The sequence below is a fragment of the Lynx canadensis genome, chromosome E1 (assembly GCF_007474595.2).
Source record: "Lynx canadensis isolate LIC74 chromosome E1, mLynCan4.pri.v2, whole genome shotgun sequence".
Lineage (NCBI taxonomy): Eukaryota > Metazoa > Chordata > Mammalia > Carnivora > Felidae > Lynx > Lynx canadensis.
In genome coordinates this window covers 35,626,956-35,767,289 of record NC_044316.2, presented here as the reverse complement: position 1 = coordinate 35,767,289, position 140,334 = coordinate 35,626,956, and the positions used below count along the sequence as shown (strand labels likewise).

General features: G+C 50.0%; 4 protein-coding genes, 4 long non-coding RNA genes and 1 other non-coding gene across 24 annotated transcripts; 4 read left to right on the top strand and 5 right to left on the bottom strand.

Moving 5' to 3' along the window:
• The first annotated feature begins 5,011 nt into the window (after nt 1–5,011).
• Nucleotides 5,012–5,083, top strand: TRNAQ-UUG. Its single transcript has one exon. It is a non-coding gene; the product is annotated as a tRNA-Gln (tRNA).
• Nucleotides 5,084–14,229: 9,146 nt separating this feature from the next.
• Nucleotides 14,230–17,485, bottom strand: GNGT2 (G protein subunit gamma transducin 2). 5 transcript variants are annotated; one of them, XM_030296596.1, is made up of 5 exons: nt 17,410–17,463; nt 16,880–17,031; nt 15,746–15,846; nt 15,276–15,376; nt 14,230–14,899 (listed from the first exon to the last, which is right to left on the bottom strand). In XM_030296596.1, exons 4-5 carry the CDS (start codon nt 15,357–15,359, stop codon nt 14,774–14,776), a joined length of 210 nt encoding a protein of 69 aa, XP_030152456.1. In that variant the 5' UTR covers nt 15,360–15,376; nt 15,746–15,846; nt 16,880–17,031; nt 17,410–17,463; the 3' UTR covers nt 14,230–14,773. The 5 variants fall into 5 exon arrangements, with proteins under 5 accessions (XP_030152456.1, XP_030152455.1, XP_030152458.1 ...); XM_030296595.1 differs by lacking the exon at nt 15,746–15,846 and having other exon boundaries at nt 16,740–17,031; nt 17,410–17,485; XM_030296598.1 differs by lacking the exons at nt 15,746–15,846; nt 17,410–17,463 and adding an exon at nt 17,295–17,398.
• A 4-nt stretch (nt 17,486–17,489) lies between these two features.
• Nucleotides 17,490–27,841, top strand: ABI3 (ABI family member 3). Of its 2 annotated transcripts, none has more exons than XM_030296583.1 (8): nt 17,490–17,698; nt 22,255–22,422; nt 23,479–23,655; nt 25,015–25,100; nt 25,228–25,323; nt 25,516–25,670; nt 26,178–26,309; nt 26,672–27,841. In XM_030296583.1, exons 1-8 carry the CDS (start codon nt 17,582–17,584, stop codon nt 26,833–26,835), a joined length of 1,095 nt encoding a protein of 364 aa, XP_030152443.1. In that variant the 5' UTR covers nt 17,490–17,581; the 3' UTR covers nt 26,836–27,841. The 2 variants fall into 2 exon arrangements, with proteins under 2 accessions (XP_030152443.1, XP_030152442.1); XM_030296582.1 differs by having other exon boundaries at nt 25,513–25,670.
• PHOSPHO1 (phosphoethanolamine/phosphocholine phosphatase 1) lies at nt 27,479–34,359 on the bottom strand. 10 transcript variants are annotated; one of them, XM_030296585.1, is made up of 6 exons: nt 34,081–34,358; nt 33,597–33,730; nt 32,845–32,943; nt 30,945–31,057; nt 29,990–30,111; nt 27,479–29,298 (listed from the first exon to the last, which is right to left on the bottom strand). In XM_030296585.1, the coding sequence occupies exons 4-6, from the start codon at nt 30,987–30,989 to the stop codon at nt 28,413–28,415; spliced, it is 1,053 nt and encodes a 350-aa protein (XP_030152445.1). In that variant the 5' UTR covers nt 30,990–31,057; nt 32,845–32,943; nt 33,597–33,730; nt 34,081–34,358; the 3' UTR covers nt 27,479–28,412. The 10 variants fall into 10 exon arrangements, with proteins under 10 accessions (XP_030152445.1, XP_030152446.1, XP_030152447.1 ...); XM_030296586.1 differs by having other exon boundaries at nt 34,102–34,358; XM_030296587.1 differs by having other exon boundaries at nt 34,213–34,358.
• LOC115501501 lies at nt 27,479–45,007 on the bottom strand. Its single transcript, XR_003964807.1, has 4 exons — nt 44,997–45,007; nt 40,018–40,020; nt 38,034–38,037; nt 27,479–28,345 (listed from the first exon to the last, which is right to left on the bottom strand). It is a non-coding gene; the product is annotated as an uncharacterized LOC115501501 (long non-coding RNA).
• Nucleotides 38,988–46,812, top strand: LOC115501500. Of its 2 annotated transcripts, none has more exons than XR_003964805.1 (2): nt 38,988–39,905; nt 46,281–46,812. It is a non-coding gene; the product is annotated as an uncharacterized LOC115501500 (long non-coding RNA). The 2 variants fall into 2 exon arrangements; XR_003964806.1 differs by having other exon boundaries at nt 38,988–40,817.
• Nucleotides 46,813–47,712: 900 nt separating this feature from the next.
• LOC115501502 lies at nt 47,713–48,663 on the bottom strand. Its single transcript, XR_003964808.1, has 2 exons — nt 48,212–48,663; nt 47,713–48,080 (listed from the first exon to the last, which is right to left on the bottom strand). It is a non-coding gene; the product is annotated as an uncharacterized LOC115501502 (long non-coding RNA).
• Nucleotides 48,664–69,544: 20,881 nt separating this feature from the next.
• ZNF652 (zinc finger protein 652) lies at nt 69,545–125,528 on the bottom strand. The gene is made up of 6 exons (XM_030295276.1): nt 125,259–125,528; nt 85,758–86,920; nt 83,153–83,300; nt 82,667–82,782; nt 82,174–82,318; nt 69,545–72,909 (listed from the first exon to the last, which is right to left on the bottom strand). The coding sequence occupies exons 2-6, from the start codon at nt 86,658–86,660 to the stop codon at nt 72,398–72,400; spliced, it is 1,824 nt and encodes a 607-aa protein (XP_030151136.1). The 5' UTR covers nt 86,661–86,920; nt 125,259–125,528; the 3' UTR covers nt 69,545–72,397.
• Nucleotides 125,529–127,360: 1,832 nt separating this feature from the next.
• On the top strand, nt 127,361–131,246 carry LOC115500683. Its single transcript, XR_004342915.1, has 2 exons — nt 127,361–128,359; nt 130,987–131,246. It is a non-coding gene; the product is annotated as an uncharacterized LOC115500683 (long non-coding RNA).
• The last annotated feature ends 9,088 nt before the right edge of the window (nt 131,247–140,334 follow it).

Sequence of the window (140,334 nt, the reverse complement as noted above, 5' to 3'; positions counted from 1 at the left end):
ACAGTATGGTACCGACACAAAAGCAGATACTCAGATCAATGGAACAAGAATAGAGAACCCAGAAATGGACTCACAAATGTATGGTCAACTAATCTTTGACAAAGCAGGAAAGAATATCCAATGGAATAAAGACAGTCTCTTCGGCAAATGGTGTTGGGGAAACTGGACAGCGACATGCAGAAGAACGAAGCCGGACCACTTTCTTGTAACACACACAAAAATAAACTCAAAATGGTTGAAAGGCCTACATGGGAGGCAGGAAGCCATCAAAATCCTTGAGGAGAAAACAGGCAACAACCTCTTTGACCGTGGCCGCAGCAACTTCTTACTTGGCATGTCTCCAGAGGCAAGGAAAATAAAAGCAAAAATGTACTATTGGGACCTCATCAAGATGAAAAGCTTCTGCATGGCGAAGGAAACAATCAGCAAAACTAAAAGGCAACCGGCAGAAAGGGAGAAGATATTTGCAAACATCAGATCAAGGGTTAGTATCCAAGATCTATAAAGAATTTATCAAACTCAACACTCAAAAAGCAAATAATCCAGTGGAGAGATGGGCAAAAGACATGAATAGACACTTTCCCAAAGAAGACATCCGGATGACTAACAGACACACGAAAAGATGTTCAACATCACTCATCATCAGGGAAAATACCAATCGAAACCACAATGAGATATCACCTCACACCCGTCAGAATGGCTCACATTAACAACTCAGGCAACGACAGATGTTGGCGAGGATGCGGAGAAAGAGGATCTCTTTTGCATCGTTGGTGGGAATGCAAGCTGGGGCAGCCGCTCTGGAAAAACAGTATGGAGGCTCCTCAAAAAGTTAACAGCAGAACTACCCTATGACTCAGCAATCGCACTGCAAGGTATTTATCCAAAGGATACAGGAGTGCTGATTCGAAGGGACACATGCACCCCCATGTTTATAGCAGCGCTATCGACAATGGCCAAAGTATGGAAAGAGCCCAGATGTCCATTGATGGATGAATGGATAAAGAAGATGTAAAAAAAAAAAAAAAAAGAATATGTGGTGTATATACACAATGGAATATTATTCGGCCATAAAAAGAATGAAATCTTGCCATTTGCAACAATGTGGATGGAACTAGAGTATATTGAAATCGTTATTACTCTGTATGTTAACTAACTTGGATTTGAATGTAAATACATACATACATACATACATACATACATAAATATCTTTCTACTTGGGGCGCCTGGGTGGCTCGGGTGGTTAGCATCGAACTTTCGATTCCGCCTCAGGTCAGGATTCACAGTTCTGAGATCCAGCCCCGCGCTGGGTTCTGCACTGACAGCACGGATCTTGCTTGGGATTCTCTCTCTCCCTCTCTGCCCCTACCCCGTGTGCCTTCTCTCTCTCAAAATAAATACATAACGCACCCGTGTGCCTGCTCTCTCTCAAAATAAATACATAAACATTTAAAAATCTTTCCACTTTAACTGCCTTTTCTACAGTTTCCATTAGAAATGCTTTACCTTTTTTAAAATTAAAAGAATTGTTTTTAAATGTTTATTTTTGAGAGAGAGAGAGAGAGAGAGAACGTTGAGAGAAGGAGACACAGATCCGAAGCAGGCTCCAGGCTCCAAGATGTCAGCACAGAGCCCGACACGGGACTCGAACCCACAAGCCATGCGACGATGACCTGAGCCAAAGTCGGACACTTAACTGACTGAGCCACCCGGGTGCCCCTACCTTTTCTTTTTTTAAGTTTCTTTCTTTATTTTGACAGAGACAGAGACTGCGTGAGTGGGGGAGGGGCAGAGAGAGAAGGAGAGAGGGAAAATCCCAAGCAGGCTCTGCACTTGTCAGCCCAGGGTCCAACATGGGGGTCGAACTCACAAAAGCATGAGATCATGACCTGAGCCAAAACCAAGAGTCAGACGATTAAGCGACGGAGCCACCCAGGCGCCCCATAGAAATGCTTTACCTTTAACATCTGAAATGATAAGGTAATTATTTTAAACAGAGAAAGTGAAAACATTCGAGAAAAGGATAAAATGTGGAGGCTGCTTTGTTCACAGAAAGTAAGCAGCCAGATTTCCCCATCAGAGCCTCAGGAACTCGAGGCCCAGAGCAGGGCGCTGGGCAGGAGGCTCAGAGACTCAGGGCATCACAGGTCACCTTGCACGAGGTGGCACTTAAACGGCTTGTCTGACACAGCTGGGGCTCCCGAGGCAAAGTAGGGGATTCGTGGCAGATGTCACCTATCCTGGGCGCAAGGACACAGAGCAAGGCTGGCTCTAGCCCAACTAACCTGGAGCAGCGTCAGCATGGATAAAGGAAACTGACCAGACGTAGACTTGACAATGAGCATGAATGCTTCCCACTTACTCAAAACGCTACTGTACCTTCGCTAGCCATTGATAGGCTCGCGAGAAACTTGGAAGAATATCTGAAAAGTCTCTAATCCCGGACTTTAGCTGCCTTTTCTTAACCTCTGACCTCATTAAACTTTCCGGGGGTCCCTTCTGCCTCAGTCCAGCCGAAGCCTTGCTATCCCTACCTCTCACAGAGCCCCAGACTTCCCCAAGCTCCAGGAGCCACCTTGTGGAAGCCGAGAGTCTATTCTCCAAGCCTTCCTGAGATGCCCTGTTTGGGGGGGGTCACGCATGATGCATTTACGTTAAAAGAAACTAGTTATGCTGGGGCAGGGAGATTACATATCGTCTCTGTTTTCTCTGGTGTCTCAAAAGAACAAATGTGATGTTAAGGAAATGTAGCTTCTTCCTCCCCAGTTCTCCTGGGCCCTCCCGAGGGGGTTCTGTGAACGTGTTTGGTATGGCACTAGCCACATTTAAAAACCAGCAAGTCCTGGACCCCGCCCCCCAAAGAGTTCACAGTCCAACCCAGGGGAAGGTGGGGGGAGGGAACATGGGAGAGACTGAGCCACAGAACACAAGTACCTATCATTCCAGCAAGTAATGACACAAGCTGTAAGGGAGATGATGCTTTTCTGCCACTTGACGAATTCACGAGTGGGGATTTCAGCGAGGGTGTCTGGCTGGTAAAATTTTTCAAGCTGAGGAGGTGGAGGGAAGCGGAAAAGAAGTAGGGGACAGGAGGAGGGTGAAGTCCTCCCGCCGGACAGAAGGAACCATCTCCTGTCCACTTCCAAAGGGTATAATCGCAACTCTTTAGGGTTTCTATAGTAGCTTTTGAAAAATTAATTTCAATACACGTTCACCGGTACAGAAGGAAATAGATGGGAAACCAGAGATGCCAAAGTCCTTTGATATTTAGTCAGTTCGATATTGTCACTCCAGCCTAATAAAGAGACACCCTTATCTCACCATAGAAACTCAACGGGAGTTTGGTTCGTTCCTCAAAATGGAAGATCTTTAATGTTTCGTCTGACAATATACAAGAGTTATATTTGTTCAAGGAATACAGAAAATCGTGAACTAGGAGAAAAGAGCCTCATCAATTTATTCCCCAGGGCTCTCCGTCAACAGCAGACCTTTTTGGATCTGGGCTCAGCAGATTTTTGACCCAATGCAACAGAAAAGGATTCTGGGTAACTTACACAGGAAAGGTACTTTGCTGGAAGGAAGTCAGATAGCTCCTGGCATCAGAGAAGCAAACTCAGGAAAATGGACAAGAACCAAGGGGAACTAGGCAACCAGGAACGGCCCCAAGGTCAGGACCCTGGGCTGTCTGTCTCCGGCGCCACTTCGGGGGCCAGTGGGCATGGCTGCTACCACTGACCCCGAGGCACTGGGTGTCACAGCCAGCTGCAGGCCAAGTTCTAAAACGTCCCCGTTTCTGGGCATCCGTCCCTTTGGATTCTAAGTCCAGCAGAGCAAGCTAAGTACACACTCACTGTCACTCTGGAGAGCGACTGTATCTGTCTTGGAGCAAAGCCGTGCTATCACCCAGACCCACACAAGGCTGGATCCCTCAAGACAGGCAGTCAGATGACACAGGGCAAATCAATCAACGGCAAATGTCTGTCACACACACACGGACACAGCTTTTCTGTTTCTATGTAAGTGGGCATTCTACACACGAATTAGTAAATAGATCTTTGTTTTGGTTGGGTTTGTTGAGGCCTGTCGCTCTTTTCATGTCAATACAACAAATCAAAAGAATGCAACAAACCAAAACGATGTCAATGCAATAAAAACGCATCCCCCCCAATACCTGCACAGCATTCGTCGTACAGAAACTGTCAATATCTACTAAACCGATTTTCAACTGACGGACATTTCTGCTCTTTCCCATGATGAACATCACAGCCGAGAACACCCCCGAACACTCCGCCGCACCGGTCTTAAAGTAGTCCTTTAAGGATAAAGTTAACAGAAGTGAAACCGCTGAGCCGAAGGTTCTAAAAGGCTATTAAAAAGTTGACGCGAAAAAGCCCAGGAGCGAGTCTGCCTCCCGCGGACCCCAGATCGAAAGTTAACACCACCGCCGCCCCCACGGGGGTCCCGCCAAGCAGGACGCGGAAGCGCCTGATCCCGGGTTCCGCCGTCGCCCCCGAGTTCCGGTAGGAACCCCGGGCTCGCGTGCGCGCCCGGGCTTTGAACCGCCGTCCCGCCCCGTGCTGGGCCGCTTCCCTCCCCGCTTGGCCACCGTGGCCCGGGCAGAGGGCGCCCCGTGGAAATAAATAAATAAACAAGCCCGGAGCCCAGGCAGCGTGCGCCAGGCTTTCCGCTCGGGGCAGGGGCCGAGGCCGCCCCGCTCCGCCTTCTCCGCCCCCCAGCCCGCCGTTCTTCCGGCTTCCCCGGGGGCGCACGTCAGGACCCCCGGAGGAGAGCAGAAGAGCAGGAAGAGCGGCGGCAAGAGATGACACCGCGGGACTCGCAACGTCGGGGGCCGCGGAAGCCCTTGCTGGTCCGCTTCCGCCCTCCCGAGCGGTCTCGGGCCCGGAGCCCAGGGCCCAGGCCGGGAGAAGCGGGCGTCCGCCGTCCCTCTCGGCAGGCAGCTCCGCGCGCCATGTGGCTTGAGAAGCCTCCCGGCCGCCTAAAGCAGCCAGCAGGTCCCATGGTGTAATGGTTAGCACTCTGGACTTTGAATCCAGCGATCCGAGTTCAAATCTCGGTGGGACCTCACCAAGCCTTTTGGTTTTGCAATTTCTGTTTTGAGGACTGCTGGCGGCGGCGGCCACCTCGGGCGGGGTCGCTACCCCCGTGACCTAGGGGATCGCGGTTTAGGGTCCCTCCCCCTCTCGTTTCACTGCCGGCCTGAGGGTCGCAGTGCGCATGCGTGAGAGTCCGGGCGGAAAAGTGGTGGTGGTGGTGGTGGTGACCGAATGTGCCTTTACCCTGGAGGGGACGGCGGGGAAACCCGAGGGACCCTGGGAGCCTGCTTCGGGCGGCAGCCTGTGGGTCTAGGGGGACACCCCACCCCCACCCCCCCAGCCAAAGCTGCTGGGAATCCTTCTTCCTATCGGCTAATGTGCAGTGTGCGCTCAATCACTGCTTTGTAAACCTGGAATGAAATGCCGGGCGGTGGCAAGGGACGCGGGAAGCAGTAACGGGCTGGGAAGTAGGGTGTGTGTTTGGGGCCAGTCCGCCTGGGAGTCGGTCACAGAGTGAAGCGGGTCTGATTGGTTGTCTGTTACTCAGGCCGTGAAGTTGTCCGTGTTTGTTCATCAGGCCGTGCCAGCGGGTCAGAGGATCTGCGCCGGCGGTTTCTCCCCATATGGATGGGGTGTTTCTTCCTCAGACGGTTAGAACCTCAACCAACAGGACTGAGCACGTCTATTGGCGAATCTGTCCAGGATCGGTGTTTTGGGCGCCGGCCAGACGCGCGGGATTTGCAGGAAGGGGTGTGCCTCCGGGATGGAAGGGAAGAGACGCGCCTGGAGTGTTGTCTGCTTCGAATTGTATCTGGGTTTTGAGAGCTGCGGGGCCCTCTGGGATGAGAGGCGAAGGGGCCCAATGACGCATTTGTGATCCCCCTACAGGGTGATTGGCACTGTGGCTGTACGTGGCCGCCCCTTGGGAGGGTGCCATGGAAACAGAGGATCCTTGCCCTGCTCGCTGCCCTGAGCACCTCTCCTCCCCACCCCTCCCACACGCTCCATAAACGTTTGAATGGATTTGTGTGTATGAGCCATCCCGGCCTCAAAAATATCTAGGTATGAGAGGTGGGAGGGCTTACTCTACCAGATATTAAAACTTATTATCATCAACTATAAACTGTAGGAATTAAGATAGCGTGGTACAGGTGCAGGAGAGACCAGCATCCCAGTGGAACAGAATAAAGGGCCCAGATACAGCCCCACACGTACTTGGACAAGTGATTCAAGACAGAGGTAGGACAACAGAGCAGCAGGGAAAAGAATCTACGTTTCGATAAATGATTCCGGGAGAATTGGGAGTCCACATGGAAAAATAATGAAATCAAATTCCTCCCAACTTACACTAAACACATCAATACATTCCAGGTGACTCATAGACCTTAACGGGAGAGGAAAAGCAGTAAAGCTTTTGGAAGAGAACATAGACTATCTTCATAACCGTAGGGTAGGGAAAGTCCTCTTAAACAAGACACAAATATTTCTAAAAGCTTAATATATGTCACCATATTAATATGATGCTCTATGTTCTCCCTATCAAAAGACCCCAATAAGAAATTGAAAAGGTAAAGCACAGGATAAGAAAAGATCTTGTAAGACCCCCTCATGTATGACTCTTTGTGATGCATAACTGGCAAGGAAATTGTATCTAAATTATTTAAAGAACTTGTCATAATAAGGACATAAAATTAAAATTAAAAAAAAAAATCGGTAAGAAGAAACACAAACAACCTAATAGAAAAATAGCAAAATACTTGAACTGGCACATCACAAAAAAAGGAAAGCCAGGGGCACCTGGGTGGCTCAGTCGGTAAAGCGTCCACCTTCGGCTCAGATCGTGGTCTTGCGGTTCGTGGGTTCGAGCCCCGCGTCGGGCTCTGTGCTGACAGCTCAGAGCCTGGAGCCTGCTTCGGATTCTGTGTCTCTCTCTCTGCTCCTCCCCCGCTCATGCTCTGTGTCTCTGTCTCTCTCTCTCCCTGTCCTTCAAAAATAAATAAAAACTTAAAAAAAAAAAAAAAAAAAAAGGAAAGCCAAAATAACTGTGATAGGGGCTCCTGGCTGGCTCAGTAGGTAAAGCATGTAACTCTTGACCTTGGGGTTGTGAGCTGGAGCCCCAAGTTGGGTGTAGAGATTACTTAAAAATAAAATCTTAAAAAAAGTAACAAAATACTAATATATATATATATATGAAAAATATATGAAAAAAATTTCACTAATATATATGAAAAAATTTTCACATAAAATTTCCAAAAAAAATTTCACTAATATATATGAAAAATATATGAAAAAAACCCAAAATACTAATATATATATATATATATATATATATGAAAAGCTGCAAAGCATCATTAATCATCAGGAAAATGCAGATTAAAAGCTCCACGAGATACCATTACACACTCACCCGAATGACAATGCTGAATATTAGTAAGGATAGGGAATGTGAACCCTCAGAGAAATGTAAACCGGTAGAAACTAACTTGGCATTAGCTACTGACACTGAAGATACTCCAATATCCTGTGATCGAGCAATTTCAGTCTTGGACATACCTCCACCGAAATGGGCGCATTTGTGTACTTGGAAACGTGTATAAGAGCGTTTGGGCAACGTGATAGCCAAAAATTGGAAAGAACGCAAATGTCCGGCAGTAGAATGGGTAAGTAATTGACAGGCCGTACAATGGAATATTATCCAGCAACAAAATGGATGAGTCTTTAAAAAAAAAAAAAAAGTATAGAGCGAAAGATGGCCGATCTAAAAGAATAAGTCATGTAGGACTCCATTTAAAAAAGGTGCTAAACAGGTAAAACATAACTACCATATATTGTTTAGAGTTGCAAACTTAGATGGGAAAACGATTAAGCAAAGCAAAAATTCCCCCGTAAGTGAGGATACCCCTGGGGAAGAGAGAGGGCCATGATTGGAAAGGGGCCAGCAACAGTCTTCTGGGGCTACTGGTATTATTATTATTATTATTATTATTATTATTATTATTTTATTATTTTAAGTAATCTCTATGCCCGGTGTGGGGCTTGAACTTATGATCCCAAGATTAAGAGTCACACGCTCTACCAGCTGAGTCAGCCAGGTGCCCTGGTACTGGTATTATTCTATTTCTTGTCCTGGGCAGAGGTTACACAGCCTGTTCGCTACAAAAATCTGTTAAAATGCACAATAAGTTATTCATTATTCTGAATGTGTATTTTGACATTTAAAAAGTCAAAAAAAAAAAGGGGGTACCTGGGTGGCTCAGTAGGTTAGTGTCTGACTCTTGATTTCGGCTCAGGTTATGAGTTCATGGTTCGTGAGCTCAAATCCCGCGTGGGGATCTGGGCTCACAGCATGGCACCTGCTTGGGATTCTCTCCCTCTCTCTCTGCCCCTCCCCTGCTCACTTTCACTCTCACACACACTAAATAAACAAACTTAAAAAAAAAAAAAGGTCAAAAAAGTACTTATCTAGAGACGTGTTTCTGCCCTGGTCACAGATGAGGAATCTGAGATCAAGAGTTTGCCCACAGGGGCGCCTGGGTGGCTCAGTCGGTTAAGCGTCGGACTTCGGCTTGGGTCATGATCTCTCGGTTTGTGGATTCGAGCCCCGCATCGGGCTCTGGGCCGGCTGACAGCTCAGAGCCTGGAGCCTGCTTCCGATTCCGTCTCCTCCTCTCTCTGCCCCCACCCCCCACCCCATGCTCATGCTCTGTCTCTCTGTCTCTCAATAATAAATAAACGTTAAAAAAAAAATAAAAAATAAAAATACCAAAGTCTGTCCACAGACTGGGAGCTTGGGGAGTCACGAGAGCGATCCTCCCCACTGAGCCAGCCCGAGGGCATTCAGAGGATCAGGTTCAATTCTAGGCATTGCATGAAGACATTGATGAATTTCCCCCTGCCACTAATTGGCTGAGTGCATTTGCGTAAGCATTTCAAATCCTCTGAAGTTGTAACTCTGTGAGGTGATGGATGTGTTAATGAAGCTTACTGAGGTAGCCATCTCACAATCCATAATGATAACAAATCATGATGTTGTACACCTTAAACGTATACAATCATAGATGTCGATTACATGTCAATTATCTGGGAAAAAAGATTCGGAGCCTCACTTGTAAAGGAAAAGGGACAACGGTGCCTTTTGCATAGCAGTGTGGCAAGAACTAGTAAAATAGTAAGCAAAAGCCCTTTCCTCTGCTTCTGAGCCAAGACAGGCTCTATAATAGTAACTGCTAGAAAGACTATCAGAATAGTGAGGATTCCGGCAGCTCAGATCCTTGAGCAAAGAACACAGGCTTATATGGGGAGGAAAACAAAACTTGGAGGGTAGCAATAGAGGCGGAGAACGAGAACATGTGGGTGGAAGTTAGAGGGACAAGAGGAAGAAGTTTCTAACAATTTGAGCTGTTCATCCATGGAACAGGCTTGAGAAATTCTGAGCTTCTCATGCGTGGTAGTCTCCCGGGCGCGTTCGAAGGTCTTTGTCACCTGGAGGTGTGGGAAGGTTTCTAAAAGTGGGTCTCCACCTGCCAAGTTGATTTCACAACTCACTAATGGCTCTTAACCTACGCTTAGTAAAACACTAGCTCCCCAACCCCGCCCCAGCCCCCTCTGTCCTTCCAGATTTTCTGAGAGCCTCTCCCCATTTCCTTCTCGGAGCCTCTCTCTCCTCCGACAGTCTGAGGAGCCCTTTGCAAGGATTTTATTCCCACGAAGGGCCCCCAGAGGCAGCGTTTTTCAGAAGGTAGTGACTGTAGTATGTTGTCCTTGACCAGAGGGACCAGGAGCGGGCAGAGACCAGGGCCACCAGGGAAGCCAGGCCTGTGCCTAGCCTGGCCTCCCCCTTGTGCTAGATTCCCAGGGCGATCGGTTTATTACCGTCTTTGGCTACTGGTTTGCACGTGGCATGATGTGTCCCCAACACTTCTCACAATGCCTAGCCCCTAGAAAGTGTATAAATGCCGGGACACACGCGGTCATTTAACACCCATTGTCGTGTGCCTACGATGTGATGTTCAGGGTGCCGGGAATACAAAAGGCAAAGACTTGACTTCTGCCCTCAGGGTGCTTGAAAGCTGAGCGGAGACACTGAGGACGAGAGTGTGACATGAAAAGGAACAGGCCGGGGAGTAAATGTGGACACAAAGGTCAGTGAAATCCAACCAGGGAATAGGAAAGCCAGAGGGGCCCAGGGGATGTTGAGAAACGACTTCAGAGTCGCCTCCCCTCCCCCAGCTTCTAACCTCAGAGATGGTGGAGGAGGAGGAGGACAGGGAGGAGGACGGTGAGGGTGCTATTTTGAACCCTATGTTAAACTCTGTTCCTCACCCCCCACCCCCCCTCCTTCTAAGGCCTGGGGATCCCACCCTGGGAGTCTCTGGTGAACGTGGACTATGGAAGGAAGAAGACAGAGAATTTAAGAATTCTTCAGCTTGACATTCGTTGGCCAGGAAATCAGGAGTCCGAGTCCCTCTCTGCCTCCCTTTTCCTGACTTGGTGTCATTTTACTGCTCAGGGTCATCAGAACTTCAGTGGCCCGCTCTGTGCTTGGCCTCCTCGCACCTTGGTCCTTTTCATGGCCCTTCCTCCTCCTGAGTCGCTGATGTTCTCCAAGCTCCATCGTTGGCCTCTTCCCATCCTGCCCCATGCAGCCATCCCGCACGGACTCACCTCCTCTTTCCATAGAATCAGCCGCCACCTCCCAGTGGTTCTCAACAGGGTACGAGGGGAGGGAGGAGAAGCCGAGGGGAGTCACCTAGAATCATTTGGTGAGAAGGGCGTTCCCACTGGTGACACCACCATTCGCTCGCTCAGTCATCCCAGAAAGAAACTGGAGGTCATCCGTGAAAGTTACCTTGCCGTCCTGCTGGGAGTCGAGCGACCTCCAAGCCCTGAAAACGTTACCTCCCGAGTATCATTCCAATTCATCACCTCCTCTCCGTTCTTACTCCGATCCCCCGGTTCAGGTCCTGAGCAGGTCTGCGTACCTGGATCCCCGTGGTTCCCCTTTCTCTGGGAACCGCCCTTCTCAGGGTGGCCCAAAAATCATCAGGGAAAGGAAACTCCTTCCTCTCTGATTCCTGGGGAGCAATCAAGGTTCTGGTCCGATGATCAAGGTCTTAGAGCCCAATGGAGGGACTGAAGACAACGGTATCTGGGGAGGGCCGTGTGGTTGGTCCACTTAGGCTGAGTTCAAGTGGCATGAGTAGATTTACCAGAAGTCCGCCCCTGCAGAAGAGGCTCTTTGTAACCCCACAGACGGGGGGACCCCTGGGCCGACGGGGGCTCATGAAACAAAGCAGCCAGAGAGGCAGGAATAGAGGCTGTGTTGCACGTGCCGTGGCTCTGGAAGATGCTAACATCAGGCGAAGCTGGGGGAGGGGGACACGGGAACCTTCTGTACCATCTGTGCAAGTGTCCTGTAAATCTCAGGCAAGGGGCGAATGCTCTCAGGATTTGCTGATCTCACCGTGTGTCCGTCTGTCCGTCCTCTGGACCCTGCCGGCTTTATAAAGCGAAGGAGGGGTCCGGCGAAGCCCGGGCTTGGTGCCAGCTGGGAGACACTTGGCAAAGACGAGGTGCTGTCACAAGACGGCTGCTTGCGCTCTGAAGTGAACCAGTCACGACACACGGGGCTTTTCTCTCATGGGTGTGAAACCCCCGGATCTACGGGACTGAGGCGGGGACGGGGGGGCTTAGATGACGCCCAGGCACCCCCCCCCCCCAGCTCATCATCATGCTCATCGCTGACCTCGTGAAGGTTTGGGCATGCGGGGAAGGAATGCGGCCACCAGGGCACCAACTAATAATTCCTTTGATGCTGATAACTCCTCGGCCCTTTGAGGCCCCTCCTGGCATCCGGAAAACAGACGGAAGGGGGGCTCGGAGCGGATGGCTTAGGGATCTTCTGGTCGCTCCCACACCTCGGGGTGGACGGGACGGGTGTGAGAGGAGCCAAGAGCACACCCGGGGCACCTGGGCAGTGTGACCTGAGAGCAGGTGCGCAGAAGAAGCTGCTGCTTTGTGCAGAGCCCCGTCCAGGGTTCAAACGCCCCAGGAATAACGGTTAGAGTCACCCCTCGACCGAAGACGCCAATCAGTGAGATTCCGCCTGGAGGTAGCAGAGCAAGGACCGGGCGGGTGGAAGAAGGAAGCCACAGCCACGGGGCCTGTGGCCCTATCGCCGTAGCCCCCACCTGCTTTTCCTTTCCTACCGCTAGAACCTTCTGGAGTGTTCACCCTCCCCCCCGCCTTAAAAAAAGAAGAGTTCTTGGGGCTCCTGGGTGGCTCAGCCGGTTAAGCGTCTGACTCTTGTTTCGGCTCAAGTCGTGCTCTCACGGTTGGTTGGGTTCAAGGTGCGTGGGTTCAGGCCCCACATCGGGCTCCGCGCTGATGGTGCAGAGTCTGTTTGGGATTCTCTACCCACACCCCTCCCCGGCCCCTCCCCCCCCTCGTGCTCGAGCTTTCTCTCTCCCTCTCAAAACAAGTAAACATTTTTAAAAAATTAAAAAAAAACAAGAATTCTCGTATTTACGTCTTTGCCCTTTCTCGTCCCTCTTTTCCTTCTCCCAGGCCGGGTATGTTGCGAGTGGCTGAATTAATTCGAGGCTGAATCGCAGAATGGCGAGGTGGGGTCAAGAGGGAATTTTCAGGATGGCCTGGGGAAAGCAGTGGACCCTTCCCAGGAGGTCCTGGATTCTGACCAGCGGCCATGACCTCACCAGCAGGCCCTGGGTGCTAAGAGAGCGGGCAGCCCCAGCGGGATCACTGTGTTACGCTGGGTTTGTTTTCCCGTGGGTGACCGTTCGGTCATGTCTGGTCATCTCCCAAGCCAGGAACTCGTCCTCCTCGACAGCTCCCTCTCCCTCGGCCACCACTCAGCGAGGTGTCAGGACCTGAAAACCTTATTTTACCCAAAGAACTCCTCACCCCCATCTCCCCGCTCTAGACCTACGACGGCCAACGCCCCGGATCCAGTGATCATCTCCTTCATTGTCTCTCTGTCTCCGTGCTTTCCCGCCTTCAGTCTTGCCAAACACCAGTTTTCTTCTAACTGCAAACACCCGCCAACCCACTCCCGGCAACTTGGTGGGTTACACCAAGACCCCTCTGCTCACCTCCAAGCCCACATCTCTAGCCGTGAACTCCAAAGCTCTAGGCCCCTCTCTTGTTCCCCCCTGGACCCTGCTTTGGATTCTATGTCTCTGTCTCTGTGTTTCTCTCTCTCTCTCTCTCTCTCTCTCTGCCCCTCCCTTGCTTGTTCTCTCTCTCCAAAATAAATAAATAGACATAAAAAAAAGAATATGAAATAAACCATGACATCATGAGGCTATCACCTCCTTCTAGAGGCCTTCCCCTGTTTTCCCTCCCAGGATGCAACTCACTCATTCAGCTGGATTAGGCTGTCCTCCTCTGGGTCCCCTCATCCATCCCCCCCGCTGCCCCCACACGTTGCACTGAGCGCCCTGTATCACGTGAGTCCGCCTGTGGCTCCCTAAGACTGTAATCTCCTTGCTAACAAGGCCCAGGAATCAGCATCCTCCTTCCTGGGGTCCAGCCTCCCTTCTGCGAGTCAGTTCCTGTCCCTTGGCTGCTTAATGCCTTCGTAGGCCTTCTGCTGCAATGAGAGTGAAGAACAAAGTTCTTGGCTGCGCGCGCAGAAGGTTCTTGAAGGCTTGACCCCCTTGTCCCTCTTGGGCCTCCGTCTGCCCAGTTCCGCCCCGCTGCCCACCGGCCCGCCACAGCTCACGCTGACCTTGCCCACAGGCCTGAGTGTCTGCGCTGTGCTCCTCCCTACACCGCCCTTGACGTCCCCTCCCGCTCAGTTGCGCCTAATTGCACACCTTCTCCGCTAAACTCCGTGAAAACAGGAGCCACGTGAGCGTCGTCATTCTTCCCCCCTCGTGCCCAGCACGGAAGAGACGCTCAAGAATCTCAACTACAGGGGCGCCTGGGTGGCTCAGTCGGTTAAGTGTTCGACTTTGCGCTCCGGGCCGTGATCTCACAGGTTCGTGAGTTCGAGCCCCGCATCGGGCTCTGGGCTGACAGCTCGGGGCCTGGAGCCTGCTTCAGGCTTCTGGGTCCCTGTCTCTGTCTCTCTGCCCCTCCCTTGCTTGTTCTCTCTCTCTCTCCAAAATAAATAAATAAATAAACATAAAAAAAAGGAATATGAAAGAAATCATGACATCATGAGTTGCCAAGCTCTTTTTGTCCTCAGGCCCCTCTGGGGCGATCTAAAGTGACTAGGGGGAGGACCAAGGGATCGGACACACGACGGAGAAGAAGGACCCCCCCCCCCCACCCATTACTCCAGCCCTGAACCCAAACTACTCTGAATAGGAATGCCGGTTTGCGGACGACAGTGGGGGGGGAAGACAGGACGGCCCTGTGGTGGCCCAGATGTCTCTAAGGATTCCCGTCTCGGGTCTCAGGGTGTCGCACGCTCTTCAGACCCCCACCGCACAAGGTGCCAGCTGCTGAGCCAAGGAGGCTCTCCTCAGAGGGTCTCCAGGCGGGACCAGCAGTGACCCAGCAGGTGGAGGAGGGGAGCGTCGAAGGGGTTGGGGAACGGACCCCCAAGTGCACGGCCAGGTGTCTTTACTCATGCTGTGGCCCAGAGACGGTGAAAACTGCCTGGCTCCCTGGGCGTCCGGGGACACTCGCGTCCTGGTGGAGAGTGGGGCTGAGGAGGGACGGACGTTCAGGGCAAGGGGGCCCCAGGGCCGTCAGCTTATCACACAACCGCCTTTCTCCTTGAAGGGATTCTTGTCCTCGGGGACGCCTTTGAGAAGGGGGTCATTTCCTGCTTCAGCCTCCACAAAATCCTTGATTTCCTTTCCCGTCTTGGAAATCTGTGAGGAAACAAAGTGTGGCCCTAGAGCCCTTGTTTGTCTGTCCGGATCCATGATTCGCTCGGTCCAAGAAAACAGGTCCTGGGCAGGGTGGGGACAGAGGCTGCAGAGGGAAAAGACCAAAGGGACAGGCAGGGGCTGGGGGGGGTGAGTTCTTGCCTCCGAGGGGCGCTGGCCGGAGCTGGGGAGGCCCGCCAGGCCGCGGGCCTCGCTCCTGGCCACCTCCATGGGGCTGACCCCCAGCCTCCCTCTGCGTGCTATCTCTCCTGCACCATCCACCCCACCGTCTGTCCCTTCTTCCTGGGGTCCCGGCTCCGAAAGGACCGGGCTGTGGTGGAGAAGAGAAGAGGGGCAGGGGAGGGAAGACGAGGCTTACCGGAACTCTTGTGTTCTTCACTTCCTTCTTGAGCTGTTCAACGTTCATCTTCAACAGGTCCTTCTCGCTGAGCTCCTGGGCCATCCTGCCCCCCGGGACACCTGGGTCCCGGAAAGGATTTCGCAGCTGGGATCGCAGTCCCCGTGAGCCCTCTTCTCTGCCCTGCCCTGCCCCTCACCTCAGGCCCTGCGTATTCACACCCTAGACTCCCTCCCCATCTGCAAAATGGGTATAATGATGGCACCCCCCCTCCTTGTATGATTTTTGCGAGTCCTAGGAAAATAAACGCATCTCAAATATTTTTAACGCTCTGGCTGGCGCATAATGAATCATAAACGCATTTATTATGATGACGAGAGTTGCTGCAATCAGCACCATCACGACAGGGTCATCGGGAAGTCCTGCCAGGTGCCTCACTTGAATAATTCTAAGACTAAAGCCCAGCCCAGCGCAACCTCAGCCCCTCTCACCTGCCGGGAAAGAATGTGCACTTCAAGTCCCCGACTCAGACAAGATGGTGTTTGAGCTTCCCCCGCTTATCGGCTGGAAGTCTTCAGATAAAGCAGATGGTCTGGAAGCCAAAACCTCTGATGCCTAAGCTGATCAGGGGCTCAGGGTTCTAAGCCCATCCACTGGCCTGAGCCTCCAAGCCCTCACTGCCCCTGGAGCAGATACCCTGCCCCGTGCACCCGCCCTGCTCCCTTAGTGACCCTCCTGGCTTACAACCAGTCCTCACCCTCCGGCCCGACACACTCCCCTCCCCGTGCCTTCTCTCCCAAGCCCTCCCCTCCCCTCCCTCTGAGCCTCCTCTGAGCTTTTTCCTCTCGGTGAAGCAAGTCCTAGACCAGCTCCTAACGTCCCTCACCCAAGAAACGGTGGTGTCTCCCCCTGGAGCCCTGCGATGACACCTCACAATTTCCTCCCAGCTCGTCCAGTCCTTCCTTTGCTTACTGAAAACAACAGACTCCTCACTTAGGAGGCTGTGCCTGCCAGCACTTGGGGCCACGGCCACCTCTAACGCCCGGGTCCGTGCTTCTTGGCCTTCACGTGTCCCTCTGAGCCCTGAGTGCGGGTCTCCCTCTCCAATCGCTGAGCACGGGGCCCACATCCTGATATTTCTCTCGGCCTCCTTCCAGAACCCCCTAAGGGCTATGCTGTTTCGTAGATCCTGAGCTCCGGCTCAGGCCGACACCTGTCCCACGACAAAGGGACCCTGTCGAGAAGCAGATGCCAGAGACACCAATATGGCCAGTAAGGGATCCTCTTCTTCTCCTCCCTCTGGGTTGACACAAGGGGCGCTGGAAGGGGCTGGGAGGAGGCTGGGGTCCACCCTGACTCCCCCCACCCCGGCTCCAGACGCCGAGCCCCACCCCCAGCTGCGAGCGCTAAGAATTTAAGGGCAGGCCAGGGCCCTGCAGGCCTCCAGTCCAACCGCCCTGTTCACGCAGGATGGAAAGCACGCACCTCTTGAGACCAGCTCGCTGCTCTGTCCGCCGATGCTTCCTGAAATCCACCGGCTAATCTGGACCTTACACCTGGTGCTTCTCAAAGCCAACTCCTTCCTGTTGTCTAATCGGAGTCCCTCCCGCGTCATCTCGTCTTACCTCCATCAGGCACAGGGCATGGGCCCCAGGTCTCCCTCACACATAAGCCTTCAGAGGCTTGGGAACGCTTCTCAGGGGGCCTCTGGCTGTGTCTTCCCGGTGTCTGAGCCGACTCCTCTCGTGCTGGCTGTGTTCCACTGTTGCTCAACACCCTACGGCCCCCAGCACGACTGGTCTCCATAGCCTCACCACCCTCCACTCCCCAGGCCCTTGGTGACTCATCCCTGAGCTTCCCAAGGAAACCCCCACCCTCTGCCCTTTCCTCCCCCTTCCATGAGTGGAAAATCCACCTCCACTCCCCAATCCCCCCAGAGCAGGCCAGCCCCCTTCCTCCTTCGTCTCCCACCCCACCCCCACCCCCCACCCGCCTAGCAGTTTCCTCTCCAGGCCCAGGGAGCAATCACAGCGCCCCGACCTTGGCTTCCTCTGCTGGGAGGGATTGGGGGGCTGGGCTCCCAGAGGGGCCCCTGGCTTCCCCCTTCCTCTGGGCAGGGGGCAGAGAGTCTCAGGCCCAGGGAACAGGGACTCACTTCCTCTTGTCCCGGAATGAGCCCGCCTGCCCTTTGCAAGCAGGTTTGGGTCTCTCACGCAGAGGAAACCAAAAGCGGTGGGGGGGGGGGGGAGGGAGAGCGACCAATCAAGGACAGGGTGAGGCGCAAAACCGGCCGGCTCCCAGGGGAGCCAGCCAGAGGCTGGGGGGCCATGGCCGAGCTACAGCAACTGCAGGAACTTGAGATCCCCACGGGCCGGGAGGCCCTGCGGGGCAACCACAGCGCCCTGCTGCGTGTCGCCGATTACTGCGTGGACAACTACGTGCAGGTAGGCAGACGGGGCACAGGCCCCGAGGGGCCCGGAGCCCACCTCCAAGGCAGGACCACGGGAGCCATTCTGACAGGTGCTGGCGCGTCCTGGGGCCCGGCTGGGAAATACTCCACCCCAGGCCCTGGCTTCTTTCCAGACCCCCGAAACTTCAGCCCTGGTGCTGTGCTACCCAGCCCGTGCCCACCCCCCGCCCCAGGTCCCTCCTCTCCCCGGGAGCCTCAGAGACGCCCCGGGACAGGCCACTCGTCTCCTTCCTGGGTCCCGCTCGCACCCACAGGCCCAAAGCCTCGTCCACATGCAAATGCTGTCATCGTCCTTCCGTTCGCAGGCTGTCTCCAGGTGAGACCTCAGAACTCTCCAAACAGTGAACTTGAGAGAGACCGGGGAGAGAAGCCTCTCCCTGATATCTGAGTGAGAGGAGACAGACCTCCAAGAAGACCAGGCTGGGTTAAAGAGACGGGGTCTGACGCAGAGGCAGGGGAAGGACAACGTGATGGCTGGGAGCCGTCTCCCGGCCAAAGACGACCATCGTGGCGTTTTAGAACAGTTCCCTACGTTGTATAGTTGTTCCGAGACCCTCAACGTAGATTCGTGGATTGAGGGAAGAAGGGCGAGGGAAACTTAGCAATGACTGAGCACCTCTGTGTTTTCATTAATGCTCGTAAGCGCCTTATGAGACAAGTAGCGTTATTCCTCTTTCGTAGGTGAAGAGCCAGCAGCTCAGGGAGGCAAGGTGATTTGTCCAGGGTCACCCAGCTTGGATGTGACAGAGCTCGGCCTCGGCCTCCCGACTTCTGAAACCGGGCTCTCTCCTTTCCCCCTTTCCCCTTCCCTGACATGCCCTATGAGGCAAAGCCAGCTCATTCGCACTGGAAGGCCCGGGGACCTCCCGGCGCGGTCGAAGTGTTGGAAAAAAAAAAAAAATAATAATGAAAGTAGCAAGTGCTTATGGGAAAATGGCAGATTAAAGAGGGTCGATGATAATAGCAGTTAAAGCGCTCTGCACCCTTCCTTTGCGCAGGCATGTGGCCCGCATGGCCTCTGTGGGTCCTCACCCCCCCCCCCCCGTCCTGAGAGGGGAGAGGGGCTGTCACTTTACAGCCAGGAGGCTGAGCCTCAGAAAGCCGAGCTCGCTTTCCCGAGGTCTCCAAGCCGGTGGCCGAATCCGGATGCGAACCCAGAACTCTGACTCCAGAGCCCATCCCCAAACCTCTAGGTGAATGGGCGGCCCTGAGAAATAATCGGTTTGCGGAGATGTTGAGTGACCCGTTTGTGGAGGACACGGACCGTGTAGCTCGGAAGGCAGCCGGGTTCTCGTGGTGCTGGAGGGCATTCTCTTCTGGATGAGGGCAGAAGAAGTTCTGTCCGTTCCTTCAGTAGCCTCTGTGCACCCCCAGGCCCTTTCAGATGGGTTCTCGCTTCTATTCACCATGCGCACAGGGGATTTAGGGGTCACCGAGACCTGAGTCCGATTTTTTTTCTTTTCTTTTTTTTTTTTTTTTTAGTGTTTATTCATTTTTGAGAGACAGAGACACAGAGCATGAGTGGGGGGAGGGGCAGAGAGCGAGGGAGACACAGACTCTGAAGCAGGCTCCAGGTTCTGAGCCGTCAGCACAGAGCCCGACGTGGGGCTCGAACTCACCAACCGCGAGATCATGCCCTGAGCTGAAGTTGGGCGCTTAACCGCCTGAGCCACCCAGACGCCCCGACCTGAGTCTGGTTTCTAACTCCACCGCCTACCAGCGGCAGGACCCGTGGCAAGATACCCTCTGATTCTCACACCTTTCTTCGGGAAGGTCACACGGGTTCAGTTGTGATCATGGTCAAAGCAGGTAGCCCGGCACCTGGCCCTTAGTGGGGACGGAGGGGGGGGATAAATGGAAATGATTACCATTGCTGTCATCACCACCGCCATCATCATCATTCATCGGAACGATGAAAGGCACAGGCAGATAATGAAAGTCAATTCGAGCGAGGTGAAGCGGCCCTTGTAAAAATACCGAGGGCATCGAGAGCCCTGACCCAGGTCAGAGTCCCCGGACCCCTGCTTCCTTCACGCAGAACACTAACTAATGGACCTCGGTTACCTTACCTGGCCTCTTTGAGCATCTCGGTCTGGGGAGCAAATGCCTATGAGGGGCTTGGGCAACTTCTCAGAGCTGCTCTTTTTTTTTTTAATTTTTTTTCAACATTTATTTATTTTTGAGACAGAGAGAGACAGAGCATGAACGGGGGAGGGGCAGAGAGAGAGGGAGACACAGAATCGGAAGCAGGCTCCAGGCTCTGAGCCATCAGCCCAGAGCCCGATGCGGGGCTCGAACTCACGGACCGTGAGATCGTGACCTGAGCTGAAGTCGGACGCTCAACCGACTGAGCCACCCAGGCGCCCCTCAGAACTGCTCTTAAACCAGGCCTGGTTCCCATGCCCTCGGGCCTCCCCACCGCCCCCTCCCTCAGCCCCAAGGCCCCAACCAGGTGTCAGGAAACCCGTGGGGGATGGGGGAGGGCAGGCTGGGGTCCACTGCAGAGTTCTCGGTCAGAGTCCACTGAGTTTACAGACAAGGTAATTTGCATCATGAATGAGCAGTGGGCCATGAAGGGGGATCTCACACCCTCGTACCTTCGGGCCCGACTGTGGGCCAAGCCCAAACCAGGGGTCAGCAGGTATCCAGGCCCCAGCCTCCCAGAGCTGGGCCCAAGCAGGCACTGTGCTATCTGGGCTAACCGTTCCACACATCGGTCCTAGCAGGGGACCTGGGGGGAGGAATCTGGGTGGGGACCAAGGAGGAGTCGTCATTGCCCCATTCTGGGCCTTTGTGTCCTCACCTGTTAAAGAAATGTCTTGAACTAGAAACTAGACCTGCTATCCGTTCTGGTTTAAACACCCCAGGTTGATTTCAGGTTGATTTCTTCGCCTTTTCAAGGCTCTTGGTGACATACGCTGATGAGGTGTAAACTCCGGGCAAATGAGTAGCTGCTGGAACAGAAAGGCAGGGAAGGGCCGCCCACAAGGATCTGGGCCTGCCCTTTGACTCCAGCCTGGCTCAGGCCACCCTGGAGGCGTCCTGCTCTAATGGGTTCTACGCCTTCTCTCCGCCGACGGGCCCTGAGGAGCACGCAAGGGCCTTTAGCAAGGGGGCGGCATGGTGCGGCCTTGTCCGTCAGTGCTCGGGCCTGGCCCAGACTTGCCCTGGACTCACCCCTACCCCCTAGAGAGGGGGACAGGCTAAATCACAGCAGTGTCATGATCTGACCTGAGATGAGGAAGCTGCGTGGGGAACCAAATAACAGAGAAGTTTTGCTCCAGCGCCCGTGGTCTGACGGGGCACTGAAAACAAAACCAAACAAGCAAGACAAAACAAACAAACAAGCAAAACCCTCTTCTGTCTTCGGCCATTCCCTGCCCACCATTCCACGGCTGACTGGCAGTGTGACTCCGGCCAGCACCTGGCACAGCGCCTGCCATGCACTAAGGAGATGCCCAGAAAGTGTTTGGGGTCACAGTCAATTCATGACTTAACTCACAAACGCGTATTTATTAAATCTCGTCTGTGTGTTGGGCACTGTTCCGGGGCAGGGTACGGAATAAAACAGACAGGCTCTCTGCCTTCACCGTGCTTACGTGTTAGTATACGGGAGGGCGGATGGGAGGGGGAGCTAGGTAATAAAGTAAATAGATCAATCATTTCTGACAGTGCTGGGTGCTATGAGGACAAGGCTACAGGGGAAACACGGAAGAGAGCCAATACAGAAATAGGTTAGGAGAATCTTAAGGTGGTAACAAAATATGTCTCTAAGGAGCTGAGACTTAACAATAAGGGTCCTGGCAACAAGTACAGTAAGTGCAAAGGCCCTGAGGTAGAAACAATCTTAGCTTGATCAGGAACAGGAACCTAATCATGCATGGAGGGGGGGGGTGCGTGAGAGGGGGTGGCAAGGGATGAGGGGGGACAGAAAAGCAGAGCCCACCCTGTGGGGCCCTATATAGGCCATGGTTGGAAGTCAGGATTTACCGGATTATCCATGTATTGTTCCCAATACGCTGAGGGAATGAATGAATGAAGTCACTCGCCTCTGGGCCTCAGTTTCCTTGTCTATAAAATGGACTAGGTCATTGGCTCCCAAACACCACCCCGTGGACTGGAGAAAAACAAGAAACCCGAGAGTCACCTGGGGAGCTTTTAAAGGCACAGACTCATTGACCGCATTTCCAGACCTTCTGGTTAGAAGGGCTGGGATTGGGGCACCCGGGTGGCTCAGCCGGTTAAGCTTCCCACTTCGGCTCAGGTCATGATCCTACGGTTTGTGGGTTCGAGCCCCGCGTCGGGCTCTGGGCTGACAGCTCGGAGCCTGGAGCCTGCTTCGGATTCTGTGTCTCCCTCTCTCTCTGCCCCTCCCCGTCTCTCACATTCTGTCTCTCTCTCTCTCTCTCTTTCAAAAAGAAAGAAAGTTCAGCCCCCCCATTCCCTCCACCCTCTCCCACCCTACCCGCCCAGCCAAGGATCCAGCGGAATCCTTGGGCTGGCTTCAGACCAGGGCCGTGTGTGTTTCAGGCCACAGACAAGCGGAGGGCGCTGGAGGAGACCATGGCCTTCACCACCCAGGCTCTGGCCAGTGTGGCCTATCAAGTAGGCAACCTGGCCGGACACACTCTACGGATGCTGGACCTACAGGCGGCCTCCCTGCGGCAGGTCGAAGCCCGTGTGAACACGCTGGGCCAGGTAAGGGGCGTGTGGGAGGGCCTCTTGCACCGGCCCCCCATTCTTCAGCGCCCCCTCCGGCAAATGCTCTTTCTCGCCTTCCTCCAAATGCCTTCCTCCACCACAGAAGCCTGGCGCTTCCCAAGCATTTTGAGCCTCCTCCTCTCTGGTTATGTCTCCGTGCTGGGCCTTGCTGCCCTCCCAGACTAGGAACTCCTTGAAGGCAGAGCTTTTTCCTGCTCTGAACTCTCGCCGGCGCCGTAGGCAGCAGGCCTGACCAACCCCGGTTGGCCGTACAGGACAAGAAAGAGGAAGAGGGGCCTTGTTTGCGTCTCAACCCCGGGGTGGTAACGGGCTAAGTTGTCCTAGACCCGAAGTGTTTGCTGGGCAAGGCCGTCTTCGGCCCTGAAGACAATGCCACCACAAGACAGTGGCTCCCCCCCCCCCCCGCCCATCTAGCACACTCACCCTCCTCCTTCCTTCCTGGATCCCTGGCGGAGGAATTGCCCCATCAACAACACGCTCAGATCCTGGCTGGCCCATCACCCACGTGTTCACGGCGGGGTGTGTCTTTTCCTCCCCCCCCCCCGCCCCCGCGGACCGGAGTTCCCACCCTCTGGATGCTGTGAGTTGCCCCACAGAACATTCCAAGAGGAAGCGAATTCACTTATCCGTCCCCCCAAGAGAGTCAGCTGATACAGCCTCGATTCTCCGCCCCCTCCACGTGGTCCACACCGTCCACCTCGGCTACCGAGCCAACCCGGGGCCCCGGTCTCTTCCCAGCATCTGCAGGGATGCCGGGTTTTCCCTTTTCCCCTGGATCCTGCTCCAGCTAATAATAACCCTCATGCTCTTCCAGCAGGAAGTCTCTCCAAAGTGGCTCCTTCCTCCCCTGGCAACCCTTTTCCCAAATGCCGCGTGGCCTGGGGGGAGAAAACGTACTCTTTCTCTGGATCTCTCGGCCTCGCGTGGTCCCCACCCCCACCCCAAGTCTCTATCCTCCTCCTCCCTTAAGAGGAAGGGCACTGGGGCAGAGGCCACCTCCCCCCTCTGTCACCTCAACCCCTGTCGTGGCAGATGGTGAGTATGCATATGGAGAAGGTGGCCCGAAGGGAGATCGGCACGTTAGCCACTGTCCAGCGGCTGCCCCCTGGCCAGAAAGTCATCGCCCCCGACAGCCTCCCTCCCCTCACGCCCTACTACCGGAGACCTCTCAACTTTGGCTGCCTGGATGACATTGGCCATGGGATCAAGGTAGAGAGAGGGCCCCTCCTCTTCCCCACAACCCACCCTCTCCTGTTCCGTGTCTCCCTTCTCCCCGGGCCCCCAGTTCTCTTCCACGACCATGTTCTTGTCCCAACCCGCAGCCCTTTTTTCCCCTCACTCTCTGAAGCCATCACCTTAGCTGGACCCCTACTCTCCGAGCTCCCCCCCCTCCTTCCCGGCCCCTCCCTCCATGGCGGGCCTTTAACCCTGTCCCCAGATGGTCTGCTGAGGGTGGGGTCTGAGCAACCCCCTTCCGTGGGGGCTGGGTGGGTGTGAAGGGGAAGAGGGGAAGGGAGGATGTCAGGGGCGTGCATGAGAATCGTTCCCCAGCCACACACAGAGAACAGCAACTTCCTCTGTCTGGAGGTTTGAGGTCACCGCCGAGCACTCACCCAGGGGGCTGCCGTGGGGGTGGGAAGGGGCGGGGATGCATGCGGCCACTCAGAGGGGACCTGTGAAGCCAGGGGAGCCCGGCCACTGACATTTTCTGCTCGGCTCATCTCCTGAGAGGGGGGAGAACACACACGGTCCATTTCGTCAACATGCCAGGCTAGCTTAAGGCTCCCCTGGATCTAAAGGACCTCTTAACACCCTTAACGGCCCGTCTCCCCCAAAAGGGGAGACGGCACTCCCTCCTCCAGCCACCAGGCCTCCCCACCAGTGAGTTCTCCTCATTGTCCAGCTTCGATTCTTCCTTTGCGCCTCAGCTCGGGTCCTTTTTGTCTCGTGCCTCTCGGAGTACAGCAGAGGGCAGCGTTCCCCTCTCAGCGTTCCCGCGGACTTGGCGACACCCCACCAGTAACGTGTGGGCTCGCCCTTGGCCTGTGTGCACTTTAAACGCCCTGCCCCTCTCTGTCCTGAGCCGCCCAAAGCCAGCTCTGCAGGCCCATCCAAATGACGGGTGGGATATTGCTAAGTGTGATGGTCCCCTCCGCCCCCACCCCACCTCCTGAGCCCCGCGCGCGCCTGCCGGGTTAGGATCTATCAGAATTAGAGACCACCAAGCTGGCCACGGAGATGCTTTGGGGAGCGAGGTGCGAGGTGCGGATGCTAAGCTGGTTGGAGGAAGTGGCCGTCAGACCGCGTCTGCTCAGGCTTCCGTCGGGCCTGCGGCCCGGACTAGAGGCCTGGGGCCCAGGCAACAGCGAGCGGGGCGTGGGGGGCGGGGGTGGGGGGGGGTGGGAGAGGGGGCTGGGAAGTGGAAGTGGGAACTTGCTGTGAAGGCGCTCTCCCTCCCAGTTCTCGGTGCCTCTCCCTCATTTCCTTTCCGGGACCAGGGAGGGTACTGGGGAGGGGTTCCCATAGACGTCAGCCCTGTCCCCTGCTTCCCCCCCCCCCCCCCCGCAGGATCTGAGCACGCAGCTGTCGCGGACGGGGACCCTCTCTCGAAAGAGCATCAAGGCGCCTGCGACGCCCGCCTCCGCCACCCTGGGGTGAGGCCTCGCCATCCTCAAACTTCCTCCTCCGCCAGCTGCCCCCTCCTCCTCCCCGCACCCGACCCCCGCTCGCCCCGGAAGCCTTCCCGGCTCCCCTGACGGCACCCCTCCCCTCCGCCGCCAGGAGGCCACCGCGGATCCCGGAGCCGGTGCAGCTCCCGGTGGTGCCCGACGGCAAGCTCTCCACCGCCTCGTCTGCCTCTTCCCTGGCCTCTGCAGGGTGAGCCCCACAAGTCCAAGTGAGGGGGTTGAGGGGGCCCCCTACCGGTTGTCAGGGGGACTACTAGGGTCCAGAGGACTCTCATCACAGGCCCCGGGGCTAACGACTGGAGGGGCGGGGCCAGCTGGGGGATGCTGTTAGGGGAGGTGTCCCCCAACCTAGCCGAGCTCCGCTTTCTCTGGACTTCAGCAGCGCCGAAGGTGTGGGTGGGGTGTCCGCGACCAAGGGGCAGGCAGCACCCCCACCCCCACCTCTCCCGAACCCCGTGGCTCCACCTCCTCCACCGGCCACCACCGAAGTCTTCCTGCCGCCCCCTCCGCTGGAGGAAGTGTCCCTGCCCCTGCTGGGTAAGGAGCCCCGCCCTCTCCTGGCTCCACTGTCGCGGGCGGGGTGGGGGGGGGGTCTCTTCTCACCTCCTAACACCCCACCCCACCCCACCCCTATCCCCTTGCATGGAATTGGCTCGCCTCAACTCAGCGCCTGCTTTCTACCGGGCTCTATGTTCAAGCTTCCCCTCCATTTTCTCGCTTGACCTTAACAGCCCTACGAGGGTGTTCACACTCTGACTTAGCAGATGCAGTCGGGGCTGACAGGTTAAGTTAAGTCGCTTGCCCCAGGGTCACCCAGCTCAGTGGCAGAGCCTGACGGCCGCACACTGCTCAGTATTTTTGTGTTTGCTGAGCGCCTACTGCATTCTAGAGACCCGGCGGGGGGACCGTGGTGGTGGAAGGCTGGAGAAAGATGACCTCAAATGGGTAGATCCTGGAGCCTTGCTTGCCAACAGTGAAGTTTTCTGGGGCCAGTGGAGGGGGTTCCCGGTGCATATTTGCAGGCTCTCTGCTTTCCCCTCCCAGCACCAGAGCTGCCCCTGGACCTGCCCCCTCCTCCACCCCTGGACGTCCATGAGCTGGGATTGCCACATCTGCCCCCACCAGGCTTCGGGCCAGAGGAGCCTAGCTGGGTCCCTGCTGCATACCTGGAGAAAGGTACCTGACTCCCGAGACTGGGGATCCCCCCACCCCTAATACTCTAGAATCTTCAAGGGTGTGAGCCTGCTACACACACACACACACACACACACACACACACAGACCCTATTTTCTGAGCTGACCGAACGTTCACCCAGGAGTGGTGAACCAAGCTGGACAGATAGGCAGCTGGCCCGGCACTGAATATTAATCGGGCTGGGGAGGGGTCCCAAGAGTTTTGGAGAAGACACTCCCCCCCCATCCCACTCCCTGCAGCCGCCTCCCCTAGACGTTGCCTGGAATCCCGTCCAGGGGCCCCTGCACCCCCCACGGTAAGGCAAGAGGCGCGTCTCACGGCACCCTCTCCTCCCGCCCTGCAGTGGTGACGCTGTACCCATACACCCGCCAGAAGGACAACGAACTCTCCTTCTCTAAGGGCACCGTCATCTGCATCACACGCCGCTACTCCGATGGCTGGTGTGAGGGCGTCAGCTCGGAGGGGACTGGATTCTTCCCAGGGAACTACGTGGAGCCCAGCTGCTGACACTCTGGGGCTTTCTGAGCTCCTGCCCGGAGCACTGCGCTGCGAGCCTCTTGAGCTCCAGTGCAAAGTCAGCTCCAGAGTCAAGGCGGGACCCGGCCTGCCCACCTGTGAGCTGTGCCCGCCCCTTCCCCCTCCTTTCGGTGGTGGGAAGGGGTCCTGGGGAGAGAAGGGATGTATCCGAAGGCCTGCCGCAGACAGGAAAGAACCGGAAGCCAAGGACTTTGGTGATCTTGTCCACAGAAGACCCACCCCTCCATGCAGCATCGAGTGCCAACTTTGAATAAAACTCTGATGACCTCCTGGTGATTGCCCCGCAGGGCTGGGGGGCCAGAGAGGAGGGAGTTAAAGGCTCCTGCTCATTATTGAGCCCCCCCCCCCCTGCTGCCGCTGGCAGCAGTCTGTCCCCGTCTCTTCCGTCCTCGTGAGGTGGCCCCTACGCCAGCCCCCTGGTGCCCCCTCTGCATTGACTGAATCTCCTTTTTTGGACCGTTGCTCGCTGTGTTACTGTTCGGGTTGGGCTGCCCGAGCCGGGCGCTCTTCCCAGAGTGGGGACCAATTCCCCCGCTGACGTGGGGCTCTCTGGGAGCAGGGGTCGCCTCACCCTCACCCTCCGGACACCGGCGCGAGAGACCTCAGTCAGCTCTTTGCCCGTCACCTCCTTTATAGCGGTAGAACACCAAAGAGGGAGGAAGGGCTTGGCTTTCGCTGGCTCTGCTTGAAAACATCATGGCTTTCTGTTCCATACGGGAGGAGGGGGGCGCAGAGGGCTCAGCCCGCGGGGCGACTTTGGTAAAGTCCCTGGTCTTTTGCTGCATAGACGAGGCTGGGGTGAGAGGAGGAGACACCGTCGCGCGCGGCGAGGTCCCTGGCTGGAAGGACCCGAGCCGGACGGTGCGCTACCTCGTTCCACCACCAGGAGGCGACTGTTCCCTCTGGCTTTTTTTTTTTTTTTTTTCTTCCCCCTTTGGGGAGGCTGGCAGGGCGGGCGCGGGAAGGGGGGCAAAAAGGAAAAAGGGTGTAGTGTGGGGACGCAATAGGTGAAGCGAGATCTAGGCCTGAGGCCCTCGGCAGAGGGCTTCCTCTCTCCCCGCCGGGACTGCGGCGCGGCCGGGAGGATTTCGGGACCGGGGTCCCCTTGACAGAAGACTGGGGGAGAGGGAAGGTTTCGCGGCCCAAGGCAGCAGTGAAAGCTGTGGGAGATGTTCCTTTCCCCCACCCCGCCAGGGAACCCCTGCCTCTCCGTTCGGAGGGCGAGGTCTTTTTGGAAAACACTGCTGCCTTCCAGGCATGCGCACCACCCCGGTGGGGGCCAGACTCCAGAATTTAACATTGCAGTGGAACTGGAACTGGGTCGGGGCGGGGGCGGCCGAGCGGGGTTAACTGCATAGATAGGGACGGCTCCGAACTCTCTCCCCCAGCCCCCCAGGTGGACGAGCCCGGAGTTCCCGAAATTCCCGGAGGGACGTACCAAAGCGAAAGGGAAAAGGGAGTAGGCAAACTAGGTTTTGTACTTCCCGATCTCCCCGCCCCCACCCCGCCCCCTTCTCCGCCCGGGCGCCCCCTGCAGGCCGCGGTCCTCAGCACGTCTTCAGCACCTGTTGGAGGTGGAGGCGCACGTCGGTGGCCGTCTCCCAGGGCACCACGCCGGCGCGGAAGGCGCTGGGCTCGGCCTTCTGCGCCTCTTGGATCAGGCGGTGCATGGGGTAGCCGCGGCGCGGGAAGGCCACGTCGCCGCCCGCCAGCAGCCCCATGGGGCAGAAGTCGTTGGCGCCGTCGCCCACGTAGAAGAGGCGCTCGAAGTGCACGCCGTCGTGGGCCCGCTCGCGCAGGTAGTCGCTGAGCACCTTGTGCTTGCACATGTTGGCGGGGCAGCGCGCGCAGCTGTGCGTGTGGAAGGGCCGCAGCGCCAGCAGCCCCCGCGCGTCGGGCCCCGATGGGTTGCTGAGGATGCGGCGGAACAGGCCGTGGTGGCCGGCGGCGCGCAGCGCGCTCTCCACGCCGAAGGTGTTGGCATCCGAGATGAGAATGACCTCGAAGCAGGAGCCCTGCTTGGCCACAAACTGCAGCAGGTCGCTCATGCCGGGCGACAGGGGCAGGGCCTCGTAGATGGCGCGCAGGTCCCGCGGCCGCACGCCCTGCTCGCCCAGGTACTGGAAGACGCGCTGCATGTACTCGTTGTAGAAGCCCTCGCGGTAGGTGGCTCGCAGGCTCTCGGGCAGCCGCTGGCCCGGCGCGGCGCGCACGATCGAGTCGTCGCTGTTTTCGTCCACGATCGTCTCGTCGAAGTCGAAAGTCAGGAGGAAGCGCGGCGCGCCCTGCGCCGCCATCCTGCCGTCCTGGGAGCAGGGGGGAGAGGAGCAGGAGGAGGAGGAGGAGGGAGCAAGCGAGAGGGGGCGCGGCGCGAGCCGGCCGGGGAGAGGCTGGTTAGCGGGCCACGGCCAGAGGCGCTGGCACATCCAAGACCTGAGAAGGACCCAAGGCTGGTTAAGCTGGGCGGAGTCCCCAACGCCGCCGCCCTCTCCCCAGCCTTCCCTGCCCACCCCGTCGGCACCTCTCTGCGAACTGTGCGGGGCGTCTGGCCTCAGAAGACCATCCTCCTCCGGACCCCAGGAGGGCGTCCTTGGCACCTGTCTCTGCTACTCTCATCTGGGGCCACTGAGACTTAACGGGGTCAGCTTAAAAGAGGGGAAGAGCAGCTTCCAACGGGTCATTCCTTTGGGGAGGTTTCTGGACGAGGCCGTTCTGGAGGCTCCCAGGGACCCCGGTTGTTGGTGTGGAGTCCTCTCCTCACCCTTCTTCCCTGACAAACACAAGCAAGGGAGGCTGGGCACTCATCCCACTGAAGCAGCCTCCTCCTTCCCTTTTTGGGCCGTGCCCCCTCGATGGGACTGTGGACAATAAGGAGTCAGGCGCCAGGGAACGCTGTTGGTATCATCCAAGGCATGTGGATTGCGAATGCCAGGTCCTTGAGCCTCGATGGGAGCTAAGGGCTGCCAGAGAACTGGAGTTTAGCTCTTGGAATAACCAGGCCGGCGAGGTGACCCAGGACGGCTCTCTGGGCGCTGTGGCTAGCGGGGGTCCAAGGATGGGACACTGCTTCTCCAGGGAGTTTCTAGGGCCCTGTGCTGACAGCTCATCGTCACTAATCACTTGCCAATTCCCTGGGAGGAACACATCAGCGGGTGGGGTTTCTGCCAGAGTCCGAAGGAAGTGGGCACCAAGAGAAGCAGTGGGGCCTGGGGAGGTAGGAGCTTCCCGAGCCAGGCTGCGACATACCTGGGAGACAGGTGAGGGAGAGGAAAGAGAGCAGCGTGGCTGAAAAGGCAGAGGGGAGGGGGAAGGGGGCGGGCGCCTGGCAGGGAAGGAGAAGGCTAGGGGGAGGTCGTGCCAGGGGAGCCTAGAGGCGGACCGGACAGAGAGACAGAGTGGGGATGGGGGCTCCGGGAAGTGGGGGGCCTCGGGCCAGCGTCCCCCACCTCCAGAGGACATGGGAGAGGATAGGGGACAACAGGGCATGTGTGAGGCACAAAGAAAGGCAAGCAGATGGAGACTGCAGAAGCCCTCAGAGGCCTGTCCCTGCCACCTTGCCGGCCCGCCGCGGTACATGACCGGGTGGCAGAGAGCAAATCGCGTGCAGCTTCAGAATATCCGCCACGCTGCCTTTCTCCCGCCTGGCCTCCCACCCCAGTTAGTCCAGACGGGCCCACTCTTCCTTCTGGTTTCTTCCTAACTCGCTCTCTGATATTCCTGTGATGCTTCTGGCCCGGCCCGCCTTGTGGAACAGAAGTCCAAGCTCTCAGTTTCGGAGCTGGGATGTGAACCTAGCTCTCTGCCTCCCTAATAGAACTGTCCCTTTGAACTCGTCCCTAGGGTCACCCTCTGGTCTCACTGACATCCATCTGGGAGTCTCAGGGGCCCAGGATCCCTGGAGTTGAACATGTAAATAAAGCCTCAGGCCCCCACACCTGGGATGGAAATTTCCAGGGATTAGTGGAGGCCCAGGAGAGACGAGGATAGGCCAAAAAGGGGCTGGATAGGGCTCCTTCCACCGCAGCAGGGGAAGGGGGCTGAGGCCTCATCCTGAGAAATCCCCAGAGGGACCCACTTACCCTAGACAGGCATCGGAGGCCAGCAACTGGAAAACACCCACTCATCGTTGGTACATCACCCTGGGCACCGCCTGCAGGGACTCTGTGGGGCCTCCAGCCGTCGTCCAGAGCTCCTGACAACCACACAAGGTCTGTTGGAGGGTGCCCGCAGCTAGCTTTGTTTCCACCACGAATGCCGGCCTGCTTCCGTCTCCTCTGCTGAGGATGAACCACCCCCAGGGGCTCCGTAAAAACCCCTCAAATAGACACAGTTCTCCCAGGCGGCCAAGCCCTTGCGAGGCATCGTCTTCACAACCCCCCCCCCCCCCCCCGGCAACATTCGAGAGGTTAAAGGTGACATTATCGGAGACCCAGAGAGAGGTGAACCGACTTAAAGGTCACTCCCTATAAGTGGCAAAGACAGACCGCGAAACCAGAACTTGGCGTCTGAGGTGAACGTGCCCCAGGCTGTGCTGTTTCCATGGGGAGCCTGGTTCACGAACTGCTGGCCACAGCCTTGCGTGCTCTCTGCCCTTAAAGGGGGAGGGGCAGGTGACCAGGCTCATTGTACCACAGGTGGCCGGGTGTGGGGGCAACAGGACCCCTGGGCATCACAGGTGATCAGAGACTGGCCTCCCTGGTGCTTTCAGAGCTTGGCAATCGGCCAGGAGTCAGTTTGGAATTTCTGCGGGGCTTTGCTGTGTGGCTCTGGGGACAGGGTTTAGCTTTGTGGGGGTTTCACCAACTCGGCTACAGAGGATGTCACCTACAACTCCCACTGCCTCCCCATGCCCCATCCCTCCGCTCTGCCCCTGGGGTTGAATGAGCGACTAGAAGAAGCTGGGCCGGATCTGGAAAATTATTGAGAACCCACGACTAGCCGCGCAAAGGAACAAGTGTCTGGCTGGTTGCTGCCCTCTGGTGGTGACAGCGGATGACACTGGAAACCCCTGACTTTGTCAAGGTGACACTCACCCCAGATCATCCCAGAACATCAGGGAGAACCTCTTGCCCCCAAGACAGAGACTGGGACATCCCAGCAACAGCACACAGGTCAGAGGGACAGGCCGTGTCACCTCGAGCCACCCCAATCCCACCCCCCCCAACTCCCGAACCGTAGGTGCACTGAGCCCTTTTGACAGGGATGGATGTGGGTCTCAGCCTTTCCCTTAAGAACTTTTAATCTAGGAATTGGGAAAGGCAGCCGAAGCCGAATGGGGCAGGGGGCAAAAAAGGGAGGCGGTTGGGGGGGAGGGATCAAGAAGATGGGGGGGGAAGGGGAGGGAGGCATGGGGACGTTGGAATGGCATGTTTTGGAGGATGGGAGGGCTGTCCCCAGGCCCTATCTGGAGGGAGTTCCAACCTTCCAGAAGCCTGCCTGATATCCTGTGTCTGTCCCCAGGCCTAGTTCATTGGAGGAGAAAGGTCAAGGGATACCCCTCCCGTGGTAGAAACAAGCAGGGTCAGACACAGACACATGCCGCGCCGGGCACGGGGAGACAAGTGAGCGGGAAATACAAAGATACAAAGAGAACACAGGCTGCTCAAGCAGAGAGCGACTTTCATCCCATAGAAAAGGGTCTCCTTGTGTCGGTTGCCCCTTGTTTCACTTTCTTCAAAAAAAAAAATTTGGTAGAATATTCTACCGATTTTCAGTTGTATACAAAACTTATGCATCAGAGCAAACGATACAGTTACATGTTTTTCATCTATTCAGGGAAAATGAGTTGAATATTTACTCTTTGGTGAACTGCCTTCGTTTCTTTTCGTCCCCAGAGCAGAAAGCCAGGCATCCTGGGTTTCTTCCCCCAGAAGCTGAGCAGGGCCAGGCAGCCACCCCCTGCCCTTACCCCCACAGCAAGCAGAGGGTCCCAGGCCCTCCTGGGATCTCATTCTCATGACGTTCAAAAAGCGTACTCACCTCTGGCGGCTTTGTCCTAAGTGACCAAATTCTTCTGTGGTCACCAAAAAGAGTCCCTCAGAGAAAAGGGAGACGGGGTCTCTGAGCTTCTCCAGATGGCTAGAGCAGAGAGAGGAGAGAGGGGGTTTCGTTAAGGGTGGCAGGGGGTCCATATTCTAGTCCCCTCGAAAAGCGGCGCCTGCCTACCCGATTCCGTATCAGATCACCGGATTCCTCCTTGCTCCCTCCTGCCTTTTACCACAAATGCTTATAGATGACATTTGTGGGAATGGGGTGGCAGATGGGGCAGGGAAACAGGCCCCTCTTTGGCATGGGCCCTAAGTTTGAAAGTCCCCTCTTAATGAACGGGTGGAGCTCACAGGACAGGCTTTCGGGACAGTTTCCCCCAGGAAACGTGCCGAAGAGAGATGGGGGTGGGGAGGGAGGACCCTGGAGATATCATAGTGACAAGCCCCCTGCCCAAGACCGAACCTTCTGGTATCGATCACTAGGAATTGGATGTCACAACTAAGCTGAGGTTTTCTCCCTTTCCCAGGCAGTATTCCCAACGTCACCATGGTCTCTTCCTTCTCGCTACCACCAGCAGCAAATAGGAAAAAACCCGAGGCCCAGAGAGGTCAAGCTAACATCCTGGAGGTCGCACAGCGTCAGGTTCAGGATTAGAACTTAGGAGTCCCTGGTGGCTCTTGGGACAGCGGCAGCCAGAGAGCGTCCCCTATCGCCCCGGAGACCCCCTTGAGCTGTGAGCTTACTGTTCTGACTAGCTGGCGTGATGACCTGTAGCCCCGGTGTCGGTGCAGAAGCTGAGACCAGGAGCCTCCTCTGGGCTCACCCTGCCTGGGTGGACAAGCTGGAAGGGGATCCTCAGTGGACAGGGAGGTGGCAGCTGCCGGTGGAGTGGGGGGAGAGATATTTTTAGAGGTGGCTGGAAAGCAGGCACTCTGGCACACCCCCAGCTGGCGGGTGCTTCGCTCCAATGCGGGGCGGGGGGGGGTGCGCAGCTCGGGGAGCCCAGGGGGGCTCGTGGGTGGCGGGGAGCAAGGGGGGGCACAGATTCCTTCGCTTTGCCCGAGTAGGGGACAGAGGGCTACCCGGACACGAGGTTCCCGGGGTAGCAGAAAGAAGGAGGACTCATTTCTCCGCTCCAGGGGCTCCCCCCACTGACACGCGTGAAGGAGCGCCCTCAAACTCCACACAGCCCCCACCCCGCACTGGGACCCCAGCCCTCCTCTGTACCTCCGGGAGCGCAGGACTCACGCGGGGAGCGGCGGCGGCAGAGGTCTGTCCCGGCTTAGTTTGGAGTGCAAAGAGTGGGGGAGAGGGGCTAGCTGAGGTATCTGGGCGCAGGATGGGCTAAGGGGTGCTTACGGGAATTGGAGGGGACGCGGTGTCTTGTCCACCCCCGGATTTCTGGGCTCCGGCTCACGAGTCCCTCCAGTCCCGAGGGGCCGTGGATGATGTGCGTCTGGGCCGTCCCCCCCACCTGCCCCCCCCCCCCCCCCCCCCCACCACGGGCTGCCGCCGCGTCCCCTTTAAATGCCCGGGAGCCGGAGCCCGAGCCGCGGCTGGCGCTGCGGCTGCCGCAGCACCCGGGCCCACCGCAGTCCCCTCACGTCACAAGCGACTGTCCAATCACAGCCGTGCCGGCGCACATCAAAGGGGCGGGCCGCTCGCGGGCCACGCCTCCCGGCTGCCCTGGAGGCTCCAGGAGCCGGAGCGAAGGTGGGATTGCGCGCAGGGCGGGGAGAGGGCAGGGGAGGCGGGACGGGGCGCGTCCCTCCCGAGGAGCGTGGGTGGGGGACACCCTCGCTGGAGCGGCTGCGGGGCTCTACGTGAAGCCCCGCCCGTACACCCAGAAGTGTCAGGGCTGTGCCTCCAGGGCGCTGAGCCCTGAGCTTTGCAGAAATGCACCCCCACGCCCAGCCCTCGTTCCCTTCTTCTCTCCGAAGCCTGGCGGTAGGTACGGCTTGACCCAGCCCAGGGAAAGCAGTTCCTCTCCCACGTGCGCGTCGCTCTGTCCTCCGCGCGCGGAGTCCCAGCACCTCGCCTCTTGGGACCCTTCCCCCGTTACAGGTTACAGGGGATGGCCGGGAGAGAGACTCTCCCACTCCCCCTACCCCATAAACCCTGATTTAAGGACCCAACTGTTTGCCCTTTGCAAGTGATGTTGTAAATAAAAAAAACCCGCTTTCGAGAGTCCGTGCCTAGCCACGCTCCCCTGCTCCCCTACCCCCGACTGCCCTGCAGCCGGATGGTTGAAGAGAAGATTCTGTTTTGAGAGCAGAGAGCTGAAACTTGTATATACTGAGAACGTGCTCTGAACCAGACGCTGTACTAGGTCGCTGCACTTACGGTTGAATATTCACAACAGGGGAAATTATTTGCCCCGGTTCAGACCCAGGCACACCTGGCTCATGGGGTCACAAAGGAAATGTGTGGATGCAGAGATTAGGCGCTGCCTGGGTCTAACCGCCCCCCCCCCCAACCCCCACCCTGCCCCTGCTCCACTCCTCCAAGAGAGCCAGCAGATGCAAAGGCCCTGTGTGATGTGGCATCCGATGGATGGCGCTGGAAACCAGAGAGGGAATGCGGGTCAGCAAGGAATTACCCTGTGTTGGGGTGTGGGGGAGGGCTGGGGGTACATGAAAGAAACGGACAGATGTGTGCCATGTTTCCACATACACAAAGGAGAACGAATGCTTTACAGCTGCTTAAAACCCTCGACAGTGACTTCTAGTGTCCCAACTCTGTCCCTGGCTTGCTGCTCATGCCTCTGTCCTCACTGCCCACCCTTTATTCCAGCACTCCGGCACACCTGATCTTTCCTGGGGACCTCCGTCCTCAAGTACACTCCTGCCCCATTTGCTGGGCAAGTCCAGCCTCTCCTGGACCTCCTTCTGGAGCTCCTTCTTTTTTGTTTTTTGTTTTTTTGTTTTTGTTTTTTTTTTAACGTTTGTTTATTTTTGAGAGAGTGAGAGAAAGCGTGGTGGGGGGGGGGCAGAGAGAGAGAGAGGGAGACAGAGAATGACGGGAAGCAGGCTCTGTGCGGACAGCAGACAGCCTGATGCGGGGCTCGAACTCACGAACCATGAGATCATGACCTGCGCTGATGTCAGGCGCTCAAATGACTGAGCCACCCAGGCGCCCCCTGAAGCTCCTCCTGAAACTGACTTGTGTGCTTCCAGAACTTGTGGTTAATGCCGTCAGTATGTTTCCATGTGTCAGTTCCTGTGATCCTCACCACTCTGTGAAACCGCTCTTTTCGCTGTAGGGAGATCAAGGCAGGAAGAGTGGAGCTGACCCAGCCGGGGATCGCTGGAGGTGGTCTTCCAGCCTGGTTGTCTCAACCATTACCCCACACCTTCTGGCCTGTAAGCAACAGGAAGGCGGAGACCACATTTGTATTATTGTCTCTACCTAGTGCCTCGTTTGTGTCTGCTCCATTGTTGAATCTCCTGGCTACCAAGTCACTCCAGTAGCATCCCCATTTCACAACGGGGAAATTGACACTCAGAGAGGTCAAATGGCTTGCCCAGGGTCACATGCCCCAAGGAGGTACCGGATTCAAACCCTGATTCTGATGTAATTAACAGCCCTCTCAGCTATTTCCAGATTCACTGCTGGGGCTGGGGCTGGGGCTGGGGGTGGGGTGGGCGGGTAACTTTTCTGGTGCTGCCTAAGCGAGTTCTTGCTGCCCACCTCTGCCTGCCAGCCACGGGAGCACCAAAACTCACAGGAGCCACGTGCAAGGCGCCTTTGTGGAATACATCTAGAAACTCCCAGGTCCCCCTACACGGAACTTTTCCGGACACAATCCTGCCTCTCTTAAACTTTCCCCCCTCGTTGTGCCAATGAACACAGTTGGGCGATTGGACAAGCCTCCTCCCGTGGGATTCACCTTAGAACTCTCCGGTCGGTCCATCTGGCAGAGAGAGCTTGTGGGGACAGGGGACTCTGGTGAACCCTGATTCAGGTGGCCAGGTACTGGGCTTTCCAGGTGGCCTTCACAAAGAGGGTGTGGCTCTTTTTTTTTTCCCCCTTAATTCAAACTCTTGTGTCTTTCAAACTCTTGTGTCTGACTTGCGATAGATCTCTTCCAGGGAGCTGAAGAGGGCGTGACTCTTGCCTCAGGTTTTGGTGTCACAGCCAGAGAGGCCAGGAATCCAGGACCAGGGACTCCAGCTCCGCAATAGACCTGGTGGGGGGAGGGGCCAGGGCTAGAGGGAGGGGCCGATCCTACACTCCACCTGCGGGAAGGAGGATTTTGTGCTGGGCACATAATCAATCCCCACAACAACCCTGGCAAGATGGGTTTTTAATATTCTCCGTAATACAAGTGAAAAAGCAGAAGCTTGGGGACATTAAGAAAGCGCCTTGCCCAAGGACGCTGTGTGGCAAGTGGTGGTCAGCCCAGATGTTCAGGTCTGCACTTCTCCGTAGAAGGCGGAGGGCCTTCAGTGACCTGGCGCCGGACGCAGGTGGGCTTAGCGCAAGAGGCCCCCGGGAGCGCCCCCTTCAGGCAGTTCTGCGAGTTCTGTTGTGGGTCCCTTGGGTCTAAGGCGTTGTGCTGGGGTGGGGGTGGGGGGGCTTAGGGACCAGAGCCGAATACATCCTCTTTCAGGTCTCTTGTCTTCTTCCTAGCCAGCAATCACTAGCATTGATGGAGCGCTCGCTGTGCGCCAAGCGGTGTTCTAGAAGCCTCAGCTCTCTTCCTGCTCGCATCAACCTAGGACCTGTTAGCCCGGCCATTTTACAGACGGAGACAAATGAGGCACAGAGTGGTATGTAATTTGTCGAAGGTCACAGAGCTAGGCAGTGGCGAAAGCAGGATTTGAGCTCAGGCAGTCAGCTGCAGGGTTCCTTTTTTTTTTTTTTTTTTAAGTTAGTTAATTAATTAATTTGTTTGTTTGTTTAGAGAGCGGAGGGCAGGGCAGAGAGAGAGTGAGAACGGGGCTCCGTCTCATGAACAGTGAGATCACGACCTAAACTGAAATCGAGTCCAATGCTCAACCGACTGAGCCACCCAGGCGCTCCCCGTGGGTGTTTGCATTCATCCCGCGAGTATTAACTGTACCAGGCACTGGGAGATCAGACACTGAGGAGACATGGACCCTGCCCTCAAGGAGCTTACAGTCGAGAGAGGAGACGGAGACCAGCCAACAGGCCTTCCTGAAAGAGTGGCGGAGGACAGATCTGTTCTACCTGTGACCACCAGGGCGCTTCTGTCGCGGACTTCAGCAGGTGAAGCAGCTGGGACCTGAGGTGCCTCCGGGAGAAGGAGGAGACTCATAATCCAGGGCTCAGTTCCCCCAGGGGTGCCCCCTTCTGACCACTGTCCTTCCCTGTCCCACCCCAACTCCTGCCCTTGCTGTGGCTGCTGGCTTCCCCTCCTGTCTTTCCCCACGTCCCCCTCCCCAAGCAGCCTGGAGACACTCCAGAGCAACCTTCTCCCCACGCCAGGCAGTCCCTCTCCCACAACAGACTCACCCCTACAGGGCTGTTCGCTGTCCCCCGCTCAGTAAGCAGCGAGGATAGGGCATCAGGAGACAGTGAAAGTGCAAACACCCATTCTGCTACCTGGGACACACACACAGCAGGTGGAGTGAGAGAGTAACCCCCCAGGGTCCCCTCTGGGCCAGGAAGTCCTTGCAGTCTGACTCAAATCCCACCTGCTAGGGCACTTCCTCTCATTTGGCCTCTAAGACACCTTCCCTTGGGGTAACGGCTATCGGAGACTTGAAATACGCCACTCCAATTCCTTCATTTTTGCAAATGTCACATTAAAGTGAACAAGGTGATTTCGCCTCTGCCTGCTTCACGTCCTTGGTTACTTCTTGCATCCTTGTCCCCCTCCCTCTGTGTAATAACCTTCTTTTGGACTTACAAATGCGCTTCCGCAGGCCCTTTGCACTTGCTGTAGCCTCTTTCCAGAGGACTTCCTAGCCCATCGATGGCCTCCCACTGAGTTCCAGGGCTCAGCTCATCTGTCACTTTTTTTTTTAATTTTTTTTAACGTTTATTTATTTTTGAGACAGAGACAGAGCATGAACGGGGGAGAGGCAGAGGGAGAGGGAGACACAGAATCGGAAGCAGGCTCCAGGCTCTGAGCCATCAGCCCAGAGCCCGACGTGGGGCTCAAACTCACGGATGGCGAGATCGTGACCTGAGCTGAAGTCGGACGCTTAACCGACTGAGCCACCCAGGCGCCCCTCATCTGTCGCTTCTAAAAGGAAACTGGTCCTCCCCAGACACCCTCCCTCTCCCCCGGAGATAAGGACCTCTGATCACACACCTCCACAGCACCCTGGGCCTCTCCTGGCTGGTTAATTAATATCTGCTTCCATCAGACTGTCAGCTCCACGGGGACAGGCACCATAATGGGTTTGCTCCCATGGTGGTTAGGTGCTGGGGAGCACCCCGTGCACGCCTTGATCTGGAGTAGCTGCTCAAAAAAATATATTTGTGGCCTGAATGACTGCAGGATTCCCAATCCAGGCCTGGAATGACCCAAGGCTGGGTCGTCTGACTGGGAGGGGCGGGAGATGTGCTCACAAAAGGAAGGACCAACAGCTAAGGGCTCCAGGAAGGAATCTGTCCACCCTCAAGGCAGATCTGTGCTGGAGAAGAGGCACCGTCCAGAATCAGGTCCAGCCAAAACGAGAGCCCCTTGTTTTACCAGCAAGCTTTGTAACTTACAACACACTCTCCGCTATTCACATTATTCTCCTGATGTGGAAAATGTGGATCCGGGAGAGGTTAGGTGAGTCCAAGGTGGCGAAGGCAACACCCGAATGCAGGTCTTTTGAACCCAGCCAGCTTTGCCGAGGCCAAGTGTACAAGGGGAGAGGATGCGTTGCCAGCCAGCAAAGATTCCAAGATTCTGGCCTTCGGGCCATTATTTGACTCTTTCTGGGGTTTTTTATTCGTTCACGTAGGTGTGCATTCATTCATCGGTTCGGGAGACACGTACTCCAGTCGACCGCTGTCTTCGAGAAGGCCATAGTCCAGTGCTGGCCTTGGGAATCTGGGGTCCATCTGTGATTGGCCTGAGCTTATTATAGGTAATTTTTGTGTGTTTACGTATAACTGTCCATTTTTCACGTAAACTTTCAAAAAGCTTCCACGACTCCAGCCATCCTTCCCTCCCCGCTCTGCAAAACGTTTAAGAATCACCGGCTAACTCGGTATAAAAGGACAGCAGCCCCTGTGCTCGTCAGTCCGTCCCGCCTGTTTGGGTGACGAAGGCCCCAACACATGACCACGTCTGGTCCAAGTGATAAACCCGCTCGCTGTCTGGCCCGCATGACTCACCCAAGGCGCTGCCGACCTGGGACAGCTGCTCTCAGCCAGTGCTCTGGGAAGAGAACCGTATAGAAACACACACACACACACACACACACACACACGCGCGCGCGCGCGCGCCACCCCCAGCTCTAAAACGGCTCCTGCCTCCAGGAAGATACTTTGGTTTTTCCCTCCTGTATTAGCAACAGCTGCCCACGATGGTGACATATACTGAGGGCGTCTGTGTGTCAGACACTGTGATGCCTAGCGCCTCATCTTTTTACATCCCCGTGGCAGGCCTCCGCGTCTAGGAACTTGCCCAAGGTCACACGTCAGGGGAGAGGTAGGGGTGGGGGTGGGGGCGCCGAGGAGAGCGGCAGGTGTTTATGATCCTTCGGGGCTGAGCCCACACCCTGGTGTCCACACCGTCATGCCCGCGCCTCCCACGCTGTACCAGAGTCGGTCTGAGTGACCAGTGGCGCCGGGCAGGAGCCAAGGCCCGGCTCAGCCGGTGCGGGTCAGGACCGACGATGCTTCATCTTAGGCGCTCTCTCTCACTCTCTTGCTCTCCCCTCTTTCTGGATCGCTCGCTCGGCCGCCAGGCTTCCCCACCGGGGACGCTCCCAAGGCGAGGAACTGAATTCAGCCTCGGGCCAGCAGCCAGGGCAGACCCGGCGACAACCACATGAGTGAGTTTGGGCGCAGCCCTTCCAGCCCCAGTCAGGCTTCGAGGTGACTCTGCCATCTCGTCAGGGCTCTTGGCTCGCGGGCACTTGGAGAGCTAAACGCTGGTTTTCAGCTGCTGACTTTTTGGGGTGATCCGTGACTCAGCAATAGAGAACCAGAAATACACCTGTAAACACAATTGCTATGGTTCTCACGTTCTATTAAAGGAGGCAGGCCGTGGAAGGAAGGAAGGAAGGGCAGGGGGAGAGAGGGAAAGAACCCAGTATGTCAGATAGCAGGAAGTGCTATGGAAAAAAATAAAACAGGGAAATGGTGGCGGGGGGGGGGGGGGCTTGGATTTAAATAGGGTGCCTAAGGAAAGTCTGACGGAGAAGGGGTCAGTTCAGCAAAGACCTGAGAGAGTGAGCGCTATAGAAATCTGAGGGGAAAAGAGAACCAGGCAGCACGAACAGCACGTGCAAAGGCCCTGGGGTGGGAGCATGTCTGGATCACGTGACCCGCCCAGGGCACAAACTTTGTATATTTTGCCACTGGATTGATTGTCCTCACCAGGCCTGTCTTGGGCCATCTCATCCTGCGGCCTCCAGGAGTGGGGAGGTGGCCTGCTGAGCCCCCACTGCTCTCTTCTTCTCTCCCTTGACCTTGGCTCCATGGCTGTGGTCCTGGGAGTGGGTCTCAGGTTCTCAGGACATGGAAGTGGCCGCACAGGCAGATCTTCCCGGCCTCCAGGCAGGGCGGGTGACCTGGGGCAAATCCAAGCGAGACCGACCGCAGGACAAGAGAAATGACAGAGGAAATGCGATTTGGACACACAGATACTCAAATTTCAGAGGCCCTCCACTAATTTATGGGGCTGACTGGTAGAAAAATCTAACTCCAATCCTACCGCCATAGTTGTAGGTTATTCTTGGCCATTTTCCTTTTTTGAAACAAGCAAAATACAAAGCGTCTCCGTGTCATAGCAGAAAGTGCCCCAAACCGCCCATTTGATATGCACACTCGCCCTCCTTCTCAGTGACAGATGTTGCTTGTAAGTGACCCATGGCCTGAGGACTCCCTCTTTCTGTGCCCTCCTCCTCCTCACCCCAGGGATGCCTGCCATGTCCTTTCTGCGTCCTCAGAATCCCTCAGGGCTCCCCACAAGCAGGCCCATGGCCATAGCCACCGTATTTTCCAGATCAGGATGGACAGATCAGTGCAGGAAGCCTGAAGTTACACACAGAGGGCGAAGGGACAGAGCCTGAAGACGGGGTTTCCTGGGACAATCAAGGGCACAAAGTAGCAAGTCTTTCTCCAAGAGACCCACTCATCCCAGGGGACAGAGGAATTGTTCATTTACTTACTCATGCATTCTTTCAACAAATTTTTCATGAACCAGGACTGGCCTTGGTTCTGGAGGAACAATATAAGCAAGACAGAGTTCCTGCCCTGGGAGTGCTTACAGTCTGCTAGGGAGACAGACAAGGCGCATCAGCAGGGGCCTAGTGATTCTGGTGAACATGGGAGGGACATCCAACCCAGTTCAAGGGGGAGGACCAGAGGCGTGTATATGTGTGGTGATGTCAGGGGAAGATTCCATGAGAAGTGCTTTCTAAGCCAAGACCTGCAGGATGCATAGGAGTTGGATAAAGAGGAAAACTGTGTCTGGCCAGGGGGAGAGCTCGTGCAAAGGTCCTGAGGTCCGAGAGGTGGTAGAAAGGGCAGAAGACGGAGGGTCTTGTGAGCTTCTTCCCTAAGGGCCATGGGGAACCGCTGCAGGTTTGGAGCGAGGGGCTGACACAATCACATCTGTGTTTTAGAAAGATCACTTGTGTTGCTGTTACTGGCTGCCCCTCCTTCTTTTCATGGCCCTGTGGCTGAGCAGGGCGGCCTTTGGGGAGACCACAGCCCAGGCCAGCCCAGTTCTCAGAGTGTCGGGAGGATGATGGCAGGCTCTTCTGTTTCCTGTTCCCCCTACCCCGCCTCGGCCGACTTCAGGGTCAGGTTCTGAGATCTGCTATATTGGGCTCCCGTGGGTGAGGCTTCCATCCCACCTCTGGCCACATCAGGCCAGCTTCCCCCAGGATTGAGGGGTTATTTGTATCTTCAGGGTGGCAGGGCCTCCTCCCCAGAGGCAAGGAACCCAAGATAACAGGGCAGCCTGGGAGCTGTTTATGAAAAGGCAGCGTCGTAGGGGGTGGGCAGGGCCCGCGGGCACAGTGACTGCTGCCATAGATATAGCAAATGGGGCGGGGAAGGCCGTCTAAATTACAGCTCCCAGAATAGAGGGGCCCAGAGGGAGTGGTGGGGCATCCTCCCAAGGGAGCTGGCGTCCTGCCAGCCGTGTCCAGGCTCCGGGCCCTGCCGCAGGCAGAGGTGGGGTGGCCACGGGCCCGGTGGCCGCGAGGTGGAGCCAGGCGGTGGCGCGGAGGCTCCTGGGGGTTGGGAGAGAACCAGCCTGGGGTGACCTTCTGGAATAGTGAGGGTGGTGAGGGGAGGGGGGAGGCGGGGAGGCGGGGAGGCGCCCGCTTGCCTGCCCCTGGAAGAGACTCACCGTCACATCCCTCCGTGGATATTTCACCCAAGTGTGAGATACGGCGAAATTAACGAGAACGGCGGGCATCCTCAGAGCCGCTATGGGCCAGGAACCGCTCTAAGCAATAATGTGTGTCAGTTCCCCCTCCCGGCTCCCTGTGACGTAGGTATCATTGGCCCCATTTTATAGATGAGGACACTGAGGCCCACTGAGGCCCAGTATGTGCCAAGTGGAGCTAGGGAGTGAAAAACTAAGGTGTGTGAGCCCAGGTTTGTCTGACTTCAAAGACCAGGCTTCTGAGCCAGGGGATCTGTTCGAAACCTTCGCCTCCCGGAGTCGGTTTTCTCACCTATGACGTGCGTCACGGCCTCTTGCTCTGGACCAGCCTCCCAGAGCTGTAGGGATCACGGGGACAGTGTGGTGCGCTGGGAAGAGCTTCAAGGCGGGAGGCTTGGCTGGACTCTGTGCCGTGCCCACTGTAGGCCTCTGTTTCCTCCTCTGTAAAATGGGGATCATCATAGGTAACCCACAGGGTCTTCTGAGACTCTAATGGGAATATATATATATATGAGAGTACTCGTTTCTTTGAAGGCAGATTGTAAATTAGAAAGTGCCACATTTCAGGGGCGCCTGGGTGGCTCGGTCGGTTGAGCGTCCGACTTCGTCTCAGGTCATGATCTCACACTCCGTGGGTTCGAGCCCCGCGTCGGGCTCTGTGCTGACAGCTCGGAGCCTGGAGCCTGCTTTGGATTCTGTCTCTCCCTCTTTCTCTGCCCCTCCCCTGCTCGTGCTCTGTCTCTCTCAGTCTCTCCAAAAATAAATAAATGTTAAAAAAAATTTTTTTTAATTAAAAAAATAAAATAAAATGAGGAAGCATCCCTTTGATCATACTTGGTAGATATTCAGTTTTGCTGTAAGTTAAAGCAAAACACATCTACATTCTTTTTTTTTTTTTTTTTTTTTTTTGGTGAGGATTTGCTGCCTTGAAACTGTATTTCTTCAACTGCTGTACCTAAGGTGCTGATTTTCAGCTGAAACTGAGGACCACCCCCCGCCCCATCCCCAAGTCCTCCACACCAGCTGTTTCCTGGGCTGGGGTGGGGGGTGGGTCTTGGTACAGAGACATAGGTTTGGACAGGATGACTCTTGTGCCGCTGGCTCTCTGAGCCTCCTGCCCTCCTAGGTGTGTTACTTAATGTTGTTCAAGATCCTCTGGCCCACCCCGGGGGAGGGGGGGGGAAGTGCTGCAATGAACCTCAGAGACCGGAACTTGCTGACTCATCAGGGGAGCCAAGGGCAGGTTAAGGGCATTGAGTCCCAGGAAAGGAGGCGACACCCGTCAGGCAGCCTCACCATCACTCCCCTCCTGCCTGACTGCCTCCTCTCTCTCTCTCTCTCTCTCTCTGTTGTCTGGGGTGACCAGGCAGCGTGCAGGGAGCAGGGAACCACGCCTTGCACTCGCTCATCCCCAGCCTTTCCAGGGCCGGTCTTCCCCTCCCCCGCAGGGAGCCTCACCGTCCACGTGAGGAGCTGGTTCAACGTGGCACCTGTACCTCCTGGTGGGATGCGTGATCGAGCTGGTTACCACTGCTCACGACACGGTGAAATCCCACCGGGATGTAGCTGCCTCCCGCCGCCGTCCGCGAAACCCAAGCTCTTGGCCAACAAGAGCACCCGCTCTATCCTAGGGAGGATTCTCTGGAGATTCACTAAGACAGACCGTTCATGCACTCATTCATTCAACGTTTGCTTGCTGGTTACCTACTGCGTATCTGGGACTGTTGTAGCTCACATCTGATGGGAGAGGCAGCCAACAAGTAAACATATTGAGTGCCAGATGATGGTAGGTGTTATGGGCAACGTAGAGCAGGGAAGGGTACTGAGCGGGAGGGAGGGGTGATACTTAATCAAGGGCAGTTGGAAGCCTTACTGATGAGGTGTGGGGCCCAGTGAGGGATTCAGCTGTGCGGATATCTGGAGAAGAGCCTTCCAGTAGCGGGAAACCAGTGTGGGCTTGGAGGTGAGTGAGGCAGGTGGAAGGAGGTATTCCCTAGGGAGAAGGTATTCTCCCTCTGGGGAGAGAGGGGGGGGGGTCTCTAGGTTTGAAGGAGGGACGTTTAGTGCTGTAAAGATTTTCCTAAACTCTAACTCAAGCCCCTCAAGCCAGTGGGTTTAATGAAGCTGGGTTAGGCATTCAGGGCCTGATTTGCTGCTCCTAAGACTCTGACCTCATGTCGAATCTCCAGGGAGCGTGGCCGCGCCTCCTTGGAAGGCAGTGCCTCCTGAATTCCTTCCCTGATCCGCTCTTCCTTCTGTCTCTCCATCCCCGCCCTGTCCCGCTCCCTGGCATCCAAGGATGGTCTACCTGCCCGCCCACCTGCCTTGACCCTTCACCCAGCACACGCCTGCCTTATGTCCTTACCGCTTCTTCTGTGTCTCTTCTCTCCAGCTATACCGAGAGCACGGGTGGGCGGGACTAGCGTTAAACTGCTTGGAGCTTCTTGTGCCGGGCACCTCAGAGGTCTCCATAAATACGCTCGAACTGATCAGGACGCGGATGTTCAAAGGGGACACAAGGGCTCCAAGCAGACTTCTGTGCACAGCAGGCTTCCCATGGACTTGAGGGATGGGGGGGGCGCGGCTGGAGTTTACCAAGCACTGGGGGTATCCGGGGCCCCCGTTGGGAGAGTTGAGCTGGAACGCCTTCTCCCACCTTGAACTTGACCATCGGGATGCTAAATTCCTGTCGCCACTAGGATGTCCCCCACCCCCCGCCCCCCGAAGATGAGTTGAGACTGTGGTCTTTCAACCCCTGGGTTCCAAGGAGGCAGCCACTGGGGCTGCCAAAAGGCGGGGGGGGGGGGGTTTCAGTGAATTCCCTCTGCCCCCCCTCCCATGCTGCAGGAGGGGAGGGGCTTTGCTTTTATTTATTTTACACCTATGTTTCCAGGGATGGTTTCGTTTCAAAAGGGGATTTCCTTCTAAGGACACACATACAGACACGCCGTCTTGAGAACATCAATGGAGCGGAAAGTGATAGAAACCCTGGGTCTAGATCCGGCGTTATTGGAGCGGGTCTGGCCTCAGCCTCCTCGTCTAGAAACAGGAGGAACATATGGAACGATCTCTCCAACCACAGGACGGTAGCCGTCACGGTCCTCAGAGCAGTTATTTTCTGACTTTAATGTTTGGACCTGGGGAGCAGACCCTCTGGCGATTGTGACGCAGGTCGTCCGTCCACCACGTCTTGACAGACACGACTTTCTGAAAAATTCCTAAGAGAGGATGACTTCTGGAAGGACATGTAAGAAGCTAGTAAGGGCGGTTACCTCCTGGGAGGAGAGCTGGGAGGCCTGAAGGCAGGGGAGGCACGGAGACTTACCCACCAGCGTATTCTCGGTTGTACCTTGTGAATTTCGTAGCACACGCGTAGGTAGCCGAACCGCATACCCGCATAAATAAACGTGGGTTTATTTGAAAAAGACATTGTAAACGTTTAAAGCACCGCTCAAGCACGAGGTAAAAAAAAAAAAGCAACACGCCAAATATAACCCTTGCCTTGTTCCCACCGCGGACTGAAGCTGAACCGCAGGGAAATCCAGCAGACTTGTTCCCGAGGCCTTTGGGGTGACAGAGCCACCCAGAGACCTTGAGAGAAGGGGGACGGGGGGAGTCACCCAGCCAAGCTCTCCCTCGGGTGTGGCACCCGAAGTGAGCGAGGCGTGGCAAGCCCTGAGCTGTGCGTGTTTCCCTTGAGGGAGCTGCTAATGATGGCAGGGGTGTTGAAACAACAGAACAGGGGCGCTTGGGTGGCTCAGCCAGCCGATGTGACTGCCTCTTGATTTCGGCTCAGGTCACGTTCTCACGGTTGTGAGATTGAGCCCCGCGTGGGGCTCAGTGCTGGGCCTAGAGCCTGCTTGGGACTCTCTCCCTCTCTCTCTCTCTCTCAAAATAAATGCACTTGAAACACACACACACACACACACACACACACCCCAAAATAAACCCAGTACACCCGGCGGGGAGGCGGTGCTCGTGCCGCACGGCTGTCTGCTTTATAAAAACTGCCTTGAGGTGTCGTGCGAATCGGTGGCCTGGGCTGTTCTCTAGCTCCAGTCTCAATTCCTCCAAGGCAAAGACCGCGTCTCGTTCATCCTGTGCGTCCTGGGCCCGCGCCCGGATGCACGTGGCTGAGAAAGCTCCCCGTCGCCCCACACCGGGAAATCAGGGGCACCGTTGCTGCCACAGGACCTCGGGAGGTGGCCGCGTCTGCTCCTTGTCCCACAAGGGGATGCAGAGATTCCTCGGAAGGGCAGTTAAGCACAGCTATTTTCTCTCGTTGCTTTGGTCATCGTCAGGCATTTGTTAGGAGACAGGGACAGGCAAAGGCAGACCTTTATTCTTATTCAATCGCCTTTGCGGAACACCCTCACCTGCACAGGCATTGGGAAGGCAACTGTAATTAAGATACAGAGAAAAGGAAGGAAGGTTCATTCCTCACGGCGGGCTGGTGCCTGCAGCGAAAGTATCCAAGTATCCTGGAATATGAGGGCTGGAAGGCTTCTTAGGGGGTAACATAGCCTCTCTTATACAGATGGGAAAACTGAGGCCCAAAATGGGGTAGGGGCTTGCCCAAGTTCCACAGGTTAGAACACTCCAGCAGTCTTTAATCGGATTTATGAATGAGAAGGTAGGAGAGTTGGTTCTCAGCCTCCAGTGCTGATGGACTGAAGCTGGTAAAAGGTGGAGCCTGGAAGACAGATAGGAGAGGGAGGGTGGTGTCATCGACAAAAGGAAGGCGGGGAGCCCCACACAGGATGGGAGCCCTCAGTCTTCCCTCCCTCAGGGCTTGGAAATCTTTGCTGATGGCCAGTTCCTTACCAGAGGTCGCAGACAGAGAAAGAGGGAGATTTCTGAGCCCAGGGCATCACCCCGGGGGGAGGCGGGAAACGGCAGTGAGGGATGGGAGTTCTCTTGTTTCTGTTACTTGTATCTCGAGATGTGCCTTTGGCCGAGTCGCTTCTCCCCTTAGTTTTGCCATCCGTAAAATGGGGTCACCGTCCCTGCCCCACCGCGCGTGGGGCCAGGATGCCCTAAGGGGATCAAAAGAGGGGAGCACGGAGGCAAGGTTGTGTGCCTGGCTTCTGGCAATCAGATTCCTCCCCGCTCCCCCCGGACCTGCCCCAAAGAGGCGTCTGGAAGTTGCACAGAGCCAGCCAGTCTGGGCGCGAGACAATCAGCAGCCCCGACGCCGCCGCCGCCGCCGCCGCCGACACAGAACAGCAACTGAGACGGCGGCGGGGGGCGGTGACCCGGCCCAGCCGCGCGAAGTGGGGACGGCCGCGCGTCACCGCGCCTCCTCCCCGCGGTCTACACCCGCGGACGACGCCCCTCCTCCCGGGGCTCCGTATGCACGCGACCCGCCGCCGCCGCCGCGTCGGCCCGGGCGCCCGCCCGGCGTCCCCCCCCACTCCCGCTTCCTATTTGTGGCCGGGAGCGCGGAGCGTGTCACGTCCAGGAAGGACGAGCCGGACCCGGCGTCCGGCGGGCAGCGGCCCCCGCCCAGCCCCGGGCACGCCTCTGCGGGCGCCACGTCCCGGCGCGGGTGCGGTCCCAGGGCGGACGGGGAGCAGGGGTGGGGGGAGAGGAGCCCAGCGCCCGCAGCGGCCCCGCCCCGCGAGAGGGGGCGCCTCCCGGAGCCTCCTTTACAGCCCCCGCCGCTTGGTCAACGGAGAGCTGGCAACTCGGGCGCCCGAAAGCAAAGCCAACGGGGAAGAAGGGGGCGCCAACCGCCTGAGCTGGGTCCCCTCCTCCGCTCCTGCACTCGGTTCCGCTGCCCCTGCCCCTGATCTAGGACCAGAGCCAGCCCTAGAGCTATAGGATGACATCCTATGGCGGAGGAAGGTGGGGACAGAGCCTACAGGTCAACCCTGTGGTTTGACGGATGCGAAAACCCAGGCCCAGAGTGGGCCCCCTCCCCGACGTGTTCAAGGCCCCCCACTGTAAGTCAGCGCCTAGCCCACGTTTTTGTTGCCCAGCCCAGGGCCCTTTCTCCAACACCCCGTACCCTACTTCAAATGAAATCAAATCCACCCTTGGGCTAAGGACAGCCAGACTTTTTGCCAAAGTGTGGTTTGGCTAAATTAGTCAAATGCCAGGAAAACAGAATGGAAGGTTTCTAATAAAATCTGTCTCCACCGGCCGGGCAGGAGTGTTATAAGGGCTCACCCTCTGGTTCCACAAATCACCTGCACAACCTTGTTTGACATTTGCAGCCTGGCAGCCACAGGCACACCGCACCCCCTCCTTTCTTGCGGGCCCCCGCCCCCGCCACACACACACAATGGCATTTTCTTCTCCGGTACCTGGAAGGGGCAGAAATGCGCAGTGACCTGGTTTGCCCGGTGTTGCCCGTGTTTTTTTTCTCTACCTTTAAAAACTGGCCAGGGCTGGGAAAGTGGGGATAGGAAATGGATTCGAATCTCCTACTATCTTCTACCTCAGCTTAGGGCTCTTGCATTCTACCCACGGCGAGTCTCAAACTGCGTCCCATGATTATATTTAGACCTCCCTTCTTTCCCCGTCTTCATAGAGGGCTAATTTAGCTATTGTCCAAGCACAGCAAGAAAGCACAGTTTCAAACCACACCAAGGATGACCCTCTACTTAAAAGGCCCACATCAAAACTAGCGCCTCCCAGATCCCCGCCCTGCCCCCTGACAGTGCAGTGAGGAAATGGACAGCTGCCCGTGGCGTAAGTTGCAAGCCTTAGCTTGTCAAGACTTCCTTGGTCAACCCCGATCAAGGGTCAACCCCACAGGGGGAACTGCGAATGCTCAAAATCTAGATCACCCTCGGGGCGCCTGAGTGGCTCCTTTGGTTAAGCGTCCCACTTCGGCTCAGGTCATGATCTCACGGTTGGTGAGTTCGAGCCCTGCGTCGGGCTCTGGGCTGACAGCTCGGAGCCTGGAGCCTGCTTCGGATTCTGTGTCTCCCTCTGCCCCTCGCTGCTTGCACTCTGTCTCTCGCGTTGTCTCAAAAATAAACAAACATTAAAAAAAAAAAAAAAGCTAGATCCCCCTCAACGTGCATGTGGTTGAGGAAATCACTCGACCCTTCTAAGACATTCTTTGCCTTCATCCCCACGGTCTTGGAGAACCACTCCGTCTTCTCACCTGTTAGAGAAACGCCATCTCGTCTCACAGTGTGATGACTGACCTCAAAAATGCTTTCAGGTGACCGATCTATACTCGCGGCAGGAAGAGAGGCACGTCTGAACCCCCAAATCCTTGTCATACCTGTGTGTATAATGTATAAATCTAGTTCTGCGTCCCAGAGACCGGCTTGAGGGTTTACGAATCCTGGGTCTCTCACCTAATGCCTCTCAGCCACTAGGGCCCAGTCTTGGGAGTAAGACTGTGGTCGTCGCAGACTCTTAAATGGGGAAGCCACCTTCAAGATCCCATCCTTCTCATCCTGAAGCAATTTCGTCGTAATTACTTTGCATATCGAATACCTGCCATGGGTTACAGCTAGCGAGTGTTCTCTTCTCTCAGCCTTGCAGTCGGACTAGGAGACAAACAGGTCAGACGCTAATTATAAATAATGTGAGAAGTGTGACAGTCGTGGGCAGAGCGTAGGAGGGACGAGCTTGGGGAAGATCCCCATACGCAGAGGGGGTGATACTTGAGCTGGGTTTTTTTTTTTTTAATTTTTTTTCAACGTTTTTTATTTATTTTGGGGACAGAGAGAGACAGAGCATGAACGGGGGAGGGGCAGAGAGAGAGGGAGACACAGAATCGGAAACAGGCTCCAGGCTCCGAGCCATCAGCACAGAGCTCGACGTGGGGCTCGAACTCATGGACCGCGAGATCGTGACCTGGCCGAAGTCAGACGCTCAACCGACTGCGCCACCCAGGCGCCCCTTGAGCTGGGTTTTGAAGGATGAATGGTTGGCCCAGGCAGGCGGGTTGGGATAGAGGCTGAGTTAGGAAAGGCAGTTTCCATTTCTTTCTCCCCTCGTAGGCACCGGAAGTATAGCCTGGAGAACCTGAGCACTGGGGTCTTGATTATCTGTGTGTGGCTTCTCCACTGGTGGAGAAATTGGTGCCCAGACTCACCAGTCCCTGCCATCCGGCATGGGGTGCTCAGAGGAGGCAAATGCCTTAATACAAGGCAACTTGCTGTGTTAAACATGCAACTGAGGAATAACTATCCGACAAAAATGAGGTTGGCATTTATTGCTTTTTTGGGGTCCGTCTGTATATTGCTTCCCTTCCTTTAAAATATGCAGAAATTCGGATTTTTGTATTATTTTTAAAGACTGGAATAAGAGAAATACTACTATGCAAGTAAAGGGACGAGAAAGGGGTGCCAGACGGAGGTCCTGGGACTGACTTCCTGAGGGAAGGAGCCGCAGCGAGGCTGTGATCTTGGGATTCGCCAGAGTGGGTTCCCCCAGGTCCATGGGGGTTTCAGATTCTCCATCCACGGTCTCCTGAGCCCCAGTCCCCAGCTCCCTCCCTGACCTGTCCCTAGGGTCTAAAATCCTGGATCAGAAAGAAGTGGAAAAACCCAAATCCTTTGAAAAGGGTCCTGTTCTTTCATTCAAGACAGTGGGTGTGAGTCCCGATAGAGCCAACCCAAACATGTCACATCATCCCCAAATACATAACGGCGTTCATTCTCCTTGTGGTAGGGATCTGGGCAGCAAGATGGGGCTCCCCACGGCGAGGGAGGTATATAAAGGAGTCTTAATTTGTAACTAGCTAATGTTTGACGTTCTAATTTTGTAGCTTTCCAGGCTGAGCATTATTTTGTGGTCTAAGATTGTCTGGGATATTATTTGCTAACCCAAGCCACCATCATTCACCTCAGCTGGCCTACATGCCGGTTCTTTATAAAAGTTCTGCTGCCCCGGGGCCTGCCTCGGGCGGGCATTTTCCCCGATGAGTTCACTGGACTTTCATCCACCACCGCGCTGGCCTCCAGCAACGCATACCCTCTCACCCGGGGCCCGGCGGGTGACCAAGCACAAACCCAGCCGTGAAATCAGCGCACCGGTCAAAGCCGCTCAGTGCCTTCCTAAACTGATTTTCACAAAGCCACAACCGGAGAGCAAGAAAAGTGATTTCCACATGCTGAATACCCACTGTTTCCATTTCTCGGTTCAATATTCCTGACCCCGGGGACTCTGACTGGTCAGTCTATCACTCCTCTGCTTCTGACCCCCTTGGTGTGGTCACTTCACACACGAGGGGCTGCTGGGGACTGTTCTCCTGCAGTCATCCCGTGGGGACCCCTGACCCCCTCCACCCCCAGCGTCAAGACCTGCCCGTTTCCCCAGGGGCTGGGGGAACTGCCCAGCAAAAGTCTTCTTTGGCTTGACCTGTGCCCACCCACTCAGGCCGGCCACACTCCGTGGTTACCATTCCTGTTATCCACTGACGACACTACAAAATGTGACTTTACCCTTATTTGTGGTGATTAACCCTGCGCATCAGCACAGAATGCTAGGCTGCGGAGTTGTGGCCCTGAATAGTTTCCTTCTTGCCTGGTCTCAGCTGCGACGTCAAGTTCATGTTAACGGACGGCGCACAACAGGTGCTTGGGACAGGTTAGCTGTGCTCTTAAGTTGGGTTCCCGGGAAACTGGTGATTTGGGACGAGGCTTACTGCCCACTCCATGACTCCTTTTTGTTTGTTTCTCGTTTTTCTTTTTTTTTGGTTTGTTTTTTAAATAAACCCTCAGGGAGTGGGGCGCCTGGGCGGCTCAGTCGGTTAAGCCTCCGACTCGATCTCAGTTCAGGTCATGATCTCATGGTTTGCGAGTTCGAGCCCCACATCAGCTTCTGCGCTGACGGCCCGGAACCTGCTTGGGATTCTGTCTCCCTCTCTTTCTGTCCCTCCCCTGTTTGCTCTCTCTCGGTCTCAAAAATTAAGTAAAAATAAGACTTAAAAAAAAAAAACCCTCAGAGAGTGATGTTGGCACAGGCCCTGTATCATTCAGGGCTCTACCAGAGAAACTCACCAGGAGGAGAAACTCTATCTGTATCTTTCTCTCTGTATCTATCTGAGTCATCGATCTATCTGGGGATTTATTGCAACACACTGGCTTGCACTGCCATAGGGGCTAGCCAGACAAATCCAAAATCCATCAGGCAGGCCCTCAGGCTGACACTCCAAGGCAGGAGCGAATGCTACAGTCCATGGCAAAATTTCTTCTTCTGCAGGGAAACCTCAGTGTTGATCTGCAGGCCTTTCAACTGATTCGACGGGGCCCACCAAATTAACCAGGATAATCTCCTTTAGTGAAAGTTAACTGTAGATGCTAAATAACACCACAGCGACACCTAGATTAGCATGTGGCCGAACAAGGGTGCTATAGCCTAGCCGAGCTGGCACACAGGAGTAACCATCACAGACTCCGTGGCAGGAAAGGCAAACCCAAACTCGGAATATGTGTTGATTCCAGTCAGGATGAATTGTTGCTTCGTCCAGAGTGGAAGGGATCCAATCTAATCACCTTGATCTTTTTGAGGTGGTGCCGTATTAGGGGCATGGCACCGGTCTCTTACTGGCAGACTGGTTTGTAGCCGCTAGAGGAGTCTTGGTGCGTGGATGCTCGTGCTATTTGACCCAGTTAATAGCTTTCGTGAGTTACTCCCATGGATCTCCACTCGCGCATCCATTGAGCGAGCACTGGGCTGACCAATGGCAGAGGCTGGTTAATGTCAAGCGGCCCCGTTATTCAGTCTACATCGTTGCCTAAGGGCATCTTCCATGGCGGATGCCCTCGGGGGGGCATTAATGTGTAATTCATCTCACATCTTATGCCCATTCCCACAGGCCCGTCCCCGTGTCTCTTCACCATGCCTCCTTGTCCCTGACCTTCCAAACTTTGTTTCTCAACCCCCTGGCCAACCAGTCAAGCCATTCGCTGCGGTCCATGTCTCTGGTATATTCTTACCTTGGGCCACTTTTCTTTCCACGCGTAGCGAATGTCCAGGGACACTGCCAGAGCTCTGCCCACCGGGGGTTTCCCTCACGGCTGTTTTTTGGGACCCCCCCCCCCAGAGTAGGACTGTAGTGCAGCCCAAGTCTGTTCCCAGCTGGCATCCAGCAAGACGATCCATCTGCGAACCAAGCTCTGCGTTTTTCCCCTCTGCCTTCAGATGATCGTAAAGGACCCTCCACCAGCGCCCCCCACCCCTGCTCCCTTGGGGCCACCATACACGCAAGCCAGAGGAGAGGCACCAGGGTAAGAGTGGTGGACTGCACGGGGAGGGGGCCGGGCCACGTGTTTGGGCAACTTCCTCGTATGTCTTACTTGTGCCCCCTTGCTTTTGCTCAAGTGCACTCCTGGGTGTATTCTTTGCATCTCAGAGTGCTGCTTAGGCCCACGGGACATGACACACGGAGCTCACGAGGGAAAGTTCTGGCTGCGTGAATCTTGATGGCCATGGTCAGGTGTTCTGTGCCTACCAGGATCCAGCATTCCAGAAGCTGTTTCGCAAGTGGTTTATGATGATCTTACACAGATAGCATGGGCCACGGTCTGCATCATTCTCCTGATGCGGCCTGCCATGACCTCCACACGGTTTCTTCATTGAAACTGCTAATGTCGGGGCGCCTGGGTGGCGCAGTCGGTTAAGCGTCCGACTTCAGCCAGGTCACGATCTCGCGGTCCGTGAGTTCGAGCCCCGCGTCAGGCTCTGGGCTGATGGCTCAGAGCCTGGAGCCTGTTTCCGATTCTGTGTCTCCCTCTCTCTCTGCCCCTCCCCCGTTCATGCTCTGTCTCTCTCTGTCCCAAAAATAAATAAACGTTGAAAAAAAAAATTAAAAAAAAAAAAAAGAAACTGCTAATGTCATCGTTGTCTGGCCCTTACCTGCCCGGGATCATGGGACCTCTACGCGTTTCACGGTGGGTCGTGGCAGGTGCTTGAATCTTCTCAACGGTTATTTCCCCTCCCTCTTGAGTACATGTGTCTCAGCAAAGCCTCCAAATACTTGCCACTTGTCGCCCACGCCGTCTGACGAACAGGATGTCACCATTGTCGTGGAGCACGGTGATACTCTTCGGGATGTCACAAAGGTCCCTTTGGAGGGTGGGGTGGGGAGGCGACACAGGAGGAGGGTGGGGGGAATTAGAGCACGACATATATACTTGTACCCATCTAAACGGATGTGGATTTTTCCTGATGCGCCTGGCAGGGAGGGAAAAGGAAGCATTCGCCAGATCGGTGGCCGTGTCATTCAGCGTTCGCCCAGATGCCACAGCTGCACGGCACTTTCAGTGGACCTACGACTTGTTGAGTTTGTAGTGGTCCAGTCGGGTCTCCGAGGCTCTGTCTGGTTTTCGCAGGGGCCAGACTGGGGAATTTAACGAGGCTGTGATGGAGATCACCGCTCCTGGCATGTTGTGCTAATCAATCACCTCCACAGCTCTGCCATCCCACCCCCCACCCCCCACTTCCGGTCCCAAATCTGACGCGGCCACTCATTATGATAATTGAACTCACTTGCTGCTGATGTTTGCTACCATCTGGCCTCTATTATGCAAGGATCCCGTCATCCCCATCGCTGTTCGGGAGTCGCCTCCAACCCCATGGGACCCCACATCCCTCGATCCAAGCCCCATCACCCCGTCCCGGCTCCTATCAGTACATGTTGGCCGGGTCTATGCAACTTCAGGATACAGAGCCCACACCAGGCGGGGTCCAATCAGGAGACAGAAGCCACACAGTGATTTGAACAGGGCACGTTTAATATGCAAATAAGGACGTATGACAGGGAACTGGAGTAACGAAGGGTTGGCCGGTAAAACACAACGAGAACTCGGAGGTGTATGGGACTAGCAGATGTAAGGACCAGCCGCTACCCCTAATGCCGAGACAGGGCCCTCAAGAGGCTTCCCTGCGGCGGGGACCTAGATCTCATTAAGAGGACGCAGTCATGGCTCATCGGATGGCAGGAAAGTCGTTGGGCTGGGCAACGGGTCTCACTGGAAATTTGTCCGGCGGAACTCGCCAAAATCTGCCCTCTCGGGTGCCTGGGAAATCCGTACACGAGGAGGTATGTCACAGGAGGTGGTCCACTCTAAAAGTGCCTCGGGTGGCGTGCTGGGGAAGGCTGCTGGCCTCCGGGGGCTGCTGACGGCAGGGTCCTAGGACCAGACAATGGACCAGCTGCCCACGCCCCAGAAGCCAGAGCTGGAGAAGCTGCAGGAACCTGCCAGAAGTTCCACCGTAGAACGGGGAAGGAGAACCCCTCTTCCCCTGCAAAGTTTCTCCACGGCCCTCTAGTGACAAAGCTTGACCTTGCGCCAACTGGCAAAGGTGAGCTGTGTGTAAAGGGTTCGGATCCATTTTTACAGAGCGGGGAATGAACTGCAGATTTGGAGCTAAGAGGTCACAAGGTGACAACGGGCATCGTCCTTTTCTTCCGTTAGCAAGGCCGGCACTTCCCTAGCTAGGCTGTGACCGGCCTGGTGGCCAGGAGAAGGGGTGGGGTAGACCCAGAGAGGGTTGAGGCAGAGGCCTCCGCATCTTCTTTAAGCAAGAGGGGAGCACTGGCCTCTTACTGGGAGGCAGGGGGCACTTCTGCAGTCCCAGAGGGTTAAAGGGGATCTGGAACTTATAGGACCCCGATGTCTCCATTACAAACCTCAGGGGTCCCACCCCTTCCCAACCAGGCCCCTGATGATGGTCTCAGTGGATAAGAATTCAACTTTATCTGGAGCCCTTTTCTTAAAGTGTATTTATTATTTATTTTAAGACAGGCGGGGAGGAGCAGAGAGAGAGAGAGAGAGAGAGAAAGAGACAGAATCCCAAACTGTCAGCTCAGAGCCCACCGCGGGGCTCGAACTCACAAACTGTGCGATCGTGGCCCGAGCCAAAGTCTGATGCTTAACCGACTGAGCCACGCAGGTGGCCCTGGAGCTCTGCTGCTTTTATACTTAAGTCTTGGGCCTGATCTTCAGGTTTTCTGCTTTCAGGCTGCAGGAGATGAGAATTGGTCCTTATGTTGTTGCCAAGGCAGTTCGTGCCCGACTGCTGACACCACAAGCAGCTGCTTAAAACACCACCCATTTATTAACACTCGCTTCCGTAGGTTAGGAGTCTGGACAGGGCTGGACTGGGGTCTTCTCAGGGTCAACTGTGCCAGGGAACGTAACATGATCATGGGAGCAGAAATTCCTCATACTAACGGTTTCAGGGATCAGGGTGTAGAATCGGGGGGAGGGGGCTGTTTTAGAATTCTGCCTACCCACGGTCTGCAGATTCACAGCTCTCCCAAAGGCAAAATACATTCACCCCCTTCCAGGTCTCCAAGAGTCTCGTCCTATCGTAGCATCAGTTCAAAGTCCAAAATGTCATGTAAGTATCATCGGCTCCAAAGTCCAAACCTGCATCATCGAAATGAAATACAGATGGATTCCCCGAGTACAACTCATTCAGGACAGCTTCTGGGCGCCATTCCTCTCTGCCTACGGACCCGTGAACCTAAGGAATTTAGGTTACATGCCCCCAACGCTCCCAACATACGTGGCGAGACAGGCAAAAAACGACCGTTATGTTCTGGTTCGAAACGGGGAAATGTCGCCGGTCCAACGGAGCAAACTCTTACAGGTTTCAAGGCCATGGGATTAACCCTTCCAAGGCTCTGGACTCTGCCTCTGGGCTCTCCGATGTCCCCTCTGAGTCACTCTGCCTTTCTCAAGATGGCACAAGTTTGCAGCTGAGAAGTGCTATCAACCTGCTTCCTGTCAGTAACACTTGGGGAACCCAAAATCTTCTTTCATTTTCTACCGTCTCTTTCAATCTATCTTCGTGAGGTTTCTCCAGACACAAAGTTTTCAAGAACTTGTGGGCTTTGCACGGCATGCACGGGGATCCACTCCATTAGCCAAAAGGCTCTCCCACGGGTCTTTCGGGGACAGTCCCTTCTCTATATCTGCCTTCTGCTGGGATGGGTGAGGAACGGTACACAACCTAAGCTTCCTAGAGCCCCCCTGGTTTGACTGCGGCTATGAAGAATACCCCCGATATAGACTGAATTGTGTCCTCCCACCCCTGAAATTCACATGTTAAAAACCTGCCTCCCGGCCCCCCAGAATGTGACTTTATTTGGAAACAGGGTTGCTGCCGAAGTGATTAGTTAAGATGAGGTCAACCTGGCATAGGGTGGGCTCATAATCCAATATGCCAGGTGTCCTCACAAAAGCGGGAAAGCTGGACCCAGACCCACACAGGGGAGCGCCGTGTGATGGACACAGAGGTGGGTGATGCTTCTACAGGCCAAGGAATGCCAAAGATTGCCGGCAACCCACCCGAAGCCAGAAGAGAGGCTCGGAACAGATGCTTAGCTTCAACCCCACTGACACTTTGATCTCGGTTTAGTAGCCGAGATGGTACATTTTTACCGTATAAGCCATCCAGTTTGCAACACTTTGTGATGGAAACCCTAGCCAGCTGGTACAACCCTTGATCTCCTGTGACTCTGGATCTTTCTCAAGTCTCAGCAAAAACATTGCAGAGACATATACCGAACTTTTTTCTGCCCTGCCTCCAGTGCCAATCGTGTGTCCCTCACTTCCTTCCGAGTCCTGACCAGCAGTGTCTTCAAGTCCAGGCTTCAGGGTGCAGCCCAGGAAACATCGTGAACGGTATTCCGAGAGCCTTGCGTGGGGACCGGTGGTAGCTATACTCGAGAGACCTACCCTTTGACTCTGGCACCCCGATCTTGAAACCATCCCCTATAAAAGCACAGATGAGGAACAGATATTTATTGCGGCACTGTTTTATTTTATTTTTTGTTGTTTATTTCGAGAGAGACAGAGAGAGGGCGAGCAGGGGAGGGGCAGAGAGAGGGAGAATCCCAAGCAGGCTCCACACTGTCAGTGCAGAGCCTGACATGGGGCTTGAACTCACGAACTCATGAGACCATGACCTGAGATCACGAGATCATGAGGTCACGACCCATGAAATCAAGAGTCAGACGCTTAACCGACTGAGCCACCCAGGCGCCCCGGGTCGGATCTTTAACATACCTCTGAACCAACCAGTCCCTGGATGTGGGCTGTGCTTGGGGAAGGGGAGGACGAATGACTTTTGGGGAGGTGGCTCTCTTCAGTTGAGAACAGTTCCTGGGGAGACCTTCAGATGAGAACTGTCGGCACAAACACTCTCGAGCCTCGACCCTGAAAGGCGGGAGCATCTGGGTGGCAGACCACAGCACCCACTTCAGTTCTTGTCTTCTGTAACTCCTCATAGCTAGTATGTGTGCTTTGTATTGTCTATTGCTGCATAATAAACGACTCCTAAACTTCGTAACGTAAAGCAGCAATTTGTCAGCCCGTAGTCTCTGTGGGTCACGAAACTGAGCTCGGCTTAGATGAGCATCTCTGGCTCAGGGGCTGTCATGAGGTCATCAGGCTGCTGGCTTGGGCTATGGTCACCTGGAGATTGCCGTGGCTGGCGAGCCCACTTCCAAGCTCACTCGCGTGGCTGTTGGCAGGCCCCAGAAGACCACTTCCAAGTTCACTCACATGGTTGCTAGTAAGCTTCCCGTTCCTGGCCACGTCCTCCATAGGCTGCCTGTGTTTTCACGACATAGCAGCTGGTGGTTGGAGAGAGGCCACGCCCAGTCTTTTTGTAACTAATCTTGGAAGTGACCTCATATCCCTGTGCTCATCTTCTACTCTGTAGAAGTAAGTCACCAAATCCAACCCAACCAAAGGGGAGAGGACTACACTGGCCGTGAATACCTGGAGGTGGGGGTCACTGGGGCCACCTCGGAGCTGCCTGTCCCAAACGCCACCTGCCAAGCACTGAGCTGAGCCTTCTACCTGCACCGCTTTATTGAATCTCACCATCACCTTAAGGGAGATGTTACGAATGTCCTCATTCGCAGACGTAGAACCGGGCTCAGAGTGGTTAAATAACTTGCTCACGGCCACACGGATCACTGCGTGGGTGAGAAAAGATTGAGCCCAGGGTCTCCTGTGAACAAGCCTGTGTGGCCCTTTTACTACAAGGTCTCCCTCAGTAACATCTCCAGAAGGATCCAAGTTGTTGCAGGGACCGAGGCTGAGATGTACCGGTCAGGGCTCTAAGGCCGAGCGTTCCCTCACTCGGGGAGTTCAGGAATGAGGCTGGGAACACAGACCAGCAGCAGGCCAGAAGACCGGCCGGAGGGGAATTCTGAAATGTCGGTGAAATCAGTTGTGGACATGAGGAAACCCTCCTTCCTTCCCGGTTCGTAGCTGCTAAGTATGGACTGGAAATAGAGACAGCAGGAATCGAAAAACAAATGAGCTAAAACCATTATTCAGCCATGGCCAAAAAAGGTTAAGCTTCTTGCATAAGGGACTAGGCAAAGAACAAGCTCTTAGGAACTGCTTGACCTAAATCTGAGGGCTGTTCCAGGTTATCGACTGCTCTGTAACCAACCACCCCAAATCTTAGCGGCTGATTGTAACAGGAATTCACTTCTAGCGATGCTTTGGGTTGGCTGGGCAGTTACCCTGCTCCTAAGCGTGCATTTCACTTTCACTAGAAGGGCAGCTGAGTTGAAGGGTCTGCCATGTCCCCGCCCGCGGGTCTGGAGCCTCGGCAGGGTGGGCTGGGACCTCTGTCTCCACACAGCCACCACTGGGTGGTACAACCCAAGCTTCCTCATGGGGGTGGTCGGGTTCCAAGAAAATAAAGGCAGACGCCGCAAGACTTCTTGAAGCATAGGCTCCGGGACTCGCACACCTTTTTTTGCCATTCTACTGGTCCGAGCAGTGACAAGCCCAGACTGGAGAGTGGTGGGAATGGCCACGCCACTTACTGGGAGCTTACTGGGAGGAAGGTCGGGGGACGCACGGGTGTGAGACGCATCCGGGGTCGTTCTTGTTCACAGTGACGACGGAGGTCTTGAAAGGGAGTTTATGCTTAAATTGCGGGGAGGTACAGTTGACCCTCGAACGTGGGTTTGAACTGCGGGTGTCCACTCATAATGTGGGTGTTTTTGAAACAGCACAGGACTGTCCATGTATTTTCCTCTTCCTTATGACTTTCCTAATGAATTTTTTCCTCTAGCTTACTTCATTGTAAGAATACAGTAAAAAATACACGGAACATACAAAATATGTGTTGATCGGCTGTTTCTGTTATTGGTAAGGCTTCCAGTAAAACACAAGGCTGTTAGTAGTTACGTTTGGGGGGAGTCCAGAGTTACACCTGGATTTTCGACTGCGCAGGGGCGTCAGCACCCATAAACCCCATGTTGTTTGAGGGTCATCTATTTGAGGGTTCTAGTTGCCCTGGTCCTCGCAGTGGGTTACAGGCCCCATGAGAAAGGACCGCAATGTGCCTGTGATGTGAACTATCTCCACCGCAGGGCACTGGAACGAGTAATCTGTGTAGGGAACATCAGAGTTGGGACCTAGTCAGAAATAGAAACACGTTAGACTTAAAATGCTGGAACTTTCAGCTACCACAACCTGATTCTACATGACAGTGAATCCAGGCTGTAGTTGGAATAAAAGAATATACATATACGCTGCTTTAGAACAAGATTCTTTGGACTACAGGTAGGACTTATTCATGGGTCTTAAAATTAATTAAGCTGTTTATGACTGGCATTTAAAAAATAGAAAACATCAAAGTACAGCACATACAAAGATATTTTTCTTGAATTTTTGATTTCCTTCTGTTGGATTAGCTAGGTAATGAGAACATACATTTTTTATTAAGGGTCCCAAAGGGTGAAAGCTGCTGAGTTAGTATATATTGAGGCAGGGGAGTATCTACTCTATATCCATGAAAAAAATATGTGTTAACCTCAGTCTCTCGTCAGAGTTACATGCTAGAAAGCAAGTACGGTAATTCTATGATTTGGACAGTTTTGTTCCACTCTGAAAGGTATTAAATAGAGGGGACTTGAACAAGGAGATTTAAAAAAAAAAATTTTTTTTTTTAGTCTTACTTTTGAGAGAGAGAGAGAGAGAGCGCGTGTGAGCAGGGGAGGAGCAGAGAGAGAGGGAGACACAGAATCCGAAGCAGGCTCCAGCCTCCGAGCTGTCAGCACAGAGCCCGACGCGGGGCTTGAACTCACGAACTGTGAGATCATGACCTGAGCTGAAGTCGGACGTTTAACCGACTGAGCCACCCAGGTGCCCCAGAACAAGGGGATTTCTTTTCTACCTCCTTAGCTCCCTCGCTGCAGTCCTTGAAAGGAACCAAACCGGGTGGACCCTGAGCTGGAAAGGAATGTGACAGAAAACAGGTGATCTTCCAGCTGACAGGGGAAAACAGTTCTGAGGACCAGCCTCACCCAGCATCTCACCGCCTGACATGGTCTTCGATAATTACTGGTCTCTTGAGTGTCCTCCACTTGGACAGGGTCCACGAGAGCAGGGACCCCGTCCTGCTCACTGCTTGAATTCCCAGTGGCTAGATTAGCGCCCAGCACAGACTAGGCACTCAATAAACATCTGTGGAATAAACAAATGGGTGAATGAATGAATGAATGAATGGGAGGGGCCTGAAGAGGGCCCTCATCCCGAGCGCCATATTTTAAATCCTTGCTTTTCCCTGAAGGTACTTACTTCGTAAGCTGTTTCCATCCGGGCTTGGTTTTCCCCAGACTGGTTCAGATCTTGGCCACGATTCTTTCCTCAAATAACTGTGTTCGAGGATATGATCGGATTATTGTTCAGCTGGACAGAGTAAGTGTTACTGAAACCCATCAGCAAGGAGTCGGGGCGGTGGGGGAGGGGCTGGCAGACGAGGATGAGAATGAATCACTTTAACTCTGGCCATGGGCCTTGAAAATGTATCATCCCTCATACGGGGGGGGGGGGTTGTAGAGTTTGTGAGCTGGGCAGGACTGACCACTGATGACAGCAGGTCAGGGCTGTTCATTTCACAGAAAAAAAAAAAAGAATTCACTGGACAAGGAGACCTCAGGATGTTGTTGACTGAGGAGGAGGAAGAAATGAAAGACACACAACGGATGTGGCTACTTTTTTTTTTTTTACTTTGAACATTAGCATTAAGTTTGTTACCGTACACATCCAAAGGCCCAGCATGTCGGAAATATCATGAAGTGGCACACCTTATACCAGAGTCTCGCAAAGAATAAAATAGACAATGCTACATCGAGTGGTTAAAAATACACACACAAAAAGTAGTTTTAACAGTCTATAAATTTTTTATACTTAAAATCATGATTGAGTGGAAATTAAAAAGTGCATTTCAATTGCTAAAAAAATAATATTGGTAGAGTTCACACAAGGCGGGGGGGGTGGGGGTGGGGGGGTGGGAAATCAGTACAATGAGGGATGTGACAGGATGCCGGAAAGGAGACGACTCAGGGAAGCTGGGCTAGCTTGGAGGTTCAGGGGGGAGTTGGGTTCCGCCTCGCTGCAGCACCCCGGGGCCAAGAGCCCTCCTCTCTGCAGGCTCTTTCCCATCTGAAGGAATCCTGTCCCACCGACCTGTCACCACCCCGACTGAAAGACTTCTCTAAACTTCTTTGCAGCAAGAGAGGTACCTGCCCTACGTGAGTCCCAACTTGACCTTCAATTGCGTCTTCGCAGAGGTAGGAGAGGGCCACTGCCCCCTTCTGAACTTGACACAAGTACCCCAGCCGCGTGGCCTTGAGCCTCGGGAGCTGGCGGGCGGAACAGGGACCAAGCAGCTTCTGTTTTGTCAAACTCCTTTGGACAAATGTTCAACATTCAACTTTGTAAACCTAATGCTAAACAACTCCTGGCAAGCAAACTGGATTTTCTTTTAAGAAGTGAGGAAAAGTGCAAGTGATTTCAGTACTGGCGGGGCGGGGCGGGGGGGGGGGTAACAAAAATAAAACCCAACAAGTTACTTCTGGCCACCTGTTAACCTACACCAATCAATCACAGCTCATTTCGCTTTCTGTCAAGTGTAGGAGTGGGTCAGCCTGGGCCGGGGTTTGGGGCAGGAGCCAGGCAGAGATCTGGTCAGAAGGGAAGGCGGCTCTAGGCGCAGGTGCCCCCAGCTCTACGGGGTAAACAGTGCCGTGCGGGGCTTTGCCCTGGGCTGTCACTGACCGGCCCACGGTGGGGCAGATGCCGCCATGAGTACGAAACTCCTGGTCAGAGAGCGGAAGGGGGTCAGCGGCCCTAGGACAAGTCACTGACAGAGGGAACACGGACTGAATCCTAACCTGGAGAGGGACCTCCCAGGGGTCAGGATGCAGGGTCCAAGGCCGAGGACTTGCTCGCTGGTGTAACAGACACCCACTGGAGCCCAGCAGAGAAGCATTTCCTCGTTCGTACTCCAGAGTCTCCCCCTACCCCCACCCCGCTGCTCTTGTGCCTCTCAGAGATGTGATCGCCCTGTGCTGGTGGTGGCATTTGTAAGGAAGAAGTAAGGAGGGCTGCCTTCCTGCTCTGCACAACCGGGCCCCCATGGGATGGTCCTAGCTTTCAATCTCCGGGCACCATTGTTTGAAGCGGCTAATTAAGCTGCCTGACCCCACTCTTCAATCTTTGTTTGCATCCTGAAGGCTGAGTAACTACTGGACTTTGTAATAAGGGAAAATGTCTTAAAAACAAAGATCTATAAATAAGCACTGAGCCAAGAGAGGACAGTCTGCAAGAGACTTAAAAGCACGCTCTTTCTTCCGAAGGTGGAGAATAAAGACGCCGAAGTACTTTGTTGCTCCCTTGTGGACAGAGCCGGTACTGCTCATGGGGCAGAATCACACAGCCCTTGCCGAGACATGAATACAATGCATATTTGAACTTATGGAAGATTGAGAAGAATCCGTCGGATTTTCAGAGGCTGCAGACCTATCCTTTGGGATACAACATTAGAAGGAAACACCAAAATTATGCTACACAGTCTCTTTCTTTCCCACTTTTGGAAAGACCTAGTGAGTTGGCTAACCAAGGACAGAAAGGCTATTTCTAAGACTGTTAAGAGATTCTGAAAGGATCAGCTATTTCCCACCGACTTTCAAATGCAATTACACACAGCCTCGAGTCCTACGCAGGCTGTGATGTGACGTCTGTGTCTCTGCCTTTCTGAGCACACGGTCCCTTTTCATCTGGAAAAGACAGGCAGAGAGGAAGCTGCGTTCGTTCAGCGGAGCTGGATATTCAGAAACCACCTGATTCTTTGGCACATCCCCATCAGAGAGAGGCTCCCTGGCTGGTCAAAACCAGCAAATGCAAGTACTCCATTTCCTTCTGACGTGAAGCAAAATTCACCGCCCCTACCCCTTCTTGCCACGTCCCCACTTTCCACTTGTACCCCAGGGTGCTTTCAAGTAACCTGTAACATCCCTGATCTCACCAGAGAAGCTCAAATAGCGTGAAAGGAACCTGCGACCAGAAGGTGGAGGGGACGCTTCTCAGGGACAAGGGCCCTTCGCTAACTTGCGCCAAACGTCTCCTATCACTGAAGACATGACCGAGCCGGCGGTCCGTCTCAGGGATGTGGCTGCTTCACGTGGGAACCCGCCGTGGCTCTCCCCAACCTGGGGTATGTGTGGCCTGTGACTCCCAAGGGAAGCCACGCATGTCGAAGTGGTTACTTTAGGGAGCCGGTTACAATACGAGAGGCCAACTTCTAGGTCAATCGTGGGGACCATCGAGGAAAACGTTAAGCGAAAAGCCCTTGAAACGAGGAAACTCTTGATACTTAATTCCACATAAATCTACTTTTTGCATTCTGTGAGCTGGCCTTCCAATTCCAAACGGCCTGGGAGGCCTTCAGAGGTCTTGAATTTCTTCATTTTCGAACGTAACCAATTCTCACAAGTTTGCACCGTCTCACCAACGACATACGGTCGCCAGACAAAAAAGGGTGAGGAGTTTATTAACAGCTGCCTTCACAGACTCCCACTTTGTGTGGCTCTTAGTCTTGAAAACCTGAGTTATTAGTATGATCAGCTTTAGGGAAAGGGACATGGCAATTTAGGTCAGAAAGGAAAAATTGTGACTAAGACCAAAATACTCCACTTAGCAGATTTCATTCCCTTACAAAAAGAGAAAAGAGAATGCAACCGAGTTTCCTCGTTGTAAAGAGTTCTATTTGTTTTCGGTGTGGGAGGAGAACCGAACAGGGAGCAAGAGACCCGCACAACACCGCGCACGTCAGCTTTGACTGGGAAAGATCGGCCCGTTGTTAACAATGGTTTAGCGAGAAGGTGCTCGGATCACACGGAGAACGTACTGCAACCCCCTTTTTATTCCATCTTTCATATGTTATGCATCAGTCATACTTTAAGAGTTAATTAGATGAGAGGCAGTGGAAAAGAAAGGAACTGGACGTTTCTGAGGGACAGGCGGATGAGATAGGCATCAATGAAGGGCTGCTGATAAACCCAGAGAGCAAGTCTGAAGTAATTTGATTACACTAAAATGATGGGTACGATCTTCCGGAATGTTCCTGGAAGAGAGAGAGGGCAACGCAGGAGCAGGACGCAGCAACAGCAGCACTCGGGGTCCCTTAATCAGAAAGGGCGGGGGGAGGGTGGCGTTTGACAAGACCATGATGAGAAGGAGCTGTTCAAAAGAGGTGCTCGGTGACCTTTACTTCTAAAGGAACATCTAGTTTCCGGTGAGAGGAAAAGCGAATGAGGGGTAAGGGTAAATTCTTCCATCATTAGAGAGGTTAATGCGTCAAGACGAAAGACAGAGGCGAAAGCGTGAAGTGGGATCTAAAAGCGACCTAGGGAAACAGAACAGGGAGAGGTTCAAAGTTCACATCCAAGGTTTCAGCTAGTTTGCAGGGCCAGACCAACTAGGGCAAGGGTGGCTTCCAACACTCAGCAGAAGGAGATATTCAGAGGTAGGATTCAGACCAGGAGAAGAATGTTCCAGGATGCTGGCTTTTTTGAAGGCACTCGGGAACGGAGTGAGAGAGCGTGAAGAAGCTTCAGAGAGACAATGGGGGATTCGGGAGAGGTGTGCACTCACGGATCTGTCACAAGGAAATAAAAACCACCGCAGGAACACTGTGACAATACACACTCCATCGAGTGACCCACAGAATAACAAGGTAGTAGAGATCCACTTTGTTAAGTAGTTTCTTACAACAAGATAGCTTCTACACAGGGAGTCAGAGAGAGAAGTCTGTTTTCTGGAGCTGCCTCTCGGCCGAACAGTTTTGACCGAGATCAAGAATTCGGTAAGTGGTACGCGATCTGGTTCTTTAAACGAATTTCCTGAAGCTAAGGCTTCAAAGCTGGGACGACCGAGGAGTCTGCTTTTCCTTTGCATCTTGCAAAACCGATCCTCTAGGACAAAAAGGTCCGGTCACAAAGTCTATAAAAAGTCGGGAGAGTATAAAAGTACAGCGTTATGAAAGTGGACATACCGATGGCAACTTTTATGGCTTCCATAGAAAGTGGAGAGAGGATCTCTGGTTTGCTTTATCGAGGTAGCGTCCAGGGCTGGAAGGCCATCATCATTTAGTACAAATGCTACAGATGACCGAAGCAGGGTGGTAATGTTCCTATTGCATAAGAATGCCACTAACTCCAGTGGCTAATGACCTTTCATTCCTGAAAAAAGTGATCTTTTGGGGGGAATTTCCTATCCGGACTTAGGCAACGGGCGATTAAAACCCGGTATTTACTTGTTCAATCGTATAGTCTGAGGAATTCCAAGCGAGCTGGGTTTTGTCGTGGTAGAACAGCTGATACACTTCTTAAATGGAACGTATCCCCTTTTCCACTAAGTACTTCCCACAGTCTAGAACAGCATGGAAATGTGCATCGTGTGGATCGGCGATGTAGTACGAGTTGTCTCTTCTAGGCAGTAGCTCACACAGAAGTTTCTCCAACTTTTTATCTTTTTTTTTTTTTTTTTTTTGGTACAATAAAATCCGACCCACCATTCTGCTTCATTGACTGAAATCCGCAAGGTAGGGTAAATAAATATCATCGGCAACAGATTTTTATTTCTGCTCAATCTTCTCAAAATTTCAAACTTCCAGGGAGATAAAAAATTAAACGAAACGCACATATCCACGTAACAAACGTAAGGACTGAAAAAAATTTCGAGAAGTAGAAAATTCGAAGTTGACAAGCATCTCTTTAGCGTGTTTCGCCTTCGGTCAGTACACTAGGGGCAGTCGAGGTACAGGGAGCATTCTGGCCACAATGAAAAGGTGCTTCCAGCAAATGTAGTTTTTTTAATTTTTATTTAAAAAAAATCTTTTTTTAATGTTTACTTATTTCTGAGACAGAGAGAGACAGAGCATGAGTGGGGAAGGGGCAGAGAGAGAGGGAGACACAGAATCGGAAGCAGGCTCCAGGCTCCGAGCCGTCGGCACAGAGCCCGATGCAAGGCTCGAACTCACAAACCGTGAGATCATGACCTGAGCCGAAGTCGGTCACTCAACCGACTGAGCCACCCAGGCGCCCCTCAGCAAATGTAGTTTTTAAAAAGACAACCATGGTAATGCCGTCCTCCGTCATTAATTTAGAACAATGAATGTAAGTGATAGACTGTGAAAAGACACGTGGCTGATTTGCGAAGATTTCTTTGAACTACGGTAATGTCTTAGGTGGAGACTCCCTGCTCGCTACAAATAAGAATCAAATCACAAATAGATGTGGAAATGAAGCCACGTGCCTTTAAACTGCTCCCCTTGTTTTCTTCACTCAAATTAAAACGTCTAACTCAGTCTGAGTCTCCCTGACTCCATTTGAGAAAGCAGCAAGCAGCCTTTCATTAAGGCTAAGGAAGAGTTTATATCTGAATGATAAATCTATGAGATAAGAATGGGGGGGAGGCAATGTCAACTCAAGAAAGTCCTTGGGAAGTTTCCTCAAGTAAGCCTTAACCCTACCAAAGAAAGAAACAAGCCTTTGAAGACAGTGAAATTAAGTAATGGGAAACAGCCTCAATTGGGTATCGCTAGGACGCTGAAAGGTGGCCTTTGTTGTCTTAGCAGACTAAGGACAGATGAGGGCTAAGGACTCAAACTCCTCCGTGGTTCTTTTCTTCGTAAACAGATAGCAAACGGGCATGAAGTTCTGAAGAAGTCACGGGGTGCTGTACTGTAGGCTGGAGGGAACACACAGGATGCAACTTTTACCTTAGTGAAGGACCCCAATCAAATTTCCAACCCTGAGTTGGAGTCTGAAGCATGTTAAACCTGACGCACATATATGTTTAAGGCTTAATCCTGCAGTTCTCATATTCAGAAGCATTAACGTCGTGAATATTATTTAATGCATCTCATTGTTTATGTGTAATATGACACTGATAAGGAATCGTTACGTGCTGAGCAGTTTTCCTGAAGACTACAAACCCCGAGTCAAGGAAGGTATACCCATCTAGGGGGAAAAACAATTAGAAGTTTCCAGATTGTTCCACAGTACATTTCACTATGAACGGTGTCGTGTGACAATGCTGATTCAAAAGACAAAGCAAAAACAAATCCTTTTTTGCTTCTGTTAAGGGTGGTGGTGATTATTTGCTTCATACTGGTTTTCCTATGTAAGTAGGTATTTTCTTATGGCTATATTCACTTGAATGAAAAATCAAATATGACGACCTGAATTTTCCAGTGTATCATTATAGTACACTTTATAAAATGGTTGATTTAATGGTCTCAAGTCTAGAATTCAGAATTGCTACCAAACACCGTAAATTTGTTTAGAATAAAATAAGGTACCAGAACCAATTAAGCTGCGATTTACATCTTTTAAAAAACCATCTTAATATCATAGGCTTGGCCATTAAATAACGGTATGTCTACATAAAGGTGTAGATCCACCCAGAAACTTGTCATGGGAGGTAAAGGAGACTGTGGAGTAAGTAAAGGGACGCAGCCACGAAAGAAATGACAATCACAAACAAGAAATTAATTTTCCTTATTGGTCTGGGTACCTGGGTGTCCGAAAAATGCACGCAAATATTTAAAATAACATTCTTTAGAAATTACATCCAAAAACAGGAAGAAAAGTAGGTCTTGAGATACTTTCCTGCCCCGTTCCAGAATCTTCCTATGCTCATTACAGAAGGCAAAAGGCAATAATCAGAAGGGAAAAAATGAGGAAATTTTAAACCAAAAAGCTAACAGAGAATGTGATATTTTAAAAAGAGGGACTTGACCTCCATCAAAAGTTCCAAATTTTCCTACCACAGAGCTAATCAGCCAGAAAAGTGCTTGAAGTATATCTGCACATTTAATATTAAAAGTTAAAAAATAAATAAAAGCCAGGGTTCTTATTTAGGCAATGATCTAAGAGCCCAAGGCAGTGTAGGGGGTGGGGGAGGAACTGAAGAAATGTCAAGATTAAAAAATAGAGGGAGAGAGAGAAAGAAAGCAGACCTAGCTTTGGAACTCAGTTCTCTGAGACATATATATATATATATATATATATATATATATATATATATATATATATATATATATAAAAGTTTTAGCTGTACAGAGTCTGGAGAAATTTGATCAGTTAAGTATGAGCAGTATGTTAGCCCTTCTATTCAGACTTTCCTATATAAGCTCCTGAATGATCGTGCTCTTTCGAAACTTCCCAAACTTGAAAAAGTAACCCATCTAAAAGGTGGTTAGAGATGTTCCCCTCACCACCTGGGAACACCGCTGTCTGTCGCATAATTATCTGCAGAGAACAGGGCAGCAAAACATAGGCAGTTTTCTTTCCCTCGCTACGATTTAAACTGTGTTAGAACAGCTCAAAGTTGTGGCTGGATCCATAGCTGAACAGACATTTTAAAAACTCATAGTCAAATCTGTCCTCATCCAAACTTCTCAGCTACTGTCAGCAACATCATTCATGCTTGTGATTTTAGTGTACTATTTCGTATTTTCCTAACAATTCTAGAAAAATACAGCAGCCTCGAAACGAGCAGTGTCTCGTGAGACTTCCATTTGGTTATGCCATCGGCTGGACACAAACAAGCCCTGGGGAAAGTGAGACGCAGACGTGAGGGAGAATGATTCTCCATCACTTCCTCCTCCTGACGGTGAACAGCTTGACTCCGATTTTTCGAACATGCAAGCGTGAGGGGACGTCCCTGGAAAGGGTCCAGCTCCCTGCAAATCACCCCACTTAGCGCAGTGACCAAATGAAATCATCCCGCTTCACGCGGTAACCAAACGAAACGAAACACGGAGGACAGGAGCGTGTCAACGAGCCCGACAGACGGATGCTTGAGTGTGAAGCAGAGATTTAAAAACTGCCAAGGACTTACGCCAAGTTCTGAAAGCAAGACCTCATTCTGCAGTGACCTGGTGTCTGGAGACCCTCCCAGATGCATCTAGTCTCTGAAGCACCTTTGAGTTGTACGGATGTAAGAATAACTTTGAACTATAGAAGTTATATGCGTCTTTAAGAATCACATTTTGATGATTATAAAAATTTTTTTTTCTATTTTACAACATAGGCCCAGCTACACTGAAAAAATTACACCGCTTATTGAAATACATTTCATTTTAGAAACAGACTACTAAAGAAGTCTATACAAAAACTCTAAAATAATTTCTGTAGTAAAATAAAGAGTGCGTTAGGAGAGCTACACAAAGAAGAAAATTTCTGTCTTTCTCTATAATGCTTGATATACTGTGAAACACGGCCGGCTCGATTCGGAGGCCAGCGCCAAAAGCTGAAAAGAATTGGTTACGATACACAGTGATACAATTAATGCTCTGGATTAATCTCACAGCCTTCCCGATTAGTACAAAGGAAGCCGGGCCTGTCCCCTCTTTGAGGAGAAGCCCGGGATAGAAAAGCAAGCATACCTCATCAGCTGATATGAAATTATAAAATTCCACAAGTCTGAGTATTCGAAATTTATAAAAGTCCACCAGAAAATGCAAGCGAATTGGGCTTTAGTTCGGTGGTTCCCCTGGTTTAGATGACAGTTCCCTCCGGGAGCGCAAGGCGGTCTTCTCGTTCATTCCCTTGGATGTGTCGATTCCCCAAGACAATGACACAGCTCTTGGTGGAGGCTGAGGAGAGTCTGGCAGCTACAGAAATGCCCACCAGCTCCCTTTCTGCAAACTCACACACGGGCACACAGCTCGTGGAGAACACACTTAAGGAGATGGATGTTAGTGATGCTGTGCTGAACTGTTCTTTTCTGCCAGGTGCCGCAGAAAGTTGTCCTCACCCTGGCCTCGGTGATTTAAAGGCTCGCTCTTAAAGAGAGCTGGGGGCGGCGGGAGGTGCGGGACCGGAGGGATAGGAAGGTGGTGCGGGTGGTGAGGGTGTGGGTGGATGTGGAGGTGTGAGAAGGGGTGCGGGATGGGCCGCGGGGGGAGAGTGCTCGCGGGGCTCATACTGATCGGGGGCGTGGGCGTTGTGGGTGTGTTCGCCACGCAAGGAACTGGGGTGGCCGGGGAGGTCGTGAGTGGGATCTGGACAGCAGGCGGCACGTTCACGGGGCTGGTCACCCGAAAGCACTTCTCCTTGTGGGCCTTAAGCATGTTGGAGAAGCGAAACCGCTGGCCACACACATCACACGGATAGGGCTTCTCGCCTGTGTGCGTTCTGCGGTGCCTCTTCATGTTGGGGCGGCTGGTGAAGCTTTTGCCACAGATTTCACAGATAAAGGGTTTCTCTCCTGAGATGAACACAGACACAAGAAAACGATTAACATACTAGGCGGTAATTACGTGCTCACGCTATCCCTCGCACTCAACGAGGAGATCACCACCACGTCGCTCCCGTACGGCATGTTATTATAGCCTAAGAGGCGTTAAGAGAGTCTCCCCAAGTTGGGGCTTCACAAGTAAGAGCGGATAGGAGGAAAACTTACATGCAACCTACCATCTGGGCTTGGTTAAAAAAACAAAAACAACAACAAACCCTCCCCCCCCCCCCAAAAAATCTACGGTAGTGATCCTTCACATCCGACGCGAAGAACCGTTTAAATCGTTTTCCTGTGCTCAAAGCAGCTAAGGCCGCGGACGCGTCTCTGCCTCTTACATTTAGGCAAGTTAATCTGTTAGCAATTTCTGAATTCCAACCAGAATAAAGGCTGCTGAAAACATCCTGGGGAGCGCATAAGTCGCTTCGTGTCTACTCGCGCGGGATCCTTAGCATGTGGCTTACTTTTTGGTATTGGACTTGGAAAATACTGGGTGGCTCGCCCCACCCTGGGGAACCCCCGCTGCCGTGGCTCCCGGGGGAGAGCTCCTGGCATTTTTGCAGACAACTTCTTCATCACGTGGGACCGCCTGGCCCACCCGAAGAGCCCACGGCGTTCCCGGTGCCAGCCCACTAAATGCTCCCAAGAGATTCTATGAAAACTGTCCCTACATCATTTCCAAATGTCCATGCGTGTGTGTGTGGGTGTGTGGGGGTGCTGAGAGGGGGTCCTGGTCCTGGATGAGAAGCATAGGGCCGATGAGTCAAAAAGGAAACAAAATTGGGGCACCTGGGTGGCTCAGTCGGTTGAGCGTCCGACTTCAGCTCGGGTCATGATCTCACAGTCCGTGGGTTCGAGCCCCGCATCGGGCTCTGCGCTGACAGCTCAGAGCGTGGAGCCTGCTTCGGATTCTGTGACTCCTTCTCTCTCTGCCCCTCCACCTCTCACACTCTGTCTCTCTCTCAAAAATAAATAAACATTTTTAAAAAAGGAAACAAAATGCCCCGTCAAGGCACTTAGGGGAGAAATAAGGGCTTGATTTTTAGGGTTCCTAACTTCCTCTGGATGACGACACAGTTCCATGCTGCCAGCCTACCCTTCTACCCAAGCCATAGGGGGAGACAGAACAGTTTTTGAATGCATACATCCATTAATCACTTCATGCGGACGCCGTGCTGAGTACCTGTGTACGTGCCCTTCAGTGGACATATGCTCGTATTTATTAATTCCTTCACCAATTCTCAGAGTACAGAGCTTGTGCCTTTACTGTAACTCCTGCTACAAGAGTCTGTTCTCAGCTCAGGTTGGCTCCCTTTCGTTTCCAACAGCATCCTCGCCCTACTCGGCATAAACAATAGCTGTGGTGTACGGACCCTTCCTGTGTGCCTGATACCGTTCCCATCACTTCACGTCTGTGAACTTTGGTGATCCTCCCAGGGACAGACCTGGGTAGGAGGCAGCTGTGTTATCATCCCTGTTTCACTGATAAGGAAATTAAGAAAGCTGCCCAGGGTTCTACAGCTGGAGGAGAGCCAGGATTTAAAACCCTGCAGTCTGGTTCCAGAGTGTGCTTTCGACACATACAACACAGCCCTTCATATGGCGGAGCTTTGTGCATCCCTGCACACACGGAGGAATGTTATTTTCCTACCATTCTCCGCTTTGGGACCCCTCCGTACACAAGGAGGGAACACCTCTGTACCCGTATCGGAGCCCTTATTTCTTTTTTTAAAAAAAGTGGTTTTTTTTAAATGTTTATTTATTTTTGAGAGAGACAGAGCATGAGCGGGGTTGGGGCAGAGAGAGAGGGAGACACAGAACTCGAAGCAGGCTCCAGGCTCTGAGCTGTCAGCACAGAGCCCGATGCGGGGCTCGAACTCACCAACTGTGAGATCATGACCTGAGCCGAAGTCGGACACTCAACCGACTGAGCCACCCAGGCGCCCCTGTAGTCCTTATTTCTTATCTTTGCCTTTGAAAACTGACATCTCCCATTACCCTCCTTCTGTGAAAGCCAGAATTCTCCTTGCTTCCTCAAGAGACCGGGCTGTGTAGTCAGGAGGGATCAGTTTTGTCTGTAATCACCAGTATTAGTTTCTGACATCATATTCCTCTTATCTTTCAGCTTTTCATTATTCAATTGCTGCCACTGCTAGGCTCTTCTCTGTGATCCACATTCAACTTTCTGGGTAAGTTCTGAGCCCAACTTGTTTTCTTTCATTTTAACCCATTTCCTCCAACTACCTTAAAAACTTCAAATTCTCTGTTAAGTGGGGTTCATTAAATCAATATGGCACACCCATCTGAATGGACAGCACCGTTAACAAATACTATAAAACTGTAGAATTCAAATTCCTAACGTGAGAATCCATACTCTATTAAGTAAAACAATCAACTTAAATGAAAATGCACACACGGTATTACCCTCTTTTGGTGAAAAACATCTGTAGAAAAAAATATGGAAAGAACCACAACAAATGTCAGTGATTACCCGGAGGCGATGGGCTGATGAGTGATGTTTTGTTTTTTATGCTTATGTGTACATTCTGTTTCTCTTAAATAAACACCACTTACTTACATCATATAATGTTTTAAAAGCACACCTGTTTGATAACCTTTCAACCCCCCTGGGCCCCTCCCTCCTGGACTCTCCAGAACTGGTCCTCGCTCCCAAAAGCCGGTTGGAAACAAAGCCAAAGGACTTACTCTTTGAATTATTAGTCTACTCTGAGCAAACGCTGTCCACCTGACTCACGGACCACATATTAGGCACACTAGACCCTGCGCCACAAACAGCATATCCTCACTGTAAGCTTACTTTCTGTTGTGTGCTCCACTCCGGATCGAATCCTGGACCTCTCTAGCCATCTCTCATGTGTAGTCTTCTAGGCTGTAATGATTTGCCATAGAAAGGGCCCACTACTCTTAGGACCCGCCTCCCACAAATCCATGGGATCACATTTCAATGGGTCCTTTTCATTGCTTAGTAATCTTCTATTCATTTCTTGAAGTCCTACCACATTTTCCACATTTGTTGTTCCAGACGTGAGTCTACAATCCCACTTGCCTCTAACTCTCATTACTCATCTGGCCCCAACTAACTGTGCTAATGAGTGATGGGAAGGTCTCCTGAAGACCTCGGGGTAAGATGAAAATGAGGCTGAAATAAGGGAGACTCAAAATGTACTATGTGCACGCGGCCACCTGCACAACGTCCCACTTTGCAGAAGAGCTGGTAGATGGGTGACCGGAAGACACGCTAAAGTGAAGTCCATCACGGCAACCAGAAAAGTATCTCAACACAAATACGTCTAGAGAGAAGGCCTATTACATAGAAAGCTAAGCCGACTGGAGGAAGCAGTGTTGTAATGGGTGTGAAGGAAGAGCGTTAGAAATGAAGGCAGAGAATCTACATGGAAGACAGGAAAGAACAAGAATTGGGCTGGCTAGCTGATTGCCTTTTGCACTGTTCAAAGGGATAAGCGATCTTGGTTTCCAGTCTGCTTAGTATGAATACCCTTGGGCAGCAGCAGAAACCCGCAGATCGATGTGTGTGGCCTAAAATCTCTCTCTTCAGCTTTAAACCCATTTTTTTTACAGACTGCCTACTGGGTATTTCCACTTGTATGTCCCACGGAGGTCTCACAACTAACAGGTGCAAGGGTGCCTAGGTGGCTCAGTCGGTTAAGCGTCTGACTTCGGCTCGGGTCATAATCTCACGACTCGTGGGTTCGAGCCCCATGTTGGGCTCTGTGCTGCCAGCTCAGAGCCTGGAGCCTGCTTCAAGTTCTATTTCTCCCTCTGTTCCTCCCTCGCTCATGCACTCTGTCTCTCTCAAAAATAAAGGCTAAAAAAAAAAAAAAAAACAACAACCTAACAAGTGCAAAATTAAATTCATTATCTTGCCTAGCAAACGCCCCTCCATCCACCGTTCTCTATCTTGACAAATGGCATTCAAGACCCAAACCTGGGACTACCCCTTGATTCTTCCCTCGCACACCACCTTTATCCAATCAGTCACCAAGTTCACCTCCCTGGTGCATCACTTTCATTTCACCCACTGCCATTACCACAGTCCATATCCTCACCCTCATTCCCCTAGATTAACTGCAATAGCCACCTGACTGGTTTCGCCATCTCTTTTCTCACTCCCCGCCCTCCAGCCCAATCTCCACAGGCGGCCAGAGAGAACTTTCAAGAGCTGTGTCACAATCTGCTCAAAGCCATTCAAGAACTTCCCACTGTCGTTAGAATAAAGTCCAAACGTTTTTGTTTTTTTTTTTTTTTTTTTAAATTTTTTTTTCAACGTTTATTTATTTTTGGGACAGAGAGAGACAGAGCATGAACGGGGGAGGGGCAGAGAGAGAGGGAGACACAGAATCGGAAACAGGCTCCAGGCTCTGAGCCATCAGCCCAGAGCCTGACGCGGGGCTCGAACTCACGGACTGCGAGATCGTGACCTGGCTGAAGTCAGACGCTTAACCGACTGCGCCACCCAGGCGCCCCAAAGTCCAAACGTTTTTACACGTCTTATGGATGTGTGTTTGTGTGTGTGGTGTGTGTGTGTGAGACCTGGCACCTGCTCTCCAGTAACACGTCTCATCACACTCCACACCAGGCCGTGCCTGTCCCCCAAACTCTAGCCAACCTCATTTAGTTCCGCGTGCTTGCTGTGCTCTCATCAGCGAACCAGTGTGGTGCCTCGTGTGTCTGCCCCCTAGACTCACTGCAAGCCCTGTGAACCCAGGGATGTTTCAGTCCTGTTCACTACAGGAGCCCAATTTGGTAGGTTCTGTTTTTTTTTTTTTTAATTTTTATTTCTTTCTTTTTAAGTAGGCTTCATGCCCAGCACAGAGCCCAACGTGGGGCTTGAACTCAGGACCTTGAGACCAAGATCTGAACTGAGATCAAGAGCTGGATACTTAACTGAGTGAGCCACCCATGTGCCCCCCACAATTCGGTTGGTTCTTTTTTTTAATTTTTTTTGTACATTTATTTATTTTTGAGAGGCAGAGCACAAGTGGGGGAGGAGCAGAGAGAGAATGAGACACAGAATCCGAAGCAGGCTCCAGGCTCCGAGCTGTCAGCACAGAGCCCGACGTGGGGCTCGAACTCACAGACCGTGAGATCATGACCTGAGCTGAAGTCGGACGCTTAACCGACTGACCCCCCAGGCGCCCCTGGTTGGTTCTTGACTGATGTTTATAAACAACTATGTGTTACTTTAAGACATTAAGACATGCGTGCCCTGGCATGTCAGCATCTCAGAAACGGACACACACCCGACAATCAATGGTGTGGCATTTTGACTTGGCAACATTTTCTTAGCAGTGTGCAAATGAAGTCTGTCTTACGAGGGATGGCTGCAATCAGGTTCAATGACATATGGTACTCACTATTAAGATCTTTCAATTACCTTCCTCTCCTGTAATTCCCCATCCCTACCAATCTTCTGATAATTTAGCTTCCGATATAGATTTTTATTTAGGCAAAGAACATGACGACCAAAGAAATAAGAGCTCCAAGCCACCTGCCGCTCAGCCTTTTCACTGTGAATTAATAAATCAGCGGTTTTGCTTATAGATCATTAACACTATTTAGCACCTATCAGTTCCTCTGATCCTGATCTGCTGGAGTACACGGGCACATTCTGGAAGCTGAGAACCAGACTCTGGGACGGTGCTGTCTGCCCTCATGAGGCCCTGCACACCCCCCCCCCCATTTTATCACTTGCTACGTTAAATTATATCAGAACCGTTAAATATGTGGCTCTGGAGTCAGACTGCCTCGGACAAGTTATGTGATCTCCGAGCCTCAGTTTCCTCATCTGAAAACTGAAGGTAACAATAGTAGGTTACTGAGATAAGTTGGAAATAGAAGGAAAGAGCTTGGAACAGTCTCCAGCACGTAGCAGACGCTCCACGCGTTTTAGTGGCGCATTAGGACTATTATTATTATTATTATTATTATTATTATTATATTGTTATTACGACTATTACTACTACACCACAATCATCATCACTGTCCCTGGACTGGAAGTTCCTTGAGGGCACAAACCGGGTCTCAACTCATCCCTGTGTCGCCAGGCACTTAGTGCTGCGCCTGGTACGAGGAGAATCAGCAATTATTCCATGTTGAACTCACCCCATGTCCACACCACCCTAGGAAACCCTGCCTGAGGGCTGGCCAGCTTCCCTAGATAAGATCCGCCTCAAGTCTCTTTAACTGCAAAGAAACAGCCCAAGCAATGTCCGTTCCTGCAATGGCCTTAATCCCCAATAAAACACACTCTAAATGTGGTTTTGCCCAGCCTTAAAAGAGCTATCCCTTTTCTTCTTGAGTGCTAACCCTTCTCCTTGTATTTTCCAGGTACTCCTGTCATCCTTACTTAATACCAAGGAAGCAGAGACCCACTAAGGTTGCATAATTCATGGAAGGCCCCACGGGAGTGAATGGCACAGCCAGGTTTGTCCCACCCCACCAACCAGCTACCCTCCCAGCTCGGGTATCACGAACAACATTAAAAGGCAGATGACAAACCAGGGAAGAGTATTTTAATATTAGTGTTAAACGAGGTCCAGTATATGTAAATATATATAAAGAGCTATTATAAACAATTAAAAAAAAAAAGTCAAGCTCTGCAATGGAAAGGTGAATACAGAAGAGGCACAAGCAATTCAGGAAAGAAAATAAACTGATTCTCAACAAGTGCATGAAAAAATGTCCACTCTTACCTAGCAATTAATTACACGCAAATTATTACAATAAGAAACCATTTTCCACCTATCAAATCAGTGATGATTTTATTTAGCGTTGGAAAGCGTTGGGGAAATGGGTGTTTTCAGGCGCAGCCAGTGAGAGTGTATGTGGATGACTATTTTCCAACACATACCACGTCTTAAGACCGTGCACGTCTCTTTGCCCTGATGATCCCATCTCCGGGAATTTACCCTAAGTGACTAGTCATGGATGTGTTAACCACAAAGTTGTTTATCACCGTATTATTTAGAAGAGTAGAAAAGTTGGAAACAGAAATCATCTAAATGTCCAATAGGGAACTGGCTAAAAAAAATAGAAAACAACATCTTTTACTTTATGGGACTATTGTTAAAAGTTATATTTATTGTATGAGGTAACGTATGTAAAGCACTTTAGACAGTGCCTGACATGTATGTGCATAGCAAATGACGGCTATTATTACAGCAAATTTACCAGCAGGAATATTATACAACCATTAAAACGATATGACTGGTAATGACATAACACAGTAAAAAGGCAAAGTAGGTTACAATAAAGACCCAACTTTTGTTTTATGACTATACACACGAACACATAAATACTTATGCGCAGGATCCATCTATACGTGTGTTAAGAAAGTAAAGAATTTTTTTAAATGTATGCCAAAATGTTAACAGTCATGGTCTTTCAGTGATGATCATTTTTGTTTTGTTTTCAACTTTCACATTTTCTAATACACTTTAAGAAGTATGTACTACTCTTTTAATGAGAGGGATAAAAATTTAAGTGAATTTAGGTGGCTTCTTTTTTTTTTTTTTTTTTTTTTTTAGAAGAAACAGGAAATGTTGAACTTGCCTATTTGGTCAAAGAACATTCAACATAAAATTTTATTCAACAAATAAGTTAATCACAAAATACACACTCTGTTTCGTGTTGTGGACATTTAAGGGCCTAGAGAAGGAAGGACGGAGGGGAAGGAAGAAAGAGGAAGAACCGCAGAAGGAGGAGCGAGTCCGGAACCAGGACAGAGGGGCCCAGAAGACACGCAGAGAAGAGCAGGGGCGCGAGGCAAAGGGCACTGGTGGCTCCAGGTTCCTTCCAATCGTGGGACATTTATGGGGCCCCCGCTATGTCCCAGGCATCGTGTGTGAATGTGACACAGCTTCTGCCTTCCCAAGAGCTTATTTTCCACGTAGTTCCACAGTTTCCTGCTTTCCAACAAAAAACTGAATCCTAAAAGTGACTTGGTTACAACCAGGAGCCTATCTGAGAGCCACCAAATTAGAAGAGGAGAATCTGTTAACTACTCTGATATATCCTGCCACCATTCGCTTGGGCTTCAAAGTTACTCTTTGGGGTGTAACTTATTTAATGAAAATCCTCTCGTGACTCTTCATCTAGACTAATCCTTAAAATCGCAGGGTGTGCCGCTCTGAATGGGAAAGAAGCCAGGCAGGCGTTCTTCTCCGGACTTTGACAGAAAAATGCGCACTCCAGTGATCCGGCCAGGACAGCTTCCTCACCACTGGCCGAGTCAAACGAGCAGGGCGCTAAGCAAGTTAATCCCGTGGTTCTTTCTAGCTCTGTCACTTTGTACTAACAGAACGGAGAAACCTGTGACTAGATTCTATTTAGAAACCCGGAAAGTGGTTCACACTGTTCGATCGGTGCAAAGACTGCTAACCCCACAATACCCGGTCAAGGCTGAGATACACTGATGCCATGCGTCCCTGCGGGCTGGGTGGTCAAGGGCTTACAAGATTCACATCCGTGCTAGGAAGCATACACCCCTAGAAACACGGAATGGTTAAAGTAAGACTTAATCTCATTTGACGGGAGAGGTTCCTGAAAAGCGGTCAGTTTCGGGAAATCCAATCCAATCAGACTTTAAGCGAGCTGAGAGAGTATTCGATCTAAAGCAGTCGGCGGCCTTCGTGTTTTAAGGGTCCGGAACCCTTTCCTTAAAAAAGCACAAACGCGGGGCGCCTGGGTGGCGCAGTCGGTTAAGCGTCCGACTTCAGCCAGGTCACGATCTCGCGGTCCGTGAGTTCGAGCCCCGCGTCGGGCTCTGGGCTGATGGCTCAGAGCCTGGAGCCTGTTTCCGATTCTGTGTCTCCCTCTCTCTCTGCCCCTCCCCCGTTCATGCTCTGTCTCTCTCTGTCCCAAAAATAAATAAACGTTGAAAAAAAAAAATTTAAAAAAAAAAAAAAAAAAAAAACAAACGCACGTACACAAAATAAGTGGCGTACAATTTCAGGAATCCTGTGCCCTAAGCGTCCGATGTCTCGGAGGGACCCTCGGGTAAAAGGCACTGGCAGACACTCCCTTTTTAAACGAACGGAGTTAAGGAGAGCCCGGTCTCCCAGGACGACACGTCTGTGTTTCCACGTGCCGGGCTTATCTCAAGGAGGATCTGCACTCAGAACGCGAATGTGTGCTCTCGGGTTTTACGTGCACAGACGCCCAGGTGGTGACCAACCGGTCCCCGGGAACTCTTACCAGTGTGTGTTTTCATGTGCTCGTCAAAGTACTGCTTCATGTTGAAGTCCTTGCCGCACCACTGGCACATGAACTGCTTGTGCCCGATGTGGATGCTCATGTGCGAGCGCAGCTGGTACTTGTACTGGAACCTCTCGTCACAGTTCTGCAGCGGACACGGGGAGACGCGTGAGAGCCGCGCTCGCTGGCCTCGCTGGGGCCCAGCCCACAAGGTCGCTGAGGCTCCCTCTGCGGCGCTGCTATATGTCTGCAGCTCGGTTATTAGCAAGAGGGAGGGCTTCTGCAGAATGATCCCCGAAGCACACCCGACTTGTCGGGATGACTAAGGAAAGAGAAACAACTCGCTCTGTGTCAGTCCCGGGGCTGCCCTAGTCTGGGAGAGCTACCGGGGTGTTAGAAGCGGCACCTGGCGCCCGCGGCCCCCGCTCCCCTCCCTCACCGCGCCCCCCCTCCCCCGCCCCGCCCCAGGGCCGGGGCCCAGCACAGCCCTTACCTCGCATCTGAAGGGCTTCTCTCCAGAATGCTGCAAGGAGTGCACCTTGAGGGACATGCTGCGTTTGAACGACTTTCCACAGGTTTCGCATGTAAACGGCATGTCTTTCGTGTGTGCTGGAACACAGAAGGCGCCGGACTCACGACGGGCCCGCCAAGCCGCTCAAAGTGGCCCAGACCCCGCTACTACTGCGAGGTAATCGTGCCATCTTAACCTTCCACGCTTTAATTAGTGAGGCCTTCGCAGCAACGTTCTCAAGAGAGGAAGAGGCCACGACGTTGGAAAGAAGCCCGGGTGCGGCAGGCTACCTACCGTACCGCGCACGAGGTACAGGGGGGACACGGCGCGTTTAGTTTCAGCGAGTCAGAACCGATTACGATTACGGCAAGGCCATTCCTCAGATCCTGCCCAATCCGACGCGTCAAACACACCAAAGAACAAGGGAAAATGACGGGGGTGGCGAGAAAAGCAGCAGGAAGAACTTACCAACCATGTGTTTCCGCACATGAGCCATGGTGTAGAATTTCTTCTCGCAAATTTCACAGGAAAACTTCTTTTCTGCATACCCATGGACGATCTTGATGTGTTCATGAAGGGACCAGAGTTTCTTGAAGGACTTGTTACAGGAAACACACTGAGCAGGATAAATAGAAATAATCTTTATTTACGGGGCCTGCAGAAAGCCATAGCTGCCTACCGGCCCGCGAAACGGCCGTGGCCTTAGACTCGGGGCACAGGGCCCGAGTCCAAACCGAAGCCAGTCCTCCGAGGAGTCCAGATGCCAACACCAACCTCTGTATGTTCTATTCTCCAAGACGCATCTTTTAGACACACGTCGGGAGTACAAAAACAATGGCAAAAAGGAAGACGGAAAGAAATGGGAAGTTCCACTCATACAGAAGACTCGACTGCTTTTAGCAAATTAGTACAGTACCAACGAGAAGAACCAAGTTTTTAAAAATAAATGAATTACAAAGAGCATCTGTCTCCTACACGTAAGTCAGCATGCAGGTAACAGGTGCTTCCCAGAGATTACAAACTAATTTTAAAGCAGCACAGATAAAAGCAAGATAAAACACACATTAAAGGTTATAGATCTGAGGAAGCGTAACAATGTTTCTGTACCTTAAAGAATGCATTTGGAGCCTCCATTCACACCATTTATTGAGATTTTATTGTATCTTCCCATTATCTCATTTACTCTACTAAACATTTCCCTCTGGCAGAATTTTCTGTAACTCCTAAACCTCCTTCCCCCTTAGGGCCAGCTCCAGATCTCTCGTACGCGCATCTATAGGAAACACACGCGCCAACAGTGCTCAGTTCCTCGTATTACGAATCATGGATAGTCTAGAATATCAGGCATAAAGCGTATCAAAATAAAATATTTCTGGTTAAAGCAAAACAATCCTAGAATGTTCTAGGTAACCACCAGACTCTGGGATATTTAAGGGAACAAGTAGTTATTCACTGTAAATAAAGATCTTGAGCATCACGATCACTTCGGGAAACAAGAACTCGGAGTGTAAAAAATAAGCCTGTGCTTGGACCTGCTTGAGAAAAGGGCAGACCCCCCCCACCCCCCAAAGCCATTATGCAGGGCAGGGTTTCGATTTTTACTTCTTCCTGGGTCGCCAGGATTATTAGGATCTACACATATGAACGAAGCAGTGTCCTTCAGGAATGTGAATAGCACTCTTCCGGCGGATTCCAGAAAACCTGAACACAAGTTTAAATGCCTTATGGTCAGCAACAGCGAGGAAAGTCACAGAAGGAGGATGTACTAAATGCTTTCTTTCTGTAACTTCGTAGAGAAAATTTGAGTAGCAACAAAAAAAACCACAACTGCATAAACATCAAGATACACCTTTCAGCAAGGGTCATCACAGAGCCGAAGTCCGACCCCTAGGGTGCAGCATCGTGTCGCGCTCCCTTTGGTCTGAACCAGTTGACAACCCAGCAAGGGCAACGGCAACGGTAGCTACGGGAGGGCAGGGGCGCCACCACGCAGCCTTCTTTCATTACCAAGCGTAAGCGCGAAACAGGTGACGTCACAGCCGACGAATCAAAAGCAGTGAATTTCTAGCAAATGTAACTTATATTTTAAAAAACCTGTTTAGCGTAAAGCAATGATCTCAATTGTTAATCAAAAGCAAGCGGGAAAGTGAAGACGAAGGAGGGCTCCAGATCAAGCACGCTCCAAGAAACAAACCAAAACAGAACAATTTCACTTTTCAAAAGAAGTTTAGCTTGAATGCAGCACAGCACTTGTATTTTACATATCTTGCGGAGACGTTAACAGACTTACCTTTTATGAACATTCATCAATATGCATTCACGTGTACAAACCAATACGGCTCAACATAATATAATTAGCATACCTCTTAACCTGTCACAATACCGTCCTTTCAAGACACCAGCCTGGTTTGAATACCACACTCTGTTACCTTAATGATACCGTACGGGAGCATTATGTAACCCTACCGCCAGGCGGGCAACACTTTCAACCAGCTCAGCCTCTGTTTAAAGTTTGCATATTCCCATGGGCTCAGCCTCTTGATAAATTTAATGTTGTCATCTCTCCACTGGTAAAAGCAAACTCACTCCTGGAGATCTTCCATTTTCACCGGTCTGAGTCATTACGGTTTTTGTCCCCATCAGCTGCACTAGAATCTGGCATCCTTTCAAACCCAGAAGGGGACCTCTCTCTATTCCTGACCTTGACTCAGTGTCTCCCACCTTGACAGAGAAGATGCCAGAACGAATGACACATTACGTATGTCTTACGACAGCGAATCTCAGTGCCAAGTCGGTGTTGACTCTACCTCCTGGGCAATCACCTACAACAGATCCCCCTTCCACGTACCTGGCTTCCCACTAGTCCAGCGTCAGTTAAATGCAATGCTTTTGAAAGAAAATGTTAAGCCTGGGTTTTGAAAAGACCAAAGCAGGAAGGAGCTTTTAAAAAGAGAAATCGGTGACAACTGTCCCTTCAGCCTCTACTGTATTTATTCTCTTGGGCAGATACCAGGTGAGTCTGAACAGCCAGGTTGTATCCTGAAAGGTTTGCCCTCTCGGTGATGAAACCTACCTGAATATTTTTTTCACAGTCTGTTTGCTGGTGAAGGGACAGCTCACTTTCCAGGACAAACTTCTTGCCACACTTATCACAGATCTGCATGCGCCTATGAGTAACGTTCATGTGCTTCTCCAGGTACCAGCGAGTATTAAACACCCTGGGGCACTTCTCACAGGTCAGAGTCTCTTTCTCCTCGCACTTAGCTTTCTGGACTGGGGCTTTGGGCTCCTTCGCGGCCCGCTTCTTCCGCTTAGGTGGCTCTACACTCTTCCTACGCCCTCTGGTAGTCCTGGGAGTCGGGGAAGCGGTAGCTGCGGCCACGGAGCCGGCCCTCCTGGTTCTCCTTTGTGTGACGCTGGCCTTCTCCACCGTCTTCTCCTTCTTCTTCTGCCTTCCGTTCTCTCCGTAGTCATTGCTGTCATCGGTGGCCTCCTCCTCGCTCTCTTCCTCTTCCTCCTCACTGCTTGTCTTCAGAACAGGAGTCTCTTTGGACTGAGAAGAGACACCCTTTTCCCCTTTAGACACATTTAATGTTTGATTATTAAGGTTTACCTCCACTATGATCTGCTCCCTTTTGTAAGAGACTTCCTCCTCCTCCTCCTCGTCTGTGTCATCAGAATTCTCCCGGTCTTCTTTAACAGCATGCACGTCAGACACTGCCCTTGTCTCCCTGAAATACGGCTGTTCCTCTGTTTCGTGGAGATGTGGTTTGCTCATCTTGGTGTCCACTAACACAGAATAAGGACTTCCTGTTTCCCTTTTGTACACTTTGGTGGACAGGTCAAGTTCTTGGTTGGCACCGTGATAAAAGGTAGATGGCGCTTGACCACGACGGCTCTCTTCTTGTGCCATTCCTGCTACACGCGCAGCACAGTTTTCAGCCAGCTCCTGACCAGAACTGGCTGTGTGGCTCATGGGTACGTGGCCCGATTTATTACGCAGTTCAGACTAGAGAGAGAGAGAGAGCTCTCAAACAGGGTAGCTGTTAAGCCTCCAATAATTTTCCATCCACAAAGAACCACTCAAATGGAAAAAGGGTATTCCTGGGACCTGTGTGCAATTCTTCCAGTGTTGCAGCACCAAAGCAGAAGTCGAAAGGTTTGGTATTATGGCAAGAGCAGAGCACTAGGGATTTTTCTTCTGCAGACAGCTGCAAGTGACTTGGCGCATCTTATCTACAAAGAAAAGCAAAGAGGAAAAAAGGTCAGATACCACTATTTCCTTCTTACAGCATGAGCTTACATCATACCACAAACACAGCTGAAAAGGATTAGACTCTTTATATATACAATTCTTTACCCTGCTTAAGTGGTTCCGCGTGGGCCATTATTTTACTGGGCTACTGGTTTACTAAATCTGACACGTATTTTGTCAGAGTGTAAAGTCCACGACAGCGAGAGGCATCATCTGTCCGGTACACGGAGATATTTTTAGAGCTTCGCACAGGGCCAGGCGCTTAGTAGGTGTTGGGTATACGTTGGACGACGAACTGGGTGTCTACGCTTGCATGGCGTTCATTATGCTAGGTGCTACGGCACATAACGGTACGGCAGAATATACGGTCTCTGTCCACAGGGCGTTTAGTCTTGGTATATAATACGTGTCATACGCGAAACACACAAGAGCTTTATGCCGGCTGGCTTTCTTTACAACCTCGGTCACCACCATCCACCACGGCGAGGGCTCAAAGAACAAAGCTGGCAGTGAGCTAGGAGGATAGAACAGCTAAGTGACATGACTCCAGAAGAGACAGAAAATGTCCTCGGCCTTCAATACGGTATAATCTAGGCACAGACATTACTGGATTCAGGTTTGCTGGAGCAATTTCTAAGTTGCTACGTATTTTTAAGTCTCCTCTAGGTGAACGGACTAGATGTGTTCAAGAGCTGGGTAATTTTTCATGTGTCAGTTGCACGGAGGTCTAAATTCTAAGAAACAGTAACCATCAGGTTGATATGGTTCCAAGAAAAATAAAACCGTCCATTAAAAAAAAAAATGAGAAGGGCACATAATTTGCTTTGTGACATACCTCACATTGCTGTTTAGTCAACCACCTAATCTCTGAATCATGAATATTACTGCAAACACATACCCTGTCCAGTCGACACAAGGAAGGAAACTAGCCTTTGCTGAACACCTCCTCTGTGCGCCGGCAGGTAAATGTGCTTGTTATTATTTCTATTTGAAAGCCACCACAAGACTTTGGGGCTGGTTTTGAAACTCGCTTTTAATTTCTTTTTCTTTTCTTTTTTTTAAATCAAATCACTAAAAAAGGAAAAGCATGCACAGCTGCCCAAGTCAAATACACGGCAAGGTTTCTAATGGAAAGAGCAGCCCTCTGCCTACTCTGTCCTATCTGAAACCCATCCCCCACAGACGAAACCATTCAACTACTTTATTAGCCCCTCCCCCCAGGATGTGCTTCCGTATTTGTAAATATGACTGGATTTCTATTTCTTGATTTTTTTCAGTTTGAGACATTACTATTTGTCTCTCACTATAGTTTTCTTACCTTATTGCTCCCAACCTTCCTTCCATCTTCCCAATAATAGTTGGATCACAGCTTTTTGTTAAATCAGTATTTGTTCTTACGTTATTATGACTATAATATGTGGCTCATAACTACTACTGTCATTCCTCTGTGACTATCTTCCGTCTTCTTTGACCTTATGGATGTATTCTTTTAAAAAAAGTGATTTTACTTTCATTTCAGTGGAATTTCAGAAACGCCTGGCGATAAACACCACCTGAACAGATATATTTGTACATTTTTATAGTTATAAATGAGGAAGTTATGCCTGTGAGAGGCTAAGTAATCTAAGATCACATACCCATTACATTAGAGAAGCAGTGTTTGACCCAGGCCTGCCTGACCCCACGGCTCATGGACAAATCACGCTCCAAAATAATTTCAACTCAGTTGTCCCTATAAAACCGCGTACCTTTTGCGCATTTCAAAATTTCATACCTCATAAGGTAAGCAGGAAGATCCCAGTAGCTTTTAATTCTACTTAGCTTTATTTTGCATGTGCCAAAACTTCTCACCCAGGGAAATAATGTAAACTACTATAAATCACGTTAAACTTACTCATGCTAATTATCTCAAATTTAGCAAGGGAGGAGAGACAGTAAAATTCAGTTAACCAGCAAATGCTAAGAATTAAACAAAAACCGGGAAGACAAAGAACAGTAATTGCGGGGAAATCCTCTGCGGTCATCGGTCATCGTTAAGGTGTTCTTCGCAAAGACCTGTGGGTCCTCAACCTTGGAGGCGTGTCGCAGGACCACGTGTTCTAGCCCCACCCCTCCCCTGTCGGTGGGTGCGGGTACCGTGACTACTTCCGGACCGCACATCGTGAGCACAGGTGACATGCAGGACAGGGCATTTTCTGACCAATGAGACACCCCCCCCCACACACACACCCCTTTTCTCTCTGCCTCAGGGACCACCAACCTTCAAGATGACAACTGCCATCACTGGTATCAACCTGGGACCCCGATTGACTAGAATGACCTACAGGATAGGCGCGGCGCAGGGGATTTTACTTTTATTTTTTATTTAATTTTACTCAGGGTGGGTTTTTAAGACCTCTGAGATCTTGTGTTGTTTAGTACTACTGCACGCATCATCTGGCCTGGCCTAGCTGCTACTGCCTCATCCACAAAAACGAACACATAGGGCAAAGGCTTAGGAGCAGGTGAAAGGGGGCAAGGGAGGTTATGGGAGGCGACAAGGACAGCAACTCTTATTATGCAGTGGTGAAATTACTGGTGAGGCTTATCACCTATGTGTCTCCGAAGAGAGAGCACTCACCGCTCCACCAGGAGAATGGGACTGTCCAGAGAGAGTGCTGCTTACTATCGGCTGTCCGTGACAAATCATGACATGAAAAGGACGAACGCAGAAAAGCATTGATCGGTTTGCAGTCAGGATTAAAGGAGTCCAGAAAGTCAGCGGTTTGTAGGTTAGAAGAAGCAGATGCTTAATAAAAACAGGGAAAGTCTTCGAGCTACAGACGCTGATTAGAATTCAGTCCTGAGGCGGGATCAAGAACTACTTACTGATAAAACCTCCCACTGAATTAAGGCGGGGCCCAGCAAAAAAAAAAAAAAAAAAAAAAAAAAAAAAAGAGACTAATGAGGAAAGCAGTCTCTTAGTGTACGTAGCTACAAAGCCTAGTTCTCTAATGCGAATCAGTTGAAATGCTATTAGTAAATGGGGGAAATGATGTCAGTGTAACACCCAAGTTCTTCTGTTGGTTTCTATGATATGTTCCCCTGTGAGTTCATGTTTCAAGTGATCAAGAGAAAGCTTTCTCACAATTAAAGAGAGAGCCTTAGCAACCTACGAAGACCTTAAGAAAAAAGCTGAGCATCCGACTTCCGTGCCTTCCTTGAATGCTAGGAGCGGCTGGTTCAGCTGCTTCATGAACCACCACACTTTCCACTTTATGTCTCGTCAAGTTGAGGCATGCGTTCCCCTCCCGGGTTATAAAATTGTTTTGGATCGCCAAAGCCTACCCCATCTCATACATCAAAATTTTAATTGTAATGAAACTGGTCTCTACCGTAAGCGAATGTCTTCAAGACCCCAGTCTCCAGGGAAGAAACCACTACCCAGGGGATTAAGTCTTGTAGAGGTTCGACTGACTGATGCTGGGTGCACATGCCTATGGCGATTTAGTATATTTACATTTGGAACATATCATTTAATATATTTATTATAATACATTTATTTTGGGGCGCCTGGGTGGCGCAGTCGGTTAAGCGTCCGACTTCAGCCAGGTCACGATCTTGCGGTCTGTGAGTTCGAGCCCCGCGTCGGGCTCTGGGCTGATGGCTCAGAGCCTGGAGCCTGTTTCCCATTCTGTGTCTCCCTCTCTCTCTGCCCCTCCCCCGTTCATGCTCTGTCTCTCTCTGTCCCAAAAATAAAATAAACGTTGAAAAAAAAAATTAAAAAAAAAATAATAATACATTTATTTTAATTATTGTTTTTATTGGTACACCGGTTACAGTGTTTCACAGACTTTGAGTGGTCTGCCCCGAACTGATTTTTCCCATAAGCCTCATTCATTTTAATGTATGATTCTGCAAAACCCAGGAAGACATATATGGCATTATAGCAGAAATACCTATACTCAAAATTAAGTCCAGGAAGAAGTATGGGACCAATAAGACAGAGCTCTGTAGCAAATTTAAGTAGGATTAGAAAAGAACTGTGGATGTGGCTAAGGCCCACAGGGATGACTGGAAATAAACTTTTTTAAAAAAACCAATTAAGTTTTTAAGAGTTATATGGCCAAAAGAACCTCCAGACTGGATTAAAAGAGACCATGACTGTTCAAGACTTAAAATGCTCCTCTGGGTCCTCAAGCGTCTATGGGAGGAGGCAGGCCAAGAAAGCTGATCATTCCCCTAAGGGGGCATCTTCTTCATGAGTCCATTCTACATACAATTCAGAAGATTACAGGAAAAGAAGGGGCACCTGGGTGGCCCGGTCGATTAAGCATCCGACTTCAGCTCAGGTCATGATCTCAGGTTTGTGGGTTCGAGCCCTGCGTCAGGCTCTGTGCTAACAGCTCAGAGCCTGGAGCCAGCTTTGGATTCTGTGTCTCCTTCTCCCTCTCTCTCAAAGATAAACAAAATGTAAAAAAATAAAAATTAACAATTAAAAAAAAAAAAGAGGATGAAGCGAGGGAGCAAGGAGAAAACAGACCTTCGAGTTACTCCTAAGGAGCCAATCAGAGTCTATTCAAGAACATTCTCCCATCCTGAGGGGGGCCTCTCAATGACTGCTCCAAGATTTTAGAATTTGCTATAGTGCACTGACTGCTACAGTTCTATTCTTGCCCCCTTTCAAATGGGAGCCCAGTAGATAGTCATGGCTGCACTTTGTATGTCGGGGCAGTGACCGTCTGTCAGTTTCTTTCACACAGTCTCTAGATCAAGAAAGGCAACATCTAGATCCAATGTAGAGACTACTGTGCGTCATCTCCTCACAAAGAGACCACCAATCGTCATACCCTTGAGTCACTCTGAGGTCCTGGACTTGAAGCTTGATGCCCTTGATGAGGCGGCCAAAGGCAAGCTCAGGACAAAGCACAAGCTAACACCCTGCAGCCCTCCCTCCCCAAGTGCTCCCCCACCCCTTCTCCCCATGGGATACGTGTGACATTCCTCAGGCACTCCTGGCTGCCCGGGAACAAAGGAAAGGGAAAAACAAATGGTTAACTGATAGAGATCACAGTCATGCAGGACATGAGTCTCCATCAGTTTACAAATGTCTCAGCAAATTACAAGAAAAAGGCAATCTTATCAATAGCCTAGCCTCCAGAAACGCACAGGCTCAATTTCCTGGAGCCCTAAAGTGTGGCACTCCCCTCCACAGTGATGCGGGGCACAACGGCAAGAAGAAAATGTAGATAAAATTAAAATTCTTTACAACCTGCAGCCCACTGACAAATACTTGAGGCAAATACAGAGAATAATAGTCCTCTAGGAACCCCCTACCGTCTTAATGTCAGTGCTTGGCTGGAGGGAAAAAGAACTTTAGCTCAACAATAGCAAGGCCTCCAGTATCTTATGAGTCCTCTTTGGCCAATAAAAGTCCCTTTGGAAATGTCCATTCTTCCTTACCCACCCACCCCCCAACTCCATAGTATATAATCCACTCCTCACAACCCAGTGCAGCTCTTTCTGCCCGCGGGTCCTCTCCCCGCACTTTAACAAGTCAATCACCTTTTCTGCACCAAGAATTCTTTCTTGGCCATTGGCCCCGGACCTCCCCCCCACCACTTCAAAACCGCATCACCATGACTGGCTAGACCTTGGGGTTCCCTACCTTGCAGAGGAAGTGAGTGTATTTTGCCAATGAGAGAGACCAGACAGTATCTGATGAGCAAAAGCATGGTGCTGTTTATGAAGTATTTTCAGCTGGCTCCCTGGCAGGGCTGAATTCCTGCCCCTACCATAGCCATGCGGGGACTACCTGACTAGTTGTGGGCATCGTGTGAAGTAAGACCTGTGCATCACTTCTGAGCTACTGTAGTTCATTGCCAAGAAGAGGCCCTCCAGACCGCTTTTCCCTCTCAGGCATGGTGACCAGTAATGTACAAGAAGATGGTTGCTCCATCAATCTGCATCCCTGAGTGATGTGAGCGGAGCTTCCCTGCTCATTTACCATGGCCACGCAGCAAGAGCGAAGTCCTTCACTGATTTCAGCCAAGGGTGGGCAGTGATCTGTTATGGCAGCATAACCTAGCTAATGTAGTTCTTTATATGTACGCTTATACATATTACACGGATCAGCTATCTCGGTCCTCAGCTAGACAGCACAGACAGTAGAATTACTAAGTGAAAAGTTAAATCAGAAAGACAAAGGGCTTAATACACAGAGGAATTCTTTACTTAGTAGGTTAGAAAATGAGACTATTCTTTCTTTTAAAAAAAAATTAGAGTTAGAGCGCTTTATTCTATTTTAAATGACACACGCATAAACGCCTTCCCACATGAACCTGAGAGGGGCATCTCACCACTATTACAATCAGGGACACTCACAGAAACATCAACAAACCACACGGTCGCAACGGAAGATGCAGTCTAACTGTTCGTTTTGAAACACACACGGGCTCTCTGCCCGCATTTTACTTGCTTCATTTGATTTTGGCACCTTTACCCTTCACTCAATTTTGGTAATAATCTTCCTTTATTCTCTTTCCAGAAGACTTAAACTATCTCCTGAGAGCACAACTGAGTAACCTTTGCAAGACCAAAAGCACATGAGGGAAACGGAACATTCCATGTTTCGTTATCCAACTCTTACTGTGTATCCTCAGTTCTAACTTACTTATTACAAATCATCTTAGATTCATTTTTTAGAAGGGTCTCGAGGTGAATACACGGAGCTCTAAGAACCTGAAAGCAGACAGAAACGGCAACGAAGAAATAACTCTCATTGATATTTAAAGCCGTTTAAATTCATCTCTCTTTGGTGTTACAACACAAGTTCATAGACATCGTTTTCTACTGCTTCTTAGATTCCAAACTAAAGCAGGTCATTCCTTCGTGTCCTGCCATAATTAACATACACAACTTAGGAAAAAATGTGGTACGTATGCTAAGGGGTAAACAAACCGAGAAGCAAGCAGTCCTGGCACTCTATGAGCTTGACCAGCCACTGGGAAGAAAACACAATTTTAAAAGAAAAACTAGAGAACGCGATAGCATATTATAAACAGCAAAGTACAACTTCCAGAATGCACGCTTTTCAATGCCATGTTCCCCCTCAAGTGGATTACAAAACAAACTTACGTAGTCTTCGAGAGTGTTTATTTACATTTAGTTTTAAAAGAAAAACCACTTTGTCCCCTGAAAAGTTTTAATAGTTAATTTTTGACAAACCCAACAGGTTTTTTTTTTCCTATTAAAATATGCAACTATACATCCTCCTCGTGTACTTGGGGCGAGTCGCTGCAAGTTGAAAGGGCAACTTTGTAAAGCGTATCACTCTGCCACCCGTCCTGACTCCTCTTGCGGAACCGCTTCCTCCAGCCTGTTTCCAAGGCCAAACTACCTGGTGCCCAACCGTGGTCCCGCTGGACGGAGGTTTCCAGAACCTACACCGATTCAGGAGAAGGCCAAGACCACAACAACCAAGAAATGGAAAGGAACAAGGAGGGAAAGAGAAATGTGTATTGGCAAAATCCTTCCAAATAAACAAACAAATAAATAAATAAGGTCCACCAGGAAGAAGGGACAGGATGACAACTGGGTCTGTGACAATAACTGATACTTTATTCAAAGCTCTGTGGCTTTTGCAGAAGGCCATTGACTTCTTTCTTATAAGGAAAGTATGTTAGTGATGCATTTGCCAAGTAACAACTAATCTCAAAGTCTCTGGACAGTCAAGTAATTATTTAACAACTACTATATACACTGGAGTTTAAAAAAAAAAAAAAGCAGAAATCTGAAAGTTTAGAAGAGAGAAAAATTTCTCCAAGTTGGAGAAATTGGAAAAGTCTGTGAAGGATAATATGTTTCGGAAAAGTTTGAATGGCAGGTATATATATGCATATTCTATTATATATTACATATAACAAAACAAATACACAGTTAAGCAAGATAGAGTAAGTTTTAAAAAAAGTTAAAAAGTTGAAGTAGAAAAAAATAAAAGTAGGAAAGATAATACCTGGAATTAGGATAAAATAAAAGCAAAAACCGCCTTATACTAATTATCAGTATTGACAAAAATAAAAATTTAAGTATCTGAATTGCAATTCAAATACTGTTTTACAAGAATGTGTTCCTTATGAAATAATTATTTAATCTCTCTACCTGGTAATTAAGTAGAGTTTAAAATTCATGTCCACACTAAAAGCTGATTTTTTTTTTCTTAATACAGTAGGTTCTACTCGTCTGCAATGAAAGAAATCTCACCAAGTCCTTGTCTTTTTCTTTCTTTTTAATGTTTATTTACTTTTTGAGAGAGAGAAGGGGGGGTGGGCAGAGACAGAGAGGGAGAGAGGCAATCCCAAGCTGGCTCCACACTGTCAGCACAGAGCCTGACGTGAGGCTCGATCTCACAAACCGTGAGATCGTGACCTGAGCCGAAATCAAGAATCAGACACTTAACTGACTGAGCCAGCCAGGTGCTCCTGTCCTTGTTTTTTTCTTAAAAATAATCTCTAAGAGTAAGACAATTTTCAAGATACCTGTGGTGGACACTCGAAGTCTGACTACTTCAGATCCTAAATTGCTAAGTAATTTTAACAAGTGCGGTAAGAGTCATTTAGACCTCCCTGATCTTGTTCTTTTATATAAAACAAGGTATACTATTATGGCAAAGAATGTGTGATCCAACAGGGTTAATGATGGGACCAATAACTACAGTTCATTTTTAACCCAAGTTTTGGTACTGTCTAAAACTTGATCAGTCTATGTACCTCAGTCTGTCGACCTGTAAAGTGGGAACCAAGAACAAGCTGCAAACCTGGAAAGCTCGGTAAGGTCTACTCCCTGATTTACAAAATGCATACGGTAGTGGTGGTAATTTGCATTTATACGATGTTTTACAATGTGCACATAGCATATTTATCATACATTTGCTACACATTTATTAAGTGCCTACTATGTGTCAGGCGCTGCAGGAGTTGGAGCCATCAAGGTGTGCAAAGGTCTAACCAGGGAGATGGACGTGAAAACCAGTCATCGCAGTACAGCGTGATAAGGACAATTGCAAAAGACAGCACAGCCCAGTGGTTAAGAGCACAAACTCCGAGGCATTAGAAATCTGGCTCTGACACATTCCAGAGCTAAGTGGCTTTGGTCAAATTACTTAACCTCTCTATGCCTCAGTTTTTGCATCTGCAGAATGAAGACAATTATTGTGTGTACCTCATGGTATGTTACTGGGATTAAATGAGTTAATAAAATATAAACGCTTACGAGAGGACTTAGCCACAGTAAGCCTTATTATAAGTGTTTCCTGAATAAACACACTCACCTATACCTATAATGTACAGAGGCAGTGCAGGAAAAGGAGGTGACTGACTGGTGTAAAGGGGGGGGTCACCTGTTAGGGGAAGTTTCAGAGATGAGATAAAGCTGGAGCTCGTTCTGAAGGACAAGCAGAAGTCAGAGAGATGGAGAAGGGAAGTAGGCAAAGTTACAGGCAAGAAACTCACATGAAAAAGACAGGAATGAAACCACATAGGGTTTTGTTTGTCTTAGTTAAGCAGCGTTGCCCTGCAGTGGCTTGGACTGCAAGTTCCTATTTCACAGCTGAGGCTCGGTTTGATAACTTTCCCATTATGGTTGCTGGATACGTGATGGAACAAGGGCTGGAATTCTGGTGTTCTAACTCCTAGTCCCGTTTACCAACGGCCTCTTGGTGCGCTATGACAATTATTCCAAAAGAGGTATTTAGGCCTTGAACAACACAAAAAAGTCTCTAATGAGACAAAGTAAAAGAAATAAAATGTTATTCAAGGGTCCAAGTTTGAACCTTCGCTAGTGAATGCCCACCTCCCTGCACGAGGCCCCGAGTGTTGGGTCACTTCCCAGGGACACATCTCAGGTCTCAGCACGCCTCGCCTGCACTGGGTGTTCCACAGGGACCAATCTGACAAGGTAAAAATGTAATGTGGTTCAGTTCGTTTTCTCGCAACAATACTGTTACGTTTTCAGCAGATGAAACCTTAAGAAATCTGTAGACTTTAAACTTGGGTGTGTAAAGTGGGAGTTACAGATACAAAACTGACAGTAAAAAACGTTCTGAGTCACAAGATCAGTAGCACGTTGTAAATGTCCTTCATTTCCAAGGGTAGGCACAGAACAAACCTGGGACGCACTAGAAAAGCTACCGACACAACATGTAAAATTCAGCTTTACAATAAGCAAAACCTCAAATGACATAGATTACTGGGCCATATTTTAGATCAATATTATAAAGTGTTCTCAGATGCCTGTATTTCATATAGGTGAAAAATACAACTAATTTAAAATTTTTTTACTGTTTATTTTGAGAGAGAACACGTGAGAGCGAACAGAGAAAGGGCAGAGAGAGACATGGAGAGAGAGAGAGAGAGAGAGAGAGAGAGAGAGAGAGAGAGAGAGAGGAGAGGAGAGAGAGAGAGAGAGAGAGAGACAGCGAATCCCAAGCAGGCTCCCCACTGTCAGAGCAGAGCCTGAGGTGGAGGTTTGAACTCACGAACCTGTGAGACTATGACCTGAGCTGAAACCAAGGGTCGGACGCTTAACTGCGCCGCCCAGGTGTCCCTACAACTAATTTTAATGTAATCTCACCTAATAAGATTTCATATGTCAATTCTTTTTTAAGCAGTCCATCTAATCCGCTGTCCGTAAGAAATGGAATTGAGAAATGCTTGTCACCTTTAGTTTTAGACAAAGCTTTTGCAAAAAATAAAACTTCACTGAAGTTTTTTACACCTACATTTAAATGAGACTGCCACTGTGTTTCCTCAATAACACACAGGAGAAGCTAGGAAAAAGAGGACAAAGAGGAAGTACTCCTCCTAAGGGACTCCCTAATTACCTTCGAAACATCCACAGTCTCCACATTTCCATTCAAGACAATAAAAACTAACGTGCATTACTCATCACAGTGGTTTAGGCAACCTTAACTTTTACCAATAACCCCTGAGGGCCAAAGGAGAAATCAAATACTAAGCAGGCTACGCTGCAGGGCCTGGATGATCACAGTTATATTCAAAACATCTTTCCATTATTCAACTCCCAAACATCATCTACAGACAGGAGAATATAATTTAAACGAAGGAGCTCTTTTTAAAAAAATTTTTTTAAGTTTATTTATTTTCGAAGGAGAGAGAGACAGAGTGTGAGTGGGGGGTGGGGCGGGGGCGGGGCAGAGAGAGGGAGACACAGAATCTGAAACAGGCCCCAGGCTCTGAGCTGTCAGCCCAGAGCCCGACGCAGGACTCAAACCCACAAACCACGAGATCATGACTTGAGCTGAAGTCAGACGCTTAACCGACTGAGCCACCCAGGTGCCCCACGAAGGAGCTCTTTCAAAAGGAAGAGTAAGAGTTTTTGCATTCCTGCTATCTCTTTCGTTAAAACCCGACAAAGTCCCGGCTGCAGGAATACTCAAGTAAAATTCTGTGCCCTTAAAAACAACCAGAACATATCCACGAGATACAGAATCTTGGAAAGTCTCAGGCTAGCCTTGACCCAAATTGCTTTATGGAATGAAGCTACTTAATGCACTGGTCCATTTTCAAAATGGCTGTGTGAGGACCTGATCATTTTTTTAAAAGTTTATTTCTTTCATTTTTGAGGGGGTGGTGCAGAGAGAGAGGGGGAGAGAATCCTAAGCAGGTTCTGTGCTGTCATCCGAGAGCCCTACACGGGGCTCAATCTCATGAACCGTGAGATGATTACCTGAGCCAAAATCAACAGTTGGACGCTTAACTGACTGAATCACGCAGTTGCCCTGGTACACTGATCAATATAAAATTCAGAGACTTAAAAGGTCTTATAAATCTTTCTTGTTCTCACTGTGGCCGCCTGTAATGTAAGCCATTATGAGAGGCCTATACGTATGTCAACTGACTAGACCATTGTGAACTTGAATGGAAAACTCACTCAGAAAATGAAAATAATGGAGAAAGGCCCTCATTACATTCCTATATTTCACAGAAATAAAAATCGCAGATATTCCAGACGTGTAAACAAGGAAATGCTGGAATTTACCAAAAGACAAATGACTCTTACTGTTTTCTCATTAACTGTTCACACTTCAAAAAGTTAACACTTGGAAAAAAAGCTGAACTGAAATAGTCTTAAACCAACAGGTATAAACAGTCTCACACAAAGATATCTGATGACAGATGGGAAGGTTTAACCCAACCCTAACATACCCAAAACATGGCCAATGGGAAGAGACAACTGCTCTCATACTGCCTGCTTTTTCCCTCCCATAAGGTCTGTATGTTGCTCTAGTTGGCACAGCAATTTTTACACTTCTGAGAATCTTTGGAAAATTAAAGATCTTCTCCCCGAGAAAAATGAACACACAAAATTTCACATGCCATTTCAAGGAGTTTGCCCATTTCCAGAAACCCATCCATGGAACCCTCAGAGGTCCAAAACCCCCAAGCAAAGACCTCGTATCATAAGCAGATTTTACTTTTCCTGATTTTGTAATATATATGTAGTGAGGTTTACAAATTAATGTTTTCTCCTCTTCCTACCCTTTCTCTCAATCTCTACAGTGTATCCACGATCAGAAGTGAATTAACAGCTGAACGAAAGAACACTGATGAGTGACATCATTAAGTATAGAATAAAAGATCTTGTATGAACACCGATATACTACTTAACCAGGTATGTGACTTTGGACGAGGCAACTGATGTCACTCAATCTCACTGCATCCCCTCGTAAGACTAGAATAAGAGCGCCCACACCTACATAATCTGGTAACACAGGCAAAGTTCCCAGTACATGGCGGGCTTTCAGTGCTGGCTCCTTTCTCCTTCTCAGTTGAGAAACTCTTTCTCAAAGAAGTTATAAACTATAGGTGACAGAGTAGAGATTTATGTAATTTTAGAGTTTGTTGCACACATTTTTCCATAGTGAACATGAGGTAATGAAGATGAAAAAAAATGCAAAAGATAGGGAAGGGAAAGTAAGGTTCAAAAATGAAATGGGCTAATTATCAACAATAACCAAACTATGGATAGAGTTCAAATGTCCATCGACTGATGAATGGATAAAGAATGTGGTATATATATATAATATATACATATATTATACACACACACACACACACACACACACACACACACCCCACACACACAATGGAATATTAGCTATCAAGAAAAATGAAACCTTACCATTTGCAATGATGTGGATGGAGCTAGAATGTATTATGCTAAGTGAAATAAGTCAATCAGAAAGAAAAATACTATAGGATTTCACTCATACGTGGAATTTAAGAAACAAAACAAATGAACATATGGAAGGGAGTGGGGAGAGAAGGGAAACAAACCACAAGAGACTCTTAATGACAGAGAACAAACTACGGGTTGATGGAGGGAGGTGGGCGGGGGATGGGCTAGATGGGTGATGCACCTGTTGTGATGAGCCCTGGGTTTTGAATGTAAGTGATGAACCCCTGAATTCTACTCCTGAAACCAATATTGCACTGTATGTTAACTGACTAAAATGTTATAAATAAATAAACAAAAAACAAAAAACGAAATGGGCTAAGCAGACCCATGAAAGAAAAGATACTCATCATCAGGAAAAGGCAAATCAAAACTACAATGAGCTCCCATCTCACACCTGTCAAAAGAACTAAAGTCAAAAACTATGATGTTTTTGTGTTAAATATAATAACAGAATACAATATAATATTTATGTGTAGCACTGTATAAATTTTGAAAATGCAAAAATTTACAAAGTGGCAAATTTAGAATAAAATCTGTAATCCTAAAAAACAAGCAAAAAGCAAACAAAAACAAACAAACAAAAAAACTTAAAAAAAAAACAAAAAACAAAACCAAAACCCACCAGCAGCAACAAGGGTTGGTGAGGGTGTGGAGTGAAAAGAACCCTCATGTGCTGTTGACGGGAATACAAACTGCAGCAGCCACTTTGGAAAACAGTTTGACAGTTCCTCAAAAAGTTGAACACAAGAGTTACCGTATGACCCGGCAATTTCACTCTTAGGTGTATGCTCGAGAGAACTGAAAATGAATGTTCATATAAAAACTTGCACATAAGGGGCGCCTGGGTGGCTCAGTTGGTTAAGCGTCTGACTTCAGCTCAGGTCACGATCTTGCAGTCTGTGAGTTCGAGCCCCGCGTCGGGCTCTGGGCTGATGGCTCAGAGCCTGGAGCCTGCTTCCGATTCTGCGTCTCCCTCTCTCTCTGCCCCTCCCCCGTTCATGCTCTGTCTCTCTCTGTCTCAAAAATAAATAAACATTAAAAAAATTAAAAAAAAAAAAACAAAAAAAAAACTTGCACATAAATGTTCACAGCATTACTCACAGTAGCCCCAAAGCACAAACCATCCACAGATATATGAACTGATGAATGCACGAAGAAAATGCACATCCGCATGGTGGAATATTATCAAAGCAAGGAATGGAATAGAGACACAGTGGAACATGGATGAATCCTGAAAATGTTATGCTAAGCGAAAGAAGCCACACACAAAAGGGAATCACCATAGGATTCCGTTTACATGAAGTGGTCAGAATAAGCAAATCCAGGGAGACCGAAAGTGAATCAGTGACCGACAGGAGCTTGGGGTAGGGAGGAGCAGGGAGGACTGCTCATGGGTTCCAGGTTTCTTTTCGGGTGATGCAAATGTTCTGGAGTCCGATACTAGTGACGGCTGCACAACCTTGTGAATATACCGGAAACCACTGAGACCGTACATGTTTAAACGGCGAGTTATATATGGTGGACGAATGATTATCTCCATAAAAATAAATAAAACGAAATAGGCTACCTGGACACGGATAGTCCAAAGGTGGTCTGAGAAAATAAGATTACCTGAAAATTATGACAGCTTACATAAAAATGACACTGCTGGATGAGTGGCTGGGCCATAAGCTAAGAGCTGGGCTCGGACAGCAGAGTGCAGTGAGACCGGGGAAATTAAGGCAGGGCTCTGCCGGGCTCTTCCGTACCGCTGGGCAGGCTACTCTGCCTTTCCAGCCCTCAGTTTCCTCAACCATGAAAATAAGGGATTCCCTTCCAACACTCACATTCACTCACATTGTGTTGATCATGTGTTTCCATTCTTTTGCCTAATTCCTCTGATCGCCCACTGCCACGTCATTCCCAACCGTTTGAACATGAAGGGCTGTCATACGCTCCTCTCTCCACCCCCAGTTCCCCAGCCACGTTCCCACAGAGCACTGCTTTTTAAATATTGTGTCTCAGAATCTGCATTTAGATCGTACTTTTTAAAAAATGTCTTAACAACCAAATATAAAAAAAGAGCCTATCATAATTTCTCGGTCGGTGTGTCCAGCTTTACCGTAATTTCCATTTGAGTTTTGAACGTTAGAATTGGCTTATGAATCCTTTTGTTGGTGTTTGTTTTTCAACGTAAGTTGTAGGCTGAGTGAAACAAAACCGGGTAACAATGCCACGACTATGTCAAAATTAAAGGCAAAAGGGCCCAACCACTCCAGAGGTAAAGGACAGTGCAACTTGACTCGGTAGAGGTGTTTCTACATTGGAGGCTGGCACACTGACCCAAGAGATCTTCCCTCCCTCTGGGGAAGCACGGCTGAACACAGAGAAGTGGATTACTAGTGTTCGATTCGGGTTTTTACCCTCGCCACACTGAGTTATGGTTTTGAACCTTCACAAGACAGTATACCCAGCATATCACAGGCTTGGAAGAGATGGGACTCTGTTTACTACAACTGTTACTCAAACACAGGTTTATTTATAGGTGCCCAGCTCTCCTTTTTTCCTCCAAAGAGAGAAATAGCTTTTTGATTTTTTTTTCTGATTAAAAAGGTGACGTTTATAGTTCAAAAGGGTTTATACACTAAGCACTTTCTGTGCAATTCTCACTCTACTCTGTTTACAAGCTGTGACTATCATCTACATGCAAAGCGCCAAGAGCCTAATATAAGGTGAAGATATGTTTTTTACTCATTCCTTCAAATAATTACTGTGTTGGCCCTAACCATCACAAGCTTAAAATTTGTTTGAGGAGCAAGAACTATACACAAAAAATAAGTCACAACTGCCAAATAAAACACATGGTATTTTCTTTTTTTTAGTTTATTTACTTTGAGAGAGAGAGAGAGAACATGAGCATGGGGCGGGGGGGGGGGGGGCAGGGGGAGAGGGAGAGAAAGAGAATCCCAAGCAGGCTCCGAGCCGTCAGCACAGAGCCCAAGGTGGAGCTTGAACCCACAAACCGTGAGATCATGCCCTGAACCAAAATCAAGAGTCGGATGCTTAACTGACTGAGCCACCCAGGTGTCCCAATGGTATTTCTTTTAGAGGTGCCATACAATTATTTAAAAGGGCAAGAAAGATGTAGAATGCACAGGCTATGGAGGGCCCTGTGCAGAGCATGAGATCTGAGCTAGGTCCTGACAAATGGGAGGGACGTGAAAAGGCAGAGAGGAAATGAAAAGACAGGTGGAGGAGAGGGCTATGCAAGTAAAGCTGCCATTAGGAATAAGAATAGTATATTCCAGGGGCGATGAAGACACAGACCCAGCCAAAGGAGTCTTGCTGGGAATCAAGAGGCGATCGGGTTAATAAATACAGAGCAGGGACAGAACACGGAGGGTTCTGATTGCAGAGCTAGGAAATACATGCATGACCAAAGGTGGCAGAGAGGGCTGAAAAGGGAGAAATCAACAGAATATGCTTATCAGGCGTGATGGATAAAGAAAGAACATGATCAAAGAGGATTCAGACAGTGTGAATTTCCATCCTTTACAGCTAACAGGAAAATACAGGTGGGAGAGGCAAAATAAAAAATATAAGATCATCAGCCTCAAATTCAGAGAGGGCATCTCTTTCACACAGTAACGAGAGAAGTTGTTCGTGGAATATCACTAAGATTCTCTTACGATGACAACCACTGCCATAAAATTACGTCCAAACTTCCCTCCAGATAAGACCCCTCACCTTACTGCGCGACTCTCACTTCCCTCCGCATCCCTCCACAAACCTATGCATCAGCTTCAGGGTCCAACGTTCCCTGAGCATCGCAGAATTTCTCCAGGCCAGGCATCAGTGTATCCTGCCGCCTCAGCCAAGAGCGCCTTATCTCCCTCCCTAACAACCGAATCTTGCTAATTTTTTAGCATTCGGTTCAAACACCACTTACTCTTCCTGAAATTCCCCAGCCCCATCACTTCCCCTGTATCTATACTCTGCCACTACTACTTCTAACATACTTATTCATTCTATTTTGTCCAAAAATTGCTCATCTGTCCACATTCCCATTGCCAGTGGCTGGTTTAGGGGCGGGCCCATGGCCAAGTTTTGTTAGTGAGATGTGAGTGAAGGCCAGCTGGGCGGCTTCTGAGAAAGACTGCCAAGCTCTTAAAAAGCGAAAGAAAGTATTAACCACCCCTTGCTCGATGTTCTCTTGTCTGGATATGATGCCTGGAGCGGAGGTGCCCATCTTGTACCCACGGTGGGAGATGGATAAGGGACAAAGACATTTCTGAGATGGCAGAACAGAAAGACGGAAAGAATGTGGGTCCTTGATGATGTCTCTGAACCACAGTCCTAAACCAATCCGAGGCTGAGGCATCTTGTTACTTGTAATGATGCACTTTCCCTATTTTAAAATCACTTTGAATTAGATTTTCTATCAGTTGAAACCCAAAGCATCCTACTTGACACAGTCATGTTTAAGATGCAAACAAGGGGCGCCTGGGTGGCGCAGTCGGTTAAGCGTCCGACTTCAGCCAGGTCACGATCTCGCGGTCCGTGAGTTCGAGCCCCGCGTCAGGCTCTGGGCTGATGGCTCAGAGCCTGGAGCCTGTTTCCGATTCTGTGTCTCCCTCTCTCTCTGCCCCTCGCCCGTTCATGCTCTGTCTCTCTCTGTCCCAAAAATAAATAAACGTTGAAAAAAAGAAAAAAAAATTAAAAAAAAAAAAAAGATGCAAACGAGACAACTAAGGACACAAGTCAAGTGGCCAGCTGGCCAAAAGAGTGTGGAGATGGGAGGCGGGTGTGTGTGTGTGTGTGCGTGTGTGTGTGTGTGTGTGAGGCCTGGGGCTGAATATTTGGGAGACATCAGCACACAGAAAGAACTTAAATTTGGGGGCTGGGAAGACGGGATAAACAGAGAAAAGAAAACACCGCAGCACCTCAGGGCAGAGGAGAAAGAGCCAACCAAGAGGAGAGGAAAAACTCAACGCGGAGGTGAAAGGAAACACTAAAAAGTGCAGAGCACCGAAGCCACAAGATAAACACATTTTCCTCAAGAAAGGACTGGTCAGCTGTATCAAATGCTGCTAAAACACGGAGTAAGAGAGAAAACTGACCACCGACTTTAGGGGCTGAAGTCATTCCCTAAGCTGAAGGGCCCCCTGTCCTTCCGCGAGCCTCCCCCCTCCTCCCTGGACAAACAGCAGTGTTGAGTTAATGAGTATACGGGCTCAGGGCTGAGGCTTGGGCTGGGTTCTGGAGCTCTCACCCCCTGGCCGTGGGGCCTCCTCAACCAGCTGGCTAAGGTGTGATGCGGAGGGCATGGGGGCTGAGGAACGGAAGCTGGGGGTGGGAGTCGGCCCGGGGGAGAAGGTCTGAGTTGGGTTTTTAAGGGTGGGGGAGACCTGACTGTGTCCGAACGCCAGTGGGAAGGAGCACCTCTCACCGCAAAGGATCCATTACAAAAAACCATCTTGCAATTCATTACAGTGGGAGGTTAGTTCGTTAAACTTTCAAAAATTAGATACAGGAGAAAAATATGATAAAGCCTCAAGCGCTGAGCTCCACCTCCCTTCAGAACGTGTCAACCAAAAGAAAAAAGACGGTGCCTTATAAAAAGCAGTAAGAGTAAAGAGCAAATGAAAAGTGCTCAGTTCTCTTGGTTTACGCCATAAAGATGGTTCGCACACTGAAACCCAAACTCAAAATACTAAACCATGAAAGTCCAGACAGCTAAAAGCTAAGGACACCTAGAACAGAGCTACCAGAACCCGTTTGGAATACCCACCTAAAACACTGTCCGCTTGCCATCCTTTCTCAAATCCTAAGTATTTTTTTTTCTTTTGGTCTTACTGAAGAAATACGACGTCTCGAGATAAGCTTTCTATAAGCTTGTGTACAACAACCACATAAGAAAATATTAAAACATTTTTATGTTCACTTCAGGAGATTCGAAAATTTAAAACCACTCCAAGTTAAAATAGGACCACTTCAAAGAAGACGGGATAATCTCAAAGTTAAGACCAAAACAGCTTTTGATACAAACCACGGCATGTTACAGAAACAGTAACCTAGTTTCATTTTGAGTATAGTGTTTGCTGCCCTCAAGGGACCTGCAACTTTCGAGCAAGATTTTTTCATTAAATGCCAGATAAAAGGTAAAGTGTAGGGGGAATTTTTTCAACACATCTTCATGCTTCAACACATCTCAACTCTTCAGGTTAAGGAAAGAAAGACCCAATCATTATGCGCGCGCGCGCACACACACACACACACAAAATTGACAAACCTCTGTTAGTTACTGGTGACATAACACTAAGATTTTAACTCTGGGCTAAGCTATAAACAGCTAGTAATTTAACAATCTACTTGGGGGGGGGAAGCCCTCAGCACCACACAAAATTGCTCTCAGCTCTTTGCTCCCTGGCCCAACAACTGGTCAGTAACAACCTGAGCAGGGAAAGCTGATGGGAGATGTTCAAATACAAAAGTTATTTTTCCACATGGAAGTCTTAATTACCTTTTCCCAGAATAGGATTCTCCACATTGAACTGGTAATGACTATACATGTTTCAGGAGGACAAAAATCCCAAATGTCCAAGTTTCTGAATGAACAGCCTATTTTAAGACACGATTTGCTCTTGAGCTCCAGAGAAGTTACTTTTAAGGTATAAAAGAAATTAATTAGTAACAATACACACTTTCGAGATTTATATTTTAACTGCACTGGAATGTCTTAAAAACATGAGCCTATGAGCAAAGGCCCCGAGCTCAAGAGGAAGTGAACAGACTCCTGGCTTTGCAGACAAATGAGTAGGTGGAGGGAACATTCAAGTGATTTTTTTTTTATACAATGTTTCTTAACCTAAAGAAAACCGCAGCTCTTCACAACACGTGTACTATAAATAGATGTTAATAAAAAACTGAATAAATCTGTATTTGCTTGCTTCTTTGGTTTTTTTAAATAACTTTTGTCTTGAGTGGTCAAGATAACCAAGCCAACGTGACCGAGCAGGGTGCCCAGTCAGAGGCCTGAGGACACAGGACTGCATGTAATTCCCCTTCATCTGTTTATGTTGAAGGAAAAGATCTTAGTTAGTAATGTGGACTTTGACTGCACATAGACTTCCTTTACCACCATCAAAGAATTTTCACAGAAGTTCACATCAATGCAAATTTTCTGGCACTGCTTTTGGCAATATCTTTAAGACATGTGGCTAGAGAGACCCAAGATAGTTCTGATCACAGAAACGTTGTTCAAGTGATCACTCCCTCCTTCCTCAGCTCCTCCCCACTAAAAACCACATTTATCTAAGCCTCGACAAAGTTCCTGTCAGATAAGTACTCGTCTCTTATAAATGGAAAAAACTAAGGCCCAGTGGCTAAAAGGTGAGTCCGAGGGATTCTGAAAGAGCAAGAACTAGTTGAATATATAACTGCTAGGCTCTCTTCTCCCTTTAAAATCCAACCAGAAGCCAGATGACTTTTTTTTTTTTTTTTTTTAAGTAGAGGCAAGGGGTGGTGGTAAGGAGATTATCTAGATTTTCTGATGTTTTTATAACGAACATGGATTAATTCTATAATAAACAAAACAACTGATTCCAAACTTAAAAAAAATAAATGAATTTGGGGCTCCTGGGGGGCTCAGTCTGTTGAGCGTCCATCCGGCTTCGGCTCAGGTCATGAGCTCACGGTTTGTGAGTTCGAGCTCCAAGTCCGGCTCTGTGCAGACTGCTTGGAGCCTGGAGCCTGCTTCAGATTCTGTGTCTCCCCCGCTCTCGCTCTCTCTCAAAAATAAACAAACATTAAAAAAAAATTTTAACAAATAAATGAATGAATTCACCACACCCATTCAGATTCAACGTGTCGGATCATTCAGATGCAAGTGTTAATGAGAGAAAGTTGGGGAAAAGGCGCAATCATAATTTAACTAAGCATAGCAAACACTTAAAATCTACACCAACCCTCCAAATATGAGCAGGCTTTTACTAACAGTCAACAAATACTTACTGAGCACCAACTACGTGTCAGGTGCGACAAACATAACTGTGAACATAACAGGTATGCTCCCTGATCTCAGGAGGCTTATGGATACTGTCAATTTGTTTATATTCTGCTTCGCTGGGCAAAGCCCTGGTTTACTTGTTTCTCTCAAAGTAATTGTTAATAATGCCCCTCTCACACATCTCCCAGGCTGGCCAATAAATTATATGGTTGCCTATTTATGCAAAAACAAAACGATTCTTCCTACAGGGCAACAGGTCTGTAAAATGTAGATCATTTCAAGGTTTTAGCTTTCTTTTTAAATTCATTTCATTCCTTTTTAGTTTGCATTTTCTTAAATGATAAAATGTAACTTGTTTTAGACATTCATCTCGCTTTGCTGTATGATTTCACCTGGTATACAATGAAATCCACAACTTGCTTTAATCAAGAAGAAATCAAAATCTGATTTTATCACCTCAAAAAATGTATGCAAGTAAGTAAAATGAAAAAAAAAAACTTTAAAGACTATAAACCCCTTGAGGGCAGGCAGTTCTTCTCGAAACACTACTTCAACATTCTAACCTGTGTTGAACTCAGTACTAAGAAGCCACTGTGGTTTTCAGGTATTTCCTACTAAAAGGAAAGAGGACGGGAAATGCATAAATCTGGAACTTCTTGTCATAATGAAAAGCAAGGAAACTATCAAAGGCTACCAGGGCTGGGTCAAAAGACTCAGGAGCCAGCCTGATAAGCACCTAATGGACAAAGACAGAGGCAATTCAGTATCAACGAGGATTGACAACATTAGTGGACTGACACACATCAAATATGCTTAAATCCATTTAAAGTCACATTTAGAGCTTGCTAAGAGAACCAACTCATTCTTTTGAAAACTGGTAGGTGAGGGGCGCCTGGGTGGCTCAGTCAGTTGGGCGCCCGACTTCGGCTAAGGTCATGATCTCACGGTCCGTGAGTTCGAGCCCTGCGTTGGGCTCTGTGCTGACAGCTCAGAGCCTGGAGCCTGCTTCAGATTCTGTGTCTCCCTCTCTCTCTGCCCCTCCCCTGCTCACACTCCTTCTCTCTCTCCTTCAAAAGTAAATAAACATGAAAAAATTTCTTAATAAAAAAAGAAAAGGAAAAAGAAAGCTTGTAGATCTAAGAACAAATTTATAAAAGGTAAAAGGGACTGAGGAACATGTTAAATGACACCACATGGATGCAATCAGCAAAATCCAGACTATGAGAAACTACACAACAAATGATCCAGATCCTTCAACTAAAACTGCAAAGAAAAAAAAAGAAAAAGAAAGAAAAAAAAAAAAGAAAGGAAGGAAGGATCACACCTATAGATTAAAGAGACTTACCAGACATAATTAACTAATCACTCTTCTTTGGACCCTAATTCAACATTCTAGCCTATGTCTGTTGAAAAAACAAATTGGAAAAACAATTATGAGTTAATTGAAAAATATAAACGCTGATTGAATACTTAATGATGCTCAGGAAGTTTTTAAATGTAATAATGGTATTGCAGTTGTCTTTTTCAGAAAGAATATAAATAATAAGATATGATGTCTAGAATTTTTTTAAAGTAATCTCCGTACCCAACATGGGGCTCGAACTCACAAACTAGAGATCAAGAGTTAGATGCTCTGCCAACTGAGTCAGTCAGATGCCCCTAGAGTTGCTTCAAAGGAACTGGAAAAGGGAGTATAGTGACGGCAAATATACATATGAATGAAACAAAACTGGCCATGTAGAGATAACTGTTGAAGCTGAGAGATGGACATATTAATCACATTTCTCTCTTTTTTCTTTTTTATATTTGAGAGTTTCTTTTTTTTTTTTTAATTTTATTATTTATTTTTTTAATTTTTTATTTATTTTTGAGACAGAGAGACAGAACATGAGCAGGGGAGGGGCAGAGAGAGAGGGAGACACAGAATCTGAAGCAGGCTCCAGGCTCTGAGCTGTCAGCACAGAGCCTGATGTGGGGCTCGAACTCACACACCAGGAGATCATGACCTGAGCTGAAGTCGGACGCTCAACCGACTGAGCCACCCAGGCACCCCGAGAGTTTCTTTTTTTAATTTTTTATTTATTTTTGAGAGACAGAGAGAGAGAGAGAGCGAGAGAGCAGGGGAGGGAGACACAGAATCCAAAGCAGACTCCAGGCTCTGAGCTGTCAGCACAGAGCCCGACGCGGGGCTCGAACCCACGAACTGTGAGATCATGACCTGAGCCGAAGTCGGACGCTCAACCGACCGAACCACTCAGGTGTCCCTATATTGGAGAATTTCCGTAACCTAAAAAGGCTTTATTCAAAAGCAGCCTCACCTCCTTTTAAAGACCAAAAACCAGGATCATAACTTAGAAACATACAGAACCCTAATCTGACAACGTAAAAAAAAATATAACAACAACTACAATTAAATCTAAATTGACATTCTGATCTACGGAATTAAAGAGAAAGTAAAATATTGTGTGAAAATTCCTTCACATTAGGACCACTGCTTCATTTTCTCTTTATCCAGCTCAAAACTCGTTCTCTCTAAAAACTATAATGTGGGCAATACGGTGTATTTCTGCCTTAATAAGACTATAATCCCGAATACGTTCACACACAATGATCGACTATAAAGGAAAAATTAAACGTGATAGGAGTAAAACAACTGCCTGGGAAGGTCACCGCTCGGTCAAGACTGGAATCCAACCTTCTAGGCAGTAGCCGCTGCCGGGTTTTGCTTTTTAAGTTTTCAAGGACAGAACGGTAACACCACAACCTTCTTTTGCCTTTATGTGGAACTATGTACATCTGGCTGCAGGTAAGGTTTCAGACCTATACTGCTCAAGGACACAGCCAAGGTTTCCGTAGGGACTGGCGTTCAAACGGCCTCCTGCGTATTCTCTGGCTGATACACGACATAGCAGGGTCTGGCACTTTGCGTACACGGGTCCAACGGAAAGACCGTTGCGTAAAACTTGCTGTCCTGTGAGGGGACCAGGATTCTCTTCTTGTTCAGTCAGCGTGGCGGTGGCGGTGGCGGGGTTACCGGGCGCACAACGGTCTGAAGCATTTCACCGCACAAAAGCCGGTCGGGAGAGAACCGCGGCTCTCAACCGTTACATAAAAACCTACCTCCTTCCATTCCTGGTGTGCTCCCTCCGTCCTAGGTCAGCAAATACCACGTGTCCTCAGGTCTACGCGGCACGTTTGTTTTCTGTTTCGAAAAGCACAACGCTACGTGTCTGACCCCAGTTCCAGGACGCTATCGCCTTTCGGTTTTTATTTTATGGTCAAATCTGCCGAAGGTCCCAGTGAATCAGCTGCAGCCTCTGACCGAGGCTCCAAACCTCGTGTGCCTTTTTGGCTCTTCCCTCCGCCTCACTCCTCTCTCTCATGAGCCGGCAAGTGCTCGTTTAACCAAGTGCCCTGTCCTCTCTGTTCTGACGCCTAACACGACCTCCGGTTCAGGCCCTAATCACCTCATACACAGGTTGTAACGGTCTGTCTGACTCCCTCTTTCAAACCACACTACACACAGATCTTCTAAACCCCAGTTTCCTAAAGAATGTGGATCACGTAACTCCCCAACTACAAAATCTTTATTGGTTTCTAAAGCCTTGGAATAAGCTACCACTCCTCAGTAGAGCATTCCAAAAGTTTTGAGCCAAACTGACGTTTTCAGTTTTAGCTCCTAAGGGCCTCCTCTCCCGTCTAACATGCTTGTGCCCTCTCTCAAACACACCTTGACTGTTTCTACCTCGAAATCTTTGACTATGCCATTTTTTCCATCTACCTAAAATATGGCTGCTCCCCCATCATTCAATTATCAAATCCTAGCCATCTCTTAAGACCTAGCTCAAATGCACCTTCTTCTTGAAGCTTTTCTGGATCACATTTTTGTTTCCTAGAATGCTTAAGAGGATTTTTTTTTTCATTAAAAAAAAAAATGTGGCGTGTTGATGGAGGGAACACTCAAGGAGTCCCACTTATTCTGGAAGAAAAGTGATTTTTTTTAAATCCACATCTATTTTGGGGTGCCTGGGTGGCTCAGTCGGTTAAGCGACCGACTGCGGCTCAGGTCACGATCTCGTGGTTTGTGAGTTCAAGCCCCACGTCGGGCTCTGCGCTGACAGCTCAGAGCCTGGAGCTCACTTCAGATTCTGTCTCCCCCTCTCTCTGCCCCTCTCCTGCTCACACTCTGTCTCTCTCTCTCAAAAATAAATAAATATTAAAAAAATAAATAAATCCACATCTATTTTAATGTTCCCAATTCCTTCCTCCTCTTCCATAAACCAAACAGTTTCCAGGAGTGATTCAAATTAATATGAGTTTAGATGCCATGGTTTGCCTCGGAAAGGATTCTCTGCATTAGAAAGCGTAGAGTCAAAGATACCCAAGTATAATGGTGTTCTTTCTCAAGGCCAGCACCTGTTTCTCCCTCAAGAACCACCTAATACTTGGAGTGCCTGGGTGCCTCAGTCAGTTGAGCGTCCGACTTTGGCTCAGGTCATGATCTCACAGTCCTCGAGTTCGAGCCCCGCGTCGGGCTCTGTGCTGACAGCTCGGAGCCTGGAGCCTGCTTCTGTTTCTGTGTTTCCCTCTCTCTCTGCCCCTAACCCACTCGCATTCTGTCTCTGTCTCTCTCAAAAATAAATAAACATTAAAAAAAAAAAAAACGTTTAAAGAACCACCTAATACTTAAAATTCTCTCAGAGCCAGTCATTACAGACATTATAGGCAGCGTAGACTGGTGACCACTACCTGCGATTAAGAGACAAGTTAATTTCCCAGTAAACAAAAGATGGCTATTTTTCACGTGCTCCTGGAGACAGCAACTCGTAACTGTATCGGAAACAGTACCCCTGTGCAAGAGTTACACTCATCCATGTTATAGATTGTATTTCTTTTCTTGCTTTTATTTTAAAAATTTGAGAGAGAGAGAGAGAGAGAGAGAGCGAGAGCGCATGAGTGGGGTAAGGGCAGAGAGGGAGAGAGAGAATCCCCAACAGGCTCCACACCGTTAGTGCAAGCCCGAAGTGGGGCTCGAACTCACGAACCGCATGATCATGACCTGAGCCGAAATCAAGAGTCAGACGCTTAACCAACTGAGCCACCCAGACACCCCGTATTTCTACATGCAACACAGACGGGTAGAGAAAAAAGTCTTCAAGTTTACCCTAAAATGGCCTTGGGCAAAACTGTCTGTAAATGTCAAAAGATAACTTTCAGAGATATTAGTGCTAAAGACGAGTTATATTTGTCTAAACACAGACCCAAACACATTACGTATGGTACATACAATGTATGACTAAAATTAAAATTAACCTATGAACAGATATTCAAGTTCACTTAAGCACAGAGTTTAAAAGCCTGATTTAGGATGTTTCCAAATAGAGAAAGGATAGTTGTTGATGAACTAGTGAACTCTGGGTTGATAGTAATATACCAATGTTGTTTCCTTAGTTTATGTAAGACTTTAACATGGTTATGTAAGAATTTAACAGTAAGGGGAACTGGATGAGGAGTCTACAAATACTCTTTCTACAATTTTTCTGAAAGCCTAAAATTATTCCAAAATTTAAAAATTATTTTTAAAAAATGTTTAACAGAACTTACTGGAATAGCACAAATTGAGTTATGATCACTTTAATTAAAAGATTCCCTTTGAGTTAAAAAAGCAGGTTGCTTTATCAGTTAACTTTTCTCCAAAGTAATTTTTAAACTTTGTTTTTTAAGGCTTTGATGTTTTGAAACATTCGCAGGTTTACTTGGCAAAGACTATCAATTAGCGAATGGGCTGGTTTTTTTCAGCAGGACCCATGTACAAACATGTGTACATATGTTTTATGGCTTTAATCCCAAACTGGCTAATGCCAAAACAGCCTGACGTATGACATTGCCTGGCACAGCAGATTGTCTAAGCAGGGAGTAACCTTCCTTAGAGGGGTTCAGTGCTATTTTCCTAAGTGTGACGTGTGCATTCTTTTGGACCTAGCCATCAAGGAATTCACCATGAGAAGATAATGCCACAAGCATAAAAAGGTGTGTATACAAGGGCATTCACTGTAGCATTATTTGTTATAACAAAAAGACTTGAAACATAAATAATGGTACACACAGACACCAGCATACTACGTAGCCATCCAGATGTGATATGGATTTATATTATTTAACACTGAAGTATGTCCACATCAGAAAAAAAAAAAAAAAAGACTAAAGAGCCGGCTCATGTCATCTCATTAATGTAAAACCATGTCCTTACAAGTATGTCTTGTACAGTCATACCGAGAGATGTCTCAGGATAGAGTAAGGATGGGGAAGGAGATACTTCTTTTCTTTGTATTTTTCTGAAATCCTTACCTAGTTTTAAATAAGCATGTATAATTCTTTAGAAAAATAATAAAGCTATTTTTTTAATGCTATATCGAGGCAATTTGTCTCCTACTCAAAGAAAGTCATTAAGGACAAGTAGCTAAATACGTAATCTTTTTTAAAAAGTGATCCTCTGGGCACCTGGGAGGCTCAGCTGGTTAAGTGCCTGACTCTTGATTTCAGCTCAAGTCATGATCTCGTCTTCCTGGGATCGAGCCCCGAGTTGGGCTCTGCGCTGGGCATGGGGCCTGCTTAAGATTCTCTCCTTCCCTGCCTCTCTTCCTCTCCCTCTGCCCCAGCCCTGCTCACACTCACATGCTCTCTCTCTCTCAAAAAAAAAAAAAAAAAAGAAAGAAAAAGGCAAAGTATTTGCTATTAAATTTCGCAAACTGTAACCCTAGAGAGCTAAGGAATAATTACAATATAAAAATATCCAACATTAGCCAAAAGATTATAGGCTGCCAACGTTAACTGTAACATTAGCTACATGACTGTTGCTTGTAGATGTGACACACACCATCACAATGTCACGTTTAGCTCCAAACGACTAACTATAGTTATAAATATCAAGTAATTTCATATGGATTCTATTTATAAATATGTATACTGCTTGCAGTGTTCTTACTTTAGCTCAGAAGACGGGTCAGTAGGCTTTTTCTGCACAAGCAAACACAAATCTGTCCTCTTGTCAAGGACTTCTCGTTCCATATCAATGGATTTGGGAACTGCAGGAGAACTTACAACACATTCGATATTCTCGGTTGTAAGAGAGACAAGGAAACAGAGGCTCAGAAAAGTTAAATGGCTCCTTTAAGGGTCAACAGCTAGCTGACGGTAGAGTTGGCCGACCACCCAGATTCTGGTCATAAGGCTCAAAATGATGACTAAAATCAAAAAATGTTGACCATTATTAGGTGCTGACAGAGATGCAGAACTGGAACTCTCAGGTTTCTGGTGGGGATGCAAAGGAGCACGTTGACTCTGGAAAACAGACCGGACATACACACTACGTGACCCAGCAACCCTGTTCCTAGGTATGCACTCTAGAGAAATGAAAACTTACAGTCGCTCTGAAAGCCGTCCGTGAGCATTTACGGAGGCTTTGCTTAGAATCACCAAAAACTGGAAACAATCCAAAAGTCCTTCAACAGGTGAATGGAAAAACAGTGCGATCCATCCACAGAATAGGACAGAATATTACTTGGCAATAAAAAGAAGCAAAATGTTGATACCTACAAAAACTAGGACGAATCTCAAAGGTATTATGCTGAAAGCAGTCTCAAAGGGTCACACGCGGTATGATCCCATTTAGGTAACACTCTCCACAAGAGAAAACACTCACGATGAACAACGGATCAACGGCTGCCAGGTTCGGAGGGTGGGGGAGTGCACTGTGGCAGGAGTGTTTCCAGACAACGGAACCGTTCTGTCTCCTGACTGTGGCGGCGGTTACACGAGTCCGTAACATGTACTCATGTTCACAGAACTGTACACGTACCAAAGTGTCAATGTCACTGTACATGAACTTAAAAATTAAAACGAATGCCTTACGCAGTCTCTGGGTTCTGAAAGTCAGAAATATTTCTGGGCTTTTAAATTCGGTTTTTTAAACTTCAGTTTTTAATTAGCAAAATAAAATGATTTAATGGGTCCTTTCTTATAAAATCTCATTGCCAAGAAGAGAACATATTTAACTTGGCAAGTTACATAACCTCACTTTGTCTCAATTTCCCTGCTGGTAAAATGGGGTAATAATACACTACCTCAAAGGGTTATATGAGGATTACATGGCAAGTGCTTTGTAAAGGTTGATAAGTAGCAAAAATACAGACACTATATATAACTTTGGGTACAGAAATGAAAGACAATGCCAACCATGTAACTTTTAAGTTTTTATCCTTCTGGAGAACGAGGTTCTGATAAGTGCTTTTCTGATAGGGCGGTCTCTGAAACACAGTTCGACCCTGGAGTCTGATTTTCACACAGAAGTAAACATTCACCACTGAGTCCTTGCTATACGTTTATTCTGTACTCATTCTACATAAGCAAATGCTTGTCTAAACCAGGCTCTGTGTTAAAGAAAGTTATACTATACAGTTAAAAATATCTTTCTATATGGGGCGCCCGGGAGGGCTCAGCGGGTCAAGTGTCTGACTTCGGCTCAGGTCACGATCTCGCAGTCAGGGGATTCGAGCCCCGCGTCGGGCTCTGTGCAGACAGTTCGAGCCTGGAGCCTGCTTCCTCCGATTCTGTGTCTCCCCCTCTCTCTGCCTCTCCCCTGCTCATGCTCGGTCTGTCAATAATGAGTAAACATTAAAAAAAAAAAATGCTTTTTGTTAAGGACGATATAGGGAGGTGATTTTCAAACTGCCCGACCCAACCCAATTTTTTTAAATGAAATAGAATTAAAAAAAAAAAACGCAACAGAATGCTTCACAAATAAGGTAAGCACTGTTTCATGAAGTCTTGCTTCAGCTGCGGGTAGGGGTACTCAACGTGAGAGAACACACATGACCACACACACACTGCTTTTTACTGTGGGTCACGGTCAGAAAGTTTGAGAAAGAGCGCTATGGGGAACTCAACAAACAGTTTTAGATGGAGAACGGTCCAATTCTGCAACATCTGGCCTCTGTGGACAAATCTTTTTAGTGTTCACTAAAACCTGTTCACCACCTGACCTTAGAGACAGAAGTCATCCTCAAAGAAAAAAATCTAACTTTCCACTGGAGCTGATGAAAAGGGCAGAGAGAGAATGGGAGGCAGAACAAACTACCTCTTGGACATCGTTACAATACCCGACAAGGTGGAACAGGGGCACAAGTGTACACGTCCTTTACCACGACCTGACAGGAAGAAACCAGCCACATGGAAGTAGAAAAATTTTATACTATGCATGTATTTTCCAAATTTAATTTGAACATTATTGTCACTGAGCAACATTAAGTTTAACTTACAAGATTTAAATATATTTTATGTAGGGGCGCCTGGGTGGCTCAGTCGGTTAGGCGTCCGACTTTGGCTCAGGTCATGATCTCGCGGTCTGTGAGTTCAAGCCCCGCGCCGGGCTCTGTGCTGACAGCTCAGAGCCTGGAGCCTGCTTTGGATTCTGGGTCTCCCTCTCTCACGCTCTCACTCTCTCTCTCAAAAATAAATAAACATAAAAAAATTTTTTTTTTAAAAATACCTTATGTCAAGCAAATATTTTCTTTTGGAGCAGAACGAGATACCCATTAGGATCAGAAAAGTTAAAATGTGTCTGCTTTGGGAGCGCCTGGGTGGTTCAATTGGTGACGCGTGGCACTCCTGGATTTCGGCTCAGGTCAATGATCTCAAGGGCTCCTAAGTTCAAGCCCTGCACTGGACTCCAGGCTGACAGCTCGGAGCCTGCTTGGGATTCTCTCTCTGCCTCTCCCCTGCTCATGTGCGCGTGCACTCTCTCTCAAAATAATAAACTAAAAATAAATAAATAAATAAATAAATAAATAAATAAAATAATAATAATAACAAAACCTTATTACAGTTTAGAAAACTACCTAGCTTATTTCTTCTGTAGACTAAATAAACTAAATGTGACTTCAGTGTGCTAAATCCAACAAAGTCAATGCTAAAATTGCTACCTGCCTCGTAGCATCAGCTCAGTGAGGTGCCTCATAGCAGTGTTTCTCAACTTCAGCGCGGCTGACATGTTAGAGCAGAGAGATCATTCTTTGTTATGAGGGGCCGTCCTGGGCCCTGTAGCATGTTTAGCCAAATCTCTGGCCAGTAGCCCCACCACTCCCCCCACCCCCCCCTCCCCCGGCCCAGGGCCTCCTTATGTCAAATCAGAGCTATTTCCAGACCTTGCAGAGTATCTCCTGGAGGTAAAATCGCCCTTGGTTGAACTACTGCTTTATAAATTTATATTTTAATCGCGATTTCCACGTTTGGGCAGTAAGAGGGAGAAAATGGCAATACTGCAATTACAGCAAAAAAAAAAAAATGTGATCAAATGCAGTTTTCAATGGAAATGATGACGCCTCAGCAGTTATTATGGTTCGTGGGCACATAAAATTACATTCCACCGACCAACCCGGCAGGGCGACCAAATTTCAAAATATTCAACACCAGGTTAACTGTGTTTCGGTAAATTTCTCCTGTTGCTATGTGTTTAAAACCCCGAATTTCCAAAAAGTTTAATTATACCACGGTTATAAAAATATTAAGTAAACACTTTTAATAACTAGCAATGCAAGGATTATTATATGAATATTCTGAAATGAAGCAGTAAAAGAAATATTTAGCAGTTACAAAGACAAACCTTTCAAGAGATGTAACTATTCTTAAGACCTATTCTGTCACATTAAGCCCCTCTTTTAGGATGAAAATACACAGGGTTTGCTTGTAGACTGACTTCAGAATTCTCTTAATATGGTACAACTCCAAGCTAGGTTTGAAAATTTCAAACCATTTAAAAGATGGTTTGAATCATTCTGTCCCACTAAATATTTCAATATGTAATTTAAAATAGGGCATTATCATTTCCCTCCGGAGAGGTGAGGGACACTTTTTTAAATTAAAAAGAAAAATTATTTAGTAGGTATACATCCACATGGATCAAACATTTTAAGAAGAAAGTGTAGCGGATAGAGCACCATTACTCACGAGAGCCAAGACCAGAAATAATCCAAATGCCCATCAATGGGAGAATGGACAAATACATTATTACAGTATATGCAACTGAATATTACGTGAGGCAAAATGAGTTATTACACGCGAAAGTTAAGAGTGAATGTTATAAACATAATTTTGAGTGAAGGACACCACACACAAATCAAATGAGCACATCCTGTACTCCACTTATACACCGCTTAGAGATTTTCCACAGCCATACGTGGTTTTCTCATTCTTTTTTACGGCTATAAAATTTATCCTGCTGCGTGAACATACCCTAGCTTATCTACCCAACTTCTATACAGATGGACATTTAGGTTTTTTCCAAACTTTTGTTGAGTTTATTTGGAGGACTCTGTCTGCTCTGGAGGCTACAAAGAAAGCTGCACGGCTCTCTATAAGGATCTTTCAGGCAAGGGAACTTCAAATCCCCTCCTCTTAGGAGGAACTGGGTAAAAAAAACACAGATTTATCCGTACAACTGGAACATCACACACACACACACACACACACACACACACACACACACTCCTCACCTCCTCCAAAAACCCAACACTTTATCATGTGTCAATGTCCACAGGCCACTGACGTGACTTGAGACACGTTAAAATGGCACATTTGAAAGGACGAAAACAATTCATGAGGGCCTGCTTATACTCATTTCGTAGGCCACACGGGGTCATTAAGAAGCTATATGCCACTGAATCCCCAAAACCGAATCAAAATTCCAAAGCTGAAAAGTCTAAATTCCAAAGCTCTTCACGACTATATCCTTCACTAGCATCCAAGACAAAAGGGAATCACCCAACACGGTTTACCCTTATGAAATAACTCCGGCTGAGAGTACTGACCCTCGGATGCCGCATGCAGAGCAAGACCCCGGAGTCAGGCAATGGAGCCGCACCCTGCCTCGTTTCTATTTCTGTTCCCTTCCAACAATCCCTTCTCACCACACGGACTGGTTTACCAAGAAACGTTTGGAAGCACCTCGCTCTCCACTAGGCCCCGTGACGCCAGCACACCAGGAAAAATAACAGTTAAAAGAAAAATAGGCGCGCCTGGGGTGGCTCAGTCGGTCGAGCGTCCGACTTCAGCTCAGGTCACGATCTCCCAGTTCACGAGTTCGAACCCCGCGTCGGGCTCTGTGCTGACAGCTCAGGGCCTGGAGCCTGCCTCCGATTCTGTGTCTCCCTCCCTCTCTCTCTGCCCCTCCCCTGCTCATGAACTGTCCCTCTCTGTCTCTTAAAAAATCAAATAAAACATTTAAAACAATTAAAAAGAAAAAAAGAAAAACAGCACCCTCGTCCCCAGAGAAAGTTTACTTAGCAAAATGTAGTCTGGTTGAGAAAAAAACACGTAGCTCAATCATCCCAATTTTATTTGTTTAGTTAGTCTGGGCTCACCTGGCGCGAGTCCTCTTATTATTATACATCTGGCCAAGATTAAATTTTTTCAAGTGTTCTGCAAAACCTAAGGCAAATCTAAGGCCATTATTTGCCAATCCCTCTTTATCAGCAATCCAATACTAGTGACTGATTTCCATTGATGGGAAAGCCCCTAGGTGGCTCAATAATAAAAGAAAACAGGGATTAACAGATTCCCTTGAGGTAAATCCTAATGCATTACTGATGTGTCTACCTTATCTGAAAAGTCTCTACGTAACTCGTGCGGGTTCGCTGGCTTATCACAACGATATCCTGCAAAAATGACAGAATAATTTAATTCTATGGAGCCCAAGAAATTCTATTTTCAAAGCTCTATGCACTGAATAGAACCGTACACATGCCCTCGAATCTACTTTTCGAAGTAATCAATCTCTTACCCTATGTTTTAAAGAGGAAAAAAAATGTCATATTTTTACAACACCACCTTTGGGGCTAAAAACAAGGCTAGGTATACACACACAGAATCTGTAGGTACAGGCCAAAAGTAGAGAGTTGATAAAATCTGACAGGTAAGGCGACTTAACTGTTCTTTCCTTCACCCACCGAAGCAAACAATGCCTAAGGCAGTCAGACTTATAACCCTAATGACAGTTTATGATCAAAACCTCAGATGAGCAGTGGGGATTCTTTAGGAGAGAATGTCCCTAAGTGTTTCTTAAAATCAAACCTAACTGCTCTATAAACAAACAGATTAACTAAAATAGGCGTCTGATGTCTTCACTGATTCTACCAAGCACTTTATGGCTTACGTTAGCCGTGACAATTTACACAAGGCTTTGCACATGATTCAACTCTGGACACAGAACGCACCGAGATACGTTAACGTCCTGAAACACCCCTTTCACCACAGAAGCTCCGAACACGCTTAAAACAAGCACGGCCTGCGGGCAGCGCTGTAGACACTGGAGCGAAGTCTTCCGGTCTCCAACACGCTCAGCCGGCCATAGAGCAACGAATCAAAGTTCCAATAAGCACACTGTACCTGCAAGACTTCGGTGTGCTCCAAGTCAAACATTTGCAATTTTTTCCTCCCAAATCGGCACAAGTGAAACACCGGACCTCTTGCAAACCAGAATGATCCGTATGTTCCCACATCAGCCATTCCTGCCGTTTACTGCCTCCTTAACAGGTACATGCGCCAGGAATGCCAGAAGCTTGCACACAGCATCTCTAATCTTCATAACAAATCCCATTCTCCTGGTGAGGTAACTGAGGCCAGAGAGACCAAGGTGATACGCCCGTTGCCATACAGCCAGTGACTGCTAAAACCCTGGAGTGAAGGGTGATTTTTTTTTTTTTAAACCGTTCGCTTTCACAGTTTACTTCTTCGACAGGCTCCAGACAATTCAAAAGCAAAATCCCATCAGTAGCGCTGCTGATCAACCTTTTTCTACAGGCTTGAAAAGTATCGTCTTACCACACTACAAGATTACTTCCCATACTCAGAGCAGAAATGGAAACAGCTCTGGGCGTCGCGACTCGGATCTTGAGGCCACAGTTGCGGAAAGTAGGTGCTGTCTCCCTTGAGTAGGAGCTGTTGATCTGAAACGTCCTAAGGGAAGGGTGTCTGAAGAAGGGTGTTAAAGAAGCTAAAGCAAGCTGTTTGTATTAATGAGTGACCTGCTGGCGCTACTACTCCTTAAGTGTTCCACTGCTAGGCGATTGTTTTCCACCCTTCCAAGCTCTGAATCTGGCAGTCAGAACTCTGGTCTCACAGCCATAGGTGTTACAGGATCAGCTGCTCTGCGGTGTGTGGGTGTTTAACTAGGTAAGCGACTAGTTAGAAGCCGTGCAGCAATATTCAATCAAGGAAGCACACTGCCCCCCTGAGATTTTAACGATCTGGCACTACACTAGGCTGACAAAGAAAAGTAACATATTTGCAACTCTGAGATGGTCTGGGCTTAGGACAGGCAAATAATTTCCGACAGTAAAACTTCAGGCATGACATGAACAAAAAATTATAAAACAAGCCTGTAATACAAGCCACTTCAAGCATGTTTATGAGATAATAAAAAGTGCAATATTTGCAATCTCAGCATGCTTTCAAACTTCATAGGGTACACGGCATAATTATTAGAATAAATGCTATTCTTCAGGTGTGTGGAACAGGTTCTTTGCAAGATTCCAAGGCTCCCTTGCCTTCCAAAAAGCTGTTAATACCATGAATTCCTCGGCCTCTCAGAACCCCCAAAACGCAAAAAATATGAAGGTCTCAAAGGATTCTTTATGTAAAAAATATTGTTGGAAATGTAAGCTCCCAGAAAGCCGGGGCCTGTGTTTCTTTAATGTCACTGCCCATCACAGCACGATCACAAGCTGGAATAAATCTCTCTTGGTTGAAATATAATCAGAAGGCAAAAGCTGGATGCAGAGTGATTTAAACAAGAATAGCTGATATTTATCCCAGGATGGTGCAACGTTACTCTCCAGTTCTAAGTTCTAAACATGGAGACCGAATTCCCTAACTGCAGTTCAGATCTTCCCATTAAAACAAAACTTTAGAAGAAGATGATTCTGACGGCAGTGCCACCCTGAATGAAGACATGAAATCGTATTTAATAAAGGTGGAAAAACTCTGCACGGAGAAGGTGCTCTACTATGGGAATGATAAAGCCTTCTTTTAAGAAATCAAATCAACCTCAATCAACACAGAAACATTCCGGATAGTCATCATGAAACAGGCCACCGACTTTGATGCTGAAATGTGCTGCATTTAGAATACGGTGCAAGGAGCATGCATCATCCATTGGTCAAATTGGGACAAATTGTTTTGACTCCAGTTTTAACTTTTTCTGAAATTCGCACATCTCCTTCTTACAGGAAGACAGGGAATGATGCCTTACAAATACGTGACCCCCTGTAATCAAGGAACAAAACACAAGGATACATATATAATCCACTTTGTTATCTGAGCTTGCTGCTCAGAACCAAAGTACTGTAATGCCAAACCTTGGGAAACAAAACACAGAACTCAAGTTCCTTTCACTTTTGCATAATATAGATCTTAACCTGAGGTCCCAGGACTAGCTTCAAGGGGACTGTAATCGCATACAAAATTGTGTGTGTCTCTTTCACTAAGAAGACAGCCCCTAAAGGCTTCGGTGACCCCACAGAAAGGTTAAGAACCGCTGAAGCAGACATTTCCAGAATCCCTACAACTCAGAGGTGCACATTTTAAACAAAATTATACTAAAGGTAGTATCTATCTGAATACATGTGCACAGTCCTGATACAGACAACCAAGATGCCCTGCCAGTCCCGACCATCACAGTTCAGTTGACCACTCTCAAATCAGCCCGAGGCGGGAACATCACCTGCATTCAACACACACACACACACACACACACACACACACACACACACACGCCAGCCCCTCATTCCTTACGCATACACATGTTGTCAACAAAGCATGTGCTAGTTGCCATTCCCAGAACAATACAGGCCTGGCCATCTCTGGAAAAAAATACACATTCTTCCCCAAATTATTACCCTATTTATTTACTGCACCTTGATGACTGATGTTAAACCTCATCACAAAATAAATGAAATACCCACACACCCTATGTATCTCATCAACTGAGGAAAAAAGCACCACTCAGTGATTACTGAGGGTACACAGGAGATGCCTATCAGCAAAATACTCTGATAACGACGCTTGAACATGGGGACAATCAGAGGCAGACTCACGCAGGAACATCCTGAGGACATGGTTGTGGAAAGAATCCTTTTCCAAAGGCAAGAGCACATTCCTTTGATTGGCACAAGCCATTCCTGACAATGGATCCGCGATGACAGGGGCTGCTCTGGCAATCAGGAAGTGTGTGTGTGCGTGCGTGTGTGTGTGTGTGTGTGTGTGTGTGTGTGTGTTGTGGGGGAGGGACGTACTAGATGTGATCAAAGACTGGCCCTCTTCAAAGAACAGCATATGGGATCTCAAATCGTGAAGACAGACTTCGAGGGTGAGGCAGGGGCATTTATCATTTCTACAGGAGACATCCCTCGACGATGAACATGTTCGGCGCAGATGTAACGGGGGTGTCACTACCTTTAGTGTCTCCCATCTAAGAATCTTAAGTAGAGCCTGATTGGAGGGGTGGAGGAGGTGGGGGAGGAGAAAGGTCTGCATTACCCTCTGGGGTGAGTGCTGGGCGGGTATACACTGGATGCATTTTATCTCAGTCGGCACAATACTCCGGGGGTTGGAGGTTTGGGCGCAGCCGCAGGGCCGGGGAGGCAGTGGGTGCAAGCCACCAGCTGCAGGGCAGGGGAAGGCTCGCAGGAGGACCGGTGCAAACCTCCCTCGGCCCGCTAACCCAGGCAACCCCAGCCTCCCCTCGGGCCTCGGGGCGAGCGGGCTCTCTGCAAAACTGGAGCCCGGCCCGGGTCCGGGAGCGAGGGGGCGAAGGAGCAGGAGCGGGCGCCCCCGGCCCGAGCTCGCGGCCGGAGGAGCGCAGCGCCCCGGGCCTCCCCGCCGGATGGGGGCTGCTCCGGCCTAGCGCACGCAGCTGCCTCGGCGAAGGGTTAACCCGGCGCCCGAGCCCCGGCCGGCCCGGCGGGCGGCGGAGAGGAAGGGCTGCTGCAAGGGGCGCAGCCGCGACTGTGGCGTGTGCGTGGGGGGCAGGGGCCCCTACTCACCCTGGCCGGCCGCCTCCGCCTCCGCCGCCCCGACCGCCGCCTCGGCGGTCCATCCTGCGGCGGGGGGCCTGTAGCCGCGGCGCTCGAGTAACAACCGCCGGCCGGGCCGGCCCCTCCCCCCCGCCCAACGTCTGTCCTCAGGGCCGCTCCGCAGACCCGGCCTCGGCCGCCGCCGCCGCCGCCGCCGCCGCAGCGCTACGTGGCCGCCGCTCCGACGTCTCGCGACTCCCTTCCGAGCGCGCGAGGGCGAGCGGGGCCGGCGGGGCGGGCGGCGCGCGGGGAGGGAGGCAGGGGAGGGGGTGTGCGTGTGTGGTTGTGTGTGCGGAGCCGGGGGCAGGGAGGGAGGGCGAGCGGCGGCGAGAGCGCGCGCGCGCCCGCGGCCCCGTCCCTCGCCCGCCCCCCCGCCCAACGGGGAGCCGACACCTCCCTCCGCCCGCCCCCCTGGCATCCCGGCCGCTGGGCGCGGCGGCGCGCATGCGCAGCCCCCTCGGGCCGGCCCCGGCGCACCTTTTCTCCCCGCTGCCACAATGTGAGCGCCCCGCCGCCCAGATAACCGCCGGCTCCCGCTCCACCCCCGCCCTCCCCCACTCCGCCCACTGCCGAGCGCCCAGGTAAAGGCGTGGACTGCGCGTGCGCGCCGCCCTCCTTGGGTCTGGGGGCGTGGTTGCTGAAAGGAAGCCAAGTCGCAGAGTGGGAGGGAGCTTGGGGCAGAGGGTGTGAGCCTCCCCGAAGTAGGGGCGGGTGAGGATTCAGGGGAAGGTAAAGTGAAGAAGGGGGACCAAAGTAGGAAAGCGGGCCCAAGGGAGACTCAGAAGTAAAAGAGCCCTTGGCTTGTGAAATTAAAAAAAAAAAAAAAAAAAAATCTTGACTGCGGCCTCTGTTCCTGGAGGGTAGTGTGAGTGACAGAGGACAGAAATAAAGGAGGTAAAAATATAAGCAGTAGTGGTCGTTCACTAGATAGATGGGACAGCTAGTAAACGCTGGAGAAATTTAGAGATTGCCGGAGTGGTCAGAAACACCAACTTAGAGCCACGTTTGTTCTGCGGCCAGGAATAGGGAAGGGGATGTGTGTGTGCTTGAGGCAGAGAACTGCTATAAGAAAGGAGCCCTCCATTGAAAGGATTACAGCATTATGACTAATTAGCTATTAATCATTAATATAATTAATGGTACTATTAGCTAACAAGGTAGCATTTATCCAAGTTCAGAGCCAAGAGCGGGTGATCATAATTACAAGTGCTTGGAGTACAGAGAGGGGGAGTAAAGCAGGTGAGGCGAAGGCCTAAGGAGGAGAGGACCCAAGAGGGCAGCTTGGAGGGGGAGGTTGACCTTTCCCCACCATAAACCAAAGCCCCCTGACGTTTCCCAAATCTTACCTCCATTGGAACTCCTCATCCTCCTTCCGTTATTAAAAGCACGCTTAGGGGCGCCTGGGTGGCTCAGTCGGTTAAGCGTCCGACTTCAGCTCAGGTCACGATCTCGCGGTCTGTGGGTTCGAGCCCCGCGTCGGGTTCTGGGCTGATGGCTCGGAGCCTGGAGCCTGCTTCCGATTCTGTGTCTCCCTCTCTCTCTGCCCCTCCCCAGTTCATGCTCTGTCTCTCTCTGTCTCAAAAATAAATAAACGTTAAAAAAAATTAAAAAAAAAAAGCACGCTTAACAAATGTCCTGGCATTAAGACCTACCTCTCTATACATTTTCAACATGGTGCAGCTACTTCGCGCCAAAATAGCCACCCTCGCCCCTCAAAACTAGTCCTATAGCAAGTGAAAGGACCCGAATCTGGCATAGGGTTAGGGAAGAGATTGAAACTTGATACACAAAAGGATTCAAGGCCTAGCTCTGTCCTTGGGCCCTTCTGAAAACAGGTTTTTTTATTACACTTGGACTCCACACTCCAGAGAGTGTAATTTGGCACCTTTGGGTCGTGTTCCTCAGTAGTGAGTGTCTTCAGTGGATAAACACTAAAAAATGATGTCCTAATTCAGCAGGTAGAGAGAAAATCTTCAGGGCAGAGCAGGAGGAAATAACCATGCATTAGACTTAGGGGCACCTGGTTGGCTCAGTTGGTGGAGCGTGCGACTCTTGATCTCGGGTTGTCAGTTCAAGCCCCATGCTGGGTGTGGAGATTACTTAAAAAAAGAAAATCTTAAAAAAAAAAAAAAAAGGGAAGACTCAGATTTAATGTAAGAAAGGACTTGGCATCCATGGGGGGTGGTGAGCCCAGAATATCTGACTGGGATGTCTAGTTTTGCGTTCTAGGACATTTGATCAATGCCCTACTCTGCCGATCAGGGCAATCCAGCTTGGAAGAGGCAAGTGCAGAGCAAAGGCTGGAGAGGTAACCTTCCAAGCTTCTATGACTCGCCACTCACAGGCCAACCCTCTGAAGGGCTCCTAGTAGTTAGAATAGTCATATTATTACTTTCTATTTGAGGAGTGCTTTATGGTTTCTGCAGAGAGGTTACGTCCATTATCTCATCAGATCTTCCAACAATCCTGTGAGGCAGGCAAGACAGGAATTATTCCCAATAAAGGAAGTTTGGGCCAAGGAATGTTTAATGGCTCAGTCAATCACTCAGCCCAGAAAACAATGGAGGGTTTGACTCCGAAAAACTGCTACATGTTCCTGTGGAGTAAAAACAGGTAGCCTTGGCAAGCGAGAGAGAATGATTTTAATATTCAGTTCTACATTTGCACCTCCTTTATTTCACGTTTCCTTCCCCCACCCCCCCTTTTTTCAATCCAGGACCCTAGGACTCGTCCCCGTGTATTCGAGGCCTTGGTGACTGGTACTTTGGAAGGCGTTGGGTCTTGGGCTAGCAAGGAGATCCCGGTTTCTCTGCTGTCCCTTAACTTTTCCCTTTCATGCATCGACCCACAGAAGAGGGCTACCGGCCAGTGTCCTCGCTCAACATGTCACAAGAAGGAGCGTTTGCTCTCAGCCAGACTCCCTCATTCCATGCCTCCCTTCTTCAGCTGCAGACAACATTTAGCACCTACATCTGGCCTTACCGGAAGATCAGGCTTCTTTCACCCTGGTTTCCTGGCCTTGGATAGTCCTTCGCTAATTTCTTCATCAAGAGAGTGGACAAAGGCAAACCGTAAGAGACTCTTAAAAACTGAAAGTAAACTGAGGGTTGACGGGGGGTGAGAGGGAGGGGAAAGTGGGTGATGGGCCTGGAGGAGGGCACCTGTGCAGATGAGCACTGGGTGTTGTATGGAAACCAACGTGACCATAAATTTCATCTTAAAAAAAAGAAGTATTGAATCAATACCGTATACCTGAAACTAACAGAACATTGTATACCAATTACACTTCCATAATAGAATAAATTAGGAATAAAAAAAAGAGAGAGAGAGTGGGAGAGTGGACAAAACCCAGTACAAGCCACTAAAAAAAACAAAAACAAAAAACAGTTTAGTACACACACACACACACACAGAGGAATATTAGCCATAAAAGCAGATGAGATCTTGCCACTTACAATAAACAGGGATGGATCTAGAGGGTACCATGCTAAGTGAACTAAGTCAGAGAAAGACAAATACCATATGCTGTCACTTAGAAATGGAATCTACAAAACAAAACAATGAATTGACCAAGCAAAAGCAGAATCAGACCTACGAAGGCACAGAACACAGTGGTGGTGGCCAGAGCGGAAAAAAGTGTGGGGTTGGGCGAAAGGGAAGGAGGGGAGTGGGAGGTGCAGGTTTCCTGTCCCGGGATGAATATATCGCAGGAATGAAAGGCGCAGCATAGAGAATCGTGTAGTTAATGATACGGTAATGGCATTATATGGTGGCGGGTGGTAACCACACTGGAGGTGAGCACGGCATACGGTGGAGGCTGAATCCCTGTCGTGGCATTGAAAGGAACGTGGCATTGCACGTCGACTCTACTCTGACGATAAATAAACAATAAAAAGTTTTAGTATGAAGGTCTGCACACTTTGACGGTTCTACCAGACTTGGAGACGGGGGCCTGGTCATAGTCCCTTAGATCCTCATTCTCGTGGTGCCGAAACCCTCGCTCAATCCCTTCACCTATTAGACTTTGTAAAAGCCTACAAATAGACTTTGTAACAGCCGGCGTTACCCAGTTCTTACGAGTCTTCCGGATCTGATGCCCAGAATTCTATTCGAGAAAGTTGACTTTGTTCGTTAATATCTTACAATGCCATTCCTTTGCTAAGAAGCACTATCCAGTTCCTATCTCGAAGCCCTCGGTACAAGAAGCTGTCCCCTTTGCAGAATGGATAAAGCTGTCCCGGGCTCTCCTTTTTTTACTCACTTTTTCTCGTATCTCCAAGTGACGGTGTTTAAAATTTTTTTTTTCAACGTTTATTTATTTTTGGGACAGAGAGAGACAGAGCATGAACGGGGGAGGGGCAGAGAGAGAGGGAGACACAGAATCGGAAACAGGCTCCAGGCTCTGAGCCATCAGCCCAGAGCCTGACGCGGGGCTCGAACTCACGGACCGCGAGATCGTGACCTGGCTGAAGTCGGACGCTCAACCGACTGCGCCACCCAGGCGCCCCATCCAAGTGACGGTGTTTAGAGACAAGTCAGAAAGCTGGGCTTTTGCGTTTCTGCCATAAGGCTTGCGTGTGTATGAGGTGTCGCGCACAGGTCTGTGTTTATGTCCAATCTTAAAGGGATGTGAGCCAAGGGCACTTTCATTCGGTGCCCCCTCACCTCCCCCCACCCCTACTTGTTTTAAAAAGGTAAGCTAGGGGCGCCTAGGGGGCTTAGTTGGTTAAGCGACCGACTTCGGCTCAGGTCATGATCTCACAGTTTGTGAGTTCGAGCCCCGCATCAGACTCTGTGCTGACAGCTTAGAGCCTGGAGCCTGCTTCAAATTCTGTGTCTCCCTCTCTGCTCCTCCCCCGCTCATGCTCTGTCTCTCTCTCCTTTAAAAATAAATTTAAAAAAAATTATTAAAAAAAAAAAAAGGTAAGCTAAAGGCCAGGGTGTCCTAGAAGAAGAAGAGAGGATACCCTCAAAGGCCAGACCCACGAATGCATTTGTTCTGCGTTGGGGACAGAGATGTGGGAAGCTATGGGGATGGTCAGTGTCCCTTCGGTCAAAGCTTGGTTTCCGGCTGCAACATGGCCTTGGGTCATCATCTGGCTTACAGTCCCCCCACCCCCCGAAGCCATGGTCTCTGTACATGAAAATGCGTTTTATAATTTTTTTAAAAATGTGACATGGAGTCCTGCGTCAGGCCCTGGGCTGATGGCTCAGAGCCTGGAGCCTGTTTCTGATTCTGTGTCTCCCTCTCTCTCTGCTCCTCCCCCGTTCATGCTCTGTCTCTCTCTGTCCCAAAAATAAATAAACGTTGAAAAAAAAATTTTTAAAAAAAAGGGGCGCCTGGGTGGCGCAGTCGGTTAAGCGTCCGACTTCAGCCAGGTCACGATCTCGCGGTCTGTGAGTTCGAGCCCCGCGTCAGGCTCTGGGCTGATGGCTCAGAGCCTGGAGGCTGTTTCCGATTCTGTGTCTCCCTCTCTCTCTGCTCCTCCCCCGTTCATGCTCTGTCTCTCTCTGTCCCAAAAATAAATAAACGTTGAAAAAAAAATTTTTTTAAAAATGTGACATGGGTTCATGTTCATGTTCATGTGACAATTTCTACAAATCTATAGTCTACATCACATCGTTTCATCCTTCCCTCGTCGTTGGCAGGTAGGAAGGGCAGAAAATGCTGTTTTCATTTTTTTTTTTTTTCCAACAGCCAATAAAAACGAGTCCTGGATTTGAAGGGCCACACGGCCAGAACTACAATGTGGGTCTCCAGGATTCAAGTCCGGGACTTCTCCGTGATACTGCGCTGCAGCCCTTTTCCGGATACCCTACAAAGCAAAATGGACAGATGTGGTCTCTGCTCTCTGGAAGTTTGGACTCAGATGGACAATTCTGGCAAACATAAAAGGACAAAGTGATTACGGTCAACCGCATCTGCCAATAAATAAATGAGTTAAATCGATAAGGAAAGCCATGTTTACCTGCTCTACTAATATTGTTGGTCCCCCCCCCCCCATTTATTAGTAGAGAAGGTAAAGAGGACATCGTTAATGAGGCTAAGGTCTTAGGCCAGTCCCCTCTTTGCCTACTGGCTTTGTATGTGGAAAAAATACCCTGGGTGTTCCACACTGGTTCCCCTCTTTGTCGTCAACATTGTATCAACTTTCTGTGAACATCTACCAAGGGTCACCCAAGGTGGGAATCAAGAACCATCATGAAATCACATCTGCCCTTGAGCAACGTCTTCAACCATTTTCCTAAAGCTAACTGCTGTCCAAGCTTCAATGCACCCCGCCTCCACCATCTCTGCTGAGAGGAAAAGGACAGATCAACTCCGTGGCCGTCCTATCGTCACAGGGCCTGAGATTCATCCTTATCCACGCAAGACGGCCAGTTAGGACAGCGCAGCAGTGGGCTTGGGATTTGAGGGACATTGTTGTCGGAGAAGCGAGGCCAGGCCCCACCTACAACAGCTCAGTTCCTGTGTATCCTGAGCAAAGGCAGAGGCGACCCTAGCGTTAGGGAACAACGTGGGCAGCTGAGGGCAGGGATCCAGCAGGAGAACGTCCTCGTATCTCCAACAGTTAGTAGCAGCCGGCTTCCTCCCCTGGGGGTTCTGCCTGGAGGACTATCTCCAGCAGAGTGATCTAAGGCAGTTAGGTCCAAATTGTGTTAGAGTCTTTAAAGAGGCTCACAGATTCTTTTAGGCAGCACGCTTAATTGTTGTCTGTAATTGATGTGACATATGCCTTGGAGGCACGCACTGAGGTCCAACTGAAAGTGATGGGTTGGGTTTTTTTTGTTTGTTTGTTTGTTTGTTTAAATTGGAATTAATTAATTAAAGAAGGCAGCTGTCCTGGGCTGTGAGTTAGTGCCAAACTCCGTAACCCTAAACCGGCCAACCCACCCAACCGGCCTCACCACCTGAGGAACAATCCTGAGGTTCTCACGGAGGTGGGTTGGGAGACCCGGGACGCAGTGCAGAAGCAGAAAGGGAGGGCTGCAACGGGGAAGTTGGGAGGGGGTGGTGGTCAGGGGACGCTCTCTTAACTTTCCTAACACCCCAGAATCTTGGCTCTTGAGAACTGTTGGGAACCATAGAAGTGTGTTGGGCGCTAGGAAATTGCAGGAAAGGGAAGGCAAGGTCCAAGGAGGTATGTGAGATTTGGGGGAGTGGCAGTCAAGGGGCAAGAGGATGCTTGGGGCTGGGGGGGGGGGGGATGTGAGGGGGAACTGTTGGCAGGAACCAAGCAAGAGGGACCTGCTCCGGTAAGGACCACGGAGATTGGGGGTGGAGAGGACCCTGTGGGTGGAGCTCACAGGAGGTGGAGCCCGGATGTGGGGGCGGGAGCATGGCGCCTGGGGCCTCTGGCGTTCAGAGGAGGTATTAATTAAACCCCTGACCTGAGGTGGTGAGCAAAGCCATGGCAGCTTTTCATATGAGTCGAGCTAATAACAATAATAACAATAATAATAATTAACGGATAATGAGACCTTATCTGCAGCAAGTTGTTCCTAGAGCTTTGTAGGCATTAAGTCATTAATTCCCCCGGCCCCTCGGGCCACCTTTTTCTGGAAGTAACGCGGGTGCAAGAGGACGCAGACAATCCTTGGGCAGTTAGGCCCGCTGCTGGTGGCTGGGAGGGTTGGTTCATTTACGGAGGGAGAACACGCAAGGTTCTTTAAGGTTTCATAAACTGTTACACGCTGTTGCATTTCTTTACAAGTGATGTTTAAACGGGATGAGTAGGGGAATGTAGAAATCGGTCACCACAGATGCCCGAACAACTTTGATGCGGAAGCTCCAGTCCCCACCACCCCCCCTCCAAAGAGCACCAGGTTGAACAATGTGCTACAGTGGAGAGTGACCTGGGGGTGACCCGGAAGTGACCTGGAAGTGAACAGCGACCATTTGTGAAGCCCTAGCTAGTGGCAAGGCTGAGCGTCTGCTGCAGACAAGGTAAATCGGAGGACTTCAGACCGAGGAGGGGAATTTAGAGTGAAGACTCAAGGCAAGTAAGAGGAGGAGGATTATTCTGCGTTGCGGAAATCACGTGGGATGGAGCCTGGGCGCCAAAAGCCTTGAGCAAACCTGAGTGCCATCGGTGACCAGCTTTGTAGATTTCAACTGTTGTTTCACGTTGTTTGTGTGTTTCCCATAACAGTGAGCACCACAGACTGTACGCACCCAATGCAATGACAAGCTTTCGATCGCATCCCATAGATGGTGAGAGTCCTCGTCGTTATCCTAGTCAAGATCAAAGATAAGGATATAGAGCATGCTTAAAAAAACTTTTTTTAATGTTTATTTTTTAGAGAGAGACACACACAGTGCGAGCAGGGGAGGGGCAGAGAGAGAGGGAGACACAGAATCCAAAGCAGGCTCCAGGCTCTGAGCTATCAGCACAGACCCAACATGGGGCTCGAACTCACGGACCATGAGATCATGACTTAAGCTGAAGTCCGACGCTTAACCAACTGAGCCACCCAGGCGCCCCCACCTTTTTAAACAAAAAATTTAATGTTTATTTTTGAGAGAGAGAGAGACAGAGTGTGAGCAGGGGAGGGGCAGATAGAGAGGGAGACACAGAAGCACGTTTTAAACAAAAAAAAAATCTCAAGTTATTTAAGCAAGGTATCCTGGGGGTCCTTCGGTCATGGAGTGGTAAGATGATTCTCCCCACTAATTATTAATAAAGGGGACACAAGAGATCCAGAGCAGGTGCTGAGCTTGTCTGAATCTCAGCATCGAGCGGCAGAGGAATTTGTGTCACAGTTCATGACAGTGAAATGAGAGGGACCAGACCTCACGATCCGGACCCTTGCCAGCCCTCCAGAACCACAGCCTTCCTTCCCTTCCCTGTGTCACTACAGAAAAAGTCACCGGTAAGAAGATACTAGAACTTTCAGGGCTTAAATACCAATCCATCTTGTAGATTGTATCAAAGAACATACAGTAAAGTGTTCTGTGGTGACATTGGGAACAGAATGTTCTGGTTAATAAGGTAATCTGGTTAACAGAGTAGTACTAAATATATAGTACTGAACACTAAAATTCTTCACTGTTTATCTGAAATTCAGGTTCGCTGGTTGTCTGATCTTTTGTCTGGCAACGCTACTTGTAGGTAAACTACTAGGAGATTCATATGCACTCTTCTGGAGTTCCTTAGAGAAGAAAACAAGGAGAGAGATACTTTGAGATCACTTCAGATTTATTGGTACAAGGAAATGGGGACAGAGAAGATGGCCAGAGATGTGTTAAGGAATCATAGGGGGTACTGAGAAACACACTCATCATCATACTGGGTACATGGGTAAAATGTCACCAAGCCTTTGGCCCCACATCAAACTAACTGCCTATTTCAGGGATCTCAGAGAATCAAGCTTAACCTCCATCCCTCATTTCTTTTTTTTTTTTTTTAAGTTTATTCGTGTTGAGAGAGTGTGTGTGCGTGGGAGGGGCAGAGAGAGGGAGAGGGGCAGAGAGAGAAGGAAAGAGAATCCCAAGCAGGCTCTGCGCTGTCAGTGCGAGGAGCCTGATGTGGGGCTTGAACTGATGAACCACGAGATCGTGACCTGAGCCGAAATCAAGAGTCAGACGCTTAACTGACTGAGCCACCCAGGTGCCCCAATCCCTCATATCTTTATGCCAACAGAGAGGAGGCAGGCAAATGCTCACGGAGCAACGTGCCATTCGGAGGCACATGCATGTTTCCTCTGGGCCAGAGAACCCCCTGGTGCTTGGATACCTCCTTCCCTGTCATACTGATGGTCGTGGGGGAAATGGGTCTCCTGGGAAGCTAGGTTTCGTCCTTCATGGCATCAACCGTGACTGGCCTTTTCTTGACCAGGTTGCTATTTTTAGCAGTTACTAAGCACCAAGATGTTCCCAATGTATTGAGTGCTTTCCACGGTCCTGAGTGTTCCGCTCCTATAATCCCATAAAGCCCTTCCAACTACCCTTTGGGGTAGATAGTCCCATTGTACAGACGAGAAAACCAAGGCAGAGAGACTTGAAGTAGAAAATGGTGGACTCAGGGTTGAACCCAGGTAGCTAGACTTCTAAGCCTGCTGCTTTAACCAACACCTTAATTCGGTCACACCAACTTTCTACTCAGAATTCTTCAATGGTTTCTATGGTGAGCAGAACAATGCCCTCCCCCCCCCCCCAGAGATGTTCATATTCTCAAGATGTCCACACCCTGATTCCTGGAACCTGTGACTATATTACCCAACCTGGTAAAGGGAACTTGGCAGATGGGATTAAGTTAAGGATCCTGAGATGCAGACTTTATCTTGGATTATCTGATGGGTCCAGTGTTATCATGAAGGTCCTTGGAAGAGAGACACAGGGGCTTTAGTGTCAGAGAGGGAGATGCGATGTGGAACAAGGGCCAGAATGATGTGAGCGCCAGCTCTGGAGATGGGAGAGAGACGGGAACCAAGGAGCGTGGGCAGCCTCTAGAAATGAGGAGGCAAAGAACTGATCTCCCTGAGAGCCTCCAGAAGGAACATAAGTAACCTGCCAACCCTTTTGATTTTTGGCCCAGCGAAACCTCTGACCTCCAGAACTGTAGGATAATAAATCCGGGTGGTTTTAAGCCACTCAACTGGTGGTAACTTGTTATGGCGACGGTAAAAAAAAAAAAACGAATTCAGCTCCCCGTTACTTAAAGGGAAAACTGAACTGCTCTGCAGGGCATTCGAGGGCTTGGGGGTATCTGCCCGGCGTCCACCCCCCCCCCCCCCCCCCCGCCCTGCTTTGAATACTGAACTTCTCCAGGATCCTCAATGGACCGTGCCCTCTCTTACTCCCGTGCATTTGCACGTGCTCTTTCTTCTCCCCGGAACACCGTCTCCTCACCTGTTTGCCTGGCAAAGTCCTCATCCTTTCCGTCTCAGCTCAAACAATACTTTGTCTGTGAAGCCTGACCTAGGGTTCCTTTCCTGCATCTCATATGCGCTCCCGTTAAAGGACCTGTCTGTTCCCTCTCTGGACTGTAAGCTGCTTGAGGGCATGGGACGTCTCTTTGATCTCCCTTTGCCCCCAGCATAGTCCCCGACTCGACTCGTGAAATAAAGGTCTCCAGAGACTAGAGCTCTTGTCCTGACTTGTGCCCTGGACGTGATACAGCCCTTCCGGCCCCACCTCTCCTTCGATAACAAACACGGGGAAGGGAGGAATCATCTTTTCCCTTCCCTTCCCTTTCCTTCCCTAGTGAGAGACGAAGACAAAGGAAATCAGGCAGTGTTTCAAGTTCAAAGAAGAAAAAGGTGAGGGCGCCCTGGGTGGCTCAGTCGGTCAAGCCAGCCGCTGACTTCAGATCAGGTCCTGATCTCACGGCTTGTGGGTTCGAGCCCCGGCATGGGGCTCCACACTGATCCTACGGAGCCTGCTTGGGATTCTCTCTCTCTCTGCCCCTCCCCCACTCGTGCTTTCTCTCTCTCAAAATAAACTTTTTAAAAAAAGGAGAAAAAGGCACAAATCAAAGTTTTGTAACAGTGCAGTTATGTCCACAGTGTACAATATATTTTTTTTACCGTTTATTCAGTTTTGAGAGAGAGAGAGAGCGTGCGAGCATGAGTGGGGGAGGGGCAGGGAGAGAGGAAGACACAGAATCCAAAGCGGGCTCCAGGCTCCGAGCTGTCAGCACAGAGCCCGACGCGGGGCTCGAACTCACAAACCGTGAGATCACGACCTGAGCTGAAGTTGGGCGCTTAACCGACTCAGCCACCCAGGCGCCCCTCCCTACAGTGTACAATATTCTTCAGGTCTTGGTTTCTTCAGCTGGGAAATGGGTCTAGAGACAAGCTACACAGAAACAGGAGCTGTGGTGGCTTTGAACCCGGTTGTATCCCCTCATGCCTACCAGCGCTCTTTCCTCTTAAGTGAATTCCTGGGTGTTGGTTGCCGAAGACCTTGGGGGAGACTTTCCCATATTCTTCGGATTCATGTCTTCTAATAGGCACACCGATGCTAGGTGTCGTCTTGAGCAAAGGTTTCCCCACAGTCGTTGCATTCATGTAACTGAGTTCCAGAATACTGAGTCAGATGTCAGCTGTGCCTTTTGAGACTCCAAACTCACCTGAGGGCTCTCCCATGGACACATCAGATACAGAGTTTCTTTCCATTAGGAATTTTCTGATGTTGTAGAAGATGGTTACCCCACCCAAATAAAGGCTTATTCACATTCATTGCACATGTGAATTTTGTCCCCTGTGTGAATTCTCTGATGTTTAATGAGAAGCGAAAGGCCACTGGAGCTCTCAGTAAAGGCTTATTACGTGCCCAGTACTCAGTGTTCGGAGGGAGCCCAAAATGTAAGGAACAGCCTCTGCCCTCTAGAAGTTTACAACCTGGTTACAGAGACAAGAGTCGTGGACGTGAAACGGTGGGGGAGCACGAGACATTGTGTAATCACACCAAGCTGCATAGTTTAATGGCATTATGTGAGAATTCAGAGAAAGAGGCATTCACCCAGAGATTAACTAGATGGGAAAGGTGACGGGAAGGCTGCCAGGCTTTGGCTCAACCTGAAAGGATGGTAGGGCTGAGGCTGGAAGACAGGAGAGGAAGGTGTTCAGGATGTGGCTGTAGAGGGATAAAGACGCCCTTGTAGAGGAACTCACTGGTTTCGATTCTGGAGGAGAGAGGGGGAGTGGGGGAAGAAGGGAAGGAAGGAAGGAGGGAGGGAAGAAGGGAGGGAGGGAAGGAAGGAAGGAGGGAAGGAAGGGAGGGAGGAAGGAAGGAGGGAGGGAGGGAAGGAAGGGATGAAGGGAGGGAAGGAAGGAGGGAGGGAAGGAAGGAGGGAGGGAGGGAGGAAGGAAGGGAGGGAGGGAGGGAGGAAGGAAGGGAGGGAGGGAGGGAGGAGGGAAGGAAGGAAGGAAGGAAGGAAGGAAGGAAGGAAGGAAGGAGGGAAAGAAGAAGGGAAGGAAGGAAGGAGGGAGGGAGCAAGGGAAGGAAGGAAAGGGAAGGGAAGGAAACTCTTTCCAGTATAGTGAGTTGCTCCTCCATTTAGGAAACTCCCGCAGACTTAGCGCAGCAGCCTTTGAAAATTGTATTTCTCTAATGCTTTTCTTGTTTTAGAGCTCCAAACACTTTCACTTCCACCAGGCGCACCTAAGAAAGAATTCTCTACGGCTGCAATTCACATTCACAGTCCCATCCCCCAACCCTCCCACCCCGCATTCGTGGGGTCCATTTCGGTTCCTTGACCATGCACGGTCACCCCGTGTGACAGAAGCGCCAACTGGGGAGAGAATGGCCCCTGGGAGAGCGCCCCCTGGCAAGCACCGCCCCCCTTGCCAGGCCTTCGATACCCTCTAAAACAATTCCTTCTGGGATATTCACACTTAGAGAGAAAGGGGGTCATCAGATCCAACGGCCCTTTACTTATGTCAGCTTTGCTGGCGTTTCTCGGGAGCATTCGGAGTAGGGAACACTCCGTAACTTCCTTGCCTTCTCCATTCCACAGAGGGCGGCCGCTGAGCACGAAGGGTGACATTTACAGTGTCTGTCTCATCTGGGTTAGACAGTAGGAAGACGTTTCTACCAGTAACAGTGGTTAAACCCTAACTCAACATCCAACAACTCGGTGAGGCGTCAGAGCCGTCATTCCCAGACAAGTTTCACAACAAGACACGACAGCACAACCTGTCACGGGCAATGCAGAGAATAGAGGCGAGTGGATCTCACACGCGGTGGGGCGGCTGCTTTCTGGAGGGATCGGACAGTTCCTGGCGCGGTGAAATTCTGAAGGGCCTTCTCAGTGCCGCTGCTCAATGAGTTTGTTTGCATGTGGAATTCTTAGGCTCTTGATTCTGTCCCTGCTTCCTGCATCACTTCCCTAGGAGACTGAATTCGGGAAGGGAGGGACCTCACCTTGGGGGGTGGGGGTGAAGAGTGGGGGACATCCTTTTGGAACATTCCCCCCCCCCTCCTCCTTAGCAAGATACGCTCTGCTCTGTGAAGAAACCGGGCAGGAAGTCAAGGAGATCGACGAAAGCCACAGTAGAAGTAGACCCCAGACTCTCGGGACCCGGGTGGTCATCGGTGTCCATCTTCCCTGCGAGTTCATGGGCTCCCCCCGAGCAGGAGGCAGGTCTGTCCTAGTCGCCGCCAGAGCCGTCCCCAGTACCCGTCACCGTGCCTGGCACACAGCCGCCGCTCGGTAAATGTTTGCTGAAAAAAATCAACTGTAAACTTGGAGGCGATTCCCTTAAAGCGCTCCTCGCTCCGGTTCGGATGTAGAGTTACTTTACAAACGCTGGTGTGCTGGGGGACGGGAAGGGACATCGTTGGGTGACGATAAGAGCTAGAAGCACGTGGGCGGCCCCCGGAAAACAGCCCCAAAGTTCCAGTTGTATCTGGTAAACAACAGGGAAGCCCACTGGGGGCTCTTCGGGTCACCGATAGGAGAAGGCAAGCGGTGGGAGGCTTACCAGGCCGCATTTGATCCGGAAGAGGGTAGGGGCACCAAAGAGCAGGGCGTCTTGGAGGGGCCTGGTCACGGTGGCAAACTCAAGGGGTGACTCCTGTGGCTGAAGGCTGAATGGTTCCGACGGGTGGGTGTCAAAGATGGACGCTGCTCCTGGGCGAACTCAGAGAAGGTGGCGGTTGGAGCAGAGGCAGGGGCCAGCGCAGTCATGGCCAAAAATGGCCCCGGGGAGGAAGAAGACGCCTTGGGAATCTGGTGTTGTCTTGCGTGGAGTGGGAGGGAAGCCCCAAAGGCAAGATCTGACTTTCTCCAGAGAGAGCTTTCTGAGGACAGGGGGCTATGTCTTATGCATCTACAGCCAATCGAAGCAGAGTGCCTTGCCCGTAGTAGCTGCTCAACTAACACTCCGTAAAGGAATGCTTGGCTGGTTGGCCGACTCTGGGAGGCACTGAGGATCTGCGGGCATGTGGAGGCCACCAGAGCTCTGTTGACTGTCTTCTCGGCTCCGACTTCCCTGGTCTAATCTTCTGCGTCATATCACCTGTGCTTTAAGCCAGAAGATGTTCCCAAAGATTGCTACTCTGTAGGTGGACAGCCGATACTAAAGAGGGGGACTCTAG

Bases quoted from the DNA above. Each gene is read 5' to 3' on its own strand.
- GNGT2 (XM_030296594.1), bottom strand. From the start codon at position 17,060: ATGGAGACCAGTCGTGCTGGGGGCCGTAGGGTGTTGAGCAACAGTGGA. The intron at 15,377-16,879 runs GTAAGACGAGAT...TCCGGGACCCAG, and splicing joins ATGCCCTGTGCCTGATGGAG to GTGTCCCGGGGGGCAGGATG. The intron at 14,900-15,275 runs GTAAGCCTCGTC...GTTTCCTCACAG, and splicing joins TGAAGAACACAAGAGTTCCG to ATTTCCAAGACGGGAAAGGA.
- ABI3 (XM_030296582.1), top strand. From the start codon at position 17,582: ATGGCCGAGCTACAGCAACTGCAGGAACTTGAGATCCCCACGGGCCGG. The intron at 22,423-23,478 runs GTAAGGGGCGTG...CTGTCGTGGCAG, and splicing joins GTGTGAACACGCTGGGCCAG to ATGGTGAGTATGCATATGGA. The intron at 26,310-26,671 runs GTACCTGACTCC...CCCGCCCTGCAG, and splicing joins TGCTGCATACCTGGAGAAAG to TGGTGACGCTGTACCCATAC.
- PHOSPHO1 (XM_030296590.1), bottom strand. From the start codon at position 30,989: ATGAGTGGGTGTTTTCCAGTTGCTGGCCTCCGATGCCTGTCTAGG. The intron at 30,112-30,944 runs GTAAGTGGGTCC...CCTGTCTCCCAG, and splicing joins GCCTCCGATGCCTGTCTAGG to GTATGTCGCAGCCTGGCTCG. The intron at 29,299-29,989 runs GCAAGTGATTAG...GGTCCTTCTCAG, and splicing joins GTGTTCCTCCCAGGGAATTG to GTCTTGGATGTGCCAGCGCC.
- ZNF652 (XM_030295276.1), bottom strand. From the start codon at position 86,660: ATGAGCCACACAGCCAGTTCTGGTCAGGAGCTGGCTGAAAACTGTGCT. The intron at 82,783-83,152 runs GTAAGTTCTTCC...TCTGTGTTCCAG, and splicing joins TGTGCGGAAACACATGGTTG to CACACACGAAAGACATGCCG. The intron at 72,910-82,173 runs GTAAGAGTTCCC...TGTTCATCTCAG, and splicing joins GCACATGAAAACACACACTG to GAGAGAAACCCTTTATCTGT.